Here is a 144,179-nt window from a genome sequence, read left to right on the forward strand (position 1 = left end):
CTTGCATCCTCCTGTCCACTCTCATGCTTCCTTCTCCTCCAAGATTTCTCCTTCTATTTATACTTTCTGTCTGCCAGCCACGCCTGTCCTTTCTCCTGCCTTGCTATTGGCTGTTCACCTCTTTATTAGATCAAGCATATGTTTTAGACAGGCACAGGAACACAGCTTCACAGAGTTAAACAAATGCAACATAAACAAAAGTAACACACCTTAAAATAATATATATATTATTATATATTATATACATATAATATATACATAATATATATATATATATATATATACACACACACACACACACAGTGTGTGTAAGTGTGTGTAAACATGACTTCGGTACCTACAGAAGCTAGCAGAGGGTGTCAGATGTCCTAGAGCTGGAGTTATAGGCAGTTGTGAGTTTCCTGATGTGGATGCTGGGAACTGAGCAGGGTCCCCTGCGAGGGCTGTGTTTGTTTTTTTACCACTGAGCCATCTTTAGAGCCTGTAAGCAATCTTAAGAACAAAATTGAATTGTTCAACACTGACAGAAAATTTTAGATACTGTGTGAAATTGCTGCATACCATAAACTAACTTGTTATAACATCCGGTCGCATGTTCAGCAACATGGGCAGAAATTAGAAAAAGGGGTGCTCCTTGCAAATTACGCTTTCTGGTGCAAGTATTAACTAGTTTAGTGCTGAGAGAGGACAAATTTAGCAAAAGTACTTGCCTTTTTATTTACCGTGGTGATTTGAATGAGAATGGCCCCCATATACTCATGTTAGAATGCTTGGTCCCCAGTTGGTGGAAATGCTTAGAAAGGATTAGGAGGTGTGGCCTTGTTGGAGGAGGCGTGGCCTTGTTGGAGGAGGTGTAGCCATGTTGGAGGAGGCGTGGCCTTGTTGGAGGAGGTGTGTCACTAAGGGTGGGCTTTGAGGTGTCAAAACTCAAGGTATTCCCAGTTAGCTCTCCCTCTCCTTCCCGCTTGCAGATAAGACGGGAGCTCTCAGCTACCGCCCCATCACCATGCCTGCCTGCTTGCTCCCATGCTCCCCACCATGATGGTCATATGCTTACCCTCAGAAACTGTAAGCCAGCCTTCCATTAAATGCTTTCTTTTATACGTTGCCTGGGTCGTGGTGTCTCTTCATAGCAGAAGAAAAGTAACTAAGACATTCACTACTCATCTCTCAGGTTCCCCTGGAAGCATGAAGCTATGAGGTCTGGCAAACTCAGTAGCAGAATCCATAATGTGAGTGGTGTGTGTGTGTGTGTGTGTGTGTGTGTGTGTGTGTGTGTGTGTGTGTGTGTGATATTTGCACATGCATGTGGAGGCTAGAGGTTGTTGTTACGTGCCTTTCTTACTCTCCTTATGAACCTTGAACTTGTCAGTTTGGCTGGGCTAAATGACCAACTGGTTCACGATCCTCCCACCTCTACTTCCCCAGTAGATTACAGGTTCTCACTGCTGTACCTGGCCTTTCCTGTGGGCGCTGGGGATCTGAACTGAGGTCCTCACTATGACGCTTTACTGATAGATCCACCCCCACCCCCGTATCTATATTCTATTTTATTTCCAGACATAGGACAACACATGAGAGAGATGTTTCCCTGAGAGCTGAATGGTATTGGTTGAGAGAACAGATGTTCTGAGTATGGGTTCTATGTGTCAACAACTGGATGTAGTGCACAAGGTGTGTTCTGTATGCTTTTAATAATTCATAATTAGGTCACCAGGAATAGAAATGAGCTTAATGCTGCTGAGGCCATGAAACTCGGAGCAGGGAGTTCACAGATTAAAAAAAAAAAATGTTCAAGGAGCTTTAGCATATGAGAAAAACGTATCCTTAGTGATTACTAATGGTTTAATGTTCAATTAATAATCATTTTTAATTTGTTAGTCAATTGGCATTTTTTTAAAAGGCAAAATTCCCCTGAATAATCCCATATTCATTCACACAGGTAACAAAAATCTTATAAATTTAATCCATTATACGTTTTCAAACATTTAACACTAATTGAAATCTCATAAAAAGCCTTTCAAAATGTAATGAGTATAAAATCACAGCTCATAGGGCTGGAGAGATGGCTCAGAGGTTAAGAGCACTGCTTGCTCTTCCAAAGGTCCTGAGTTCAATTCCCAGCAACTACATGGTGGCTCACAACCATCTGTAACGAGATCTGATGCCCTCTTCTGGCTTGCAGGGATATGTGCAGACAGAACACTGTATACATAATAAATAAATAAATAAATAAATAAATAAATAAATAAATAAACAAATAAATAAAAGAAAAAAATCACAGCTCATTAATTCTGGAAGCTCATAAGACAAACATAAAATAAAAATATTTTAAAGTCCACAAAACCAATTAAAGCTGTTAGACCAAAGGATTATAGTAAAGCTTAAACACTTCTCTTTATTCTTAGTCTTCACATACCCAGAGTTACATTTTTTTATGTCTCCTGAGGGTTTTGATAATCATCAGTTAACACTTGCTTAGGTTTTCAGCACCCTGACTAACATCTAAAAGAAGATGAAGCTTACCTTGGGCAACTGATTTCCCTGGTTCCTGGGTAGAAGTCACCAATCTTCATACTACACCATCTAATGCACTGGAAAGTCAACTGCTGACCACAGGGTCGGCCTGCTGCATGAAATCATGTCCTCACTGCACCCTCAGGTTGCTTGTTTGATGAAGAATCTTGTCATATATCTGGGTGCATTTAATAGATCCTGACTCCATTCTAAGTCATAACTGTAGTGATCACCCCAGACTACTCCTGCTTGGTTTTCCTTGTGGAGTTTGCCAATATAGGATTAATAAATAAAAGCAGTATAGTCATATGTAGAGCTTTATGACTGGAACCTTGTGCCGTCAGATCCAAGGAGGGAGATAAAGTTTTTGATATTAGCATGAAGCAAGGCAAACATGTTCTAACTTGGATTTAGACACTCCCCCACCCCACACGTCATTATATTTGCACTTATCTCCTGACACCAGATGCAGGACTGTATATGATCAGTGAAGCACTAGGTAAGAACCATGTTTGTCCTAAACACTCAGTCAATAATACCTTGGTATGTGTCAAATCTGACACTCAAATTTTCCCATAGCAAGCAAGGAAAATGAAAAACTTCTGCAAATGTAAGAATTATTTCCTTCAGAAAAGGTATCTCTGCAGATTGTGCTTTCATTGACTTTAATCAAGTTTGAAGCTTAGTTAGTGTTCTTTTTCTAAATGATTATAAACATTTCTATTTTTCTATAACTGAACAAATTCTGTGTTCCTTCTGATCATGTCTTCAATATATACTCATTTAAATATGTATATGCACATAATTAAACATGGAATTCCTACCAGGAATATCAAAATGAAAAAATAACAGTGCTAAATACCTACAAAGATTGAGACTAATTTAAATTCTCATTTTGCTATTGTATTGCTGGTGCAAAAAGAAATTGAAACAATCACTTCAGAAGACCATTTGCTGGTATTCACTTAGGCTAACCACACTCAAATCCTATGGCCTATATTTCCTGCTATATAGCCAACAGAAATTTGTACTAGGCTTACTGAAAAGCAAATCTCCTTGTAATAGCCCACAAATAAGAGATAACTAAATCCCCATCCATTCACCATATGAATTCCATTTTAAGTAGACAAGGGAAATCTATTCATTTACATAAAAATAAACTATTGGTTTGTAACAAAATGTCAATGGATTTTATAGACATGACATTGGATGCAAGCAGTCAAATGCTAGAGACTACATACTGGCAGCAATATTAACTGTGACAGCTTTGCCAAGAAGTGGTTTATGTGTTGGAAATATTCTACAGAGCAATGTCCCCTTACCTGCAATTTTCACTTTCCCAGCTTTCAATTACTTGACGTTATCTCACTTTGAAAATATTAAATGGATATCCTCAAACAATTCTTAAATTTTAAGTGACAGTATGGATCATACTACTATGAAATCTTGTGTTGTCCCACTCTACCCCAGGTGGGACATGAATTATCTATTTGTCCAACCTCTGCATGCTACTTATCTTGAGGGACAGAATGAAAGAGATCACATTTACACAACTTTATTACAGTGTACTATTATGAGTGCTCTGTTTTTTGTTATTGTTATCTCTTGTGACTAATTTATGTTAATCTTTATTATAGATATATGTAAGAAAACATTTAGTATCACATATGCAGGGTTCATCACTATCTGTGGTTTCAAGTGTCAACTGGAGTGTACCATGCTGTGGATAAAGGGTGGCTAGAGTGTCTTCATGTGAGCAGTGATCACACATGTATGTATTTACACATGGACAATTTAGTGATTTGCATTCTTTACACACATTTTCACATGTGAGTTACAAGAGGTGTTGGGAAGGATGGCATCTGCCCTGATTTCATAAACTGGGCAGATGCCTCAAGCATCAGAAAGAGGTTCTGATGTGAACTCTCCCGCAAGAATAATGTAACTGTGCACAGTGCACAGAGGTGGTTCAGCACGTTAGCTTGCTCTTCCCTGGGTCCATACTGCACCAGCCGTTATGGTGGTGAAGAAAATCCTTGGGGATGATTTACTACTAGATTATTTTTTCCTGTGTTTCCTCATGCAGTCTGAAGAAAGGAAATGAACTTGTGCACTTTGAGGGTGCCGTTGTGGCAAGATTAGGTTCATATCTAGTATTTTGCAAATTATTTTCCTTCTGGACCTTTGGAGTTTGCTTTTCTTGCAGAGGTTTATGAGAAGCAAGAGGAATGATCGCAGTTACCTTTGCTTTAAAACATAGAGATTGGTAACGCAGGCCTGGGATCCCAGCTCTTCCCAGCCCCACCCCTACCCACCCAACTTTGTCCTCTTTTTAAATTCGTTCATTTCACCATCAAGTTCATTTTGTGCTGTGGATGTGGGGCCATTGACTCGAGCATAGTCAGCCTACTAGGGACCACACTCTTCAAGAAAACCAGCTCTCTCTCTTCCTGCAGCTATCAGTTAGCCATAGATTCCCAGCCAGGGGTGGGACTTTGTGTCTTCTCCTTTCCTTCATGCCGGGATTTATTTTCTGTCTTGAGTTTGTGTTGTGGGCTATTTGAACATTGTGTGAAAATGTATTTGCTGTGATTGGTGTAATAAAAAGTTGAACGACCAATAGCTAGGCAGGAGGTATAGGTGGGATTTCTGGGGAGAGAAAGGAAGAAGAGTAGGACTCTAGGCATGAAGGAGATGCCAATGAGGCACAGGGGGAATCGGACATACAGAATGACAGATAAAAAGCCACAAGGAAAATGTAGATTAATATAAATGGGTTAATTTCAATTATAAGAGCTAATGGGACAAGCCTAAGCTAAGGCCTAGTTTCCATAATTAATAAGTCTCCATGTCATTATTTGGGAGCTGGCTGGCAGAACAGAGAAAGACTCATTACAAGTTTGTGCAGGTCTTGTGTACACTGTCACAACCACTGTGAGTTCATATGTGGAACTTAGAACACTGGTTTCTTGTATTCGTCTACCACCTTACAGTTTTTCTCTGCCTTCTTCCATGATGATCCCTGGGGTTTGGAAGGAAGGGGTACGATAGAACTGTCCCATTTAAGGCTGAGCATTCCTCACTTCTTATCCTTTGCACCTTGACCAGTTGTGGGTCTTTGTGTTGCTTGAAGTCTGCTACAAATAGAAGTTTCTCTGATGAGAGTTGAGAGATACAGTAAGCTATGGGTATAGTGATAAGTCATTAAGAGCTGGTTTAATACTAGGCCCATTTAGAATCATAGTAGTGTGTTCACTTCTCTGCTAGGGCCTATGATCTAAGAGCCACAGATTTTTGGCCCTGATAACAGTGGGCATATATTTCCGGACTGGTCACTATTGTAGTTTACAGGGTTCACAGCTGGGTAAGAATGATGATTATCTTTCTCCCATAGTCACATGCATAGTGCCTTTTAGCACTATAAAAGCTAGTCAGTAGGGTTGAGGCTTCTAGACAAGTACGAGCTTGATTTCCCCATGTTCAATGATTCAAGTAAGTATTGTCTTCAGCAATAGGATCTTACCATCAAGAGTAGGGGCAGTGGTCTGTAATGTTTGGGGATCTGTGGGACCCCATTAGCCAACAACTCCAAAAGAGGTGCCCCACTCCTGGCACTGGGATTTTTATTTGTTGTCCTTCTGTGGTGTCTAGCAGGGGCGTTGACTCCTTAAAGGGTAACTCTATTTAAAATCTTTTTATGCATATATATTTATATATAATATGTATGAAGCGTCTACAGTAGTATGACTTTTTCAAAAAGTCTGTAGGGTTAGTTTTTTCTTCACATACTTCCTCTTCTACTTATCCCTCAACCCCATTTAACTCTTCTGCTTCCCATTATTTCTCTTTCCCACTTTATGCTACAGCATTCTATTTTTCATTCCTTCAATGTGCTTCTGCCCCGGACCCCAGATTCTTAATGGATTCATAGATCAAGGAATCATTCAAAGAATTCATCTGATAGCTCTGCATTGGGAAGTTGGAATATTTTCTTTTTTGGTTATTAACTTTATTGTAAATACTTTTCAACAGTTTTAACATGTGTATGACTTTTTATACTATAAAGACAACATTATTAATAAGTAGAGGTCATGATAAGTATACTTATTGTTGACAACAGAGATTTCATGTTAAAACTTTCGTTTGCAATTGTCATTTTACTTCTTAAAAAAATAAATGTTTTGAGCTGGGTATGGTGATGCACACCTTTAATCCCAGGACTTGGGAGGCAGAGACAGGCAGATCTCTGTGAGTTCGAGGCCACCCTGGTCTACAGAGTGAGTTCTAGGACAACTAGGGCTGTTACATACAGAAATCCTGTCTTGAAAAACCAAAAATAAAATAAAATAAATGTTTTATTATTTCGCTATATTCATTCCCAACTTCTTCTCTAACTCCTCACAGATCCACCTCTCTCTACTTTGGGTCCTCCTTTTTCAAATTTTTAATAACTCATCAATTCTGGTTTATGCTATCCACTGAAGCATGGTCAATTTACCAAGAATCAAACCGTTAAAGAAAGTCGACTCCCTCTACCCCAGAAGTCATCATCTCTATATATCTCGTCAGTTAGGAGTTAGGGCTCATGAACCACTCTTTGCTTCATGCCAGACTGTTGGCTGGCTTGATCTGGTAGACGTCTCATGCAAGGAAACCCAGCTGCTATGAGCTCATGTGTGCAGTGGTTCTGTCATGCCCAGAAGACACTGTTTTGCTCTGATCCTCCCTGACTTCTGACTCTCACACATTGTCCACTCCTTTTTCCTAGACAGTCACTGAACCTCGAGGACAAGGTATGACATCGTTGTCCCGCTTGTGTCCGAGCGCCCCACAGTCATTGTCGTCTACACTTTGATGAGTTGTGAGCGTCTGCAGTAACCACCATCCGTTACACAAAGAGATTTACCCGAGGAGGTCTGGCAGCTACTTCTTTACAAAGACTTATTCTTAAAATAGTAGAGATGACAACATGAGGGGAGATTGTTGGAGGAGAGAAAGAAAGACACACACACACACACACACACACACACACACACACACACAGAGACAGAGAGGCAGAGACAGAGACAGATAGACAGACAGACAGACAAGACACAGAGACACAGAGACAGACAGAGATAACATGCAAGAAATTATTTGACCAAGCTCTCAGGACATTATAGATGAAATCCATAGTTCATTTGCTAACACTGCCTTGCCCATGTATTAGGATGCCACAAATCACTTCTGGTCTGAATTTGGAATATTAAGGAAAAAGGGCTTTGAGTCGAGCTTGTTTGCTTGTGCTGGTAATATCAGTCCTTGGGTGGCTGAGGAAAGAGGATCATAGATGTGAGGCTAAGCCTGGGCTTTTTATAGAGCAAGACCTTCTCTCAGTTTAAAAATAAAAGACATTTTGCTCCTGAAGATTATAGTCACAGAGCAAAAGAGAGCCATTGGTCTTTGGTATTTACACAGCCTCTGGCCTCTGGAGACTATCACATGGGCCCTTGACTCGCTGTTCTAATGAGTAGAAATGAAGTCTTGCTTGTGTTTAGAGCCAAGGAAATGAAAATTTGGACCAAATGGTGTAGTCGAATGAGAATTTGCTGAAAACACAAGCCTGTGGTTGGAACCATCTCTGTAGAGTCCAGAGCAGAATAAACAGAAACACTCCTGTAGGGCTTTCCAGTGTGTCGGCTATGGAAAGAAACCCTTTCCAGCATGTTCTTCTGAAAATGGAAGTTTTAAAGAATGATGGGCAAAGGTTACTTTGGTAAATAGTACATAATCTCTACCACACACATTTGTGTTGTTGTGTCATTTATGGATCTTCTGATGGAAAAGGACAGAAATTCAAGTCCAATTAAAGTAGCGAAAAAAATTTATTTGTCCACTTAGACCCAAAGTTCTGAAATAGGGCTGGTTCTCAGCTCAGCTCAATTATATTATCAAAGATCCTCTCTCCCTAGTCTGCTCTGTCACCCTTGGGGACTTCCTTCTTCTTCCCTGTGTTCTCCATCTGCTGGGACCATTGCCCTTGGCAGTTTCAGGGTCATCCGATCCCGACAGCACATGGTTCTCATCTGATCCCAACAGCACATGGTTCCGGCACTGGCAACAGACCCTGCCCTCCACTCCCAAGGCATGTCCCACCAGGTGATTACCCTCTGTGTATGTCAGGGATGGAGGTGAAGTGGTCCCTCAGAAGATGACAAACAGGGACAGGGAAAGGGAGAGAACATGTGGGGATGTCATGCAGGAGTCCCGGGCTCCCTGCTAAGATGAGGGATGGGCATGAGAAGAGAGCAAAGATCTGAACCAACTAAATAGAGTCAATTTCAGGATTATCAGCCCTGGGTACAATATGGTTTCAGATGCAGGACAGAGGCATGTTCATATTTTCATATTTTCAGTTGCACAATATAATGATGGCACGACATTCTCAAGGAGTGCCTGGAGGCTTGCTCACAGGGCTCCTCTCTAGCTGTAGTTTCCTGTAAACCCCAAATGACTAAGTGGGATTTCATCAGACCGACTCACACGAAATAATAACTACTTCAATGTGTAAAGTAAGAAGTGAGCTTTATTGAAATAACATGACAATGTGTTCTTAACATAATCAAGAATGTGAACATTGTAATGTTTCTCAAAGCATTCCATACTTATGTAAGCACGGCTGTGCTCAGGCATGAAGGCAAACCCAAAGCAAAACCAAATCAAGGCAAAACTCCATTGTCTGTCAACATTCATGTGCTAACAATTGGTCTCTGTGTCATGAGGCTTCAGATGACTGAGTTCACAACCTCACTGCTGCCACCGTGACACATGCTCCTGAGTCCCAATGATGGGGTCCTCCTTCTCAAGTCATCCCCTTCCCAAAGTACAAAAGCATAAAAAAGGTACTAAGCCACCCAAAGAAATAAAAATTGAATAATTCAAAATAGGAGTAAAAAAATCAATGTTTTCTGAACACACATGACAGTAAAGCCAATGCTCCAGATATTGCTTTACATACGTCTCTCGCATTTTGAACAACCTGTGGCCATTTATCACTGACTGTATTTTTAGAAGTTATATTTTGGAGCATCTCTCATGAAGATCACAATGTTCTCGCACACACGTCTCCTCGCTAGCAGATAACTTAAGTTCAATGAGCTACAGAAAGATTTAGCCACTTTCTGAGCCTTAGGCCACCTGAGCTTTGCCCAGGAGAGGCAGTGGAGTTCACAGGGTTTTGATTTCCTTTATAATCTCATAAACAATTTAGGCATCCAATGTGTGCCTTCAGCTTCCAGCCACGTTTTCTACATGGACTCCAACTGTCCTCAACACAATTATCATTCTAACAGAAAGCTACCCCTTTGCCTGAATGGCTGAGTTATCAGTGTGGTCTATATGTTTCTTCTGTCTTTGCTACTGATATAAATATATGCTTCATTTTTGACAATATGGGTAAATTCTAAAGCAATATTAGAAACAAAGCCAGAAAGGGTAGTCTTACTAACATTATGTGTTAAGTGAGGAGAGATTGTATTATGGAGACTTCCTTCAATATTTACATGCTATTGTTGAAAATCTTAATCTAGAGATTAATTCAGAGCCATGAGAGGTTATTTTTAAAGTGTTGGTCACTAAGTAGAAATATCTCATAAGAAATAAAATTATGAAAATATATTCATGTAAAATAGAGATGTACAGAAACATATTCATTCATATGAAATATTAAATCAATGTATCTATGGCAAAGCAGAAAAATATTGATGCAAGATTGCCTGTTTATAATGCTTTAAAAATTATTGCAACATTTTATTAAATGCCTCTTATTCCTTTATTCTTATTTTGCAATTTTAACAGAAAAAAGATTATTGTTAGGGTTGCTATATTCAGAAATAAACTTCTGTGTTTTATAGAAGATCTTTATCTTACTATCTTATCTTATTTTATTGAGGCAGGGTCTCACTGTGTAGCCTTGGCTAGCCTGGAACTCTCTATGTAGACCAGGCTGGTTCCAAAGTCAGAGATCTGCTTGCCTCTGCCTCTCCAATGCTGGGATTAAAGACACACCCCATCACAAGCTCTTCATTCTTTACCTCTTCTTTAAACTCTAATGTTTGAATCTGTTCAAATTTACTTTATAACTGAAACAGAAAAGGAAGTGTTGACAGAGAAACCCTTGAAAGGTATTGGTAGACATTGCTCTAAGAAAATAGAAAAAGACGTTCAGCAAGCTATTGCAGGCAGGAGCCATCCCATCCTCAGATGGATTCTGCGCTGCAGAGCGCCTCAGACCGGCTCATGGAATCTTCACACATCTCCGCTCACTTCTTGGGCTTTTTCTGTCTAACATGGGCTGATATATTTCAGCTGCTATGCAGTAACTGGAATGGGGTGTCAGACCTTCAATTCGAACCCTTCTCTGAGTTCCTTCATAGGCCTTTTGCTCCTACACGAGGGGAGAAATCAGATGATGAACGGTCTCCCGTGAGCCACCGAAACGCTTTTCCTTTGTTGAAATCAGTGAGTTGTGGGTGATCACTGTCAACCTTCAGGTAAAGCCCTCCTTCCCCAAAGCCCTGGGCCGTAACTGGGTGAAGCCACTTGTGAAGTGGTCAAGCCACATGACTTCTCCTTGTAGGCTAAGGATGGAGGGAGCCATGGCCAGAGTCTCATCTTCAAGTACGTGAGCTCTGAGCCAGGAAATGGCATGGACTTGCAAGGGTTACCATGGTGGCAAATGTGACCCAAGGTGGGGGAGGGGGAGAGTGAGAGTCAAGACAGAGAGCAAGTCTGCAGACCTGGCCTCCTGTTTCATTTTTCTGAGTTTTAGAAAATCTGGCAGCACCTGTTTCCTGTTTCTGGCTGCCCTGGATGGCTTCTTGTCTCTTGCTGAACTAGCCCTCTTCGTTTGTATTTGAATCAGTTTGAGTGTTTGTTTGCTTGGTTTTTTTTCTCCCTTCCAACTAAACACGCCCTGACTTAGATGGATACAGAAAAGGGACATTTCGTTCACCATAGAACCTAGGTAAAGGTGCTGGCAGTGGACTTTTTTTTTTTCTTTATTTTATTTTATTTTTTTTTTTCTAGACAGGGTTTCTCTGTGTAGCTTTGTGCCTTTCCTGGAACTCACTCTGTAGCCCAGGCTGGCCTCGAACTCACAGAGATCCGCCTGCCTCTGCCTCCCAAGCGCTGGGATTAAAGGCGTGCACCACCACTGCCCAGCATTGGACTTTCTAATATAAACTGCCACAGAAAGACTGCTAAACAAGGGTGGGAGTGGGGAGGAGAGAGGGGAAACTGCTACCTGAAATATAAAATAAATAAATAAATCCCTCCCCCCCAAGACTGCCAAATAATACTGTGATTCAAAAGCTACTGAAATAAATAAGGAGTATAAAGCTAATAGAAATAAACACTAACATCAGACAAATGGAATGAAACATTAATATTAACTTTTCAATATGCAGGAAAGTCTAAAGAAGCGAGCTGACTATCTGAAAGGTTATGTATCTGCCTATACACACACACACCCCACACCCAGGAATGCACGCACACATCAATCCTGACTGCTGTGATGATGAAAGAATAAGAAGGCAGGGAACGATCCGGAGACATAACATCAAAGAGACAGGTCGAGGGCTAGGCGCAAAATGTTAGTTAAGCAAACAGAAGACCTGACATTCATTCCTCTGAACTCACCTTTACCAGTGAATTGTTAGTTATGAAAACTCGGTATGCTAAGTCATAGTAACTTTCCATAGATGTATTTTTTCCATGTTGGTTTCTGTATGGCAGTTCTGGGGTACGGAGAAGGACCAGCAAAGATGCATTCCCTTGGATTGCAGTCACGACTGGAGGGTCTAGCTTTGCTGGAGAAAGAATAAGCAAATTTGATAAAGCACGCAAAATAGTTAAATGTTATAAATTGACACTATGCATCATGGTAAGTCACTGCTGTGTTCAGAAACGTGTCAAAAAATCGTTATGAAGATAGCTTTCTTTCCATTTGCAAAAGACTGATAAGATTCTGTCTAGATCAATATTGAGAGAATGTCTGCCAATCATTTTGTCAACACTATGATTTTGTTAGAAAATTCAGTATAAAAGTTACGTAGAGGGAGGTCTTAGAACAAGAAAGATATTATTAAGTTCCTTAAAGACGTAAAATTTCAGAGCAGCTTTAAAACCATTCATACATAGACTTGTAGCTATTAAATTAATTCAACAGAATTTTGTTGTATATTATGGAAATGGCTGGATAAAAAGAGAATTTTTGTTTCATGCATTTTGTTGCCAATAACCAGATTATTATTATTATTAATATTATTATTTTAATTGGTTTCAGATTCACTAAAATTTTGCAGTGAGGATTTTCTTACTTGGAATTCTTTGTAATTTTTACTATATAGATACACGTCTTTTATAATTCTTAAAAGTTATCATAGCTAGATAGACACATATCTTACTCATATAGATACAGGGCTCTGTATGTACTTTTTCTCCTGGAATTTTGATTCAGTATCTGCTAAATTTTCTTATTCTGTTTGCCATGTATCTTAGCTTCTCTTATTTTTAATTTTTTTTCTTCAGGATAACATATGAATGTTTGTTGTTTTTTTTTTCTTCTCCAGACCTGTTTTCCTGTCTGTGAGTTTATTCTTCAGTTTTATCTGACCTGAGCTTGAATCCACAATATTTGTTTCAGAGGTTTTTTTTTTTTTTTGTATTTTGTAAGTTCATTGTGTTATTATCTTTCTCTTCTATGTGTTTGGAAGAGCTACATTTTTAATACACACCTCCCACCCTGGCTACTTAATCTGGGACCAAAGGAAACTGAGTTTTTAGCTATCTTGAATTGTTGTCTGATTTCTTGCAGAAGAAGGAATTTCCCTGGATTTACACTTCACCCCTCCAAGAGCTTCGAGATTTAATCTTGCTTGCACATTTCAAGCTCCAAATTCTCTGGCCATCACATGCAGATGTGAAGAACAGTCCTGTTTAGTTTTGTGGGACATTATGATAAGTGTTTAGTTGTTGCTAGACAAAAATTTAAGATTATTATCACATTTGGCATCTCCAAACACCCTTTCTTTAGTGTGACTCTGTGTTTACAAAATACAATTGTGCATTTTTTTTCATCACTAGAATATTTATATAGTGTTTGTCCCTTGTGATCCAAGCAATGATTACAGAAGTAGCCTCGTGATCTCGAGCATCCAGGGCCTGTATTTTGAATGTCTCAATTCATCATCTTGGATTCTTATTGTTTAATGCTATTGTTAATTTTAAACACCAGTATTCTTAACCTTTTGTGGGACTGTGTACAGACTTAGAAATACCTGTTAACCTAATCAAAACTCTCTGGCAACTCTCCTCTTGTTTTTTGTTTTGTTTTTTCTTTTTCTTCCTGTGCAGGGATTGAAAGCAGGGCCATACATGTTCTACATGAGCTAGGCCCCCAGCCCTGACACTCCTGTCCTAGAAATACCATCTCCCTGTGGTGGTTGTGAACATACCAGATTGTCAATCTCTTCCTATCGCTTTGGCTATTTGTTACAAATCTTCTAAAATTTTTCCTGCGGGGACATCTTTTGGTGAAATATCCTTAATGTCTAGACTCACAAAACAGTACCTGTCACTCAATACATTTTTTTCCTATCCAAATTTATCAGTGTCCATTGCAGTATATGCAAGTGACTCACAGACTGGTGTCTTTTTTTTTTTTTTTTTTTGGTTTTTCGAGACAGGGTTTCTCTGTGTAGTTTTGGCGCTTGTCCTGGATCTGGATGTGTAGCCCAGGCTGGCCTTGAACTCACAGAGATCCTCCTGGCTCTGCCTCCTGAGTGCTGGGATTAAAGGCGTATGCCACCACCGCCTGGCCAGATTTGTGTCTTTAACAGAAGGTGTCCTTAGCTTTGAGAACTGGATCTGTACAGCCATTTCATGTGGGTGGCTCCAAGCATCTTAAATTCAACATAGTAAAAATTGAACTCATATTCTTGATTACCCAACACGCCACAAAACTGCTCTTTTCCCGTGAAATCGCATCAAACAAGAATCTCTGGTCCATGTAGCTGTACCAGAGAGACATAGAGGCCATCTTTGACACATTCCTCTCCCTCTCCAGTGTGTATCCAACCTCTCACCCTGTCCATCCAGTGTTACATTTTCTACAGTCCTTCTCGTGATCCTAATTCAAGCCACAGCCTGTTTCCTGTAGCCTGGTACAGTAGCCTACCACTTCCCCTTCCTGCATCCTGTGTGCACTCTTTATAACCTATTTCCACAGATATAGCCACACTGATCTCCACAAAACCCAAGGCTGATAATGCCGACTCCTGGGAAGTCGGACGATGCAATCAAAATGACCTCTCGTGAGGCTTGGGACACTGCTTGGCGCTACAGGGCATGTTGTGCTACACACTGTATTGGGTTTAATTCCCAGAGTCACAAAAACACGAGTTTTAAAATACATTTCCTTTTCGGGAGGAAGTCATAACTCATTAAGAGAAAATTCTCACAACGGCTACATTTCCAGGCTGCCCGCACTGCGTGTCTGGCTTCCCTCTACCAGCTGCTTTTCAGTCCCTGACACATGTTCCGCTTCCTCTTATAAGAGGACCTTTGCAAATGCCTTTCCCTGTGTCTGGGATGTCTGCCCTTCCTTCTGTCTGTTTAAGACCTATTCATCTTGAGATCAGCTCAAGTGTCTTTTTCCCAGCGTCGCTTTTCCTGACACCCTTTAGCTATGATCTCATAGAGCTCATTTTGTTTCTGCAGCATCCATCTCAGGTACCATTTTGGGGGATGTGTGGTTAATGTATTGATATGTGTCTTCCCTACTAAGCAGAAAACTCTGGGAAGAAACTTGTCTGCTAGCTCTGCTTGCCATATTCCCTCTGGACCAGACGAAAGCACAGTAAGCACCTTGTAAATAGTTGCTGTGTGAACATGGGAGATGTCGGGTCTAAAGGAAACTCCATTTCTCGCAAAGGGACAAATGGTTCTCTGTGTTGCCTCTTAGCACGCCAAAGCTCATGCTGGCCTCAGGCTCCCTCAGTATCACAAGTACCTGTTCCATACTTTCTCATGTATAACTTTTGGTTTTGCTCTCCCTGTCTTCCTCCTTCCTCTCTCCATGCTCTCCTCCTCTCTCTGCTCTCTATGCACCCCTCTCTCTCCCTCTCTTCTCCCCTCCCTCCTTCATTCCTTCCTCCCTCCCCCTCTTCCCGCCCCCCTCTGATCCTGCTTCTCCCCTGGCCTTGTTTGCTGGCCATGTTCAGTCTACTGCTTTCTCCCCATCTGCTCTGGACCCCTCCAGAGGCCTCTGGCTGTTCTCTGTCTCATATCTACAATCAAAGCCTTCCCCTTAACCACATCATGGGGTAGTCATGTTGTCAGTTTACCTAGGAGGCAAGTTGATTTTTTTTCATATGGCTGTAGCCATAAATTTTTAATCAAAAAAAAAAAATCCTGGTATCATATAATTGAAGTCTCACCAAGCACCGGATGACACTGTTAACATCACGATTTTCCTTATTAGCGGCTTGGTTTCTGGATAGACATCAGGAGTCAGAGCTCAGTGAACTGTGACATGATGCTTCTCAGAGTTGGTCTTGGGAACGCCCATGCATACAGGTGGCTCATTAAGCCAGCCCAGTAGGCTCTGGGAACATACTGTCCTCCGATCTTAAAAACCTGTTTTTCAAAACAGGATCTTTGCATACCCTCGGGAGAAGAGGGCCAAGATAAAAGTGAGCGGTCAGGTGGGACTCTTCTCAAGGGCTCCCAAGGAGAAGCTCAACTTCACTGTTTTAGACACTGGGTTTCTCTTCTCTGTGTGAAGCTTTGAAAAAAAAAAAACACCCGCCAAGGTCTTTTCTTTTGTGAGAAGGGGTCATACAGAAATAACCTAAACTCTTGTTAACTGATACAGTCCTTACTTAAGTAAGACAGCCAGAGTCTCCCCTTGCCTGTTCTTATCTGGTGGGTCAGACTTCGAGAAACATTTGAACTTGACCCCATTTCTCGGCTTAAATATAACAGATGGCCCACAAGTCCACGGAATGGGACAAAGCAGCTCAGTCATGCAGCCTCCTCCTTTACCTCGGTTAGAGAATTGTCTATGGAGAGTGTCTTGGGCTTGAGTTTCAAGCTGTAGCCAGACAAGATGCTAAAGAACACAGACAAGTTTGTTACATTCTTCTGCTCATGTGCTAAGTAAAAAACTCAAGATAATAAATAATAAATAAATAACCTTTCTTCTAAGTTCCATTGCATCTAGCACTTTGAACCTAAGTCACTAAGTTGAAATCTAACTGGACATTGCATCACTTAGCAGAGGTAGACAGATGAACCCCCAGACTCTTCAGACCAGGGGAACCAAACTGTTACAGATGTTAACCAGAAGCAAGTTCAGGTCTTGGGACATGTTTTCACAAATACTGGTAGCAAGGTTGGTAAATATCTGTTGGACTTACCATATTAGCACTTAAGACTATTTTTACGGGGCTGGAGAGATGCCTCAGCATCTGGCTGCTGTTCTAGAGGTCCTGAGTTCTATTCCCAGCACCCTCATGGTGGCTCACAACCATCTATAGTGGAATCTAATGCCTTCTTCTGGCATAAAGTTGTACATGCAGACAGAGCACACATTCATAAAATAAATAAATCTTTTTTAAAAATTACAAATGTTGGGGAAGGAAAGTACTATTTACATGGACGGTAAATAAGAAGGACAAGGTATGGGAAGTGAGAAAGCTTTGGGATAAAGAGAGATAGTTATTGCTTCTGAGTGTATTGGAGTTGACAGATTGAAAAGTTTTTACATGTACGCAGGGTAACTGGATCTTTGGCTGAACCTCTGCCCCAGATTTCAAAGGTTGTCAAATAAGCATGATAAAAGTGAGTGCCTAGTGTAGTTCTGAGGATTCCATCAATACGACAGCATGGGTCTCAGCACAGCACAGGACCAGGCCAACCACCCAGAGGTTGTTCAAAGGCAGAGAAGAAAAGGCAAGCGACTGGCTGAAACTCACTTTCCCACCACGGGGTGAAGCGGGGTGTCCTGCTCCAGGCAGAGTACCTCCCAGCCCAGGCTGTCTTCACCCTCCCGTAGTATGGCTCATACAGGTCTAAGGTTTCATTGGTCAGGTCACAGGAGAGTGCTGTGGTCCCCCAGCAGTCCGTTTTATTTTTCCATTGTCTCTCTCCATACCTGAAGAAGGAAAAACACAAGGATGTGAGTTTCTTCTCTCCCATCTGAGGACTCCCGTTTTTTCCAGTGCATTAATCTTTTTACAGATCGAAACCTTATGCCATCTTCAAGAATGCACAAAAGTTCTTTCACATTAACCAAGGCAACAGCCTGCTGAAAGATAAATTGAACTTTGAAGCCTTCTGTCTCGCTAACAGCAGGGTTCCTTTCATATGTAACCGTGTGTTTCTTCTGGTGTGCGGACAGGCTTCCATTTTAACTACTCTCTCCACATCCTTACCACTTCTGAAGCCTCAACTCTACAATTCTTCCCCCTTCCACTTCTCATCAGCTTGCTGGTGAGTTATAAGGCCGGTTCCGAGAAGTTGCTACTCCATGCCGTCTCAGGCGATGCTTACTGAATGAACACGCGCGGCTCAGCTCTTTATTAACAACTGAGTGGACGGTGCACTGGGTGCTCCTTAGGGACCTCTAGTGCTAAGGACTGGGAGAAAGACACTGCGAAGATGGGGTGAAGCAAAAGGCCAGCCTGAGCCCATGGGTGGTGTGACAACCCAAGGGAAGACTAATGCCTTCCTTTCCTAAGACCATGGAGTGTGGCAAGCGGGAAGCTGGAGAGGAAGATCCCTAGTTGAAGGACTTACTTTGTATCCATATAATGAGTAGTATTGCTGGTCCCTATACTCTATAGTCTACGTAATGACAGCAGCTTCATGGTGTCAGGACTGAAACAGAAGCCGCAACACAAATGCAGCACATTTTGATGAGCTTGGACTATCATTTATGGAGGACACATTGTCATTGTGAGGGGAACACATCTGTTGTGATTGACTGTTCCTGTTTCCTTTACTATAAGATCTTGTGTTTGTTCTATTCAAAATAGCACAGATGTTAATGAACTATGAGCCACACAAACAAATGAAAGTTCTCAAAATTATGCGCATGTCATGTGCTGTTGAAAATACTACAAGGAGAAGAATCATCCCAGATGCGCTGAATTTTATGTAAACATAAAGAATTGCAGATTAAAGATCAGTGGGGCCTCAAGTTGAATCCGCTTCATGGTAGAACAGTTTCAAATCCTCTTATTACTTTGGCCACAGACAGGCTCATTTTGGACCATTTGTACTGCCTGCAGGGGCCACAGGAACAGAGTATCAGTCCCTGTTTGCTATACACCACAAGCTTCTCCAGCTGGGTCCAAACCTAGTTTGGAAACAGAGAAACTTTTACTGAAAAGATTACCACATTTTACAGAGGGAAATTGTTTTTTGAAATTAACTGATAGGAAAACCTGAGCAAGGATCCCCCCGCAGCCCACCCCAACTGAAGGGACATGGATGGATTTATGGATTAAGAGGTGGTATTCTGGCTCATATCTACCCTTGATTCCCTGAATTTCTACTATAGACCATGAAAGCTAAGCTGTAATTGCTTCTGCCTTTTGCTTAGCCAAGTTCCCAAACTATTTAAGAAAAGGAAAACCTCAAAAAAACCCTATGGAATGTATAAGTTGAATACCAGCCTCTCTCCAATCAGGACTGACTATTTCTCAGCCTTGACAAAGGAACAGAGTTGATTACACCTGAGTTTGGGCATTGACCTAGCAAAACAAGTGTGAAGATCCCATGACAGGAGCATGCTGCTGCATGTCCTAGTGTGTGGACATGCTCACGGAAGAAGTCATTAATACTTACAAAGAATTTTCTAGATAGTAAACCTACCCAAACACAAACTCACCAACTAAACCCATATTTTGCATACTTACGTGTTTGCCTCACATTCAACCACCAGTAGTTTTGCCTTAATGAGTGCTTGCTCTGGGCTGAGCAAGTGGCTGCCGACCTGCATTGGACAAACTGAAAAGCCATCATGTGCTGGAAATGCATGAAGCTGAAGGACTCCTTTCCTGAGCTCCCTAGAGCCGACATATCGGTCTTAAAGACAGCACACATCATCACACCTTTGTGTCACAGGACAGCCTTCTGTCCCCACCTCTGCTTCTTCTCAAGCCTCCCAGAACTCCTCACAAAACCAAATAGAGCAAAATCCAGAGGTCTTCTGCTTCTCACACCCCGTTGCATTCCAGAACATCTGACCCCATGGTCTTCTCTGCCGACTGAATCTACTTACATTTTGTACTGCACAAAGTAGACACTGCCATTGCCGGTGAGGGAGCTCCCTGGCTGCCAGCACAAAACGTTGTGGAAATTTCTGGACTGAAATTGGACCTTCCGAGGCTTCAGAGACCCATGGACTGCCTGAGTTTCTAAAGTGGCAAGAAGGACAGCGTTGGACATTACTGTGATCACCATTGCTGTGAGAGGCAGAAGGTTTTCATGTCATCTCTGCATCAGGAGCCCCTGGGGAGTCGCCCTAAGTGAAGACACTAGTGACTGCGAGTTAGACATGAACATTGATGACTCTTCAGTATGATGATTTTGATTCCTGGTCAAAGTCCCCTCCCTTCTCCAGTTCTAGTGAGTGAACTCAGGGCAAATTCTCTGCCACTGAGCTGCATACACCCTTAATCTAAGGTAAAATTGTAGAATGATGTGTTTCATACTAGGAAAAAAAAAAGGACATGATACCACCAGCCCCCAGGACTTCCTCATGGGTAAAGGAACCAAAACTCATGGAAAGAATATAGTTTATTCCCAAAAAGCGATGGGATATAACAACTGTGATGAAAGACCCATGGCCTGTCTACTTGCTACAAGTACCTAAGTAGAGCTTTTCAGATTCACTGACCTACAGTAGCAGGAATTAGCCAAGACCTGCTGTGGGCTCTGGTGAGAGTGTGAAGTCATAGGCAGGAAAGGGCAACATTTTGCATGGCAGGACTATTTGTGTTTTCTTTTTCAAACCATATGACATGGGTGACCTAGCTATACCTGCATTTAATCTTACAGAGGTCAGAGATCTATAATAAGATTTATTTCAGGGTCTAAAGTTTCTGACAAGGGAGAAAAGAATAGTTTCCTTGGGAATTTTTTCTTACCCGCTGGATTGTGCTGACATGGTTGTTTTTTTTTTTTTTTTTTTTTTTTTTTTGTGTGTGTGTGTGTGTGTGTGTGTGTGTGTGTGTGTGTGTTTTGAAGGCTTCCTGCAATGCATGAATGTTGGTATGGACTTGGAAAATCCCATGCCCATGGCTTATTTTGTGAACCCAGATCACTATCTGATTAATCCTATTAAATATATAAAAATGATCAGGAGATGACAGGCGCCATCTCTTGAAAGACCCACGCAGAGTTGACTTGGCTCCTTGCCCCCTGTCTCTTATATCTTTGATTTTTCTAACAGCTTCACTTCACCACTGTCCTCAGTAACAACTCACAGTACACAAAGCACCCAGAGGCTTTTCCCATCATCTGCTCGTTGATAAAGACACTGCTGAAGTTTTCCTCTCATGGTCTAGAGACCAAGCCTTGGAGAAGTGACAAATCTGCCCAGGAGCAAGTGTTAAAGCTGGTTTTGTGCCCAGGTTGACTCAACAGGCTGCTCCTTACTACTGAAAACTAAAAGTAAAGTCCTGGGTGAGAAGAGCTGATGGTGGAGGCAGACTAATACAGTAATAATAAGCCTTTAGAATAATAAGCCTCCTCCAACTTCTTCCTTCTTGACACTTACTAGTGAACAGATAGAAATATTCATGAGAAGCTGCGCTCATTCTTTTCAAGGTATCCCCAGACAACTAGGTTAGAGAGATATTATTATTACTGTGTTTCCTGGTGTGGAAACAGGCTCAACAAAGTGACGCGTCATGCCCAAGGTTACAGATGTGGTATGGTAGGGAAGCAGGGTCATTTTGCTAGCCCTTGAATTCCTGCTAAGTAAGTCCTTGCTACCAAAGACAAGAGGAATAGCCCTACTGTAGTTCCCATATTTCTGTTGGATAGAGGCTGGGATTGCTTTAATGTAGGGTCATAGAACAGCTCCCTAGTTGTGGGCACTTACTTAAGCAACCTAAGTGACAGTCCCCATCTATTGACTTGGGACTCCAGGGCCCTTTCTGAGAGGTCTGTCTTGATAAATGTTCTTGAAGAATTCTCCGTAAACCCCATTTGTTTGTGGTCTCTGTTCTGTGGGGGAGGCTGCTTTAAGTGCTCAACATACACACTGACTCTAAGTCTACGCAGTGACCTACAGTCTTCACCGACAGTCTTCACTCCAGGTGAGAAAAGTGGTGTACAGGGTGTTAAGAAAGATGCCTATTTTTCTAGGTAACAAATGGCAGGTGAAACCTAGGCCCTGACTATGTGGCTTAGGGTCTTGTGTCTTGTGCTCATAATCACTTAATGACAGAGAGAGAGAGAGAGAGAGAGAGAGAGAGAGAGAGAGAGAGAGAGAGAGAGAGAGAGAGAGATTGAGACTATGAATTGTTTTCTACTGTGAAAGTGGCCCCTCTGTCCTAAACCCAATCCCTATGGAGCTATTATTCATTCAGGATACAGAAAGCAACTTACCCCCATGTCTGCTGGGACCATTTTGTGACCTTACAGAGCCCAGAAAATCATCCAAGCCATTCCTTGTCTTGATCAGACTCAAAAGTGGCCAATTAAAAGGGAGTAATCAAGTACTTACCTGTTCCACTGGCCAGGAGGGACCTGATGAGGAAGCCTAGAAAGTAATGCTTCGGCATCATGGTTACAAGTGTGCCTGTCTGGCGACCAATGTTCCTGTCAGTAAGGAGACCACTGAGAAGAGGAAACTGTAAAAATTCACACATGGACCTCACTTCCGTGGGCTCAACCAATGGTAAATGTTTCCTTAAAAAGAAAAGAAAGTATTTTGTTACATTATTTTACCACTGAAGACACACACACACACACACACACACACACACACACACACACACACACACACCTGAATGTTTATCTGGTGGTTTGATAGCAAATCCTTAGGGTAGGGTCGGACAGGAGTCATGCAAGGTGAGTTGAACCAATCTTGAAGGAATTTGGCTTTAAGAGGCAGGGTGGTTTATGGGGACCAGAGTAATATGATTGGCAGGTGGAGCCGCCCCAGCCCCTGGCAGCTGTTCAAAGAGTTGTAGGCAACTCTTTTTGGATAGTTTCTCAGTCTCCCTGGTATGTATGCCTCAGGCTCCTTGACACTCCTGACTCCCCACAGTGCTCCCCGCTACACTGTTAGCTTTTTCTTCTCCAAGGAGGCCCTGAGCCCCTTCCGATAAATGTCCCCCTTTCCCATTTCCAGCTCACAGTTTCTAGCCATTCATCTCACGGAAGAGCTTCAAAGTTGCCAAACCAAAGGATGCCTGAAGAAGGTGACGGTGAAAGACTATGGGTTTGAGCGGTATCAAATCTGTGTCATCACTCACGTGAAATCAGATTGAACCAGCCCATCCGCTCTGTCAAAGCTTCATGATATTGCATCACCCCAAAAATTCCCCTTGTGTCTTTAGAGGCATTGAGAAGTTTGGCATATAAGCACAACGAAGTCATAGTTTTGTTTGTTTGTTTGTTTGTTTTGCTTTTTTCCCCTCCCTTGAAGAGGCACTTTAGGTTAAAAGAGGAAATGCGCTCTGGCTTCCTTTTCATCGGATATGAATGGAAAAAAGAAAGAAAGAAAAAAGAAGGCTATGAATGCTCCTAGGTATGGTGGAGGAGAAAGTTTATTGTAGACATGTGTGAGCGCATAGCCAGATGCAGGGAGTCTGAGAGTCTGAGCCCTTGAGGAGAGGGGGAGGGAAAGGAGAAGGGAGGGAAGGGGCCAGGTGCAGCAGCAGGCAGGAGACCCAAAGTTACAAAGAGAGTGGGTAACCAAGATGGTCGGATTATATAGGGAGGGGCAGCCAGCCCTCTGGGATGGAGAGTTGAGGCTGGGGGTTGGGGGGGGGGTATGCCAGCCAGGAGGGCCCTGCAACTGGAGGGATGGCAGGGAGAACCTAGCAGCCAGGTTGGCTTTGATATGATAAATAGGCACGTCAGCCATTTGCCCCAGGTTTGAAACCTAATAGTCTGCAGGCAGATTCATTCAAATTCTTTGAAGAGCTCCTTTGGTGATGGCTGCTGAGTAGTATCCATTCACTCATTCATTCATTCATTCATTCATTCATTCATTGATCCCCTTGTTCATTCATATTTGGCAAATTTGTGCTGCTCCACCACAGAGCAGGCATTGTTCTGGGTAGTAAATAAGACAGAGACTGCCCTTGAGTTTCTAGAACCCAGATGCTGAGTTCTGGAGGGGTCAGGGATGCAAAGAGTACTGAACTAAGGTTGGGATGTGACTTTCTATCCATGTCTCCCCTGTCTGTCTCTATCTTCAATGAGAAAGAAAAGGTTTGAGCAGGCAGCTGGCAGGTGCCTTCTCCTGTTCTTCACCACAGGGATTAGTCAGGACTGGAGCTGTAGGAAGCTGGGGGAGAGAACACAGTAGAACCACAGGATAGAACGTGCGGCTGAAACCCAACAGGGTTATTTGAGGACAGCTGTAACGCATGCAGATGGTGTGGAGATGTGTGATGATAAGTCTGTCAGCTCCCGGTGCTTGTCAGACTTCTGAATCCATGCCCTCCACTTCTCTGAGGGAAGCTGCTGTTGTATAGAAGGTTACCTCTTTGAAGAATCATGCATCATATGCTGTGTTCCCCTTCCATGATTCTGGTGTACCTTGTCTCCCAATTCCCCCAGTATCATCCTTCACTTATTTGCTGATGTTGCCCACTGGATTTTAAACTCAGGACCAGTCCTGATATTTTAAATGGTAGGTGATCATCTGGATTTGAACATAGATGATAGTCAATATCTTCACCATCAATGAATCTTATTTTGAAGCAATTAAGTCGCTCCAAGTTCCAGTTTAAGGGGAAAGAGAAAATACTTGAGTTCAGAGTGTTTTGTTGAGCAGTGAGTGAGGTTAGGGTTTCTACGGAGCTGCTGACTTTGGAGAACAAATAAGAAGTTGGGAGGAAGGGGAGAGAGTTATGTAAGAATCCTTAAGAACTGAATTCTGGCTGGGGCGATAGTGAAGTGGCAGAGTATTTGTCTAGCATGTTCTCGATCCTGGCTTCAATCCTTAGCATCCAAATCACAGGGAAAAAAAAATGTATCTAAGCACTAAATTCTCTCCATAACCTGAGCTTTTGTCAGGTCACATTTCAGTCACCAAATCAGTCTTGTCACCATTCAGTGAGCTCTCTCAGTGAGTAATATGACAACCCGTGGAAAGCCGACATTGCTAACGATTCACTGGGTAGACAAAAAGACAAATTATATTTTCTCCGTTAACTTGGCAGCCAAGGAATACATACAGGATTGCTGCAAATGAAATCTGAAGTCATCTTGTGTCAAAAGAACATTCATCAGTTAATGGGGGCCCCCTGCTCTCCTTGCTTCAGTCATGAAATGCTAGCTTTAGACACATTTTCTGTCCTCTCTTTCCTGCCCTCTACTGCTCAGGAGGCAGAGTCTACTTGACTATGACAACAGGTGTCTCCATTGTGCTGGGTCTGGAGATGACCCAAGACCCTGACTTGGACAGATTTGAGTCTCTTCCTTCCTCCTGTGTTGGCTTCTAGAAGACCAACAATTCTTCTGAGGAAAAACCTTATTTTTAAATGTGGCATTGAGGGGGTCTTATTATTATTTTTGTTGTTCTTTTTTAGAGGTACACATTGACGTATTACAGATTAAAATGGCATGATATCTGAAATTTGTTTCAAAATAGCAAAGGTCGTGGAAAGGCAATAATAACATGTAATAATCATGGGACACCATGTTAAGTGTTTTATATGCATTAATTTATTTAAAACTCTCTCTTAGCCTAGGAGGTTGGTATCATTCTCTTGATATTTCAGATGAAGAAATTGAGGCATGGAGAGGCTGAGAGTACTTGGTCAAAGTTCTGTAGTAGACAGCCCCAGAATAAGGAGTAAATTCACAGTGTGGGGATTATAAAATTTCTATTGTCATTCTTCATTTGGTGTATTCATCCCATAAAGGGATAGAAATATGTCAAAGAAGAATAAAATACTCAAACAAACAAAATAAAAAAATTTTTTTTAGCCTGTTAGATGCAGGTACTGTTCGAGGCATGAATAGGCAAAAATGAACTAGACAGCAGATCCAGCAATGACAGAGCCAAGATCATTTTCTGTAGCCAGGTACTGGAAGCAGATGGTCATGTGCATGTCCCTCATTTTCCTTAGAGTGGTGTTTGAAAACTGATGCTCAGGTGACTTTGGCGGTGTCCATCTTTAGTGGGTCAGATGGAGTGTCTCTTGTGTCTGCTCCAGACTCTCCCTCAGTCTGTCATCACAGTTCCAACACCAGACCTGTGGATGTCTACAGTGGCAAAGTGGGACACCTGTTACCCTTTCTTACTCACTGGACAACCCTCATAACTTCCCCAGGGAATGCCCATGACCTTCAAGCAGGTCTGAATTCTGGAATAATTGGTTTGTAATCCAAACTGCTTTCAGAGTAGAATTCAGAAAAGAAGGACCCTTGTTATTCAAATACCAAGCAATCAGCACGATGTCCAACCTAAGTTTAATTTTGGTCATTTGGGCCTTAAACAAAAATATATTACAGGTTGGATATCCCTGCTCTGAATATAGGAAAGAAATCTAAACGGGTCCAAAATCTTAAACTTTTGGAGTGCTGAGATGATACCACAAGTGGATCCCATGTGATGGAAAGTGGCCAAAGGCAGCTGCACTAAGAACACCATAGTCAGAACCCTTCAGGCTATGTGTGCAAACTGAGATATTAACAAAACATAAATGAAGTATGTATTGAGACTCTGACTCTATTCCTAACATATTAATATATATATATTAAAACATTCTAAAATTGGGCTGGAGAGATGTCTCAGAGATTAAGAGCACTGACTGCTCTTCCAGAGGTCCTGAGTTCAATTCCCAGCAACTACATGGTGGCTCACAACCATCTGTAATGAGATCTGGTGCCCTCTTCTGGCCTGCAGTCATACATGCTGTATACATAATAAATAAATAAATCTTAAAAAAAAAATTCTAAAATCTAGAGAATTTCCAAAAGCTGAAAGAATTCCAGCCCTAAGCATTCTGATAAAGGCCACTCAATTTATAGACATTTGAAAACCTCCATTCACATAACTTAGTAAAACTTCATGAAATTAACATTTTCTATTCTTTCTCTCTCTTTTTTTTTTCTGGACAAGAGAGGTTATTGGTTTTGTTTTGACTGCTTTTGTTTTTTCAAAGAATGGCTTGTCAGTGTGGTCTGCTTCATGTCTTCAGAATGGACCATTTGGTATTGAATAATCGATGGACCACTCTTCCCTGGGGAAGGCTATTTCTCCACATCTCAGTATTCCTTAGTCTTTGTTCAGGGTTGAGGCCTTATGTGCACCCCACTATCCACATTAGCATGACTGTTGTTGTCATCCTTGTTCAGGTCATGATTAGGGAGCCTATTTTGATTGTTCTTCATCAAGGTCATTCACTGACCTTGGAAACCCTTTGTGGTATCATCAACCATTAGGTCCTTTCAAAAGTACCTTCAAGCACTTGGCGACCCTGGAAAGAGCTTTCACTGGAATCTGAATGGCTGGCCATTCCTTCCTCCATCATAATCTTGGGTCCTTACTATCATGATGTTTTAGCAGACTTGTGGCCATGGCCTCCTGACTAGCCTTCCTGTTACTGCTGCTGTCCTGTGCACCAAGTGGGGGTGTTCCTTTCAAACATGAGATTAGGACATTTCCCTCAAGAATGTGCCAACCTGCCCATCTCAATCAGAATGAAAATGAAGACTTTTACAGTTCTTTATTGGATCCTCCATGAGTTGACTTTGCTACCTCTAAATTCATCCCCTGCACACTCTCCGTTTTATCTACAGTTCTCCAGACTTCAGGGCCTTTTTGACATTGCCTTAACATGCCAGGCAGTCCCTCTCACTCTCTTGAATGGTATTCCTGAGATGTACATGCTCATCGCCTCACCTCCTTTCCGCCTGTTTAAATATTGCCTTAACAGTGGCTTTTCATCGGCTCACCCCACATAGCAGGCCTACTCCCTCCCAGATGGCTGGCTGTTATCCTCTTCGCTTACCATCATTGGATAATATTTTACGCTATTCCGACTATGTGAAATCTTCCCTGTCAGCTCATGAGCTTGAACCCTTAACTCTGTCAGGTCCAAAGGAAATTTCATCCCCAAATTCCGGTGGTTAGACAAAAGCAAGCATTCCTCAGGAACCCGGGAAGCTGGTTCTCCTCTACCAAAGGAGCCAGTTCCCTTATCAGTGGCAGAAAGGACAAATGGCTATCTGTGGTCCCTATTAGCATACCAAGGCACACGCTGGCCTCATGCTCCCTCAGTGTCACAGTACTTACAAAGTCCATGCTGTTCTCAGCGCTTCTGGTCCTACCCTCCTACCTTAAACCTCCCCCAGCTACTCCTTTCTCCTTATAACCCTGCTATTTCGGCTAGGCTTTCCCTGATTTTCCTTGGTCCTCTCTTTCCTCTGGACTTTCAGATGCCTGTTTTCTTCCTCATATCTACAATAAAATCTTCCCCTTAACTATACCTTGGAATGGTCATGTCTACGCAGTTCCCAGCGGGTGACACTTTTATTTTGGAAGGTTGTATGATCTTAGGAGGTGGAAGGTTATGGGAGGAAGTGGGTCCCTGGAGGTGGGCCTTGAGGTTTTTAAATCGCCCCTTCCCCTTTCTATTAACGCTCAGCCTCTCTGCTTCCCAGAGGCTGTACAATGCGACTATTGGGTCCCCTGCTCTTCCTACTGAGTTTTCCATGCTGTGATGGGATGTAGCCCCTCCTCCACTCATCAGCCAGAACAAACACTTTCTCCCTCGATCGCTTCTTGTCAGGTATTTGGTCCCATGAACACATAAAGTAATTAACACAGAAAGTTAGTACCGAGAGTGGTAAGAACATGGGCGGAATCCAGGGCTGGACTTCCGGTATCTTCCTCATTGTTCTCCAGCTCACCTTTTCAGATACAGCCTTCCCTGGACCTGATGCTCTGTTTTTAGCTAGGCTGGTTGGTCAGTGAGAGCTAGGAATCCTCGTGCCTCTTGTTTGGGGGTTGCAAGAAGGGGAAGCCACACCTGGCTTTTTTTGTGTTGAGGATATGAACTCGGGGTCTCATGCATGTCCTGCACCACACCATGCAGCAATCTTTCCAGCCAGGGGTCATATTTCTACCATCTTAGTGATTTCTATTGTTCCTGTAAAACAGAAACTGTTGGCAGGTACTTGTCAACCATTCTCTTTCCGTTCAGCACTCAAGGCTTTTCATCCTTCACTGCACAGGGAAAGCATCCTTGATCCCCCGCTGTCCGGTGTGACCCACTTTTCTTTCTGGACTACTCGGAACAGGCTTTTTCTCTTTGGCTACTTACTGTAGAAATGCCACATTCTATGAGGGTTTTTAAATTTTACATGGATGAATGTCTGGCTTGTATGGATGTCTGTATGCCATGTGTGTGCCTGGTGCCAATGGGGGTCAGAAGCAGGTGCTGGGTCCCCTGGAACTGGAGTTATGGATGTTTGTGAGCCACCATGTGGGTGCTGGGAATCGAACCCCAGTCCTCTGTAGCAAGTTCAGCTCCTACCCATTGAGCACCCCTCCACCCCTGACCCATTTTAAAAGAAGAGATTATTTTTAGAATTACTTTAAAGGTTAGATACATATAAAATAGAAAATAATTCTACAGCATCAATGCACAGCAATAAGTAATATAAAAAATATGCCACGTAACTGAAAGATTGGCCCAAGTGATTCAATAAATGAATACCCAAGTAAGTTTTGGTTTCAAAACATTTTACTTAAAAATAATAAGTAATGCTCCATAAAAATATGTACAAACTCCCACCGATACATTCTATCAGACTATCAGCTGGAATTAAACTTTAAGTCCAACTTTGAGTAGCTTTCAGCTTTTCCTTCAAAGTGAGACTTGTAAACATGCTATATACATGAACTTACAATATGAAGACATGTGAAAAAAAAAACCGTCCAACATGTCCCTTGAGGTGATAAGGACGGAGTAGCAGCGGCTGCAGGAAGCAGGGTTAAAATAGGAAAATTCACCGCTGGTAATGCACCCGGAAAGGAGCTCGTAAGCAACAATACGTTCCTTTGAAAGAGTCTTGGAGTTTGCTGAATAAACCCAGCAGGGCCCACAGGTTCCTTACACATGGATCTACATCAAGACATTCCATGTGGTTGATACCGCCTGAGGTACAACTTCTTTCCATGAACTCAAAGCAGTAAAACCACCCAGGGCAATCAGATCCTTCGCCATTGCCCGAACTCAGGTGGTCTCAGGACGGCTCTCTGGCATCGGTTGTGAGTCTATACCCAATCAAAGACTCCTTCCCGTCGCCCTCATCCACGAGCACGTCCACCAGCACGTGTGGTTTATCATAGCCAAAGGAGGCGGGGGCCTTCCGCACGGGGGTGGGCTCGAGCTCTTCGGTCTTTGTTTCCGGGTTAGTGTGTGGGAGGAATTCCGAGTCGGACAGGGAGCTGCCTGATGCCACGAGGCCGCTGTCGGAGCCGTTTCTGGAGTGATAGGTGGTGATGCTACAGGGTTCCGACTGGTCGCTACTCAAAAGGGGAGAACTGCCCCTTTGTATGGGGGTTGGAGGGCTGTCGGGGGCCACCTCAGAAGTGCTTCCTTCAGGGTTCATAGCCTTGGTTTCATCGGAAAGTTCTTCACGTTCTGTTGTTCCTGGGTTGTCTTGAGCCGTCACTGTGGACAGGTGCTCTTCACAGATCACCGTCTCGTTCTCTAGAACAGCTGGGTGGCACGACGTGACAAGTGATACATACTTGGATTCAGGTTTCGTCTCGGCAGTGGCATTTTTTACCACAGAGAGCTGCGTAGAAAGAAAGCAAGATGGAAAATTATTGAGCTTAAATGCCTGTTAAAAAAAGAAAAGGCCAGCCGGGCGGCGGTGGCGCACGCCTTCAATCCCAGCACTCGGGAGGCAGAGCCAGGTGGATCTCTGTGAGTTCGAGGCCAGCCTGGGCTACAGAGTGAGTTCTAGGAAAGGCTCAAAGCTACACAGAGAAACCCTGTCTAGAAAAACCAAAAAAAAAAAAAAAAAAAAAAAAAGCCTAAAAAGCAAATGATGTATTTCGGAAAACTAGTTAAAATATGCTCACTGCATTTTTTTTTCTTGATCTTTTTGTTTGTTTGAGACAAGGTCTCATGTAGCCTGGGCTGGTCCCGAAGTCACTATGTAGCAGAGGATAACCCTGAACTCCTTTGTTCTGTCTTCCCAAATGCTAGGACATAAAATGTGTGCCACCACGTGGCTTGACTCTTCTATTTATTTATTTATAGACAAGGTCTTACTATGCAGCTCCTGTTGGCCTGGAACTCAGGCTGGCCTCGAACTCACAGAGATCTACCTGCCTCTGTCTGCCAAGTGCTGGGATTAAATGTGAGCCACCACACCCAGCTTGCCTTTTCTTTCTTTTTTTTTCCTTTTTAATAATTTAAGATTTATTTATTTTATGTATATGGTGCTCTATCTCCATGTACACTTGCTTGCCAGAAGAGGGCATCAGATCCCATTGTAGATGGCTATGAGCCACCATGTGGGTGCTGGGAATTGAACTCAGGATCTCTGGAAGAACAGCCAGTGCTCTTAACCTCTGAGCCATCGCTCCAGCCCTTTTCTTTTCTTTTTAATGGAACTTATTTAAGACTAAAAATATGAAGTCATTAAATATCTCATAAATGCACATTGCCTTTCTCAAGCCATCGTCTATGTGTCTGTGGGGAAGCTACAGCAAGTGTCTTCCCCATGTACATTTCATGTCAGTGACTCGGCATTTCTTTAGAGTGGTGTTTTCTTTAACAGACACAGAACATGCTGCATCTTTCACACATTCTTATTTATGAAATTACTTCCTCATGATGAATGACTGGAAGGATTATGTAAAAGGCTGCTGGGCCAGCAGCTTCCTGGCAAGGGGCATACAGTTACATCTTGACCACCACTGCTGGAGGGTCAGATCCATTTTCCTGCTCTAATGCGGAAGGGATGGCTCAATACCACGTGGTCTCTTGCTTCCCTATAGTGAGGAGGACGGATAGAGCACATACGTACTGTCTACTTATTGTAGATATAGTCCATCGCCACCTTGGAGACTGTTAATTACAGAAAATCCCACTGTGCCCTTCGAGCATCGTAGATATTATTCCTGTCATGTCTGAGTCAACATGTCATCATTTCATGACCTTTAAGCAGTCTTTAAATCATCTCAAGAGACCGAGTGTGACTACATCTTAATGTCAAATGTGATAGTTTCACTCTGGGCCATCTTCCCTTCTAAATGCCAACTGTGAGAAGTATCTGCATGTCTGCAGCTCTTCAAAAGCCAACTTTGGGGGGCTCTCCCATATCACTGCCTCTTGGAGAGGCCTAACTAACTGCCATCCTCGCAAGTGGGGCAAGCAAGGTCTTTGCTGGCTCATGCGCAAGCCTCTCCTGTACTGTACACTTACACTGATCGTACTAGAGTGAACTGTTCCTTCTGGACCTTTAGCTCTTTACCAAACTTGTCAGTTTTCATCCTGAACATTATAAAAAAGGTACCTGGTGCACAGTGAAATACATGTGGCTTTGGGTATACAGCACACTGAAAGATTAGTGTCCAGTGAAACTGCTATAACAAGATTAAATAGAATGCCAGTCATGGAGCACATCATTTTCCTGAAGCATACTTAGTATTGAAGGGACTGTCAAAGAAGGTTCAGATTAATGTTAGGGTGCACAATTAAATAAATAATTAAGTATATTACCAAGGACTTGGGTAGCATTATGCTTTTTCTTTTAAGTGGATTCTTCTTAATATGCCAATATGCAAATACCAGGGCAGCTACTAGAAAGACGATAATAGGTACAACAACCAGAATCCAAATCGAATCTAAAAAAGAAAAAAGAAAAGGCACAATCACAAAGAGACGACAAGACACTCTGCATCGAAAAGTCTTAGCACCAGTCTTCAGCAGATGTACATGTCGATGTCATCAGTATCTGAAAGAACACTGGAGCAGAACTGGGCAATGTAATGAAAAGTCAGGGTACCCCAGCTAGAAGTCAGGCTCTTCCCATGGCTGAAGCATCCTGGGACTACACTGCCATGACACAGGTAGCTGAAACAGCTTCTGAAACATCTTCACGGCCTCACAGCTGGGCACCACCAAGGGACACAGTCCCCTCAGTTAAAAAAAGCATTTTAAAAATGCCTTTCCTGAGAAGATGTAAATTCTGGCAACATCGCTGATAACTCTTAAAACAATCCAGCCCTGCTCCTCGGAACTCCTTACCACTTATCCATCCGAAGCCTCGTGTGCCATAGAAACACAGAGGAGCCACCTGCACACAATGCTCAGGCCCACAGACGAGCATCGCACCGCAGTGAAGACTGTGGGCACACACACCCCCTTTGTGTATTTTGTTCTTACCCTGCTCTCTTAGTCACAAAGCAGCAGCAGCGGCATTTCCCAGAGTCCTCTCTTCTAAAAATAAACAGTAGTCTAAATGTTGTGACAGGTGCGTGTCTCCTTAACAGCATTTCATGACTCTCGTTTCTATTCAAAAGCCCCCTCTTTGGAACAGTAACCACATGTTACTGCTTAACAAATGCTTACGCCCTGTCCATTATGGGTTGTGGTTAAACAAAGTAAATCAGTATGATAGCAATAAGTAAATAAATTAAACAAATAAATAAATAGTGATTATCAGTGTTGTATTAGAAGTCCCACTGAAATCCCACTGGGCTGAGGAGACAGCACACAAGACCTATTCCTGTGACAAGGGGACAAGACACTAGCTATAAGGTACTGCCACCATGCCATCATCACATCAGTCCCTTTGTTTTCCTATTTAGGCTTTTTACAAAATTGGACTTGGGATAAGTGCACCAATTTTGTACATAAAGTAGGATTTTGTTTTCCAAATAGCTTAATGCAAATTAGCACAAAATGCAGTACATTGTCTTAAGTCATATTTGAAGCTTTTATGGAATGGCCTGAAAATTATTAATACTAAATTTTATATGTCTGGTCTAACATTTCAGCCTAGCTTTCCACCATCCAAAAAGACATCCACTGGACTGAAGGAATAGCTTGGTGGTTAAGAGCACTGGCTAGTGTTATAGAGAACCTGGGGGTTAAATTCCCAGCACCCACAAAGAAGCCTACAACCACAGGTGACTCAAGCCCCAGGGGATCTGATGCCCTCTTCTGGCCTTCTCAGGAACTGCATACACGTGGTCCATTAGACAAATATAAAGACAAAACACACATAAATATAAAATAAAATTTAAAAAAGATTAATGAAAACAATGAAGGTACAGGATACAAAATCAAAATATAAAAATAACAGCATCAATATTAAATTTGGTGAAAAGAAATAATGGAAACAATCCCCTTCACAATAGCTTTAAAAAAAAAAAAAAAAAAGCAAAACCTTGCCTAGGGATAAATGTAACCAAGGACGTACAAGACTCTGCCAGTGAAAATTAAAAAAAAAAAAAAAAAAACCATTGGAAAAACAGATCAAAAGAACAAAACATGGAAAAACTTTCCAAATCCATGCATTTGGAAAACATCTGTACCAGCACTGAAGTCTACAGTTTGAATGCAATCTCCACCAAAATACTAATTATACTCATCACAGAACTAAAAGAAACAATCCTAAAATCCATATGAAATTCACCACAAAAGACCCAAAATAGCCAGAACAATTTTGAGCAAATAGATCAAAATTGCAGGAATCAAAATGCCTGATTTTAAACTAAAGGGATGGTAACAAAGTGCAGCATGCTAGGAGCAGACCAGCAGATGGACAGCCCAGTGCAGCAGAGCGGGGGTCGAGAAACGAGCCCTGCTAGCTACAGACCGCTAAAGAGGAGATCTTTCAATAAATGCTGCGAAACCCGACGGCCACGTGGAGAAGATAATCCTTGCCACATTTCCCACAAAAATCAACTCAAGTTGGACCTAAGAGTAGAAAACAGGAGGAATATTTAAAGACAAAGGAATAGGTGATGCTCTGGACAGGACACAAAAGACCTTGCAAATGAATTCTGTAAAATCAGGCCTATCAAAGGAGACAGTCTGCAGAGTGAAGAGATCGGGAGAAAACAGCTGCCATTCACTCATTTGATAAAAAGTTAACATAAGGAATTTAAAAAAACCTAACAAAGCAAGTAACCCAATTAAAGAATGGGGAAATGAATACACACTCCTGGGAAGCAAAATGGCCAACAAATACATGGAAAGATGATAAACGTCCTTAGCCACTAGGAAAACGCAAATCAAAACTGCAATAGCAAATCATCTCTCTAAATGAAACTGGATGGCAAAGAGATCACCGCATGTCCATGTATATTGCAGAACCATTCATAATACCTGAGGAGGAGATGAACTGATGAAAATATCTTCTAATGTATAACACACACACACACACACACACACACACACACACACACACACACACACACAGATATACCCACATACACTATATATACATACATACCAATACTATGTAGCCATACGTATGAGTTAAAATCTTGTCATTTATAGGAAAATGGATGCAACTGTGGGATAACATGCTAAGCAAAATTAGCCAAACAAGTACAGTGTGTCCTCTCATATTTTGAAGCTTGAAAAAGTCAGCCTTCTTGGGGTACGGTAGTGCATGGCTGTAATCCCAATACTAGGTCGGCAGAGGCAAGAAGGCCAGAAGTTCAAGGCCAGCCTGGCTTAAACGGAAAGTGCGGGCCAGCTAGGATTATACACAGAGAGACTTTCTCTCAAAAAGCAATAGTCATCTAAGTGTAGACTAGTGATGGACAGGGGTGGGAAAGGAGTCTGGAGAAGGGCGGGGCAACAGGGGAGCTGGAGCTGATCAGCGCCGCAATGCGCATATGCAGAAATACCACACTGAGTCGCTAACATACACACTAATACACGGTAACAACACATACAATGGATCCTTGGTCTCTGTAGACAATGGTTATTCAGTTCAGTGCTTGCCTGTGTTGCCATAGAGTCAGTTTATGATACCGATCAACTGGTAAATTTTGTTGATAAGGTAATTACGCTCATATAATTTAATGGCCCCAAACTAAGTTGAACATAAAGACAGCATTCTTTGGGGGATATGTGAACACGGGAACATTCTTACCTTTATCAATGTGTCTATCTACTGTTTTCTGATGACTAGCATGTGGTGATACATTGTGTACCCTAATAAACTTATCTGGGGATCAGATTACAGAGCCAGCCACTAGATCAGACATAGAGGTCAGGCAGTGGTGCACACACATCCTTAATCCTATCACTCGAGAGGCAGAGATCCATACGGATCTCTGTGAGTTCAAGGCCACACTGGAAACAGAGCCAGGCAGTGGTGGCACACACCTTTAATCTCAGCACTTGGGATCTCATGCCTTTGCTTGGGAAGCAGGCAAGCCTTTAATCCCAGGAAGGGACGGCAGGGTGGAGAAAGGTATCTAAGGCCTGAGGAAACAGGAACTAAAGCAGTTCAGCTGAGACCCTTTCTCAGAGTGAGGACTCAGGATTTCAGTCTGAGGATTTGTGGAAACAGGATCAGCTGAGGAGTTGGCGAGGTGAGGTTGGCTGTGGCTTGCTCCTCGGATCTTTCAGCTTTCACCCCAATATCTGGCTCTGGGTTTTTTTTTTATTAAAAGACCACCTAAAATTCGAACAACACTAGCATGTAAATGGGATGCATATTGGTAATGTTTTACCATAAGGAATGACTGACAGAATCTCAGCAGAAGGGTTAAATCTTATCATAAAACATTTAATAAGTTAGCAGAAGTCATACCTAGTTTTATAGGGCTATGATAAATGGCCAATGTTTGGGTATGTTTAGTTTACACTTGCATTGGTATTCCAGTAAACTGTAAAGAGTTTTGTTTGGGTTTTAATTAGTGTTTTTCTTTTTTCTTTTTTTTTTTTTTCTGCTAATGTATATTGGCAAACTGGTGTGGTCCTGGGTTCTGTAAGAGAGCAGGCTGAGCAAGCCATGAGGAGGAGCCAGTAAGCAGCATCCATCCATGGCCTCTGCATCAGCTTCTGCCTCCAGGTTCCTGGCCTGACTGCCTTCAATGATGGACAGTGATGTGGAAACGTCAGTGAAACAAGCCTTTCCTTCTGATTTTCTCCTTAAGGTGCTTCGGTCATGGTGTTTTCTCACAGCAATAGAAACCCGAACTACTGAGAGAGTCTCCAACCAATGTTTTAGTGACTAGTCACAGGAAAATCAACATTTTAGTGACTAGTCACAAAAAAAAAAAAAAAAAAAAAAAAAAAAAAATCAACATTTTAGTGAAGAATAGTCACAGGAAAGCCAACTAGAGTACCTCATTTTTGGTCAGAAATACTTAAAATTAGTATTGAAAAATACTATATGTAGTATTTTCCCCATTTTTACTATTGTCGACATAAAAACCTGAGCTCTCACCTTAAAGAGAACAAGAGACAGTTTACTCTAGAGCTACTATGAGTGAGCACAGAGCAGGAACACAGATTTCGTTTACCCCAAAGTCCATGTTCCAACGTGGAAGCAGTTTCAGAGGGTTTTCATAGCTTTACAGAACGAAAGCCACCCATCAAGGCAAGTTTAAACTGTCCTGGTGGGTGCAGCCAAGAGGCAGACACACTGAGATGTGGGAGCTATCTTCCAGGTCCACGATGCTCGTGACATTCCTAGCTCTAGGACCGGTGGAAGACAGTGTTCTAAGTGAACGGCCTCTGAGAGGTTTTTACTAACTATCACGAGGTGTGAGTTCAGATACAGAGTGGGGCAAGGCATGGCTGTTCCAGAAGGCTAAAATAGCCCAAGACAAAGTAATCTATAACATTCCAGCTTCTCTATAGCACTGAAATCCCCATCAGTCCCTGCAGATACAGCTTCTTTTCAGGAGTTTTCATCCACATCTATTAATTTTATGTGATAACGGGCTTCATTATCACATTGCACATATGTATATAGTGTACTCTGATCATCTCGGATCCCCACCAAGCAGATCCTGCTCCCCACTCCCACAGACAGGCCAGTGCGGCTGGTCTTTCTCTACCTCCAAGCTACCCTTTGAGATTCTCAAGGATCTCTATTGTCTGAAACACATACGCATGTTATATATACATAAACATATATAAATACAGCCTGCTGCTTCTGGGTAGAGCTGCCGGAAGGTGTATATTTTTAGGGCCGACCACTTGACATTGGAGAAATAGTTGGGAGCTCACGCCCGGCTGGGGAAGGCTGACTGCCCCTCTCTCAGGTGTCAACCATTGCCTATAGCTCTTCTTCTAGGGGTGGGGACTTGGAAGGTTCCACTCATCCATCTTGGCATGTCACGTGGTGTTGCCATTGTTTAGGCCGCCACACTGGTGAGATTTAAAACTGTCCGGCCCCCTCTCTGCAGCCCTCCCTGAGCCTCAGGTGTAGGGGTTGTGGTTATATCAGTGGGTGCTCGGCACCCCACTCAGCTGCTCTCTGCATCATGGCCAGTGGGGGCTTTTCGTTCCGTAACAGTCTCTGTCGGCTGAAAAAAGAAGCTTCTTTGATAAGGGGCGAGAGCTGCACTTATTATCTGTGGGTGCATAAGCATGGTATTCGGAACAGTTAGGAAGTACACGGGTTTGGGCGCGGGACAGCAGCAGGCTCTTATCTAGGTTCCACGGCCTCATCGGTCACGGGCAGTTGGCTACACTTACAGTGCCAGGCATGAGTTCCCTTCTACCTAGCATGTCTTACGTTCCGAGTCAGCGGCTGTGGGTTATCCCCAAGATGTCAATACCACTATTTCAGTTTTGGGGACATCGTGCCATGCCGATCATTGCTGTGTTTCATAAATGTCACAGCTGGGCAGGATTACTGATTGATTTTCTCTCTTGGCGGCTTGCACAACACTCCATTCCTTTTCAACTGCCTTTCATTGTTCCCCTGGAAAAGCATACTTTTTTTTTTTAAAGGGAAAAGCATACTTTTTTTAAAAGTCATTTGAATTAAGAAAAAAATTAGTACCTTTTTTAGCATAGAAAAGATATTCTAAAACAACTTGAAAACGGGAAAATAAAAAGAATATCACTCACAAGATGAAATAGTCTATAGATTTTAAAAATATTAACAAAGTGTGCAAAAGAAAATAATAAGACATTAAAAATTTTTTAAAAAATATTCTTCTATTTAAAAAGTGCACTAAAGTGCAAAGCCTCTTCATTCTGGGGGGGAGGGAAATCACTGCATTTATCCTGGTCAACACTGAAGGAAAACATGTATAGAGTGAATATGAAATTAAAACCAGCTTGATAGCAAGTCAGTCAGTCTGTGACTTCAACACAGCACGGGGAAGGGCATCTGATAAAATGTCCTCCTCTATGGAAGAGATTCCCTTCAAAACCTAAAGAGCATGCGCAGTACACATAATTATATACACGACACACTGCATCACAGCTGTGTGGAGAAACCCAGGACAAAACCAGGATGCAAAGAAAACCCCAAGCTGTGACTGATGGTAACCATTTCTTCTACCTTTAGAAACAAGCTCCATAACTTATTTGTGTGTGGGTGTCTGCATGCACATGCCAACACACATGAGTGGAGATTATGGGACAACTGGAGGGAGTTGGCTTTCTTCTCCCACTGTGTGTGTGTGTGTCCTGGACCCAACTGAGGCCGTAAGTCTGGGAGGCAGGTACCTTCACCCACTGTGACATCTTTTTTTTTTTTTGGATTTTCGAGACATGGTTTCTCTGTGTAGCTTTGCGCCTTTCCTGGAACTCACATGGTAGCCCAGGCTGGCCTCGAACTCACAGAGATCCGCCTGCCTCTGCCTCCCGAGTGCTGGGATTAAAGGCGTGCGCCACCACCGCCTGGCTTCACTGTGACATCTTTATGGTCCTCTTCTGGCTTTTCTCAAGTTAACACATTTTCAAATTACCACTTGAAATACAGATATTTGTGTACATAATTTCATATATTTGTTACATATCTTTTCTTTCCTGGGTCAGCCATCTCGTGGCTTTTTAGTTTGGTTGCTGTAGTACATTTCAATGCCCGAGAAACTGTCTTATTTTTAATTAGGAGTTTTTCTGGGGAAAAGGATTATTGAATATTTTTTAAAAGAAAAGACATGTGCTTAAGTTATAAATCAATCAATTTATTTTCTCATTGCCCTATTTCAGTTAACATTCTCTGTCTTCATCTAGAGGGGAGGGGGCAAGAGCTTACCTTTTCTTGAGTTTTGGAAAAGGGGAGTACAGACTTCTTCTGATTTTTCTGTTGTAATGTCCCAGAATTCTGAGTGTCCATTTACTGAAACGCAGTATCTGGAATCCAGTTTGGACATTGAGATGTTGAACTGGCACAGAGTTTCACTGCAATCATCTATATCAATGTTGTGACTTGTATAGAGGATCTACATGGAAAAACAACAATAAGAAAGTGTATGCCTTCTTTAATCTGAGGGGGGGAAATCATTGCATTGATTAAACGTTGAAGGAAAACATGTATAGAGTGAATATGAAATTAAAACCAGCTTTGATGTCAAATTATAAGTCGATCTGTGACTTCAACCCAGCATGAGGAAGGACAGTTGTTAAAATGCTCTCCCTGGGAACAGGTATTGTTTAAGACTTGAAAAATGGAAATGTTCAGGGGCTGTGGAACTAGCCAATACTTGCGTATGCAGTTCCTAGAATACCAGAAGCAGCTGGAGAGAGAGGAAAGCGTTTCACAGGAAGCATAAGAAAGTAGCTACATGAAGGCCTCAGGGTCTCTGTGCAGTAAGTACATAAAAAGGTCCTAAGTACGTTTGTAGTTCATTCATCTACTAGCTAGAGCCCATGTTCACCCGTGCTCGGGCCTGGACACACAACTCCTGTGGCGTGGCTAGGTATCCAGTGTGGCCTGTATATTCAAGGGCGGGTCTCTGAGGTGGCAATCCTGGGGTGTGCCTGGCTGAGACCTTTATGAGACCGGCCTCATGGGAAATGGTTACGCTTTGAGTTTAAAATGTCCCTCAGAGGCTTATGTAGCAAGGCCTAGGTCTTCCGTTGGTAGCGATATTATGGGAGGTTCTGGAAAGTCTCAGAAGTCGAGTCTAACTGGAATAAGTAGGTCGTTTGGGGTTTAGCCCTTGAGAGCGCCTCGTCCTGGCTACTCCTGCCTCACATGCTCCAACATGTCTGTCCAAGCATCTGAAGCCAGGTGACCATGGACTGAACCTTCAGAAACGGAGCCAAAATAAACCTGTCCTGCTTTAAGTTGTTCCTGTCAGATATGTGGTCTCAGTGACGGGAAAATAATGAACACATGGCGACATGCCCTTGAAATGTATTGAGATTCCCCCCACCCCCTTACTTCTGCTCTGCTTTGAGATGAAATGTCTCGTGATAGTGGTGTATAGCATGGTGCATGCCTCGTGTGTATGACGTCATGAGTTTGGTTCCCAGCTCGGGGAGAAAGGGAGAAAGAGTGGTCATCACTTGTACACGTGCTGCTGTGATGTGCTCGGAGCTGAGCAGATGCAAGCATCACCCTTTGTGTCTCTAAAACCGACACTTGGTAAGCTGGTTGTCCTGGGTGTTTGTTCAGGTAACTAACACATGTGTACTACAGTGTCGGTTTAATGTGCCTAACAATTCAGTGCAGAGAAGAGGTAAGAACTGTAACAGAAAGTCAGGAGCACTGTAAGATGACTCCTACAAGGAACAAGGAAAAACCAACTGAGCCACCCGAAATGGAATTATCTACTGCGTACAGAATGAATACAAAGAGGAGCCGACAACCCCTGAACCCAAAGAGTAAGCAGGAATGTGCCAGAAGGAAATGGTGAAGGGCATTCTGGGAAAGTGCATGGAACTTCCAGTGAGCCAGGGGCAAGCAGCATCTTGCTCAAGAGAAGAAAACAAAAGCCACGCCCCCCATGCCTGCTCTGTTTACACCTGCTCCCTGGACCCCTCCCCCTAAGCTCATTGGCCCCTGGTGCTGTCCACACAGGCCAACTGTGCCTCTGCGGAGATCTCTGCCTTTCCCAGGTCCTATGCTTCAAATGATGTCCCCACCTACAGCTGCAGGGACCGGCTTCTGACCCCAGCGTTGGCTCCAGCTGTCACCTTTCCTGGGAGGGTCCTCTGACCCCTCCACCCAAAGCCACTGCTCCACCCCTGCAGGCTGCCCCCACCCTTCTCTGCTGCACCGGGATGTCCCGAGTTTTGTTTGTACCGTTCGCTTCTGTAGTTCTGTGTACCTAGAAGGCACATCGTATGATTTTGATAACCACTACACAAATAAACGGGGACACCCAGCAGAACGGAGGGGGCACAGTTTGAGTCCAAGTGTGGACTCCAGACCACTGCCAGAGGAATGCAATTATATCACTGGTGTTTACCAAAGGCTAGCTTACCTTTCAGAAATAAATCATGGCTGCATATTATTTTATATACTGTACATTATTAGTAAGGGAAAAGAAAAAAATCCTAAGATGATCCCCAACTCACCAGCAGAAACAGGTACATAGAGAAAGCAACATTCTAGAGAGGGCCCTGCGATTAAACACGCAAAGAGAAAACTTGAAGGCATCAGCTGGCCAGTGTTGGCAACTAACTCCATACTGGGCCCCCTGCAATAGTATTTACGTAGTTTGTTTTTTCCTTACCAGAAATCCATGACCCGTGAATCTGATCTGCATATGCATGAACAGCAGTCTACCTTACAGTGTATGACCGCAGCTTGTGCAAGCAATACCATGATTCCTATATTTAAAAAAGAGAAAAGAGGAGCACGCACCTCCCCACTCCTGTTTCTTTGCACGTATATGGTGTAGTAGAAGGTGTGGCAGGCGCTTTCATCCTCAAACATGATCCCACGCCTTTCTCCGTTTACAATAACCGCCGGGTGAAACACATCGACAGTGAGCTGGTCCTGCCTCCTGATGACGGCCAGGCCAGGCGGTCCAACTTTCCCTGGGAAGAAAAGGAAAGTATAATTCCTCCCAGCACAGCTACTAAATCCCCCCAAATCAATGGATGCATTTCAACAACTCTGCGAAGATCTAGAAGACATTCTAAGAATCCAGTGTTGAATAAATCTCAGATGAGAAGCTCTCTTGCCTAAACTCTGCTTCAGTGATTTGATTTCACGTCTGACTTTGTCTTTAGGAAGGTACGATTAGTCAGAAATGTTGGTTTTTAGAAGATGAATAGGCTGGGCTGGTGGTACGTGCCTGTAAGGCCGCCTGCTGTTGAGAAGGATAGCGAGAGAGGACCATTATGGTCAACAGCTGCTTGGACTGAAGAATGAGTCTGAAACCAGCCTAGGCAAATTAGTGTCAAAGTAGGAAGCAAAACCAGAAAGCTGGAGATGTAGCTCCCGGGTAGAGCACTTGCCTAGCAACATAAGGCCCCAGGTTCATTCCTGAGCTCTCCACCCCCACGTAAGCATACAAAACAGAAACTCAAGGAAATACCTTCTCTTTTACCCTTATTTTTTGTAGCTTAATAATCTGTTTTCTAAAAACTGTTTCTGAAAAGGCCCTTATTTATTTGTTTGTTTGTTTTATTTATTGTGTGTATGAGTATTTTGCCTACATGTATGTCTACATATCATGAGCATGCATGGTGCCTGTGGAGGTCAGAAGAGGTCTGGGACTCCCTGGAACTGGAGTTACCGGTGGCTGTGAGCCACCATGTAGGTGCTGGAATTACAACCAGGTCCTCTGGAAGAACAGCCAGTGTTCTTAACCACAGAGCCATCTGTCCAGATCCTGGAAAGTTCTTTAGTTATCTTTCTCACTGAAACCCAGTGTCTTTAACACCCATGGGTGTCTGGCAAACTTCTAAAAAGTTTGCTCATGATTCAGTTTTTACTGTGAAAATCGGAACTGGAGACTCAGATAGTCTATGCACAACCTCTGTGTCTCTGATGTATGGGGCTTGTGTGGTGAACGTTTGTATATGCTTCTCATATGTACCATGCACATACTGTCTTCCACCCAGGTCTGGTGTTGACTCTTCTGTGTACCTCAGGCATACTTTCTGGGACACAGTAGGTCCTTGATAAAACTGTGGCAGACAAATCTGACATAAAGATGGCATTTACCAGATGAACCCAGAGAATAAAAATACCTAACGTAAGCAAAGAAGGGCCGGTGGAAAAGCCTTGAGTATATATATCAAAGAGTTGGGGGGCAGAATCAAGGCACGTGGACACCACAGGCATGCCAGCGTGGAAGTAACCAGGCACAGAGGAGGAGGGAGGGAGGAAGGGAAGATGGAAGGGATGCCATCAGGTCTATCAGACTAGGGCATAGGCTAAGGTGGGATGTCCCACCCAAGATTATAACTGATACTGAACATTCTGGAGCTGGAGTGAGAGCTGAGACCAGTAAACTATAGGTAGGATGCTGGAATGGCAAAGAGCTGAAACCTTGGATTCAGAGACAAGAAAGAAGTCTACACTTGTGTTTCTTTGGGACAGACGGACTTCAAACTCTTCACTAGCCCTTGTTCCCTGAGCCTCCTGCCTGCTGGATGACAGGTGTGGGCCACCATCACTGGCTGGAAACTCTAATGTATTATGTTAATGTATGTTACATTGATATTTATGCTCCCAAGGTCTTCAAGGACTTAAGGGAGGTAGGAGGAATGAGGTCAGCGGCCACGTCCTCTGTGATCTAACTTTGAAATAAATTTCCCATCAGACGGGGAAGGAAAGGCTAATGTCTAGCCATGCTGAACAGCACTGGTCAGGCTTTGAATGGACTGGATGTTAAACGGTTTTCAAGTGGGAAAGCGAAGGCCAGTTTAGTGCTATTTGTGGGGCCTAGAAGGAAAAGACACTGGCTCCTTAAATTCTATCATACGTTTACTAGACACTTGTAGAAACTATCAATAAAAGCAAACATACACAGAAGTATAAGTACTTCAGAATTAAAATGTATCCATGTAGGGGACAGAGAGATGGCTCAGTGGTTAAGAGCACCGGCTGCTCTCCCAGGGGACCCAGGTTTGGTTCCCGGCACCTACATGGTAGTTGGCAAACACCTGTAATAGCAGCCCCAGGGGGATCCAACGCCCTCTTCAGGCCTCTGAGGGCACCACATGAATGTGGTGCACATACATGCAGGCAAAGCACCCATACACATAAAAATAAATAAATAAAAATTTTAAGAAGTTACCCATGCATACAATCTTACTACTTACCCTGTCGGCACATAATAAACTCTTTTGACAATGCGTAGGCAGATTCTTTCTGTCCAAGAGTAGCTTTAACTCTGGCCCAGACAGACATATCGGGATCTTGAATTTGTTCATAGATATTACAATGATGATCAGAAATGTTGATGCAGGCGTCAACCCATTCGTTCCTAAAATGGACAGGAAGAGTACACATGGGAAACCTTATTACCACACAAACTTCGGCCATTCATCTGTGTTTTGCTTTGCATCCAGCCAGCTGCTTGGAAGGGCTAAAATAAAATAAGACAGAGAAGGCAGATGAAAGAAGAAACCCTTAGTCTCAAATGGAACGTACAAACCCAGCATCCTTAACCCAAAAACTCGGAAATTCCAATGGCTCGAAAATTCAAGGCGTTGAGCACCCATTTGATGTCACAGAGGAAAGATGCTACACCATGCAAAGTTGTTTGTTTCCTGTATGAAATTCGTTGTTCAAAATATCATAGAGACAAGGTGACTAGACAGGAAGTTTGTGGAGCATGTGCAAAGCCCTGGGTCCAATCCTTACAAAAATTATCCAATTTAAAAAAATGGATAAAACACCATAACCAATTACAACAGCTACTTTCCGGCTTTATGTGGATAGGGTATATATGACCTAAGTCTCATGTTTACACTTAGGACCCACCCCTGAGATATCTACTTAAGTATATATAGACCTTTCAAGATCTGAAAAAAGCCAGAAATATGAAATACTTCTGGTCACAAGCATTTGAGATAAGGCACACTTAACCCTCGCTCTAAATTCCTTTGTAAGAGACAGAACTCACACAATACATTTCATTTTTAAGTTTTAAAACCATTATGGAGCCCGTTAATACAGATGTGAGTCAATTACAAAATCAGACACATTACAAAAGCTCTTCATGTGGTCAGGTTTTTGTTTTGTTTTAGATTTATCTTGCCAGTAAAATGTACAGGCATTACAGGGAGATAACACCTAAGGGATCAGCTTCACTTCACAAAACACAACATTTTAGAAGTTCCTGGTTCACAAAAGAGCTTTGCATTTTCCCAACTTCATCATTATTTATTGACAATATGGATAACGGGGTTTCTTTCTTATTTATCATGTTCTTATTGATACTGCTGCTTAAGCTGTCCATCCTCCGGCCAGTAAGAGCCTGCTTCGAGATGGCTATTGCCATGTCCCCATCCTCTGTTTCGATCACGAGGGAGACTTTCTAACCGCTTTTCTGTCTTCCCAGGCTGGGGTTGTTGCTTGGAGGTACAGTGCTTGTTTATATGAACAAGTTGGATTATCAGCCCCACAGAGACAAAACAAAAACCTGCTAAACCAATCAAACAAGTTAAACTCCCTCAACTCCCTATAAAAATCTTCAGTTTGTTTCTTGGCTTAACCCTGGAAGCCGCAACTCTAAGGAAAACATGAGGCTCTCCCTATTGGTTTCCACAGCATTGCTACCCATTCTTGCAGGAGGACAATCTCACTGGCTTGAGGGTTTTCACTCCCGGCCCTTCTTTTCCCAGACAACACCCACACAGACAGTTCATCTCATTCACGTTCTCCAGTGGAGCACAGTGCATCTGCCTTACAGAACTTACCTTTTCTTTTCATAGTCTGGAAGCCACTACATTTAGGTCCATAAAATATGAAATTTCCTTCATATTTTACAGCGCTAATTCAGTAATCCATTTCTGTAGCAGTCATGTGGAATCAACAGAGCTAAAAGCGAACCCTGGCTGGAGAGACAGCTCAGCCAATCAGGTACTTGCTGCGTAAAACATGAGGGCCTGAGTTCAATCCCCAGAACCCACGTTAAAGAAACAAACAAGCAAATAAATGAACAAGGACTGACATTTGAGGCTGTCCTGCCCTCTACATGTATGTGTGTATACATGCATACACTACTGCATACACACACACACACACACACACACACACACACACACACACACTCACACACACAAATGCAACATGGGAGCTGGTAGTGTAGCGCAGTGGTAGATGGTTTACCTAGCCAGTGTAAAGCCTTGGGTTTGATCTCCAGCACTACAAAAAAAAAAAAACAAAAAAAACAAAAAAAACGTGCCCAGGCAAGCATATTAAGTTTTGTCAGATAAAAGTTCTTCCCCCAGGGCCAGATTTATTTCCATTCACATTAATTATGCATGAGGGTTTCTGTCTCTCCCAGTTTTCAAATACCGTATATTTTCAGAGTTTAATGTTTCTGTCAATTTACTAAGTGACTGTGTTGGAGAGTTTTATGTCAACTTCACACCAGCTAAAGCCATTTAAGAGAGGGAACTTCAGTTAAGAAAATGCCTCCATAAGATGGGTCTGAACATAAAAGCCTCTGGGGGGTTTTCTTAATTGGTGATTGATGGGGCAGGACCCAGCCTATTGTGGGGACACTCCTGGGCTAGTGGTACTAGACTGAGCAAGCCATGAGGAACAAGCCAGTAAGCAGCACTCCTCCATGATCTCTGCATCATCACCTCCTGCCTCCAGATTCCTGGTCCTGTTTGAGTTCCTGTCCTGACCTCCTTTGATGGTGAACAGTGATATGAAAATGTAAGCCAAATATACGCTTTCCTCCCCAAGTTGCTTTTGGTCATGGTGTTTCATCACAGCAATAGAAACCCTAACTAGGACAGAGTTATAGTAACTAATAGCTCTTGAAATATCTGTGGGCTTGTGTAGAATAGGATATGCATGTCCTCATGGCGTTTTGCCCTACAGGTTATTTACTTAAAAGAATGTACAATGGATAGATCTGAGTGGCTAACACCTTTTTCAAATGACCAGGCTTCATAATTCCATGCCTGGGATAAGCATTCACTATGATCTGTATGGTCGATAAAAAGATTGCCTTCGTAGCATGCCTATCAAAAGTTGCTAACTTTGGGCTGGACAGATGGCTCAGCAGTTAAGGGCACTGGCTGCTCTTCCAGAGGTCCTGAGTTCAATTCCCTGCAACCACATGGTGGCTCACAACCATCTGTAAGATCTGGTGCCCTCTTCTAGCCTGCAGGTGTATATGCAGACAGGACATTGTATGCATAATAAATAAATCTTTAAAAAAAAGTTGCTAACTTCAATTAAATCATGAGAAGACAAATCCACATTGAAGTCTGTTTTTCCATTTGAGTCCATTTGACCTGTAAGTATTTAATCTGAGATACCGCTAAACTATGTCAAGGTGGTGTTTGCCCTCACATTCTTTGCTAACAGCTAATAAATCTTAGTTTCCTAAGAGACTAGAGAGAAATCTTGGAAGGCAGCAGTACTTCTGTACTTCACTACTGAGAAGAACTAGTCAGCATCCTGAGCATTCTGTGACATCCACAGACAACTGATTAAAGTTCGGTGAGGGGGAAGGAGGGATGATGGAGGAACACAGAGAGTTACAGGATATGCAGAGATTCTGATCAAAACAGAATAGAAATAATCAATGAACAATACTCACCCGTAGTTCTTGACCTGTGCAGTAAAGACAGGAGTCTGTGGCATGTCCGGGTATTCCCAGCACAGGGTCGCGTCCAAGTTATAAGACTTAATTAGAACATTAGTTGGTACAGGCACTGGAAGAGATTCAAAAACAACATGGGTCACAGTAAGAAAGGGACACCAACGACAGAAGACCTTAGTCAATGACGTGTTAGACAAACACGCACAGGAAACCCGAAGTCAGTCCAGCAGATACTGAAGTCATTTCAATCATGGCAAACTCATAGGATGTGTGTTAATGAAAATGTACAGAGGAGTTCCGATTCACTTTAGGTTACGTAAACACCCCCATGGCATAAGAGGCGATGGCTAATCCTCAATGTCGTCTTGAATATATTTAGAGTGACCCAGTAGAGAAACATCTGCATGTGTCTTCGAGGGTGGTAGTTTCTGGAGAAGTTTAGCTGAGAAGGGAAGACCCACCCTGGATGTGGGAGGCATCATTCTAAGGCAGGGGTTCTTAACCTGTGGGTTGAGTCCCCTTTGGCAACTTTTATTTATTTATCTACAAAAAAATATTTACATTGTGATGCATAACAGTAGCAACATGACAGTTATGAAGTAGCAATGAGAATAATTCGATGGTTGGGGGGGTCACCACAGCATGAGGAACTGTAAAGGGTCGCTGCATTGGGAAGGTTGAGAACCAGTGTTCTAAGGGGTCCCAGACTGAATAAAAAGAGAAAGGGGTGGGGGGAGAAGTGAGGATCGGCTTCATCTCTCTCTTCTTGCCTGGGTTCGATGTGACAGGCTGCCTCCTACCCTCTGCTGCCACCCTGCGTCCCTACAACAAACTGCAACCCTGAGACTGTGAGTCAAAGCAAGGTCTTCCTTCCCGAAGTCGCTTCTGTTGGTTTATTTTGAAACAGCAATGGGAAAAGGAACTAATATATACGGGAAACACAAAGACAGCAGGAGACAATCAATTCCCACACCATTTCAGTGGTTCCGATAAAGAAACGCACTGCCTACTGTAACACCAATCATTCATTCACTTCATCGGAAGCACTAGAGTTTTCAGGATTTGCCAGCACAGACTGCACTCAATGTCTGTAGAAGAACCGGCACCAGGGCTTCCCACTCCCGTTCTAAAATGCCACCAGGCTCTCAACACTGCCTCCCGGGGGAATACACCTTCCCTATTTTTTCTAGATAGCACACGGAAATCTGCCTAACGACAGCGGAAGCATCCACTGGTCATAACAGTTGAGAAACAGTGCTTCGTATGTTTACAATTTTAAGCAGCTCTTTACTGTTTGGGAGGGGAAATACCTAACTTCTATTATGTATCAACGTAGGGTGAGGCTTATGGGAAAAACTGAGATTATGAAGGTGGGGGATGGAGTGGCTGTCCCCAGATCCAGACGCTCAGCAGATTTCCTTGATCTTTCTGGGGCCATTAGCCAGACAACTGCAAACTATCTACTATGCTTCCAGAAACACCACAGATGCATGCTGGGACATCAGTACCTATCAGCTTTGATTTCCTAAGCAACTTCCTTGAGAGCAAGCCTAAAAATAGCGGTCTCGCCTGGCTCCTTTCTCTCCTGTTTTTGGTAAGACCGCCTGTGGCCATTCACAGCCCAGAAACCTGGGGCTCCTTTAGGAGGGGGTTCTTTCATAGGGTGTGTCTGTACATCAACTTTCCCAAACAGCCCAGTTCCAGTTAATAATCCATGGCTTACGAAGACATAAAAGCTACTACTCCCTCCCTCCGGAACAATTCAACATTAATACTCTCTCTCTCTCTCTCTCTCTCTCTCTCTCTCTCTCTCTCTCTCTCTCTCTCTCTCTCTCTCTCTCTCTCTCTCTCAAGCCAAACCAACACACTTACAGAACCGGGTGTCGGGGAGCACACCTGTGATGCCAGCATGTAAGTGGAGTTTGAATAGGAGTGTTTAGAATTCCAGGGCCAGCCAGCCTGTGAGATCTTAGCCTGAAAAACCAGGTCAGGAGGGGGATCATAATGAATCTCAACTACTCTCAGAAAAGCCATTTCTCGACTTCAGCAGAGCCTGAAAATGTCAAACCATCGGTTCTCGGTTCTCACTCTTTCTGTGAGAATTTCAGACAGACACATGAGGCTTGGGTCAAATTTATCTCCACTCCCTCCCTCCATCCAAATCCTTCATCACTGTGTTTCGCTCCCAATCCCAGGAGCTCTTTTGTGTTGTTTTTTAAGGGCACTGAGTCCCTGAGTGCCGCCTGTATGTACATGGGTGTAGGGGCTGTCTGCTGGGAGCAGCCTGGGGGGAGGGAGGGAGTATCCCTGAATAAAACTGACACTCCCCTGCCCCCCAGGAGCCAACAACTGCCATGAGCTCCTCTGTGAGGGGGGTGAGGAGTGGGGGGGGTCATGAGCCCTTCTCCCATCCAGGCTGGGATTTTGAATAGCTTGACCTTTCTCCTAAAAAACAAACAAAACAATTTGTCTTGGAATAAACCTAACCAAGGAAGCAAAAGACCTGTACAATGAAAACTTTAAAACAATGAAAAAAGAAATTAGACACCAGAAGAGGAAAGACCTTCCATACACATGGATTTGCAGGACTGATATTCTAAAAATGGCCATCCTATCAAAAACAATGTACAGATTCAATGCAATCCCCGTCAAAATTCCAATGCAATTGTTCACAGAAATTGAAAAACAATCTTAAAATTCGTATGGATGCACAAAAGAGCCAGGGTAGCCTAGACAATGATAAGCAATAAAAACACTGCTAGAGGTATATCACATTCGCTGATTTCTGACTATACCACAAAACTATCACAATACAAACGGCACAGGACCTGAATGAAAACACAGACATTAATCAAATGAATAAAACTGAGGATCCAGATGTAAGCCCAGGCTTCTGTAGTCACCTGTTTTTGACAAAGAGGCAAAAAAAAAAAAAAAACAAAAAAACAAAAACAAAAACAAAAACAAACTATACCGAGGAAAAGCCAGCATTTTCCACAAATGGTGCTGGACAAAGTGGACAGCTGCATGCAGAAGAGTTGAGGCTAGACCCTCACCTCCCGCCCTGCACAAAGCTGCCAAGGGATCAGGGACCCCAGCAGAAGGCCTGGTCTTTTCAACAGCCTTTTCCAGAGTTAGTCTGTCAGCATTGGCATTTTGAGAAGAAAGGAGCCAAAGCCAGGGGGTGCCTTCAGCACTTCGCTCAAGCCCCTCCTGGGCTGGCTCACACAGCTCTCTCGGAAAGCACAATTTCTACTAGCACATCCTTAAAGGCCATAGCCGCTAAGCCTCCTGCCTCCACAGCACAGGGATGCCCCTCCTCCCATTTCTAACAAGCTCTTTACTGCCTTTTAAAATCTTTTAATGTTTGTAAGATTTAATTTTATGTGCATGAGTGTTTGCCTGCGTCACGACGGGAGTGCCTGGTGCCGGTGGAGGCCTGAAAAGAACGTTGGATTCATCGGATCCATTGGAAGTGGAGTTCCAGATGGTTGTGAGCTGCCATAGGGTGCTGGGAACAAAAGCTGGGTCCTCTGCAGGAGCACCAAGTGTCTTTAACCCCAAGACACCTCTCTGGCACCCAAGATCCTCTTTTTTTAACTCTTTCCAATAGAAATAAATTTCTAACTGTACATACTCAACATGAAATTCCTGCCTTGAGGAGAAGGCACATAGAAAGGATCATACTGTAGATGTAACGAGCATAGTTAAAAAAAAAAAAAAAAAAAAGGCCCTTTTGACATCAGGAACCCCACCACACCCAAGGCTGCACCTGATAACCACAACCCAGTGACATCACTCCCTCAAGATAACAGACACACAACTAGAACTCCACAGCGCCCACTGGACAGCATATAAACAGAGACCAAGAGCAATGCCCTGCTCTGCACATCTGGAGAGACATCACCTTGACCTGCCCTGTGGCTGGAAGAGTTGTCCCCAGGATCCTGACCCTCGAATCAGAGTCCTCTGTTAGAGACTGGACCTGACCTTCGGCTAAGATACGTGGCACAAGTGAGCAGCCTTGGTCAGATAAAGTCAGATAAGCTTAGGACTAGAGATAAGAATTTAGAGTGTGAACCTTGAGTGATGACCCTCATCATAGTAAAATATGACTTACTAACTATGTGTATCTACTGTCTTGATCGAGACAGTAGCCCAGGCTAGCCTTCAAATCACTATAGAGCCCACATCAAGCAAGTTTCAGTGGATTATAGCAGGAATTACTACTAAAGAGAAACTTTTGGTTATTATACCAAAAGACATCACCTGTGGTTTAATATAACCAGAAGAGAAACCATGTGGTTAGGTTATTAGACACCACTTTTGTCTTTGTCAAACCTACACGACAACTGTCATGAGGTTTCAGATTTTATCACCTGACCTTTAAATTACAATGCAGAGTAGTTAAAATAATTAAGGCTCACAGCAAACTTCTATTCCAGATATATTTACACTGTATAAATAAAAACACATGTAGAGAAAGCAAAGAGGTGTTATTATCTATGGAGTTTAAGATTATGCTAGAACGGTTTCACAAACTAAAACAACCTTACAGATTTTGTGATCTCTTGAAAACAGACAGTTTTCTGTAACTTGTTTTCAGAGAAGGGGTCGGAATTATTTGAGGATCTCACTCCCAGACTCCTTCAATTCAAAACCAAAGGTCATAGTAAAATGAATCATCTGGGCCCTTTTCCAAGAGACTGGCTTTCAGAGCAAAGATCTGCTGGCTTGTAGATGGGAAAAGCATGGCCGATTTTGGGCTCTGTCACAACTGTACAAAGCCACCGTGAAACCTGAATAATACACTACAATAAGTCACTTCTGTAACTCAGACGGGGCTAAAATGGATATTGGGTATTTTGATTATGAATCCCTGGGGCAACTAAAATAAAGATGCCCCTGTAATTAAAAAAAAAAAATCACATATGAACCAATTCCTTTCTCTCAAGAAGTCACTTCATACTGATCAAAATCTCATTCTGATTACCTGTGCAATTAAAACAAAACCATCTACATTACTGCCATGTGTTGCTACATTTTGTATGTTAGCTTCTAAAAGCTATTATTTGTTTTCAGTCTCTTAGGGTTTGTTTTAGAATCAAAATGTCTTCTTTCAAAATCTGTAGGGATTGTGAATCAGAAGTTCACACTTTAAAGGAACTGGGGGTATAATCCTAGCACTCAGAGGAAGGCTGAGCCAGGGAGTTCAGTTTGAAACTAGCTTGGGTTACATGAGATACTACCTCAAAAAAAAAAAAAAGTACACAAACAAATAAACAAAACAAGCATGGGGAGACAACAGAAATCTAAAGAAATGCACTTAAGAATCTAATGTCCTGAAAAGAGTGATAAAAAGAGAGGAGAGCTGCCTCACCCTGTATTATAAAATGCTAAGGTGCAGTTCAGAAGGGCACCGATCTTATCACAGGGGGCAGGATTTGAAGACTTGAAAACCATGAAGTCACACAGAAGGCACCTCAGGAGGAGGAAGTGCCTGGCACTCCATCTAAGGCACTGCCCCTGACGGGCAGCTCTGTCAGTCTCCACCCACCTCCAGAGTCCAAGTGACTCTGCCTTCTCAACGTCCCTTCAAAAGGTCCCCTCTCCTCCATCACACAGGCATTTCTCGTGGAATCCTCCTGACACTTGACATTGAGCTCCAGCCTATGGGCTTTCTTCTTCAAGCTACTGTATATGAAGCCTGGCCTTTCTAAACAGCGTTATCTGAACTGCACAAAATCACCCCTTGACCCCAGGAATGGTGGGCACTTTATATTCTTGGTTCAGGCTCTTCACTTCTGTCAGGAACACTATGCTTCTATTTTTGAGAATTCCACGCCACACCTTTCAACAATATCCTTCCCACACCAGTTGGCACCCAAGGAAAGCTAAGGAAATCAGAGCTTCCCTTCCTCTGGGATTTTGTTCCGATAGAAGTTGCAGGATTTTAAAACTCAAAGGCTACCGGCACCCGGCACCCATGGTTCCTGCCAAGTAGGGAATCCGTCCATGACCAGGCCATTAGAAATGAGAAATGGTAAGTTGTAGCCTTCTTGTGTCCCAAGTGCTAGCTTCCTGAGCCAAGCTGAAAGCTCTCGTTTTTCTGCTTAACTCTGGCTTGGATTCTCTGAACAGTTAGTTCTCTTTTGGGTTAAGCCAGCTAAAGCCACGTTTCCATCCCTTGCTGTTACACACGGCACAACTTTTAATTACTTCCTCCTGCTCCCCCGACACACATTCTATGATAAGACACTTACCAACCTGCTGGCTTGGCATGCCACTTCACATCCCTGCAAACACGATTCTTTCTAGGCCCCTGGGTTAATGTTCTCTGTGAAATCCTCCCAGAGTCCCCTAGATGGGGTTTGGGACCCCTATCGTGGTTCCCAGCAGCTTGTGAGTAAGTTCAAGTTCTTAGCGCTGTATACTGCAATTGCCCACAGTCACAGGCAGCTTGCCCTGGGTAATGGCTGCTGGCAGGGTGGTTAAGAACGCGGACTCTGCCACTTAGGAGGCAACCTCTCTACCTCTTGGGCAGCCCTGTGTGCCTCACTATGGATGCAGATACCAGCAACACTACGTGGGAGGTGAGAAAATAGATCTGTTATGCCCTCTGCTAAGACAGTGCCCAGCACTCAAAAGTCCTAACCATGGTTTGTCTTCCTAGCCCTTGTCTGGGGATGACTAAGGATTTCTTTGCTTGACAGGTTTTTTTTTTTTTTTTCTCTTCTCGAGACAGGGTTTCTCTGTGTAGTTTTGGTGCCTGTCCTGGATCTCGCTCTGTAGACCAGGCTGGCCTCGAACTCACAGAGATCCGCCTGGCTCTGCCTCCCCAATGCTGGGATTAAAGGTGTGCGCCACCACCGCCCAGCCCGACAGTTTTTTTTTTTTTAAATGAGTGCATCCTCTATTTAATTAAAAATGTTAAGTTACCAAAGTAATAGATTTTAACACAGCATTTTCATACATACTACATATATGTCATCATACCCTCTAATTTGCCCCCCACTTGCTCCTGCCTCTTTGTTTCTGGTCACCTGCCTACCCTGAGGACCCTCCCTTCTGCATTCATGTCCCATGTGTTTTATTACCCTGTTTTGATTTGTTTCCCCTCCCTCAAGATCTTTCCCTCCCCTGTCATAGTCTCCTTTACACACACACACACACACACACACACACACACACACACACACACAATCTAGGGTCTATTTATGGTAAGATAACATAGTATTTGTCTTTCCGAATCTGGCTTAGTTCATGTAACACAACTAACACTATTCTGATTCCATTTTTCCCCCCTGCAATTATGACTTCATTTTTCTTTATACCTGAGTGGAATTTCATTTTGTATATGCATCTCCTTTTCTTTATCCGTTTTTTTCTGGTGACTGACGTCTAGGTGGCTTTTTCCTAGCTATTGTGAATAGTTTTGCTTGACCTTTGAAGATCAAGCCAAGGCAGGGCTGAATGGGAATGTGGCACACCTAACTGGAGCTCCTGGGGTTAAAGAGGTTGGATGCCCCCAGGTCTTCCAGCAGCTACTTACTGGGAACATCTCAGACACTTAAGACTAGGGACTGGGAGGGAGCGGATGATAAGTTTTATTGCTCTCTCGAGAGCTCTAATTATTGAAAACTATCCCTAGCATGCATTCCCAGGTTAATGTGAATAAGCAGGTGAAATCAGAGGCTCTGAGCAGTTACACTATAGAAGAACCCTTGCATCCCAAACACTTTCACACTTAATAGCCAGACTGACAAATCAGAACTACTTAATATCAGTCGGCCCATCTTTCTTCTCTCCCACACAAAGGTTTTGGACAACCGGAAAATAAAGTCTATACACAGTGAGCTGCACACACCATGCCAAACGCTGCCCTGGAAACTAAGTATCACAGACTAAACTTCAGTCACTAAAGGTTTGTGCTGTTGTGTTGGCAAAGAAGAAAGAGGCGAAGTGGCGTGTAAACCCCCGTGAGCCCGGCGCCCCTGAGGTCCCTGGACTCGAGACTGCTTTGCCTAAAGCGGTGCAGCCCGACTGGGAGGGACTTCCCGGCCGGGAGCCTCCTGCCTGGCCTCCTGCCCCAACCCTGCCCCAACCCTGCTCTAACCCTGCCCCAACCCTGCGCGCAGCGGCTCGGAGTCATTACCGGAGGGCGGCTCTGGATTCTCCAGGCTAGTCACAGCTCCGCTCCCGGCCTCCGCAGACAGCATCAGGACCACCAGCAGAATCATGCTGCTAGCTGCGGCTTGCGGGTCCACCCCTGAGCGAGAGACTGCTTTCACAAGGTTCCCCCGCGGCCTCTGGCCCGGGACTGGCGTCACGTCCGCCGCGGCGCCGAAGTGTAGGGGGACCAGGCCGGAGGGATGGGCGGGACCGAAGTCAAAGTCTAAGCCTATGAGAGCAGGCAGGGCGTGTAAGGGGGCGTGGCTTTAGAGGGAGGCGGAGCCTTGGCAGGGCGAAGTGTGGAGGTAGAGGCAGAGGCGGACCGTAAGGGGCGTGGTCTGGGCAGAGGGGCGGGACCAACACGCGATTTGTAAGCGTTGATTGGAGATCGCGGACGAGGGTGGGAGTTGAGGCGGGGTCTGCAAGAGGAGGCGGGTCCTGGGCGGCTCTAAAGTGGATAAGGACGCCCGGCGTGGGCGAGGTCTGGCTAGTGGAGTAGGGCGTGGGCGGAAGCCTTAAACTGAGTTGGAGGAGGGGTGGACTACCCTGAGACTTGAAACTAGGCGTGCCTCGTCTGTATTCTGACCCCGGTTTCTGGGATACGTGAGGAACTCTAATCCGAAGGTGACTTTCTTTAAACTTGACACCACCTTCCGCAATTCCTCCTTCTGTTTTGGTAGTGACCTGGGGTTGCACACTTTTGCCTCGGTCCACAACCCAGACACCACGGTCATCTATCTCTTCCGTCTAGCAATCTAGGCGTCATGGAGTCTGAGGTTTTAGAAGAGTTCGGAAAAAGCCTTCCCCAATTTCTGCCAGTTTTGTCTGCGGAACTTGAACCTCTGTTTTTTTAAAATAGTTTGTGCGGACTCCCACAATGCAAATCCAATGTGCTTGGGTAAGCAATTTGTTCGTAGAAAAAAAACAAACAACTACCACAAAAAAATGCATGTCCATTTTAATAATGAATTGTCAAATGGCAAATTATTACGTAATCTCTCATCAAGAGATCAGCCCTTTTGCCTCTGTAACCGGACCTGTCAGGTTGCCTCTCTTCATTCCCTTACATTCACTTTAGTGCCCTTGCCCTTAATATAGACAACACTCTAGACCTATCCTCAAACAAGCTGCTTCAGTTCTCTGCTTATCACCATGTTTGCAAAAATTTTAGACTGCAACCCACTCTCCATTCTCTTTATCCCACTCTGTTTTTAAGGACACCTTTCTGCTCCCCGCCACACACACTGCATGTATATTCACATTTATTAATTTTTCTCTGCTTCTTAGAATTCAAGCTCTATAAGGCTGGAATCTTGGCATGGCATTCAGTCTTTGCTGAATGAAAGAAAGCCCTATCCTTAGGCCAACTGTTATGAAGACGTTGTGCAGATTAGAAATTATCAGCTAACATGTGCTATGTGTGTTACATAGCCCAGTATTCCTCAGACTTTGATGGCAGTATAGACCTTGGTGATCTTGTGCAGGTTCATATTCAGTAGATCTGACTCAGGTGACTCTTCAGCTTTCTGAATTTCTGGGAAAAGTACACAGCGAATACCATCATTTTCGGAGCTAGGACCACACTTGGAATACGAAGGCTTTACACTGTCTGCGAGACTATTTTCCTTTGATGTGTTTATGATCTACATCCCATGAAAAACATTTCTAGTCATTGTATGGGTGCAAAGATAAATTACTGCACTTTGCTGTTTAGGAGTATGGAGTAGGATAGACCACAGTATGCAATTTGCAGGCTCTGTTTTGGTGGCTATCACAGGCTGGCTTACTCAGGAAGCAGCTGAGGAATTGGAGAGTAAGATGCAAAACCTTTCTTAGGGAGTGCTGCTGGCATAAGCCTCTTGTAAAAGGGGCTGCTGGGTGAGGGTGGGAGGAAGCAGAGCAAGAGGACATCCCAACCTCACAAGCTGCTCTGAAGTCGGGGTGGCCTTGTAGGGGTGTCCTAGATGGGTGTGAGAAGTGAAGCTATACCTTACCAGCCCTGAATACAAGCTAGAACAGGACATGATTGGGGCTTCCAGGACTTTAGCTGAAGCACTTTCCGGAAGAAGCCTGGCAGGTGAGGTGGACTGGCTGCGCTCCCGGTGGCAGGGAGGGCATGGGACTAAACCTTCCACTTGTGTGGAAGGGTTTGCAACGAAGATTCACAAGCACATCAGCCACTGCAGAGCATCCTTCCAAAGCACTGTTGTGGTCCCTGGGAGGCTGAGGATGCTTATGAATTCACTAACTGTTCTTGAGTGCTTCTGTGGCTACCGAAGGTAGCTATGCCCTTAAATGCTGACCTGCGCAAAGCAGACAGGGCACCTACCCCCGTGGAGCTTGCATTCACTGGGGAACAGGCAATTCTCAACTACCTAAAGCTGTGCCAATTCTCAAGGAGAACAAGGAAATTAAAGAATTTTAAGTGTGTGTGTGGTGGGGAGTGGGGACAGGGGAGTGGCTTAGTCTGGATTTTAATGGGGGGAAAAGGGCGTTTTGTTTTGTTTGTTTATTTGTCTGTTTGAGTTAGGGTCTCATGTATCGAAGTCTGGCTTTGCACTCACCCAGTAGCCAGGGATGACCTTAAGTGTCTGATCTTCCTGTCTTCCTGATCTTCCCACCTCCCGAGTGTTGGGATTATAGGTGTGCACCATCATACCAGGTTTCGGCAATGCTGGAGTGCAATCCCATTAGCTCCATGGGTGCTTCCAAACACTCCACCAACTGGGCCACACCTGCAGTCCAGGAGATCTTTTCTTAAAGAAGTTACAATGTTGCAGCCTGCTAAATTTGGGGTTTGGGGTGTGGGGGTGGTGGTGGGAAGTTAGGTTTTACAGGCTAGTAAGATTAGAAGGAAAATAAATAAAAATCTATATATTTTAAAAATCCAATTATACAAATTTTGTAAAGTAAATAGAGAAAGGAATAAATGACCAGTGTTTTGGCTTCTTTGGTAAATTTCCAATGCCTAATCATTGGAGAATATTCAAGTATATGTTGGTCCCCTCTGTAGCCTTGGGTAGGTTTTTAAACCATGAAAACAAATTTGGGGTGAGGGTGGATCATCCAAAGCTAAATGTACATTGAACTACTGCTCAGGAGGAGAGCTGCGATTTGAAGACCAAACTCAACGTGGCTTAGAGGAAATCAATAAGCCAAATAAAACCAACTGAAAGCTGAGAACAGAGCATGATCTAGCGACAACAGTTAGTAACACACACTGTGCCCAGGCTGTGGCATTTCCTTCCCTTTATCAGGGCAGACATGTTTGCCGGTTTCCTTTTAAGACAGAGGGCTTGAGAACCTGTAGCTAGGGCACCCAGTTTTACATTCTCTTCACCAGTCTATAAATAACAACCAATACCCTTAACCCCGCACACTTCCCCAGGCCTCTGTCTCCACACTGTTCCTTATCTGACTTTCTGTTTGATGCCGTGTTTATCACCATCTGGAGAGCTCGCTGTGAATTATGTACACTCACCTGTGTTGTATACACACTACGTGTTTCCCCCAAAATGTATAAATGTATGTGACACGATCTCCACAAATAATTATTGAAATTGTGTTTATAATTACCAAAGAATGCAGCAGGCTTATAGGAACACAAAAAAGGGACTTAATATGAGATTTAAGAAATTCATATGTGGGTAAACGTGTAACACACATATTTCTTTAACTTGTCTCTTGTTATTGGAAAGATAAACTTTTTACTGAGAGTGACTAGAAATTTTACCAGAAAGATGAACTCCTTATTTCCCTCACTGCCACATCTCCTGGCCCTGGACAAGTATTTATCAAATAATCAAAAGAAGAAAAAAACCAAGCTTATTAAGAGATATAGGGTGACATCATGTAATTTAATTTATGGTTGGCTACAATGTAACTGGGTCACTGATGGGAGGTCCAAGTGTTTACATGTTATCAGTATGCTATACTAAGGAAAGCATTATTGGTTTTTGCTAGTATATCTCTCTCATTTGTCATGCTATTATCTGATCTTGCCATGATATCCTCTGCCTCAAAGTAGTTATTTGTGGGACAGGAAAGTCACCCACTGAATGAAAAGGAGGACATGACCGCTCCTAGGTCTGGCTGAGAAGTGTTTTATTGTAGATATGAGAGAGATAGTACAGCCGGAGGCAACTGGGAAGGTCTAGACCGCACTGGACCTCGAGAAGAGAAAGAAGTGGGGAGATCGAGAGAGGAAGAGAAGAGAGAGGGAGGAGAGGACAAGCAGACCAAGAGAGGAGCCTCAGACCAAGAGACCAAAAGGTCAAAAGTGAGCCAGCCAGGAGCCAAGAGGCCCAGAGGGAGAGAAGAACCAAGAGAGCTAGTCGCCAAAATGGCTGGTTTATACAGGAAAGAGAAGCTGGGGGGAGGAAGGTGAAGCCCAGCTCCTGGGCTGGAGAGGTTTAGGGGTGAGGATGAGGTGAGATGGGCTGGGAGGAGCCACAGGTACTGAGTGTGACTTGCCCCCGGTTTCTTTGGAAACTGGCACCTCATATGGTTTCTCTTAGACGGCTACATGGAGAGTTGCGATGTGCAGGTGTACCTCACCATCTCACTTCAAGAGTCTTTTTGTTTTTTCCCTTCAATCTCCTATCTCACAGCTTTCTTGCTATTGCGGCTTTAAATGCTCAATGCTACTTTTCTGACCTTAGGTGTAGCTACATATGGTCATACGACTTCATTTTGATCAATGATCTGTAAGCAAAAGTCTGTATGTGTATGACTGGAGAGCACCACGGGAACAGATGAAGCCAGAGAACAGGTTGGCCTTGACCCTTTTCTGGGTCCCTGCTTTGATGGTACACACGGTGATGTCTACTGGACAGTGGCGATCTGCAACCCTCAGGCAATCCGTCTGAGGAGAAAACAAAGCCACAGCTAAAAATGGCAGTGAGACGTGGGAGATGGCTTGGCTGGCAAAGTTCCTGCTACCTACGCACGAGGGCCTGAATCAGATCGACAGCATCCACATCAGCAGCAGGCAAAAAGTCTGTACCACCAGCGATGGGGGGTGTGGTGGGGGAAAGGAGATGGTAGATTCTTGGAGCTCATTGGCTACTCAGTCTAGCCCAACTAATGAGCTCCAGGTCCAATGGGAAACCCGGCCTCATAACATATAGTGGGGAATGATTGATGAAGATACTTGAAGTCTACCTCTGGCGCCCTATGCCAGTGAACACACATGCATGCTCACTTGCACACCCAAATGAGCACATATATGCATGCACATATGTACCCTTGCACATACACATACGCACGCACGCACCACACACAAAACTGGAAGACTGTGGATACTGGACGCCTGAGTCATCAGTGTTTGCATTGAGCCGCTGAGCCAATGTCTATGACCATTCACCTCTGCATGTCTGCCGCGGAGAGAAAAAGAAATGCTTATTGGTTGAAACCATTGTCGAGTTGATTTTCTGTTCATCGTGCTGAATATGATCTCACTCAGGGTCAGGCCATCCTAAGTTCTCTTTCAGAGGAAGATCTGGGGTGTAAACCATAGCGCAAAAGAGGAAAATACAGAAGCAGAGGCTACCTCTCAAGCACAGAGGGTAGAAAATTAGCAAGCGAAGAAGATCCCTTGTTTGGGTGGGAGATGGGGGTCAAGAACAAGGCCTTGTCCAGGTCTCACGGCTGCAGCAGCTGGAAGGCTCGGTGGAGCTGCTGTATACTCTAAGCTCCCCGAGTCTAGTTCACTGGTTACTTTTCTCTTCTGGCTTTCCCATTTGTCTTTACAACATCCCCCGTCACCTGGAGTGTCAGATCTCTGCAGCTACAAGAGCCCAGTGAGCATAATTTGCAGCCCTGTGTGGTCCGTCTCCCAAAAGGATAGCTACTGTGCACTTTGAGAAGACAGCTCCCAGCATCACTCAAAATACTGGGTTCAAACAAAGAAAATGTTGCTCAAAAGAACTGAGTGACCTAGAGAAGTACAGTCTGTTCCCAGTGCCCCATTACTTCCTGTTTCAGTGCGTACCACCCCCCACCCCCTTCCCCTCCACACACCAGAAAGGGAACTCAGCAAGCACTCTTGTGCCCCACATTGTTCTCTGTCCTCTTCTGGCAGACAAGGAGGCTCCTCCTGGCCAGAGCTGCTCTGATTCCAGCTGCTTTAAACCTTCTCTCTGCTGCTCTTACCTGTCACCAGCATCCAGGCAGATGGTTTCACACGGATTTGGGTACCAATGAAATCAATTAATTTACTGGCGTCAGAATTTGATAACTTTGGGACTGGCACTCCACATAGATGCGCTGACCCTAAAATAGTTCTTCATGGGCTGAAGAATGAATTTTCAGAAATGGTGTTGGCGAGTGGGAGTCATAAAAAGAAAGCAGAAATCAATATATTTTTTCCCCTGGGCACAGGAGTCTTTGAACTGCTATCAAATCATGATGTGACAGCTCGTCTTTTCAAAAGTGGGGTGTGCCTTTTCTTAGTTATGTTGGCAGTTGGGTGATTGGATTCGAACAGGAGACATGTTTCATTTGGTCGAGAGAGAGTAAGAGGGCACGCGTTCCTGCTTAGTGTTTAATATCGGCGTTATTACTATTGTACTGGATGTCAGTGGTGGTCTCCACAGGAGGCATTTCTTAGCTGTAGCAAACAAGAGGCTTTCTTTTGTCCTTTGTTTGTTTGTTATGGAGACAAAGTCTGCCCTAAAACTGGACTAGTCCCGAACTCTTAATCCTCCTGCCTCAGCCTACTAGCGTTAGGATACAAATGCATGTGGCTAGGCCTGCCTCCTCTTGTCTAAATTCTTACCTCAGGTGTCAGTCACCCCGCACCTGCTGGTGCCTGCAGCAGGCAGGCAAGGGGACCTCCCAAAGTCAGCCTAGACCTTTCCATCTTTGAGACAGAAAGAGAAATCTATTCTTCCTTAGTACAGACAAACCCTCCTTGGAAATACAAAGAAAGAGAGACCTAGCTGCTTATGGTCAGAAGTCTCAATTGATTTCCTCAAGAAGGCAAGACTGGAACTCCGAGCTTTGTGCCTGTCAGGTGTCTCTGTGGTCCTGAGGCTTCACCACCCTCCCATCCCCCAACCCTGACCCTTGACCTTGCATGTACCTTTGGGGAGGAGGTAAATGGCTCTGGAATTCTCCTTTAATAATCACTTTTAACTTTGAGCCTTGTTCTTCTATCTCGGGTTCCACATCTCAGTAAACTTTTCTCAAGAATCTTAATTGTACAGAAATATAAGAATATTTCTCTTTGGCCTGTAATTCTGCAGATGAGCTACATCTCCGTTACCATGGCATCATTTCACACGACTCCTGATTTACCTGACTTTCTTGGTTTTTATTTTGGACATTTGCCACTGGTTTTTATTTTAGGTATGTCCCACGAGGAAGGGACCTTTGAGCTTAATCTTGAAACTAATTTCTCCCCTCACCTTCAGGACACGGGGAATGTGGTGTTTTGGCATTTGTGCAAAGAGGAAAGAGAAAGCAGGAACCTGTGACTTTCTGCCCTTCTCTTCTGGCATAGACCATGAAAATTTTCTCTGAAGCCATGAGAGGCTCATTCTAGAGGTATAATTTTTGCTCTCTGCTAGAAAAACCTGTCCTTAAACCTTCAGGCAAGGGACAAAGAGCAGAATGTGAATGACCAGACATTGCTCCGTCCCTCCCAGTTTATTACTCAGAACACACCTTTGTTATCTAAACCAGGTTGTCTCCAACCACCCACATCACCAAACCCAGGCTCCAGTTTCCATAGTTCACCTTTCCTAATGAGGGTTCTTATGAGACAAGCAGTGAGCAGGAAAAGGCATCCCTCCCCTACTCCACCAAACCAACCTCTAAGTTTCTAGAGGGTCTAAGCATGTGTACACCTCGACAGATAGACCTCTATGAGAGAATTACTGCATTGAGTTGGTGTGAATGTGTATTTCTTGCTTAACTTTTTTTTTTTTTTTCCAGAGCTGAGGACCGAACTCAGGGCCTTGCGCTTGCTAGGCAAGCACTCTACCACTGAGCTAAATCCCCAACCCCAGCTTGCCTAACTTTTGACTTGAAATCAGAGGGCAATGAGAAGGTGATGTCTTGCTAGTCTATATTATTGAAAGCAATTTTGTCTTCATGGACACTTGTCATGTGGGGAAAACATGTTAACATGGCCAGGACAATCCTGACTGTCATTCAAGAGAGAACAAGACAATCTCTTTTTTTTGGGGGGGGGGAGAGGGGTTATAAAGTGGAAGATTTGCTGCAGCTTTATGAAATGCCTGCGCCTCTGGTGAGATAGCTACAGGGAAATGTCAGTTCTAACCCAGTGGGCTGGGAGCAGTCAGGAAATCCTGTCATAGGAAGGGACCTTTGAGCTTAATCTTGAAACTGGTTTCTCCTCTCACCTTGGGGCTCCTAGCAACTGCCAAATAGTGGTAGAGACAACTGAGTCTTTTTAACTGTGTGTTTCCTTTATTTGCAAAGCATGCTTACTGCTTAACATTTCAGTTTGCTCCAGGTGACAGGCAAGGCGCCATCAGGGTATGCTTTCTGCTTCTGTCTCCTGCCACTCCCATATTGCCTGCCAAACAAGCCCTATGCCTCCACCTAACTTCTCAGTCATTCATTTCAGATTGAAATACCTTCACAGTTTGGTAGAAGGCTATAAAAACGCATTTTTCACAACCAAACTATAATGAGCCGGGTGTGGGGATGTCCAGCGGTAGCTGTTCTGCAGGCTGAGATGGGAGGAGACGTGTTCGAGTCCAGAGTTCATGCTGAGCCTCAGCCTGAGCAACAAAATAGTCCTTTCTCAAAATAAAACATAACGTGTGTGTGTGTGTGTGTGTGTGTATGTGTGTATGTGTATGTGTGTGTGTGTATGTGTATGTGTGTGTGTGTGTGTGTGTGTGTGTGTTGTCTGCACGTGCATTTGTGCTTTTTAAGCCAAAAAAAAAATACGGAGGAACAATTTAAATGAGACCATATATTAAAAACAACCGCAACAACAACCCCACACAAAGGAAAAGGAATGACTTGGGCTTTTCTTGTCTTTTCTTCCTTTTTAAGTGCAAAAAAAAAAATTGTGATGTTTGGGAAGCAAAATTGCCCAGTGCGTCTCTAAAAAGTCCAAGATAAGGGCTGTCATTTCCAAATTGAGGTATTTATGCAGTTTCATTGCCACAGAATGCAGGGCTAACTAAGAGTGAGGTCAACGTTGTCTGGGTTCCAGTCCCAGCCCCATCGTTTGATAGCTGTGTGGCCGTGGTCCACTGTCACAGCTTGGGAGCCTCATGCTCAGTCATTGCATTCGTCTTAGTAGAGTAGACAGATATGAGAGTCTGGTCACAGGGCCTGGGAGAGAGAAAGTGCTGGAAAAATCACAGCCATTGTATTGGCTGATCACAGCTGCAGCCGCTTTCTTTCAGCCCTCGGTCCCAGCACACTTTATACACTGCCCACTCCTTTTCTGTTTGCCCAATGTGAGCAGTCATCATTTAAGACGGGACTCTGACTAGTGGTGCTGGGCAAAACCACCCACTGCAGAAAGGAATGCACACCTTCGTGACAGGCCAAGGTCACCAACCTGGTAAAAGATCGTTTCCTGCATATCATAAAAAGGTAAAGAGATCTGAGCAGGCTCTGAGTGATAATCTCCAAACCTCCTGTCCCTGGGCACCTCTTAAAATAATCAGCTCTGTCTGTACGCTGGATTCAGGAATATATTATGGAAAGTGATGTGAGTCACAGCAGAGAGGCACAAATGGGTTCTGAGATCCACCCGGTGATCACCAGAGTAGTCACAATGAGAGCGAAGAAGTGTGGAGGTCCCCCACACTGGGTTGAAAGCTGAGCTGTCTATTGCTGAGAGTGAGTGGTTCTGTTCCATAGGGAATGGAAACCACGGATGGCCCACTGGTTGTCCACGAACTCACCGGCATCCCCTGGCCGACAGCCTCTGCTGTGACTGACTAGATAGAAACAGCGGGCACCATTCATGACGGAAAACCCGCCTTGTGATGCACCTTGACTGCTCCCTAAGTTTTGCTTGATTAAGGTAGAATTAAGATGAGCAGATACTGCATTTTCAAGACTCCCCTGTGTTCGGGGTCCTGGCAAGTGACTCGGTTTCTTCATATGTACAAAACTTCGTGGGAAAAGCTGCCCGGAGCATCTGTGCCTGGTACGCATGCGTGATGAGTGTAACTATGGATCTTGCCACAGCTGCTGTGTGATCTGTGGAGATCCCATGGTCTCTGATGCACCATTCAGGAGGAGAGAGAGAGAGAGAGAGAGAGAGAGAGAGAGAGAGAGAGAGAGAGAGAGAGAGAGAGAGAGAGAGAGAGAATTGCTCAAAGCTTGTCATCTTGGGGAACCCTAAGACAGACCTGTTCTATGAACGCAAACAAAAAGGCTTCAAGAAGAGGTGATGGGTGGGTGGCCCTTCCCTCCCCCATCAAGTTCCCTCCCCCACACCAGAAAGGACACCTACCGCTCCAGCAGAAAGGGAACGAAGGAGCCCAGAGTGCCACCCGGACCATCTGCTAGTGTCCTGGCCCCCTGCTATCCGTTTTTTCTGTCACCCAGGAGGGTGGGGATGAGAAAGGGTTCCTCACAGAACACCCAGGCAGACTATGGAAGAAACATTACTAGGTTGATTCATAATTTGGGTTGTTGTCTTTTGTTGTTTAAAGTTGGAGAAGTAAGCAAGGTTCTGCTCCTTATCTCCACACGCTCTTTCCACAGCGAAAGTTTCCAAACACAAGCTGCATCCTCTCAGCCTTCTGTCTGAGGCCTTGACCACGAAGCCGCCCCCAGTGAAAAGAGTGGTTTCTCAGTGGCTCTGGTAGCAGCTGTCCTTGATGACCTTCAGTGTGGCAAGGAGCCATCCGAACAAGAACGTGATGACAGAGTTTGGTCTTGTGACAGTTCCCAGATGGCCCTGGCTGCACGTTATTTACCTTCTGAGAAATTAGAAACTTTCTGTTGCTATTGTTCTAATAAAATTAGTATATGTTTCCTGGTTTTTTTTTGTTTGTTTGTTTTTGTTTTTGTTTTTGCTTTTTTCGAGACACGGTTTCTCTGTGTAGCTTTGCACCTTTCCTGGAACTCATCCTGTAGCCCAGGCTGGCCTCGAACTCACAGAGATCCACCTGGCTCTGCCTCCTGAGTGCTGGGATTAAAAGCATGCTCCACCACCACCTGGCTTTTTTTTTTTTTTTTAAAGAAAGAAGAAAGAAAGGAAAAGAAGTAAAGAACAAAAGAGAGGAAGGAGGAAGGAAGGAAGAGAAAATTATAGAAGAGAACTGGCATGGATTGCCATTCTGCTGATTAAGGATGGTGGTCCAGATCATGAAACCTCCACCGTTTCTTCCTCCTTCAACAGCTTACCATCATCACCTCTCTCTAAAGGCCCTTCTGGCGTTAGTCCTTCACAGCCCAGCACCTCACCACCTGAAGAGCTGAACTAACCATGTAGTAGATCTTCAGCTGGAAAAGTCAGGATATTAAGGGTGGGGCTAAGAAGACACGTGCTGCAAAGTTGGCTTTCGAGGCAGATGAGAACACTGACGGGTGCTGGGAAATTACCCGTAGCAAAGCGGTATCTCCGGTCCAGGAATCTATCTCACCTGCTCCTCGGTGGATGATGTCAGGGGCTGGAGGGATTCTGTTGTCTTTTTTGTTGCCAGGGCTGCTCAGGGTTTTAAACCACCCTGCTAAGTGGCCACTGTATTGGGCAGTGCTCTAGTTCTGGTGAGACACGAGAAGACAAATAAGCATGAACAATCTGAAGTTTGGGGGACAGGTGATATTCACAGTAGAGAATTCTGTAAAGGCTCTTGCTCAGTAAAACAGCAGAGCCAGCGTGCAAAGCAAAGGCCACGTCTGTGAATACGTCTGTGTTCAGACACATCAATCCTGGGAATGAGCTGATGGGCCTTAAACAAGACTCGATCCAGGGATTTGGTGTGAGGACCAAGGACTTTATGGTTCACAGATATCTACGTGCTTTTTCCGTACTTCTCTGTCCTTCCTCATCTTAAGGCGGACTTCCTCATGATCACAAGGTGGATTGCAGAAGCAACAGAGCCACAAGACTCCTTCCTGGTGACTTCAAAAGATGGGTAATACCCACAGATTCCAAACACTTCTTCTGGAGATAGAAACTGAGGGAAAGAAGCAGCTTTAAAGTGAATTGTCATCATGGTTCCACTCGGTATGAAGGTTGTAACCCCATGAGGATCACGCAGCAAGGGAGGCCAACCAACCTGTTCAGAAGGGATTTTTGAGGGTTAGTGAAATATAAATAGTAGCTAACTCCATTGCATTGCCAACTAAACTTGTGATATATTAAGCACGATTGTATAAGTCAGGAATCTTCAGGGAAACAGAACTAATGGGATGTATGTGTGGGTATGGATATGCGTGGAGAGAGGAGTGTGTGTGTGGAGGGGTATAGTTCAATGTTATAACACTTGCTTCATGTGTAGCGAGTGGGGAAGGGATGAGAGGGGAAGGGAAGAGAAGGGAATGGGTGAGGAGAGGAGGGGAGGGGAGGAGAGGGGACAGGATAGGAGAGGAGGGGATGGGAAAGGGGAGCAGATTTTAAGGAACTGCCTGACATGATTGTAGTCTTTGGTGAGGCCAAATCTGCAGGAATTAACAGCAGCCTGAAGAGCCTGCAGAAGAATGGGTGATTCAGTTCAAGGATGGAGGCTGGAGACAGGGGTGAGCTGAGGTCCCAACTCCAGCCCGGAAGCTTCCTGCTCCAGACTCCTCCTGCTGCGTCTTTGTGTTGCCATTTTGGAGGACTCACCACAGAGACAGCCCAGGAAGTTGCTGGCCCACAGCCAGGTTCCCAGAAGCAGGCGTGGTGGCACACACCAGGCTACCCAGCTACATAGCTGAACATATTGATGGGCTTGGGGAGGTAAAATGTCCCGAAAAGAAAAGAGTAAACTAGCAGGAAATCTGCGTGCAGCGTGTGGTTTTGACTTATATTCCAGGCATGTTGCCTTATAAAGATTGGAAGTCTGAGAGACAAGCAGTGAATTATTGAAGTTGAGAAAAGTGGGGAGATTCTGTCCCGATCTTGCTTTGCAGGACATGGGCACCAGGTCTGACTGTGTGAGGACAAACATGAGTCCCAGCTCTGCAGACCACGCTGTCCGTGTTCTGTGTCTTCTCATTGCCTTAAAAATGACCTGTTAACAGTTTTGTGGAAAATGGTTGTGATGGTGATGATTATATTGTATTGAAATTATATTTCTTCCAGGAAAAAAATAAGTAGAATTATGGAAATAATAATATTTTGGATGGTAGAATTGGTTGTTTTCCTTCGGTTAAACCTTGTGGGGAGTTTGAGCTTGAGTCTAGAAGTTTAAATACCAACATCAAAGAGCTTCCTTTCTAGAAGGTGTTAAGTTTTAATCATTGCTTAATTACTTAAAAAGATTTGGGTTTTTTTGTCTCTGTGGTTTGAAATGTGTGCGTCAGTTTGACGGTAGAGGGTTGGTGAGCTATGCCTGTGGTTTTCTTGGCACAGACACTCACTGTAAATATGGCTTTAGACCAAGTTTACAGGAATAGACTCCTCTCTAAGTGGAAGATTTTAGAACAAAAAGTAGATTGGACATTGCGATTGTTGGTTTTAGTTGTCAGCCTGACACAACTAAAATTACTTGGGAAGAGTCTCAGAATGATTGTCTAGGTTAAGTTTGCCTGTGGATGTGTTTATAAACACAAGGGTTTTATGAATTAATGAATGCATATAAATGCAAGGGTTAAATGAGTTAGTGACCAGCTCTGAGTATGTAACAGTGCAGCTGTGCATTAGTTTATGTTGTAAAAGTTGATTAAACAGGAAATCCAAAGCCAGTAAGGTTGATGATTTCATTGTTCTCTCTTTTTTTTTTTTTTTTTCTGAGACAGGGTTTCTCTGGGTAGCTTTGGAGCCTATCCTGGAATTCACTCTGTAGCCCAGGCTGGCCTCGAACTCACAGAGATCCACCTGCCTCTGCCTCCCGAGTGCTAGGATTAAAGGCGTGTGCCACCACTGCCCAGCTCATTGTTCTCTTAAAACAGTGTTTCTCAGCCTTCCTAACACTTCAAACCTTTAATATAGTTCCTCATGTTGTGATGATGCCCACCCCCACCCCCAAATTATTTTCATCGTTACTTTATAACTGTAATTTTGCTACTGATATGAATTGTAAATATCTGATATTCGACCCTTGTAAAAGGGTTGTGACCCACATGTTGAGAACCACTATCTTAAAAGAAGGTTAAATAAATAGGCTGAGTGCACAGTAGAATATAGTCTTAGATCTTAAGTGACCTCAAGGTGTATTATTAACGCTAGTGTGAGGCCCAGCAATACAGTCTCTTAGAATGTAAGAAATATTTTTGTAATATTGCATCACAACAGTTTATTGGGGATTACACTGATTACATTAATTGGTATGGGAAAATACACTCTATGTGGATGTTCCTGAACTGTATAAGAATGAAGGAAATGAACTGAGTGAGTGTGTTCATTAATCCATTGCTCTCTGCTCCTGACTGGGATACAATATGGCTAGTTCTCTCTAGTTCCTGCTGTTGTGACCTCCCTGGTGTGATGGACATGTCCTGGAATAGTGAGCTTAAATAAACCTTTTCTTGTTAAGTTGCTTTTATTGAGGTAATTCCCCCCCTTTCCCTTTGGTTTACATATTCATCAATTAATTTTTCCTTTTATCTTGGCTTTTTAAATTTTTCATTATTTAAAACAATTTTTAAATTTAAATATATTTTGATCTTATGCTTCCCCTCCCCCAAGTCTTTCCAGGTACTTCTCCCCCTCCCTACTCACCCAACTTTAAGTTCTTTTTGCAAAAAAACCCCACAAAACTCAACAGAACAACAAAACCAAGAAAACAAAACAAAACAACACCCCAAAAGGAAAAAAAAAACCCATTAAGCTATAATCAAATAAAAGCACACACAAAAAACTGTGGATTCCATTATATGTTGGTCAACTACTTCTGAATATGAGGCCTGCCCTGAGATGATTGATATAACCAGTGTCACTCCATTAAAGAAAACTGATCTGATTTTCTCTCTTCCAGCAGGTATAAATGACAGTTCGGTTGTTAATATTTACCTTAGTGGCTAGGTTTTCATTCATTAATTGATTTTTTTTTAAAAATCACAAAATAAAATACCATAAGATAAAATAAAAATGATCTCATCAAAGTTGGACAAGACAAACTAACAGAAGGAAAAGAGCCCAAGAGAAGGTACAAGAATCAGAGACCCACTAGTTTACACACTAAGGAATCCCATAAAAACACTAAAATGGAAGCCATAATATATCCAAAGAGGATCTGGTGCTGATATGTTACTTTAGTTAGGGTTTCTATTGCTGCAACAAAACACCATGACCCAAAAGCAAGTTGGGGAGGAAATGGGTTTATTTGGCTTACACTCCAACATTGCTGTTCATCACTGAAGGAAATCAGGACAGGAACTCAAACAGGGCCGGATCCTAGAGGCAGGAGCTAATGCAGAGGCCATGGAGGAGCTGTCCTTGGAAGTCCCACCTAACTTCTTCCTGTCTAGGTATTGCCCATTCAGCTCTTTATTAAAGCAATCACAATGACACATCTTCTCACAGTGTAAAGAAATATTCCACAACAGTTTGGTATTTTATTGAGGTGATTTTTATCACAGTAACAAGGAACAAACTTAAGACAGGAATTGGTACTGAGAAGTGAGGCCATTGTTGTAATAAACCTGACTCTATGGCTTTTATGCCCTTTGAACTGTTTTGTGGGAGGAATGTGGAAGAGATTGGAACTTTGGGCTGAAAAGCTAATGGATGTTGGAAGCAGAGGTTAATAGGCCATTCTAGTAGAAGCTTGCAAGCTGAATGCTAAGAGAAATATGGACAGTCCAGGCTCAGCTTATGAGGTTTCAGACAGGAACAAAGACTCTATCAGGAGCCAGAATAGGGGCTATTCATGTGACAGTTTGGCAAAGAATCTGGTTTCATTCTGCCAGTATCCTCAGAACTTGGGTGTTAAATTTAAGGACAAAGGACTGATTTGTTTGGCAGATGAAATTTCAAGGCACGATGGTACTCAGGCTGGTGCTGAAGAAGCAGCTGTGATTGATAGAGAGATCAATACCATAGCAGGGGAGCATCCTGTAAAGAGTTACTCTAGAGTCAGTACACAGAAGCTGGTACAGCTGTGGTCCAAGAAGACTTGGGGTACACCTCAAGCTGGCAGCAGAATCTGACAATGTTGAGAGTGTTATATACATGGTGCTGGTTTTGAAGGCCATAAGAGATGCAGAATGGAGGTAGCCATGAAAAGCTGCTGAAGTCTGGTGCTGTGTGGCAAGCTTGGAGTCACAGAAGGGAAGGCCCTTGAGAGGGCAGTACATGAATCCAGGAAGGTGATGACTCAGTTGCAGAGCCAAGACTCTGAGATGTCCCCCAAGGAAAGTTGCAGACTGATGGAGAATCTGTGTGTGCCGAGGTGGCAAGGGCGGAGTAAAGCTGCCTAAGCCCTTTGAAGCTCAGCTAATTTCATCACAAACCCCAGATGAAAGACTTGTAGCTGTAGGATTTAGTATTATCCCAGCTGGATTTTTTTTTCTGTGATTAATTCTTGTTACTTTGGGGATAAGTGTAAATATATATATATATTCTTACCATTACATGTTGGAAATACCTAACTTGATTTGATTGTATAGAAGTTCACGGCTAATTTTTTTTTAATATTTAAAGACCATGGAGACATTTAAAGTAAGACTGAGTTTTATATCATGAGATAAACATGAGACTTTGGAGACAAGGGATGGGAGGTTATAGATTAAAGTGATGTGCTGTTGCCTGTTACACAGTCTAGCATTACCTGGAAAAAGGTTCTCAGTGAATATAATCTGGATCAGGTTAGTCTGTTGGCTTATCTATAGAGGAATTACCTTGATTAATTGGTGTAGGAAGAGTCACCCACTGTGGGTAGCACCATTCCCTAGGCAGGAAACCATACAGGAATGGAGAAAGTGAGCTGAGCACAAACAGCATGATCTCTGCTCTTGACTACAGATGCAGTGTGGCCAGTTCTTTCAAGTTTTTGCCACCGTGACTCCCTTTGCTATGAGAAAGTATAACCTTGGGATTGTGAGCTCGAAGAAGCCCTTCCTTTCCTGAATTTCTTCTGTCAAGGTATTTTATCATAGCAACTAGGAAATGGAACTAATACATAAATTCAATCTATTTTTGAAGGTTAAAGATTTGGGTTTTAAAATTAGTCAATTTTATCAGGCCTGTAGGTCTGAAATTGAAAAAAAAATATCTAAAGTTGTAATAGTCTAAACGTTCATTATCCAAGATGGTAGCCACCCCTGACCTCTGACTAATATGGGTAGCTGAACAGTCATGTGCTATGAGTGGGAAGGATGAAACTAGATCTAGGTCACTTTGTACCGAGGAAGAAAGTGAAACCTTTCCTTAGCATTATAAATTTTATTTCCTTTCTGTTTACTTAAATAAAATAGGTAACCAAACTCAACTTCACTTGTTTCTTTATCCTTTTTATATTTATTTCATGTGGCTAATAGAAAATTCAAGAGTGGCAAGAAGGTTCAGCCAGTCAAGAGACCTGTTGCCAAATCTGATGATCTGAGTTTGAGTCTCTGGACCCATGTGGTAGAAGTAGAGAAAATCAACTCCCACAAAGTTGTCCTCTGATCTCCACAAGTGTGCTGGGCCACATGTACATGCACAGGTATACACACATACAGTCAGACATACACACACAATAAATAAGTATGCAATAAAATTTTTTAAACAAAATTCAATACATAATCTTGAATTAGGTCATTTGGGCTGTAAAACAATACCTTTCCCTTCTGTCCTTTTTGTGGTGGTCCAAAGAGGCTTCCTAGTGAGGCCTTCCTCAAGGTCAGAGAATCTGAGCTTGCTTTACCCAGCAGGGCTGCATAATAGGATGATTTGGCCACAGGCATGGGTAACAGGTGTTTGGAAGGGTCTACACTTGGCTGTAAGGTGTGCTTTGATCTTGCAAGGAGGAAGTCTTTTGCCTCGTCCCTTGGCATATTATAAAAAGCCCTTTTGAATAAACCTCTGGGCAACTGGATATTGACCTAGAGTCCTCCCGAAGCTGTCCTGTGTCTCTGTCTTTCTCCTCATTGTCTAGGTCTATCTTTCTATCTAGTATTTCCTCATTCCTCTCTCCTCCACCCAAGAACCTTTCAATAGGTGGGAGCAGGTCAGAGCTGGACTCCCACAGACCACCATACCTTTTTCTCTGTGTCTGTGGGCGTTATATTGGTCTTGGACACCCCTGTTAATCACTGAAGCAGTCTGCCATCGAATACTATGGGGTTTTTTTTTTCACCTTTGCTCCACCCTCTGCTTTTGCCAGTAATGACTTCCTCAAACAACACATCCCTGCTGTCGAAGGGGTTAAAATATGGTATAAAGTATTTAACTATTATGGTTAAAAATATGCAAAAAAGCAACAGGTATGTTTTGATGTTTCTTTTTTTCTTTTTCCTTCCTTTTCCTTCCTTCCTGCCTGCCTGCCTTCCTCCCACCCCACCCCACCCCTACCCTCCCACTCCCCCACCCTGCCTTGGTAGGATCTCATTCCAGCACTGGTTGACTTGGAACTCATGGCGATTCTTCTGCCTCACTTTCTGAGTTCTGAAACTATAAGTGCGAGCCACCTCATCCTGGTCATGTTCTTTCTTAAAGGCAGAAATGAGTTTCTCGTCTGAAAGACACCCTCCCTACATTGGAACGTTGGATATCCCATCTTCAAGGACAAGAAATCATCATGGGGAGGATTTTGAACAGTCTTTGTTAAAATAACTGACCTTTCAGTTCTCTCCATATGGTTTTTTTCTGCTTGTTCACAACATTCTTTGTTCAGTTTAGTATATATGCGGGATGTGAGCAGCTCTAACTATCTGGCTTCTTTAGGTCCTTATAAGGGCTCCTATATCAATTACATCTAGCAAATAAATGTATGTCCTTTACTTCTGTTCATCTATCTTGCTGCAGGATATTTGATCACACTGTGAACCCTGAGATTGCCTTATTTACTGGAAAAACCTGTTTCTAGTTATGGTGTGGCTCAGCCCCCAACCAGTTGACAGGAAGTAAAGAAGAAAAAAAAACCAAAAAAACCATAGAGAGTAAGAGGGGGAGCCAGGAAGATGGAGAGAGAGAAAGAGAGAGAGGAGAGAGAGAGAGAGAGAGAGAGAGAGAGAGAGAGAGAGAGAGAGAGAGAGAGAGAGACCTATAGGAATTAGAAGGGAAGGACATTGAGTTGGAAGAGTCTTGTTTGAGATGCCATAGGAGAAAGGCTTCTGGGATGTTGGCTGAGGAGGAAGGTCAGCTGGGTGCTTTCTCTGCCTCTCTGAGCTAGCAGGCTTTCACCCCAGCATCTGGTTCCCGAGTCTTTATTGGTAGAATCTAACGACTGAGATTTTGTTAAAAAAACACTATCTTCTATCAGTTTATTCTCGGAGGGCGAATTTTTCTGCCTCTACGCTGTGCTTAGCATTGGCAAAGACTCTTCTTTAGTGAGCATTGAATCCAAATCCTCTGCCTGGCTTCTGTTTCTGAGGCTTTGAAGTCACATGTTGATTTAGTTTGAAAGGTTGGGAGGACATGGGGCCTTTTCAGGGGTTCCAAAGACTGAGCCTTTACACAAGAAGCAGAGAGGAAGCACACTGGGGTCTACCAAGGAAAGAAAGCTCTCCCATTACTTGTCTGTTAGCACTCATGCAGTTAAAGGGTATGCATATGGCTTTTATTCTTGTTCATGTGTCAGTTTCATGAGGAACACACCTTCCACAACCTTAGCTAAACCTGGAAGTTTGCTCAGCAAGGGGCTCTGGTCCAAGACCCATATCTAATCTTCTGTCTCCCAAGTTGTTAGAGCTAGATGGAGCCCGGGCACTGGCAGCTCTCACAAGTCACGCTTGGCTACTCCTTCACAATGGGCCAATTCAAGAAATACAAGGAAAACAGATTGTTTCCATGTGGCCAAATTGGGAAGAGGCAAAAGGGGTCCAGTGATTCCCCAAGATCATCTTTAGGGTCCTGACATGAGGTTTTGGTCTTGACATGGCAAGAGATACAGATAGCTAAGCAGTCCTGGTCAGGATGTGGTCGTGTGTGTGTGTGTGTGTGTGTGTGTGTGTGTGTGTGTGTGTGTCCCGCCTGCTTTATAAACTCAACATCATCTCTACTCCATCTCCCTGGAAGGTGGCCTCTTATGGAAGACAAGTTCCTCCTCTGGCTGGTGTAAGTCTTCTGACCTTTTCTTTTCCTAACGCGAGATTCCCGGGGACATTCCAGTTTCTTGGGGGGTATACTATTTAAACAGTTTAACAGCAGAGTTAAAATTTAACACTTTAGAATATCTTTCCTGGCAAGATGGTTGCATTTCTTACATTTCTTGCCCTGAGGCTTGGGCCATCTCTCAATGTTTGTTTCTGATGTAGTAATAGTCAAGAGTATGCATCACAATTTGCTTAGCAGTCCGGGAAGCTTCTACAAGCAGTTAATTTATAATTGGATTCCCACAATGCGAAACTGCAGATTGCACCAATGTGGACTGTCGCTTTGGAGTGCTGGTTCAGACAGGCAGGCCAACTCAGAGGATCCCTCCCAGACTCCCAAGCCAGCTGTCCTGTCTTAGCAGGTTCATGGTTGGCCACATGTGACTCAGACATTTCCTGCTCTCACGTACTCATGTTCCCCAGGAAAAATCCCCCGGGCTAAGGCTCCTGAGCCAAAGCTTGTCTTTTGAAGCCTCTGGTCTCCTTTAGAAGCACTTGTACCATACGAGGAGGAAAGTAATTAGCTGTGCAGAATAGATGAGTCACTCCTTCAGGATGGAGGAAGCAAAGATTTTAATCTTGGGACTTTCTGGAGGGGATGGTATCATGACTGCAAAAACAAGGTGAAGGACGGAGACATGGAAACTGACTCAAGCTTCTCTCTCCTCCCTTGGCCGTCCATTCCACCTGTTATATTTTTCCACGTCTTATATTTCTTCTAATTTAAGAACTTCTGTTGAAGATGGATATGATGGACAGAGCCAATCGCTACTCAACATATACAGGAGTCAAGTGTCACGCTGGGGCTGGGGAGACGCCTTTGTCAGTCAAGTGCTTGTCAATCAAGGACCCGAGTTTGGATTCCCTGGTAGAAAACCTGCAGTGCTAGGGAGGTGCCAGCAAGATTTCCGGGGCTCTTTGGTCAACCTGTCTAGCTATTTCATGAGCTCCAGGGTCCAGGAGGGACGCTGTGTCAAAAAGTGAGGTGGGGGAAGCGATCGAGAAAACAGTTGACATTGACCTCCAGCCTCTACACACATGTGCACACATGCAATAAGACATCGCATCATGCCTCACCACTATAAAAATACACATTGCTAAATTTCACTGACAGCGTCTGTGCGGGACTGGTCTCCATGCTTTCGAACCTGGGTTTTCAGGAACCCTTTCCCAGGGACGTCCAGCATGGGATTGAACTGGCCAAACCCCACTGAGGCTTATTCTCCCCTCCTTTCCTGTTTGCTGATTCTCATTTTCCCTTGCTCCACCCATTTGCGGGAAAGAGCTGCAGGAGGTGGCCTCACCTGCTCAGGAGGAAACGTTACTCCTTTTCTCAGCAGTAGAAACACCTAGATGAGTCAAGCCTGTACCGTAATTCTTTTCTGGGAACAGTTAGGTTCACTAAGCAGGAGGTAGCCCGCCTTCCGATGCTCCCTTGGCAGCATGGGTGAGAATCTGGGAAGCTGCTTTGTATTAAGTGATGAACTTATATTTTATTTTATTTTTCTTGCTGTATTGTAACTAAGGTGCTGTGGTAGGATGAATGAAGCTCTTTACTAAGAAAATAGGTTAATTGGATGATGGTCTGTTGTCTTTCAAGCGTTCAATTGGGCTCCCCCTGCCCCATCTTTTTTTTTTTTTTTTTTCTGGAAAGTAGACTGGAATGCTTGTCCTAAAGCAAATTTTAGTTATGAAATACAGAGTCACTCTTTTGTCGCAAGTGAACAAAATTATTCACCTTTGAAAAGTGAATAATCCTAAGGAACCAACATCTTCCAGTCCCCCCTCACACTCCCTGTCCTCTCTGGGCTCGCTTCTAACAGAGTTTATTTTTTTAACTCTGTTTTGTACCTTTTATAAATGGCATTGCATTTCATGTACACCTCTGTTTTTTAGAGGCTGACCATTGAACCCAAGGCTGCGTGCCTACCAGACTTGCACTATGCAACTGAGTTGTATTCTAGCACATGCTGTACAATTTTTTTTTGTGTGTGTGTGTGTGGATTCTTTTGCTAATCAATAATCTTCAAATGTGGTGTATGACGTGGTTTTTAATGCATTCCCATGTAACAAATAAAAGTATGAAGTAAAGAAAAAACCAAAACATCAGGGAGTCAAGAAACACGATTTTGTTGCCCACAGCGGACTCTTGTCAAGATCTTTGGTTATTTATTTCCAATCTTTAAAAATACTTCATTATTTCATGTGTATGAGTATTTGTCTGCATGCAAATTTGCACACCAGTACATGTGTGGTGCCTATGGAGGCCAGGACAGGGGGCCAGATCCCCTGGAAACGGAGTTAGGGAAGGTTGTGGGGAACCATGTGGGTGCTAGGAGTTAAAGCCCAACCCGCTGGAGGAGCAGCCAGTGCTCTTAACCACTGACCCACTCAGGCCCCTCCAGTCATTTGTGTAAACTGTTTTAGAATATTTTGCAGCTAAGATATGCTAAGTACTTAATTTTGAATCCGGACTTAATATTGTATTTTCGCAGTTTCTTTCTCATAATTGGTTTTGGAAAAATATCATTTGAAAATGTCATATATTGTGATTTTTATAAGTGACTCATGTGCTTGTCTCTTGCTCTGATGCTGAGCGTTAAAACTGTTTCTTGGGTTTTTTTTTTTTTGTTTGTTTGTTTGTTTTTTTCCAAACACAAAATGCAGGTCTTGACATTTTGCTATTTTCCTTATTATTCTTATTTACTGGGTGACCATCTGAGTATACAATGAATTGTCAAATATATGAACATTATAGACAAGCCAGGTAAATAGTTCCAAAAATGTTGTCAGGAACTTTGTCATGGTTTATACTCCCAACAGCGACATGTTACCATCTGAATCCCCTTATAGTACTAAGGATTCCTATATTACTATATTCCCATATTACTGGGCCTGAATGGGGACCACTCAAGTTCCAAGTGAGGTTGAACATTCTCATGCCCACTTGCTTTTTGAGTTCTGTGTTTGTTCTTCTTATAAAAATCAATTTATTTTCCTGGTCACATTATATGATCATCAACTGTAGTGTATATATCTGCGTTATTTATTACTGCCCCTTCTCAGAAAGGTAGGGTCTGTGTTTCCACCCAGAGATTGAAAGGGAGGCTTGGCCAATGGCACAAATAAGTAACTTCCAGGGAACGGAGGTGGCTTGATTTAATCATGACAGGCTGTAGCTGACATTGAAAGACAAGCTGATATTGATAAGTGATTCTAAAATTGGGCTTCCAGATATTTCAACCATCCCAGCACTTCCCAGAATTTTATTGATGATTTTCATTATCTTTAAATTTTTCAGGGCTTAGGGATTTAGCTCAGTGGTAGAGCGCTTGCCTAACAAGTGCAAGGCCCTGGGTTCAGTCCTCAGTTCCAGAAGAAAAAAAAAAGAATAATTTTTTCATATTTAATGAAAGGTTTCCTCTGTAAGGACCCACTCTCCCTGGTCTTGAGAGGCTTCAATGCTAGTCCTGTTTGTTGATAATGTAGAGTGCTGAAAGGCTAGCATGCTAACGTTTTTCTTTTTGGTATCTTTTTTTTTTTTTCTCATTAGGCCAATAGTTCCTGGTTGCAGATATTTTCTTTTTCTTTTTGCAAGTTTGCTACTGACTGAATTATCCTCCATACCATGTGCCCTGGGACTGTACAGAGTCCATGTTCTCACTTTCACAATACAGCAGAAGTTGGACATAAAACACATTGGTAATTTAGAAGCAATTCCCTTTAATATTTAAATTCTCGCTGCTTGAACCCACTAATGTTCCTTAGGTGGTTGTATATCGAGACTTGTATATGCATTTGAGCTCCTGGCTTTGAACTTCTAGATTAAACTATTTTGATATGTAAAAGTACGCTTTTCCTATGTCTCCTGTGTTTCCAGTCAAGTAGTGATTTCACATTCCAGACTATGAAAACCAAATCCAAAAATACCACAGCTGATAAACTTCAAGTCAGATGTTTAATAAGTAAATTCCGAAGCTTGTATATAGGATGAGCTATAGTCTAGTTCCAGAACTTGTGTATTAAAGGATCTCAAGAATTGTCAAACCCAAATCCCCAGTTAGAGAGTTCCCTTTCTCCTTCCTTTTCTTTCTTACTTTCCTTTTCCTTCCTCTCTCCCTCTCTCCCTCCCTCCTTCCCTCCTTCCTTTCCTTTTTTCCTTTCCTTCCTTCTCCCCATCTTTCTTCTTGTTAATGATTTTTATAATTTTTATTTATCATTATAGATACTAAAGATACGTCAGAAACCAAAGTACTGTCCCCGTGGCACTTTATTTCTAAAATTAGATTCATCAGAGTACGTGTAAGCAGCAAAATGCACTGCTTGTAAGTGTGTTGTGTGTTTCTGACTTCCCACAATCCATTCGGTCACGGCATCACTATCCGACTTGGGACAACTGATTCGGTCATGGCGTCACCTTGACGGTCAGTTGCAGCGTGTTTCCCATCACTGTGAAGAGCTTCTTTGCTCTCCCCTACAGTCACAGGCTCCACCCTCCACCAGACCCTGGCAAACCCTCATGAGTGTTCTGTCTATATAAGTCAGTCTTTCTCAAACGCTAGGGAAAGGGAACCATTGGATTCTATGGCCTTGGACCTGGCTGCTTCCTCTTAGAATGTTGTTTGGAGATTCTGCATGTTGCCCTATATACTTGGACTTAGTTTTGTTTTTGTTTTTTCATTTAAGAGGAGAAATCCAGTTTTCCCTTCATCATTTTGTGGCCATTTGGATTGCTTCCAGTTTTGGAGATTATGATTAATGCTATTACAAACATTTATTTGTAGTGGGTTTGTGTCTAGGGGTGGTTGGGGGAGTATGTTTGAATCCTATTGGAGTAAACACTTGTGAGTGAGGTCACCTGGTCCTGTATGAAGTAATTGTTTATAGAGATTGGGCCATAGCATTCCAAACCCACAACAGCCAAAGACAGTTCCGGTTGCTGTGTGTCCTTGCTGGTATTGGGTCAGTTTTGAAAACGGACTTAACTTTAAACATTTGGTAGCTGATGTTTTCTTGGAAAACATCAGTTCTTTGCCCCACTTAGTGGGTGCTATTGTTTTTCACTATCTTGTGTTTCCTTTTAAAGGAGCAGAGACTGAGCCCGTCAAGTTATGATGAACAGAGGAGACCTCTTAGATTATTCTCACCTGTGGCTGCACTAGAGGGTTCTCTCTGGCGTTAAAGATGGTGTTGACGAACACAGGGGCACGTGACGTGTCAGAAGGCCATGGCTCTGAGGGGTAGACCTATGCCTGGCATTTCTTGTGACTAGGATAGCATACCTGACATAAATGCCTTGATAGAAGAATGATTTCCTTTGCTTCATGGCTCAGGAAATATAATTCACCACTGCAGGGAATGCACGGAAGGGTGAACAGCCCACCGCTGCAGCCAAGGGAGAGCATAAGACACCGAAGACATTGCAGGAGCAGAAAGATGGCCCCATGTGGGGCCCTGATACGTGGGGCCCAGCCCTGTGACCCAGTCTGCTGGCTAGGATCTCGGTCTAAGATGTTCCACAACCTTGCCAAATAGCTTTCCCAGCTGGAGACCGATTGTTCAGAAAACATGATCTTACTCGGGGGACTTTTCTCTTAAAAAATAAAGAATTATAACAGTGAGGAAATGGGTAAGAGAAAATTCTTAGTATGCTGGGAGAAAAGCCAGAGAATCTGGGACCTCCTCAAGAAAAGCTTTGTTCCAGAATGACTAATCAGGATGGTTTGTTGGTAGGAACAAACAAGGGACATTTAGGGCTTACTCAGTAATCCAGTCCGGAGGCAATAGGGGCCTGAACTGGATTGTAGCATTAGTAAGGCTGGATATGGTAAAACTTAAAAAGGTAAAAGATTATTTAAGTTAATATCTGAATATTGATGTGAAGGTTCACAAAGGATTACAAAGTTAAATTTCACAATTTGATGAGAAGGATCCCGATATCACAGTAAAGGATCTTTATTTTATTTACTTATTTTACTTATTTTATTATTTTATGTGTATAGGTATGCCAGCATGTACATCTGTGCACTATGTGCATGCAGTGCCAATGGAGGCCAGATGAGGGCGTTGGATTCCCCTGCAATAGGAGTTAGAGATGACTGTGAGGAACCATCTGGATGTTGGGACTTGGACCCTAGTCTTCTGGAGGAGCAGCCAGTGCTCTTAACCACTGACCCACATCTCCAGAGATGTGGTAAGGCATTTTTAAAATCCCCACCTTGCTAATTCTGTGGACAGGCAATTGCCCAGGTGTATTGACGTTTGACACACATGGCCTGTTGGCACAAATGGAGCCTTAACCCCAGGCTGTCACTTCCTGTGATTTTCCTTCCATATCCTAGCCCAGTTCCATTGCGTTTCCCCATCTCGAGAGTGTCTATGTCTCTAGCCTGAACCTTGTTACCCATCCTCAGAAGCACATATCTACTTACTCAACTTTCACAGCTCCACAAACAGACTCCTGGCCTCTGGAATCCCAAGCCCACGTTTCTGTGGTCTTCTACCATTCCAAGTGCTCAGGTCCCAAACTGAAAGTCTTCCTAGACTTTCCTCTTTGTCTCACATACTAGTTCCCGGCCATCCTCATGAGTTTGGTTTTGTTGTTGTTGTTTGGTTTTGAGACAGGATCTTACGATGTAGAGCAGGCTGGCCTCACATCCACAATGTGCCACCTGCCCCTCGCTTCCAAGTGCTGAGAGTAAAGGCACATGCCACCATTCCCACCCACCATTTCTCTTTATCTTCAAAAACCTAGACTGTGGCTTTTTTTCCCCCTCTCTGTCCATGGATCAACTCACAAGTGCCTCTTGGTTGTTTTCCCTCTCATCCTCTCAGATCCAATCTAACAGCAAAAGCCAGGGTGACAAAAATGGAATAAACAATTAGATGTTTTCATTGCAGCATTAAAAACACCTCAGTGGCTTCTCATCGTATCCGGAATTAAAGGAAAAGTTCTTAGAATTGGCCAATGGCTAAAACTCTACAACAATCAACTCCTCGCTATTGCACTGACCCAGAACTAGTTGCATATGGTAATGACCCCTCCCAAGATCTCTAATGGATTGTTGAAACCCCATAGACAGTACTTTTCCTTATACATGTATACCAACTGCAAATTTTCCTATTTTCACTTAATAGACTTCCCTTTGCATCTCCTCATTGCCGGTATCACTAGTCTGCAGCTGAAAGTTTTTCCCGTTCCTCCCAGCCCTGGGGTCCAGACGAATTTCTCCCATCTGTGGTCCCACAGCTGCTTATAAAATAATCACTCAGAGGCTTACTATTAATTACAAACTGTATGGCCTATAGCTCAAGCTTCTTGCTAGCTAGCTCTTATAACTTAACTCAACTCGTTCCTATTAATCTATGTATTACTACATGTTCCGTGGCTTTACCTCTGTGCTCATTACATGTTGCCCCTTGGAAGGCAGGCTGGTGTCTTCTCCAACTCCAATCTTCTTCTCTCTGTATCTCCACTTGGATTTCTTGCCTGTCTCTAAGTTACCTTGCTATCATAGGCCAAAGCTGCTTTATTTATTAGCCCATGGGAGCAACACACATATTCACAGTGTACAGAAAGATATCCCATAGCACTAGTCTTATGTTTTGGGATTATTATTAAATAAAATAAGAGTATCTAGAGCACAAGTGCTGTAATACAACTGATCTGGTAACTGAGCTTGTTATTAAGGGGCTAATGAGTGAGTAGCATATAAAGTGTGGATATACTGCACAATTCATAATTCAGTAGGAAAGCATAGGAGTTTGCATCATGCTATTTCTGGTTAAAGATGGAAAACACACCTTGCATCTTCCTGAAAATTTCCATTTAGTACTTCTGAGCAGTGCTTGGGCATGGGCAAGGGACTCCGAAGGGAGCAAAGCCACAGATGGGGGAAGCTGCTGTGATTTGCAGTGTTCACCACACAGTGAGAAGGCCAACTCCTCCCTACAGTTTTTATTAAGGGTGCAAAAGTGTTGAGGGCCAAGCATTAAAGCGAGTGCAGAGCTCTCATGAGCACAGGGAACCGACCAGGCTGTGTCTGCTGCAGCTAGATCTGTTCGGACCTGTTCTTGGCATGCCCTTCTCTGTCTTACTTGGCTTACGTCATAAGGCTCTCTTTGGGTTTCTTAAATATGCCAAGCATGTTCCAACCTCCTGCTCTGTTTCCTCTGCTCAATTTCCTCTTCCTTACATATCTACACAACCCAATTCCTCAAGTCTGTGCTTAAAAGTCCATGGGCCAGCATAGGGAGCTCTTTGAGAGATAATATACAATGAGGTTCAGTCCCATATTTAGAACAAGTTTAGACTTTACGGATCTAATACAGGTAATTAATTACATACACAACCTCTAAGACAATGGAAGTTAAATTCTTCCCTAAACTTGTACAGCTCTTGGTTTGGAATTGCATATGTGATATGCAATATTGAGAGCACCATTAGATGGTAATGGTGTGCACAGGGGTAGGGGGAGATATATGGGAACTCACTAGTTTGTAGTTCTTACAAAATAGGGTGACCTGATTCTAAGACTCTCCCTGGAGAAATGATTTGGAACACAATAATTAAATCAAGTGAAGAGATAAAGAAGGAAAAGAGCAAAAGTCTAGGGCTTCACCACATAAAAACACTCATGTTTATGGGGACAGAAGGTTTGTAAAGAAATACATAAAATGAAATTAAAAATGGCACATCAATTCTGGTCAGAGGGGTGTGGTTTTGAGTCTGACTTTGCTGACACATTAGCTATGCAACTGATTCTCAAAGGCAGTGGTTCTCAGCCTGAGGGTCATAACCCCTTTGCCCCCTCCCCCAAAGGATCCTTTCAAAGGGTCGCATATCAGATACCCTGCATAACAGATATTTACACTACCATTTGCAACAGTAGCAAAATTACAGTAATGAAGCAGTAACAAAAATGATTTTTATGATTGGAGGTCACCACAACATGACTAACTTTATTAGAGGATCACAGCATTAGGAAGGTTGAGAACCATTGCTGTAGCACTCATTGGCCTGGGCTGTTAAGTGGAAACAACAATAACAACTTTTTCCTGGGATTTTTGTGACCAATAGATGCAATAATGTAGGCAAAGCAACAGGGCTTATTGAACATAGTAAGTTCTAAATGGATGTTATTCAATATTTTGAAGACTTATTTATTTTTGTTCTGTGTATTTGCTTTGATTTTATGCATGCATGTGTACCACATGGGTGCCTGGTGTCTGAGGAGGCCTCAGAAGGGCAGTGGATCCCCTACAGCTGGTGGTATTGATGGTTGTGAGCCACCACGTGGGTGCTGAAAACTAAACCCAGGTCCTCTGCAGGAGCAGCAAGTGCTCTTAACCTCTGAGCCATCTCTTTAGCCCCAAGATTTTGTTCAGCATTTTTAGAGCTTAGAGAGGAAATCCTTATCAGAAGATACATGAAAGCTGCATACAAGTCATGTCCTCTTGGGTGGAAAGAGAGTGACAGCCAGGGGGCATGGAGAACACTAAGAAAACACCACCCTCTAAACCAACAGGACTGATGCATAGATGAGCTCGTACAGACTGGGGCAGCATGCTCAGGTCATGCATGGCTCTGCACCAGATGGGATCCCGGAACTGAAAGGAGAAGTAGACACATGCCCCCAGACCTAACCCAGAAACTCTCCAGCTGATATCCACTTGGAAACGAAAATTTAGTTTCCTCCAAAGGAATCTTACTGGGGAAACAAATTATTCTTCAGGGCAGGCTGCATGCCCAGCCATAGATGGCTGACAGGAAATAAACTCAACAGCATATTTGGAGATTCTTTGTTTCATAATATCACGTCAAGGCTTTTCCTTTGTAAATATATATATATAATTCTATTTTATTTACAATTCTTCTTCTCTTCTCTTTTTAGCCTACAGGTCCTTTGAATATAGATTGTGGCTTCCCGTTTAGTGTTTTTATGGAATTTCTGAGTGTTCCAACGAATGGTCTCTGTATCTGTTTCTTGTGCCTTCTCTTTGGGCTCTTTTCCTTCCGTTTGTCCCATTCTGATGTGTTCGTTTTTGTTTTATATTATTGCATTTTATTTTGTTGACTTCCCTTTGAAGGCTGTTTGTTTTCTAATGAGAGAGAGAGAAAAGGGTTTAGATCTGGGTGGGAGGGGAGGTGGGGAGGAACGGGGAGGGGTCGAGGGAAGGGGACCATAATCAGGATATATTATGTGAGAAAAAAAAATCTATTTTCAATAGAAGGAAAACATTTTTAAACGTCCTCTTTATTCATAGTCCTGAGTTTGGGCACAGCATCTTGACTTGCTTGTTGGAAGGATGTGACTGTTTATGTTATAATTCCTCGTGGTTTCGCTGAGGGGAAGTTACACAATGTAGCCGTTTTATGCTGATCACTAAAGAAAGTTCTCTGTGTTACAAAGATATGGAAATTTGTAGATAGCCTAAAACATCACCTAAAAACTGGACTTCGGGGCTATTGCAAGACCACATGCGTTTGAACTGCTTCTGTCCTTTGTGTGTAGGAAGGAGGAGAAGAACTTTGGATTGGCTGCTGCCCAGACTCAGCCAGCAGGCAGGGAAGGCCTCGTCCTCTCTCCTCGACTTTAATCCATACAGTGGGCCATGCCTTTGTCTAAAACAGGAAGATGGCTGGCTATTCTCTCCTATTTGGTTTGGGATATATTTATGGAGGAATCTATTGTAAAACATCCTATTTATTAAGAGGAAAAGGCTCCAAATGCCACATTCCAACTCCCCCAGCTCCATCATCCCAGAAGATATGATGGGTTGGAGGTTCTGCATTGTCCCACATAACTATGCATGTCCCCATGAAGAAGTCCTTGCATGCTATCCCCAAGATGCTGGTTTCTATCCATGATTTTTTTTTCCCAAAGGAGAGAGAATGTTCTTTAATCAAGCTTTCTCTTGGAACTCTTTGTGGTTTATTAGAAGTGGCTGAGAACCACATGGGTCACAAACTATGGCCGCTGACAAAACTTTAACAGGAGATAACTGTGGACTGTCTATCCATCAAGCACCTAGTATACATTAGTCAAACATTTGAAAACAAAGAATGCAGAATTATTATGGCTTCCTGGAAGTTCTTTTTGGTCATGAGCTCTGACTGGCTGTAACAATTAGTGTCACTCCATGTTTGCTAGATTTACAAACACGGTGTTAAGAATATTTTTGTGCCTGGCAGTGGTGGCACGTGCCTTTAATCCCAGCACTCGGGAGGCAGAGCCAGGCTGATCTCTGTGAGTTCAAGGCTAGCCTGGGCTACCAAGTGAGTTCCAGGAAAGGCACAAAGCTACACAGAGAGACCCTGTCTTGGAAAACCAAAAAAAAAAAAAAAAAGAATATTTTTGCATTGAAATGTGACTCTGCCAGGATCAATTATGCTATAGCTCATACTCCAAACTGGGCCATTACTGAGCCATTATTAGAATGAGCTTCAGGGGGCTGGAGAGATGGCTCAGCAGTTAAGAGCACTGACTGCTCTTCCAGAGGACCTGGGTTCAATTCCTAGCACCCACATGGCAACTAAGGACTGTCTGTAACTCCAAGATCTGACACCCTCATACAGACATTTCTGAAGGCAAAATACCAATGCAAATGAAATAAAAATAGAATGAGCTTCAGATGATGGCTCCGCCATTTTCCAATTGTGTGTCTCAAAAGGACTCATAAAGCTCTAACCATGAGAATTGTTGTCGGTTGTTAGGATTGGAAGGTATGATTCAGGCAACAAGAAATTAGTGTTGTTGGTTATTTTCATTAGTTCCTAGGTTGGTTAATAACTCAGTTGTCATTAATACCTCAATTAGTTGTTCAATCAATTAATTGTCATTAACTACCTATTTCATAAATACTGGTTCTCCATTCTTCATTATAGAAATAGATCTTTGCTACTTAATTCTCAGTATTTCATGTCCCAAATTCTCCTATGCACAGGTTTGGCACTTTAAGAGTAGACTTAATTCATGTGACAAAATCTCTAATTTTCTAACTGCTGGTTATTAAAATAGTTGTACTTTTTTCAGGTACTCCCTCCAGACTTGAGTCTAAGGTGATTCCTGGAGGTCCTTGTTCACTTTCATTGACTTTTTTTTCTCTTATTGGAAGTAAAGATGACATTACTATTTGCCTGTGAAAGACTTATAGTTGCCCTAGTAACAAAATAGATTATTTTTAAACTTATTGGGAAATACTTCCTCCTTCACCTAAATTTCAGCTATAGTCTTATTTGCTGATGTACAAAGACAGTCTCTATATGATGACCGCACCCTGCTTTATGCCATGCAGCAGCTTTGAATGCTTGGGACAGAATTGAAGAAGTTGGAGAGAGAACTGAGTCATTTACCAAAGTTATACAGGGCCCAAAAGAAACCTTCACTGATTTTTTTTTTAACAAAGATTGACTTTAGCTGTAAACAGAATGATACAAAATTCAGAAGCTAGGCAAATAATAATTGAATCTTTGGTTTTTGAAAATGTTAATTTACAATGAAAAAGGGTATTGAGGCCTTTAATGGAGAGATTGGCTCTCCTATAGTTATCAATCCGAGATACAGTCAATATTGAATCTCATAACCATGATGATTTCCATCAATAGCAAAGGTTTGATAAAAGATTTTTCCATTACTTGGCAACAAGCCAAGGAAATTATAAGAAAGTGTCCTACTTGTTCCTTGTATAACCAAACTCCACTACCTGCAGGAAGTAACCTAAAGGATACTCAAAGAAATGAAATTTGGCAAATGGACATATTTCATTTTGCAGAGTTTGGAAAATTAAAATATGTACACCATACCATAGATACATATTCAGGATTTCAATGGGCAACTGCTTTGAGTTCTGAAAAGGCTGATTTTGTAATCACACATTTGTTAGAAGTTATGGGCATCATCGGGATACCTGCACAAATTGAGACTGACAATGATCCAGCATATGTCTCTAGTAAAATGAAACAGCTTTTTTGCATATTATAACATAAAGCATATTACAGGTATACCACACAATCCTACAGGGTAAACAGTTATAGAAAGATCTAATCAAACTCTAAAAGATATGCTTAATAAAAAACAGAAATAGGTAAGAAAGACCCTGAGAGATAGCTTGCATAATGCTTTATTAACTTTAAGTTTTCTAAATGCTAATGAGAAATGAATGATAGCTGTGGAGAGACACTGGACAATAGCAAAAAAAAAAAACCTGCTGAATTAAATCAGCCTGTATACTTTAAAGATATGTTGACTTCAGAATGGAAACCAGGATACATGTAAAATTGAGGAGGAGCCTTTGCTTTTGTTTCCACAGGAGAAGAAAAGCTATGGATACCATCAAAATTGATAAAGATTAGATTTTAACAAGAGAGACGTCTTGATTAGAAGAGGTGATAGTTCATCAATCAGCATGACCACTCAATCTAAACTAATTTATATGACTAACAAATGCTTTTCATCTGATCAGATATGACTTGCCAAAAGGGAACTTCCCCAAAGTTAGGGTTGGGGCAGGGTTTTGTTTTTTGTCTTTCCAGGAGAATGAAGGCATCTAGCTATGGAATCTGAAGACCACTGGACAAATGAGCCATCTGAAGAAAAAGAACAAATCACCAGAGAAAATGTCCCAAGAAAAAAAGCAAATTAGCCTATTGGTATATCACATTTCCAAAAGGATAAAATTTCATAAATCTTCCCAAATGTTTGTTTCTGCTGTTCTCTACAGACATATAATGCAAATGGTTCTTTTGTAGTCCCAGTTCAATTAAAAATTAAAGGTACCTTTGGAGTATGGCTTTCTCCGTCTCTAAACCCAAGCACATTTGTTAAAGGAAAATCCAAAATCTCTGTTTCATGTCAGAAAAGCCATCTGATATGGGACAGAAGAAAAACCAAAATTAAGGGACTATTCTATTGCCACTAATATCACAATCCTTTGGTTATATTTTAATCTTTAAAACTTTTTTAAGGTATAAATATTATCTCAAAATTCATAAAAAATAAAACATATTTTAAACTTTTTGTCAAGATATTAATGGTCATATAGAGTGTTAATTCTAGAAAAAGGCTTCATCTAGCTTCCTGTACATGATTTTGGGTTTGAGACTCTATCAGGTAACTAGAAAATAAGTTTTTGTACTCTGGATGTATATAGCAAATTATGGTCCTTTAACCTTTTTTGAAATCTGCTGCATATGACATTTAAAATGTGTAAGTTTTCTGCAGTGAACCATGACCATGCCTAACGGTGACCTTTGAAGTCTCCAAAAGGAGGATGAGGCCCCACAACAGCAATTCCACCTGGTCTATGGCAATGCCACTAAGCTGACAAACATCACCTAAAGATTGGCTTTGGACTGCAAACTGCTCAGGACAATTTCAAGTTGGATGGCTGAGATGGTCCAGCCTCATAGACTACTCTAGCCAGCACTTAACATGAGTCCTGCATGTTCTCACTGCACAGAGACTGGACAACAAATGATACAGCTAGCTCTCCTAGGACTTGACAATTATCCCAATTTTTTTCAGGGTCCCCTAAAGATGCTGTCATTCCCAGACAGCAGGAAGTAATTTTAAGAATAGGACACCCACATTCCCAACAGGTGGGGTGGGCAGTGTTTGGTCATTCAGTGGGTTATGGATATTGTCATTGTTTAGGGGAGTTGGTTGGTTACAAGTTGTGATTCGTCATGGTGAGGAGAAAAGTTGAACAAAGCAGATTAGATTCAGGGATCTTGTTCTGAAAACAAAAAACAAAAAGGGGAAATATAGAAATGATAGAATAAAAGGGTAAATTATTGAATCTACTTTTAAAACAAAAAAAGCAATTAGTAGTCTTAAATAGTTTACATTGGTTTGGATTTTTGTATTTTGATACAAATTTGAGGTTATTTTTATTAGAACAATGTAATGTAAATTTCTAGTCCTTGAAAGTTATTATTACAAACTATTTAGGATAATAAAGAAATGCAGCTGACTAGTTAGTCACCCATTAAATCAAACTTGTAGTCATGTTAGGTGTGCTTTCACATTCAAACAGATATATTTTAGATACACAGGTGGTCTTCAAACACCTCAGAGACCTACAGAATATGGCATTTAAGATTTTTTTTTTTTTTTTTTTTTTTTTGGTTTTTCGAGACAGGGTTTCTCTGTGTAGATTTGCGCCTTTCCTGGAACTCACTTGGTAGCCCAGGCTGGCCTCGAACTCACAAAGATCCGCCTGCCTCTGCCTCCCGAGTGCTGGGATTAAAGGCGTGCACCACCACCGCCCGGCTTAAGATGTTTTTAATATCATGTTTGTTTGTTTGTTTTTTTATGAGAATGAGACATGTCTGCTCCTGGCAGTACCAATCTATTTCAGAGAAGATGATGGGCAAGAAACTCCATATATAGTTTACTTTCTTTGTGGCAAGAAAGTACTCTTGCCTCAACTGCTGACAGTTGCTGTCCAAATTGAACAAGCAGGAAGCAAAAGAAAGTGACTGCCGAACCTTGCCAAGATAAGGTGGGACAGTCCTCCAAAAATCCTGCTTCATAGAAAAGTCTATCAGATATTTTAGGCCTGTAGGCCAAAGATGGATGCCTCAATGTTACAAAGGAATCTTGGGTGACCGTCCAGGTAGTCAGCTTTTTCTGTCATTTCTTAGTTTTGGAAGTTGTTTGCTCTGCACTTCCTGTTTATTCAAGTAATATTATATCCTTCTCAGGTCTCTGATGGAGTTGAAGACTATATAGTTATAATTTTCCTTGTTAACAAATTCAGAAATGAAACTCACAAAAGAGGTATAAAGTGTATAAGGTTGAGAGACATAAAAAGATAGTTTGGGGTTGGTAATGCAAGTTAGGATAGAAAGTGAATTAGGTACAACACTTTGGACACATGAAGATAGGATTGATAATGGAGTATTTTCTCTGAATTTGTCAAATGCTAGTGGACTAGACATTGTTAATGTAATTATTGCCTGGATATATTTGTATATAGTTATTGTACTTATTATATATAGTTTTTCTATGTTAGTCAAAATCTTTTATTTAGACAAAAAGGGGAAAATATTGTGTGATATTTTGTTTGTGTTCTGACAAATAAAGCTTGCTTGGAGTCAGAGGGTAGAGCTAGCCACTAGTTAACCATAGAGGTCTGTAGGTCTGTACAGAGAGGCGACAGGAAGTGATAAGGCGGGGTGGAGAGAGGATCTAGTCCCTTCTGGTTGGAGGAGGAATGGTAGAGGTGGGAAGCAACTGTGGCTGTTCCCCTGCATCTCTGATCTTCCAGGTTTTATCTTGAAATCTGACTCCTGGTTTTTATTGATACGATGAGTTAGATTTACGATTCATATATTAGCATATTGAATGGTCCCTTCACAGTCACCATTTTTGGAAGAGAGAACTAGGAAACACAGTTGTGACAACCGTAATGTTTATTTATTTTATTTATTATAATTATTAGTGTGCATGAGGGAGTGAAGGTAGGCACACCACTCCCCCCCAAAACATACGATTGTTGTGTGCTCAATCTACATTCCTAGAAGTGGTTAGGTAGGAAGTTAGGAGTCTATAATATTAGTAAGGCTGTATAAGAAAGGAGGGTCTGAGCATAAGTTGTGTGAAGCTATTACTTAAGGCCCACCTGTCCTCCGTGTAGAATTTACCTTAATTCAGTAGACTATTATGTGGTGGTCTGGACTGTTATTTCTGTTAGTCCTTGAATGTGGCTAAGGGAGATATCTGATTCCATTGCTGAAAGGGGGAAACAGATGGGCCTAAGGGAAGGAAGCCTTTCCTGAGGCTGTTCTCCAAATACCTCAAATGTATATGTTTAAAGAGTCATCAGTCCACACTGTTAGCAATTCTTAGGGAAAAATCAATTGGGAAAGCTATGAAGGCACACGTGATATTCATAGCAGAAGACAGATGATACATAACAAGCCAAATAGCACCAAACACTCCCTGAGATTCCGCTTCCTCTGAAGCAATTCCTTGATCCCTTCAGGTAGTGGCTTTGCCATAACCAGCTGAGTTCTTATAATATATTCCTGTGGCCTGTAGCAAAGAAAGATCCTGTAGCCAAGCACAGAAGCGCACATACAGAGAGAAGTTGTGGGTAGAAAAGATTAAGAATTTCATGGTCTTGACCTAAGGAGGAAGAGGCCATGACTTCCCATGATGAAGATAATAAGAATCCAGTTGTAACTGGAAATACCAAAAGCTGTCAGCTGGATTCCATTTTCCTTTGCCTCGTAGGTTCTTGGTCTAACAATCTGCCAATGAGGCTCGTGATAGACCCAGACAGGACAAGGAAGTCCACCCGGTATGCATCTGTGCCGCTGGGCTGGGAGCACAGGGAGGATAGGAGAGTGGCAAAATATCCCATGATGTGAACTCCACAGTCCCAGTGGAGGATGACGTGAGCTGAGTCCGAAGGGCCTACGAACCTCTGTGGCAGGCCACTCAAGGCCCTTAGAAATGAAGCCGTCAGAGCAAACGGGCCTGATTTAAAACACCACCATCCTTACATGTTGCCTCCACACAGTTAGAAGCAACTTCCTGGAGGCCTTGTAATCACATATCCAGTTGCACAGTAACACACTTGATACAAGGCAGTTGATACCCTCCATTTTGGCCAGGGGTCTGGATGCCCAAACCTGCTAAGATGGTTTTTTTGTTCCTGTCCTTTCTCTTAATTTGATCTCAAGTCTCTCTGGCTGGGAAGGAACAGTAGTGGTGAAGGAAATAAATGGGAGTCTCAGCAGCCAGAGAGAAAAGGGAGGGAATTAAACTTAGTGCCATTTGGAGGCCATCATGTGGCCATTGGACAGACACACACACACACACACACACACACACACACACACACACACACACACACACCAAGAAAGGAAGGCATTGTGTGTAACCTCTATGTCCCCATCCAAAGGAGAGAACTTTGGAGAAGAGGGGGAAAAAGACATTTATTTTTTGCAGGAAGGCAGAGCACCAAAGCAAAAGGCTTACAAAGCAGAGGCAAGATGGAAAGGCAAAGTCTAGAGACTGACTCCTCCAAAAAGGAATCTCAGCCCAAAGCAACTGGCGGGAGTTCGAACCACCGACAGGTGCCAACTTGAGTCAGAAGACAGAACATGCCCCCCTGTTCTGTCCTCAGAGGAACCTCTTTAATGATAACCCATGCTGGATGCCAAATTTGTCACTTACAATCAGGATTCCATTTTATCGATCTTTAGTAATGTTAATGAAAGAATTTCTAAAAATGAATCCAGAAGGGAGCTTGAGAACTGTTTTGTAAGAGTTTGAGAGAAAACAGCTGTTATCTCATTAATGACTAAGGGTAGGGTGACGGTTAAGAGGAGGGATAGACACGTCTTTTGACTTGGCGGAAGGGGGCGGGGCACTTTAGAGAAGGAATGTGGAGAGTGTGTCCGTGAAAGCACGCTTAGGCTTTTGGCTGGGGTCCAAACAGGAGACAGAGAGAGAGAGAGAGAGGAAAAGTTCCACATTTTTAGGTAGAACTCAGGAAAGAGGACACCTTAGTAGGCTCAGAAGACCTGCAAGCAAATCTACTTTGTGAGGAGTGTCTGAGGAGGGTGTATATGTTATCTCACTATGGGGAACATTGCTCCCCTGCCCTTGTCAGTCTTTGGGTGAATCAGCTTTCCTGAGGGATGCCCTCATGGCCCGTTGATTGACAGGCCCATTTGGAGTCACTCTTAAGGGAGAGGACAACAGTATGTCTTTGTAATCTTATGTTTGGACAGATTATAATGTCATGTCTCCAGCCCAGGCTCAGATTCCATTCTTTTGAGCAGGAGGAAGCAACTTTTCTTTAGTGAGCTTCAACAAAGCTGTGATACCCACTACCTTCTCATAAGGTATTTTAAATATTAAGATGGGGCCCGTGTGGTGCTTTCTTTGCTAGTGTTACCAGGGAAACAAGAGGTAGGTCCAAGTATGATTATGAGGAAGTGGTAACATCTTCAATGGGCTCTGAGTCTGTGACTGTCTAAGTCTCTGATTATCTAGCTATCTAACAATATCCAGTACATCTTGTCTATCCACTCCATGCATAATAGACTCCTGTGCTGCCTCCAGCCCATAATACTGTAATTAATGACAAAAGGCAAATCCTCTTTCTGGATATCGTGCATCATTGAACGGTTTAATTTTGATAATATTTTGTTGTGTTTTTTCTTCTATAATACTTTCTGAATTCATCTTTATTGTTCCTTTATTCCTTTTATTTACTCACTAGTACTAATAATCCCTTCCTTTTTTGGAACTATTTTTATCTTTTGGTAATTGTCTTTAATCTGCTTGTTTTTTATAGTTACTGTGTTATTAGAGTCTGTTTTTGTGATGGCTAGGAAGACAATTTAGCTGAATTATGTCATGTTCAATATTTGTACAGTCTATACCATGACTTTTTATCCCTAATTAGACACACACAAGAAATCCAGCCCCCACATCAAAAAGACAAATGTATTTATACGAGCTTGGGTTATGAAGACAAAACGTCTATAAACAACCCAAGTGATCAACTACCAGATAAAAGTGAAGTAAACTATGGTACATTTTCCCAATGAATGGCATTTTACATGGGAAATGAACTACCTGCAACATGAGTGTATTTTAGGAATAAACGAACTATATGCAACATGAGTGTATTTTAGGAATAAACGCTGAGTGAATGTGTCAAAGCCGAGAAGACAACACAAGTTTTCTCCATTGAGCTGGCAACAGGAACAGTTAAATAACATAGCGGGTTTACCTTTGTACACACTAATGTGAACCAGCAAAGACAAGGAAACCAGGAACACGAAATTCCGGACACCTCTTCCCTCTGAGGGAAAATAAAACTAGAACTTCAGGAAGTAGCAATCAAGTAGACAGAAGATTTGTTGCTCTACTAATTGGTGGGCACTTGTGGATGCTCATTGCATTATATAAAGCTTTTATGTATAAATTATAGAAAGTGGAGGAACAGCTGATCTGGAATGTTAAGAGTGTTATGACCGATCCAAATCAAGTGTGCCTGGAAATGTTCCTTACAATAGAGAGATATCTCTCCTCTAAACAGAGAGGTAGCTCTTGCAATCCTGAGTGTGAATTCCCTGTGAATTCCTGTTATATTGTTAAGATGTCCCCTCAAAACTCATGTGGAAATTCAGGTGCAATCTTGCTAGTATCAGGAGGTGAGTATTAAGAAATACAAAGGTGGCCGGGCGGTGGTGGCACATGCCTTTAATCCCAGCACTTGGGAGGCAGAGGCAGGCAGATCTTTGTGAGTTCAAGTCTACAGAGATCCAGGAAAGGTGCACAGCTACACAGAGAAACCCTGTCTCAAAAAACAAAAAACAAACAAACAAACAAACAAATACAAAGGAGAAGGCTCTGCCCTGGGGAATGGATGGATACCCCATTCTAGTTCTGAGAGTAGACTGGTTATTTCTGGAGTGGATTACTTGTAAGTTCAAAAAGGGATTTTGTCCTTTCCACTCACTTCTCAGACACAGGTCATGTTCTTGGACATCTCAGCTTCCAGAAGAATGAGTCAAACAAAACAAAAAACAAACAAAACCCCAACCTTTCTATTGTTTATAATTTACTCTGTCCGTATTCTGTTATAGCAGTAGAAAATAGGTTAAAAGATCTGAGACATGTCACATGTCAGCTACATGTCCAAGAGGCTCTGCATTTGATCTATAGAATTCATGTAAAAAGCTGGGTATGGCAGCCTATGCTTGCAATCTGAGCAGTGGTGGACGGATCTGGTCCTTAGGATCCACTGGCCAGCCAGCTTTGCGGATCAGCAAGCCTCAGATCCCAATAAGAGACTCTATCTCAAAAATCAAGGTGGTGCTGGAGCCGTGGGTACTTCAGTGCTGGGAGCAGTTATTGCTTTCAGAGGACACGAGTTTGGTTCCTAAAGTCCACATTAGGTGGGTCACTGCCTCTAACTCCAGCTCTAAGGGATCTGGTGGCCTCTTCTGACCTCTGATGACACCCACTCACTTATAAAGACACATATGCACACGTACTCATAAAAGAAAATAATAAAAAAGAATCCTAAAAAAAGAAAACAAGGGGGATAGCTATCTTGAGGAACAACATCTGGTGCTAACATCTGGTAACAACATCCACATGCACATGTGCACACACATCCTCACACACATGTGCAGTCCCTAGTTCTGAGTGTCATCTATTTCCTTTCACTGTGACATTTCTGTGCTCAGTGATGGCCATGAGTATTTACTCACCATCTTCTGAGAGGCTAGAATTCCATCTGCCTCTTTATATACTCTACACATGGTGCATCACTTAGTGATGTTTGTGAATTGACCTGGACTGACTCACTACCAAGCTCATTATGAGGAACAAGGACGTTTCATTATGATAAACAATTATCTTTGTAAAATTTAAATATAAAAACAAAATATAATAGAATAACTCAGTATAGTTAATACACAATAAGTACTTCATAAATGACCAGGAAATAAATAGCAGTTGGGTAACCAGTGAGGATACGCTGACTGACTCTTGTAGGACTATTTCTTAATACTGGGGATGTAATGTTCCTTTTCCAGGGAACAGAAGATGACTGGCGGTCAGTTGTGACTAAATCTTTTAACGTATTTCATTGTTGCTTGGGATTTTTTTTTTTTTCATTTCAAAAATACTTGGTCTTGATTTGGACCAACTGTTTGTGAGTTTTGCGAAGCTGATTGCAGAAGTTTTGGTTGTGTGACTCGACTTTCTCATCCTGTTTTAACAGAAGTCTACATGCCTCAGGCAGCAAGATGATGACGGAGTGGGTACCGGTGCATTCCACTGAGCCTGAGGACCTGAGTTCGACCCCTCGTGCTTACGTGAGAGAGGCAGGAAACTGACTCCTACAAGCTGTCCCACAAACGGCCCCTGACACATAATAAAAGTCAAAAGTTCCTTTAAAAGTCATTTCATGCCCCTTTGATCGTCTAGGGAGAAAAAGGAGAAGTGTTCCCCTTGGATAAAGTTTCATTATTCCTATTTTCCCCCTCCTTATAAGGATGGAGTAAACTTCCTTCAATTTGGCAAGCAACATATACTCCACAATTCGCAAATAATAAGCAAAATTTGTTACATGAGCATCTGGTACTTTAAACTGGTGTGTGAGTCTCAGTTAACAATAGGGAATATTTGTATTCTGTGAAATTACAAAAAAGCTCAGTTTTGAGCAGAGCGCTAATAAATATGTACAAAAGTTTAAAGTAGCCGGGCGTTGGTGGCGCACGCCTTTAATCCCAGCACTCGGGAGGCAGAGCCAGGCGGATCTCTGTGAGTTTGAGGCCAGCCTGGGCTACCAAGTGAGCTCCAGGAAAGGCGCAAAGCTACACAGAGAAACCCTGTCTCTCGAAAAAAACCAAAAAAAAAAAAAACCAAAAAAAAAAAAAAGTTTAAAGTACCTGTATTTTTTTTTTTTAAAAAATTTAAGTAAAATATTATCCAATCCCATTTAGTAAGTGTTTGGGGTTTTAGCCTTAAAAATCACCAGGCACTAAACCCTGGGGGTGATCATTAGTGTAATTCTAAAGTTGTCATCACTGACTGAAGCTTAACATTGGCATTTTTGGATGCTGACCTAAAAAAGGTTTCTGTGGAGTTCAGGTGACTCTGCAGAAGTTTGTTGGGGAGGTGAGTGGGGCTGTTCAGAACCACCGTTCAGAGAATGTGGTGGAGGAACCAGCAAGGGTCTGTGGCATTTAGTGCGTATTCCCACCTCTAAGCAGCGCTAACGAGAAATGTCCCCCATAAGCACGCGTACTTGAACACTTGGTCCTCAGTTGGGTGCTCTTTAGGGAGGTGATAAAACCTTTATGAGGCGCAGCCTTCCTAGAGGCAGCATGCCACTGGGGACACGCTTTGAGTGCTTGCAGCTTCTCCCCAACCCTGTGCACTGTGCCGATGGAAGATGCAATCAGCCATGTTCGGATGGCTAAGGAAACCCCATTTTGTATTAGGTACCAATTTTAGTTACTGTTTGCCTCTGGCCTAAATTCCTGAAAGACAAGACAACCTTGACTCCTTGCCCCCCTTCCCAGAATGGTGTGACTGTTGTGGACTGATGAACTGCTTGCTCTGGCTTCTGTAAACTGGCTTTTTCCGCTGTGGGCAGGGGGAGTAAATCAATCAGTTGCTCATGTAGCTGTGAATTCTGCAGAAATGAAGTAATGGTGGTTTTTGACTTAAAAATGAAAGCCTTCCTTCGGCTTCTTCAGAGCAGCAAGTCTCTGATTTGGCTTAGAGACTGCAGCCCTGCTGGCATTTTTAACAAAATTGGTTAGTTATCATCTGAATTGAGTCTGTAGGTCTTTCCCGGTGGTCTTGAACTCAACAACAATGAGACCATCTCAGTCTTTTTGAGGCTCTGTATTAAAATACTATAACTGATTGCTTATAGCATATTTTTTCCCCTTACAGTTCTGAAGCTGGAAGTCCTATATATGTGCCTCTGATTTGGCTTAGAGACTGCCAAATAGGCAGATGTTTGTGAACTGACCTGGACTGACTCATTACCAAGCTCATTATGAGGAACAAGGATGTTTCATTATGATAAACAATTATGTTTGTAAATTTTAAATACAAAAACATAATACACTAGAATAACCACTTTGAGGCTTACTTATTTCCTGGGTGAATTTCATATATATCTGAAATATGCATATAATAAACTTCTGTTTACATTCTTCTTCTTCCTCTGTCTTTTGTGATAGACCTCTATTCCAATTATAAACCCATGAGAGTAACTAACTTTCCCCATGCACATACCTGCCTCAATCCATTCGGTGCCAGGGTACACAAGGCAACAATGGATGAGTTCAGAAGTCCTTAAAGTTAGGCTGGTCCTTCTTGTTATCTGTCTAGACAGCAAACTTGCTCCCCTGAGCTCACTGTGTGTACCTGGGAGATGGGACAAAGCCTCGGTGCAGACCTAGTGTGTTCAAGGAGTGAGGAAGGACTAGTTTCTTCTTCGTGGCCAGTTCTGATGCCAGGGGAGAAGCAGTAGGTTGCCTCCCTGGTGAAGGCCTACTTCCATGGTCAAGGATACTGCATCCCTCTGCATAGATGGGCTGAAAAACTCTTTTTCAATGGCATGAATCTCATTTTGGAGGGCCACAACCCTATGACCTAATCACCTCTTAAGAGCCCCACCTTTCTACCCACCTCCCCCCAGTACTGGACTTACAGACAAGTGTCTCTGTACCCAGGAAATAAGTAGAAATAAAGAAGATGGATAACAATAGATGAAAAGAAGGCTGATCTTGTTATTTATGTTTCTTACTTTCCTTACTCTTCATTTCTGTTTTGAAACATTCGGAAAGCGATCTTTAAACATTGTTATAATTTCTTAATGTAAAATACACCAGGCATATAGACCTGTAAAAATAACCAACTTTTACTATTTTAAGGAGAATGCAGTGACCTTGGTTGAGAAAACTTGAGGGGTCTGGGGAGGGAACTCAGTGTGGAAAATACACAGGGATGAAGGCTTGAGTTCAGATCTCGGTACCCACGTTAAATCTGGGTACAGCGTGCCTGTCTGTAAGCTCAGTGCTGGGGAGGTGCTAGAAGGCCAGGCATAGAAAGGTGGGAGCCCCGGAGTGACTGGCCAGCTCGTCTAGCCACACTGGCGAGCTTTAGGTTTAAGGAGAGAGAGACTCTCTATCGAAAAGTTAGATATAAAGTGATAGAGGAAGACAGTGGGTGCACACATATGCACATATACAGTCACTCAAATGCACTCACACAAAGACGCAGCACACAGACATGCACACGTACAAAGACACACTACCACACCACACACACGAAGAGAAAACAGGTGCTCTGTGACCTTCCCCTTTCGCTCTCCACACTTCCCTGCGCTTCCCACATGGTGCTTTGGGGTTGCAGCAGCAAGGATGCTGACCCCAGCTACTTTGGCCTTCCAGTTGTCCTCGGCCATTGTTGACTTTTCCTACACAGTGCGGCTCCCTTTTGTTGTGAAATCAAGTTGAAGGTGCCATCTGCTTCCTTTATTGACTTAACCAACTCCTCGAGGGGGGCCTTCCTCTTCCCTCTCCAAGTATAGGCCATTGTGAACTTTGTGTTAATCATTTCTTTGCTTTTATTTTTATTTCCACAAAAAAGTCATCTCCCCACAAACGGTGTTTGATTCTGCATGTATGTCAAAGTGCACGCTCTTTAGTTAGTTCTCTGTGACTTGTGAATTTAGAATCTCCCACCCCTCACTCCATGTTCCATTTCCTTCCTTGCTACTAGTTTGGAGATTATATATTCGATTTCTCTGTATTTACTAGTTATTTTAGAAACTTTAATGTGCATATTTCATTGACCAGGTCTCAACTTAAATCCAGGGTTTACTTTCTCTTTATACTGTGGACTCTTGAAATCGTTATCCTTATTGTCTCTTTCCCATTTTAATGCTATTTTTAGTCAACATTTCAGTTATGTCTTATTTTTATACTTACAGAAAATGGGCATTGTTGGCTTTTGTTATTTCATGTAATCAGTGACTGCTTAGGTTTAGCTGTGTGCTTACAGGTTTTTTTGACTCGCCATTTCTTTTTCAGGTTTGAGATATTCCTCTGGGATGTTTTCCTGCTAGAAGACAATAGTCTAGACATTTTTGCGATGTGAATCTAGTTGGCTGCTTGATTAGATTGAGACATACCTAACAGATTAGTAGAGCACACATCTGGGGTGCATCTTGAGGTGTTTTTGAGGATGGTTGACTAAGGGTAAAAGCCAACCCTGAATGTGGACAACGTGTCCAGGAAGTCTGGAGCCTGTATGGAACAAAAAGAGGCAAGAGGAGGCAGCCAGCTAACAGACTATTCTGCTTACTGACTGCCCTGAGGTGAGCAGCTGCTCCAGCACATGGAGTTATCTTCCTCTCCAGAGCCTGAGGAAGCGAAGTCTTGACTTCTTTGAAATTGTGCAGGTGTTTGCTGCAGTGATGAACCTTTTAAGGCAGTGTTTTACGGAGAATATATTGCTAGTTGGGTCTGACTTTGCTGGCAATGTCTTTATTTTACCCGTGTTTCTTTTTGTACTTTCCTTTTTTTTTTTTTTTTTGTTTTTTTTTTGTTTTTGTTTTTCGAGACAGGGTTTCTCTGTGTAGCTTTGCGCCTTTCCTGGAACTCACTTGGTAGCCCAGGCTGGCCTTGAACTCACAGAAATCCGCCTGCCTCTGCCTCCCGAGTGCTGGGATTAAAGGCGTGCACCACCACCGCCCGGCTCTTTTTGTACTTTCAAGATACAAGTCTCTTTCTTTACTTCCACTCTCGATTTAGAGAGAGAAGTTGCTAATCTAGTTGTTAGTTGTTAATCTTTGGAAGGATTTTATTATTATTATTATTATTATTAATTATCATTATCATCATCATCAGGCTACTTTTGGATGTTCTTTTTTTTCCCCAGATGCTTCTCTTTGTTTAAATATATCTATAGGTATAGCTTTCTTTTTATTTACTTTTATATAAACTGAAGACATGACCCCTCCAAGGCATGGTTGAGGGGCAGGTTTTCATTGCAGATATGAGAGAGAAAACATCCAGAAGCATCTAGAAGAGTCCAGAGAAGGGAGAGAAAGTAGTAGACTGAACATGGCCAGCAGATTGGGCCTGGCCAGGAGAGGAGAGAGAAGGGGGAAGAGCGAGAGAGGGAGACAAAGAAAGAAGAGGAACAAGAGAGAGGGGCAAAAAAAGGGAGTATAGCCAAAATAGCAGGACTATAAGGACAATGAGGAGAGGGGGCGGGGAAACCCGTGACCTGGGGGAAGTTTAGGGTAAGGAGCTGGGTGAGAAAAGCCAGGATGCGAGCATGAACTTTGAAATGTGTAACAGGAACTTGTGGTACTGAGGGACCCGGAGGCAAGCATGGGCTTTGGTATGCTAGGTGCCAGGGACAGCCATTGGTCCCTTCTGCTGGTGATAAGTGAACTGGCTAGTTTGGTGCAGGTGAACCAGCTTCTTGAGTTCCTGAGGAATGCTTGCTTCTGCCAGAATCTGGGGAAGTGAAGTTTCCTTGGGCTCTGACAACCTTGCCTAATATTCCTTGGAGTCACTGAATCTGACAGTTGGCATCTTCTGCCAGCTGCAAACATCTCCCTGAATTATCTTCTGAAAAAAATGTGTCAGTGACTGGAGACATAGTTCAGTGGTAAAACATGTACTTGACATACATGAGACCCTTGGTCCGTCCAACCAACCAACCAACCAACCAACCAACCAACCAACCAAGCAAGTAAATATATCTGTCCCATTGTAGTAGCACATTCTGAAAAACTAATTAGAAATACTGAGTTTTCTCATTCCACGCCCCAACATTCCAACCTATCTTTTCTGATTCTTGCCACATGACCTGTCTGTCTATGTTCAGCTACTCTTCCTTTAAAAAAAAAGTTTATCTTTAGTTTATGTATACCTAAATGTGTGTTCATGCACCACATGTGTACAGAGCCCTCGGAGACCAGAAGATGAAGTTGGAGTTGCCAGCCTGGAGGCTTCTGAGCCACCATATGGGTTCTGGGAATTGAACCTGGGTCCTCTGGAAAAGCAGCCAATGCTCTTAAGCACTGGGCTATATCTCCAGTCCCAATCATATATTTCTTAGAGTAGAAAGAAAAAAATGACTTCAAAATCTAATCTCACCTATCAGTTAAGAGCATGCACAGAGCTCTGTTAATATTATATTATTATTTATGCTATATTATACAGAAAACTCCCAAAGAGTGTGTTTATGAGTGGGGTCTCAGGTGATGGAAGAATTATTTTTCTAGTATAGTTTTTCTAAAGCCACACTAAATTCATAGTGAAATCCTTATCATGTTACTGGGTTCACTTCCTACATTTTGTTCCTTAAATCATTATGACAGGGACAGTTAGAATCAAAGTCAAAACAAACAAAACATGCTAGGTGGTAGATATCAGTTCCCTATGGATAGTAATTCTCTTCTCTATGCTTACTCCTTGCTTCATGAGAAAATACCTCTCAAGTCCTCAGGTCAATCATTAATATAACCGCCTCTCTAACTATGTCTGAGTTAGTAAAAATAAGTAATGGTAATACCTCATGTTTGCAAAAGTCAAACTATTATTCTCCTTAGGAAGGTTCCGCTGAGGTTTAGGTTTCTGAGACTGTTATGTATCATTTCACAATTTTTTTTTTAAAAAAACAAAGTTATAGAACTCAACACAGTCGTGAAGCTATGTACTTCATTGAAGTAGCTTCTTCTGTGAGTCAGGTATAACCCTGGGTGGATTTTGTTACTGTGGGTCATAGGGTTAAGTGGCTTGGTAAAGGCCACGATGGTGTCAGAGCTTGGACATCACCTGTGTCAGAATGTCCTACTTCGTTACAGCATGTGGAGGCATGTTTTAAAGTCTGTAGTGTTATGTGGATCCCCTACAGATATCCTATGGATTGACCTTCTAATTTTGTAAAGGGAAAAACTAGGAGGTAGAGAAGTTAAAAGAATAGTCAAAAACTACACAGTCATCAGAGTGTAGCTCTTTAGACCCTCCAGTCTTGGTTGTTTCTTTGTGCAAATCTATAATTGAAAATCTGTGGACTGTGAGTTGAAACATTATTTATTTATTCTCCTTTTCTTGGAAATAGATTCTCTTTTCATATGATATGTCCTGATGACAGTTTCCCCTCCCTTTACCCTTCCCAGTGCCTCTTCACCTCCCCTCCCCTCCAGATCCACTCCTTTTCTGTCTCTCAGTAGCAAGGCAGGCTTCTAAGGGATAGCAACCGAACATGCTAAAGTAAAATATAATAAGATAGAAACAAAAACCATCACACCGAGGTTGGACAAGGAAGCCCCACTGGAGGAAAAGAGGCCCAGGGGCATGTGTGACAACCAGAGGCTCACTCATTCTCACATTCAGAAGTCCCATAAAAATACTAAGCTGAAAGTTACAACATAGCCAGAGGACCTGGTGCAGACCTGTGTAGGCCCCTATGCCCACAGTTTCAGTCTCTGAGTTTAGATGAGCCTTGCTGAGTTCATTCAGAGAGCCTTGTTCTCCCGGGGTCCTCCATGCCCTCTGACTCTTACGCTCTTTCTGCCTCTGAGGGAAGGAATTTGATAGATACATCCCTTATGGCTGGACGCTCTAAGGACTCTCTCTCTCTCTCTCTCTCTCTCTCTCTCTCTCTCTCTCTCTCTCTCTCTCTCTGCTTAATGTCTGGCTGTGGGCATCTGTATCTGTTCCCATCTGCTGTAGGAGGAAGCTTCTCTGAGAATGACTGAAGAAGGCACTGATCATGAGGACAGCAGAATATCACTAGTAGCCAGTTTATTGATACCCTTTTTTCTTTTTTAAGACCACTAGTATTTGGTTTTACCCCAGTTCTCTGGGCTCTCTGGTTCTTGGTCAGCCAAGCAGTGTTGCGCATGGTTTCCATCTTGTGGAGTGGACCTTAAGTCAAATCAGACATTGGCTACTGCCACAGGTTCTGTGCCCCAAGACTTGGGGCTGGGTTGTTTCTGTTTCTCCTTTGGTAGCCTACAGAGTGTCTTCTTGCACCCAAGACACTAGAACGTAGGGTTGAAGGCTCCACGTAGGCACCAGCTGGACGTCTCCATGTTTAATGATTTGTGTGACTGTTGTCCTCAGCAATGGGGCCTTGCTGTCAGTTTGTGGAGAGCAACCCATTTGTCTTAGCCACAGGCTGGGTTGTTCGGGGATTTCCACAGGGCCCTCTGACCAGCAACTCAGTTGAAAACAACCCAGTCCCAATACTGGAACCTTGTTTGGTGACAAGAGATGGCTCGTTGGGACTCCATCTCCCCTCTCATTAGGAGACCTCGTTAGGATTGCCTTTGAGTAGAAAAATTTTTAATAAAAAACATACATACTTTGGACAGGTTTGATGCAGGGGTGTGTGCAACCTAACAGTGATAATAATCTTGTCAAGGGATGGGAAAGTAATGCTGGGCTGAAACTCAGCACCTTGGCCTGCTTCCCTGGAGGCCCACCTGCTACAGGAAAGGTAATCAACATTCCTTCTTACTCCTCCTGGCCTTCCCTAAGACTACTGCATGTTCAGGGCGGCTTAATCGATGTGAGATTTCTGCCCTCTTCACTTGTTTAACTGTCATTTTTCTTTCAGACCCCAGCTCAAAACATGACTTCCTTGGGCTTACCTTCCTGAGCCTCCAAGGCTGGGCAAATGCTTTACTAGGTCCGTATAACACACTGCCTGACCTTCGGACTATGAATCACAAATATAATTATGTTCATCTTTATGGGCTTTGATTAAAGCTTACACTACTAATAGTCGGGAAATTCCTTGAGGCTGGGCCTCATTCAGATGGGGCCCTTGCAAATCCCCCCTGTTGTATTTACCCCAGCATGTTCCATATTGGGAAGGTGTTTCATCATCTATCATCTATTTATTGCATGATGAATAAACAAATCAGGCTGCTGCACGAATCCTAATTGGTCTTAATAAAAACCGGGAGCCAGATATTAGGGTAGATGCTGAAAGATCAGAGAGACAAAGGAACAAGCCACAGCTACCTCTCACCTCACCAACTCCTCAGCCAAAAGGACACCAAACTCTTGTCTCCTCCCACTTTATATTCCTTTCTCTGCCCAGCCATATCACTTCCTGTCTCAACCTTCCAAGTGCTGGGATTAAAGGCGTGTGACTCCCAAGTACTGGGAGTAAAGGTGTGAACCATCACCACCTGGGTCTATTTCTCTTTTAGACTGGGCTAATCTTGTGTAGTCCCGGGTGGCCTTGAACTCACAGAGATCTGTCTGCCTCTGCCTCCCAAGTGCTAGGATTAAAAGTGTGTGCCACCACTGCCTGGCCTCTGTGGCTAACTCTATGGCTGGCTCTGCCCTTTTATCTTCAGACAAGCTTTATTTATTTGTTAGAGTATATACAAAATATCACCATTTAGGCTAATAAAGATTAAGAACCTATTAGTGATTTTTAATAGGTATTGTGGCAAGCTGCAGTAAGCAAGATGTGTGTGGAAATCATCTGTGTTCTGGGATATTTGATCACACTGTGTATCGCTTTTGCCTTGCCTGCTTAGGCACCTTCTGTTGGCTTGATAAAGAGCTGAATGGCCAATAGTTAGGCAGGAGAGGACAGGCGGGATTTCCAGGGAGAGAGAAAGGAACTCTGGGAAGAAGAGGCCGGAATTTGCCAGCGAGACACGGAGCAAGTTGGACATACCAAGTGGAAAAGAGGTAAAGAGCCATGTGGCAAAACATAAATCAATAGAAACTGGTTAATTTAAATTATAAGAGCCTGTTAGTTGGAAACAAGGCTAATCCTAAGGCCGAGCTTTCATAATTAATCAGTCTCCATGTCATTATTTGGAGCCTGGAGGTCCAAAGAAAGCCCAACAAGAAAGACCTCTTACACGTCTGCCTTAAGTAGTTTACTTTATGGTGGGGAACAAAAAGAAACACAGAGCACAGAGCTGGAGGTTCCACACACAGAGCTGGGGAGCCTTGCCATTCTCCGGAGAGAAAGAAGCATTGTTCAACTGGCCAGGTGACAGAACACTGTTGAGCTGGGAGTGGAAAGGAGTGTTCAAAGCCGCCAGTGCAAACCCTGTGGACTTGTAAGCATGCACTTGCATTAGGAGGGAGCTCAGTCTTGCTTTGCTTTTCTGAGTCATCGTCCTTGGCGTGCAAATCCCTCTGTGGAGATTTGATTGCATAATGAATGAGTTCTTTCTGAAGATCAAATTTAAGTGAATGAGTGGGATTCTCCTTTACTTAATCCTTTCCCAAACCAAGTTCTTGATCCTTCCCCTCTCCAGCTACCCCTCTTTAATGTCAGTTTCACACCCCACCCATGGTGATTCTGCCATTGACCGGCTCCTTACCTTCTCATGGGCATTCTGGCAGCTTGCCTTTCCCAAGGTGAGCATCTAATTGTGTTTCTCTCTTGCTTAAAGCCTTTCAAGGTCCTGTTAGCAGCCTGGACATGGAGCCCTGGGAATCTAGACTGCTCTGTCCTTTCTCCATCTTCCAAATCCTTCATCCTTCACTTACATTCTGAGCCTGCCATGTGAAATATCTGTGGCTGAGGCAGCTCAGCCCTGAGGTCATGACTGGCCTAGCATCTGCTACCAATACCACCTTCTTACTTTACAGTCTCCATGCCATGGTTACCTCATCTTCTCTACTTGAAAGATGCCCAATTATCCTTTAAGCTATGATTTAATTATTGCTTTCTCTTATGACATCATCATAACCTCTAAATTGTCACCAAGATGCCAATAACTTACATTAGCTTCTGGCTTTACATGTCTGTCCCCATCATCACAGATTTTTTTTCCTCATTGCTCTATCCAAGGGATTTTAATGGTTCTTGGGGAAAAAGCTGTGTTAGGTAATTCCTTTGGGAAGAAAAATCAAACCACTGAGAACTCTCCAATTGACATTGAAAGCCTAATTAGGAACTAGATAGTAGATATTTAGTTTCTCTGAATAGAAGGTTCCCCATTGCGTGTATGGATATAGTTGTCATGCAACTTACTTTGTTTACACTGTATAAAATTAGTTTCTGCTGGGCTTGTCAGGCTATCCTTTGATAGTTTCAATGTCTTTTGATAGGCTACACTGTAAATATTTGTTTAAGTTATATGACAGGCTGGATACTTGTTGACTTTGAAGAAAGTGTAGTCTTGGCTCTACTGGCCAGTCCAGTCAGCCCGTCTCCCACCTGACTAATATCACAGGCACTGAAAGTCTAGGATAGGCTTTCTCACACCAGGAAGGTGAGAAAGCAGCTCTCAGAGGATGTTAAGGATCTGCCCACAACACTCACAGATTCTTATTTTGGACGGAGCCCTTTTACAACAGATAAACTTGTTTCCCTCTACGGTTCTTGATCAGGAAGACTCTGTGGAGAAGCACGTGTGTTCACTCATACAGGCAGACTCCCCACAAGAGCCGGGGGGATTCAGGAGCTGGTCTCTGCTCCCTACCACCTCGCCTCAGGAGGGCTGGGCTGTTTTAAGTGATTGAGGTGTATAAGGTAGATCTTCCCTCCTTAATTCTGACTGGTCATCTTAAACAAAGTGGAGGGAGCCCGAGAGGCCCACAGCTTCACGCAAGCTGAGAAAAGTCCAGGATTGGCCTTGGGTATGCCTGGGCTGGGGGATGGGAGTGGGGTAGGGGTGGGTGGGAGGAAGCCTGCCATTTCTTTGTCCTACGTGAAGAAATTGGAACTTTGCCATCTTGTTTACCTGTGGCTTCTTTCCCTGTCTGTCTGCCTGTTGGGATGCTTATGCCTTCAGACTGACAGGAATAAAACAACCAAGTTTATTAGAGTGTGTAACACATGTCAAATGGGAGAAAATACAATGAGAAATGACCAAGGCCAGAACCCAGTATGTGTTAGGTCCAAGGGTGTGCAAAAAATGGTGGACATGTCTATGAAACCAGAAGCAAACTTTATTCCAAAAAAAAAAAAAAAAAAAAAAATCTCTGCAGGGCACAAAAAGCTTATCCAGTTAGTTGAGACCACAGCCTGAGTTAGGGAATCTGAAACTCTGGCAAAGGGGGGGGGGAGGTTCAAGCCCCCTTTTATAGCAAAAAGTATCAAGCATGGGAATCAGTCCCATAGAAACAACTATTAAAAGTTAACTTTGGTCCAAGGCAGTTGTCAGCTATAAGGGGCAGGGGAGTTATTATTAAAAGTTAACCCCTGATGTTGACAGAGGAGCTCGCTGCAGAGCAGAGAGCACTTGTGTGGTGGTATTGTGTTCCCCAATATATTGTGCACCCCAATAAACTTATCTGGGGTCAGAGAACAGAACAGCCACAAGATACAGAGGCTAGAAAATGGTGGCACTCACACCTTTAATCCTAGCCTTCTGGAGGCATGGATCTCTGTGAGTTCAAGGCCACACTGGAAACAGCCAGGCATGGTGACACAGGCCTTTAATCCCAGGAAGTGATGGCAGAAAGCAGAAAGATATATAAGGCATGAAGACCAGAAACTAGAAGCATTTGGCTAGTTAAGCCTTTAGGCTTTTAGCAGCAGTTCAGCTGAGATCCATTTGGATGAGGACTCAGAGGCTTCCAGTCTGAGGAAACAGGATCAGCTGAGGAACTGGTGAAGTGAGGAAGCTGTGGCTTGTTCTGCTTCTCTGATCATCCAGCATTCACCCCAATAACTGGCCTCAGGTTCTATTATATTAATAAGACCATTTAAGATTCATGCTACACCCTTGTTAGGAGTTAACCCTTAGTTGCTGACAGAGCTGAAGACTGTCAACTTTTATTTTTTTAGGTTTACAACTTCATATTTCTATATTCCTGGACCCTTCAGTGGGTACCCTCCACTGTGGAGTTAACATGGATGCCCTTGTCCTGCTTCCTTAGGCCTCTTCTTAGGTGTTGGATCCCAGGACCCCAGAACTGAGCACCTAAGTCAAAGGTATTTTCTCCTGTTAACCCTTCTTCTTCCAAACACTACCACATCAACTTCCTTTTGCTGCTCTAACACATTGCTGCAAATATGATAGTTTAAAGGACACCAGTTTATAATCTGGTGGTTCTGAAAGGCAAGTCTGGACTGGGTCTCACCGGGACAGGCAAACCCTGGAGGAACTCTGCTTCTTGGCCTCTTCAGCTCCTAGGAACTGCCCACAGTCCACTGCTGTGTGGTCTAGCCTTTCATGTTTAAATCCAGCACCTCCAGATCCTATCCTATTCACAATGTGTTTCCCTGACTCCCTTTTCTGTCTCTCTCTTTCACTTTTAAGGTTAAATTGTGGCTACATTGGTTCCACTTGAGTGACTAATAATAATATCCCCATCTCAAGGCTCTTTCTTCTTTACTACTATTTCTATGGTTAATTCATTTTTTATTAAAAATTTACTTCATATATTTTGATCATTTTCTTCTTTTCTCCCCTCACTCCTCCCAGATCCTACCCACTTCCCTAAATCACTCAACTTCAGGTTCTCTCCCTCTTTAAAAAAAAAAAAAAAAAAAAAGCAAAAATAAAAACAAATAAAAAAGCCCAAATCGAAACAAACTAAAAGAAAAATAGTAAGACAAAAATACCAAAACAAAACAACAACAACAACAACACACACACACACACACACACACACACACACACACACACAAATTCTAGAGTCTGTTTTGTGTTGGTCAGTTACTCCTGGGCATGAGGCCTGCCCTGGAGTGTGGTTGATACACCGGTAACACTGCATTGGAGAAATCTGATTTTTCCTTTCCCATCAGGTATTAATTGAGAATAGTTTCTTGATTAGTAATAGGATTGGAGCTACTTCCCCTCTTTGTGCTGGTTTTGTCTGGTTTGAACCTGTGCAGGTCATGCTGTTGCTGTCTTTGTGAGTTCCTATGTGCATCATCCTTGTTGTGTGTTGAAGATGCAGTTGTCTTGGGGTCGGCTACCACCCCTGGCTCTCATAATCTTTCTCTCTCCTCTCTGCATAGATCCCTGAATCTTGATGGGTCAAGGTTCTTAATCAGTCAACATCTACAATACTCTTTTTTTGTTGTTGTTGTTATGTGAAGAAAGGGTTCTAAGCATTGGGGTGTGTGTGTGTGTGTGTGTGTGTGTGTGTGTGTGTGTGTGTGTAACTGTTCTGTCTACCACACTCATCATATCCATGATTGTTGCCATTTTTTCTTACCAAGATACATTTAGTAGTCAAATTATTCATCATCCTTTATCAATAAAGTCATTAATTAAATAAACATTTATGGGTTGCTTTGGCTATAATGATGAGTTAAAATGTCTCTGGTAAAAATCTAATGTATACAATGCATTGTTTTGCAAACAATTTCTGAACCATGTAGAAGGTAACACATTGAAGAGAGCTCAGGATAGAAAGGGATCAGAGAGGAAAATGTTCTGAAGTCATTCTTGAATAAGATAGGTGACTGTAAGGTGAGGAGAAGCAACATGGGACATGTCATGGAGAAAATGTAATTTTTCTATAAACCCCATGAGTTCTTATTTGGGATGGAACCCTGCAACAACAGACAGATGGCGTTGTAGAATATTTAATGATGCAAAGATGTGTTGTATTCTTTTATGTTGCATTTGTTTAACTCTGTGAAGCTGTGCTACTTTGCCTGTCTAAAACACCTGATTGGTCTAATAAAGAACTGAATGGCCAATAGCAAGGCAGGAGAAAGGATAGGCAGGGCTGGCAGGCAGAGAGAATAAATAGGAAGAAAAATCTAGGAGGAGAAGATCAAGAAATGAGAAAAGAAAGGGCCATCCACTTAACTACACAGCCAGACATGGAATAAAAAGGAAAGAAAAGATATACAGAAATAGAGAAAGGCAAAAGCCCAGAGGCAAAAGGTAGACAGGATAATTTAAGAAAGGCTAGCAAGAAACAAGCCAAGCTAAGGCTGTGCATTTCATAAGTAAGAATAAGACTCCATGTGTGTGATTATTTGGAAGCTGGGTGGCGCCCCCCCCCAAAGAGCCAAAGAATATAACAACCAACAAGAAGATGAACCTGAGATAAACGAACAGGTTTATTAATGGTTTTTAACACCCATTTGTGATGGCGAAGGAAATCCCATTTCATTCCAGGCCTACTTTGGCAGCCATGGGCCTCTGACCTAAATTCCTAAAAGCGATAACCTTTCACCCACCTCCCCTACACCGTATAACTGCTGTGCAATGATTAACCGCTTGCTCTGACGTCTGTAAACACAGGTATTGCTGTGGGCAGGGGAAATGGCAGTTTCTATGCAGTATAGGAGTAAGACAGTTCCTCCCCCAGGTGGGGTAGGGAGTGGGGCAATTCCTCATGTAGCTGTAAATTCCACAGAAGTGGGGTAATTGCGGTGTTTATCTTTGAAAACCGTTCCCCCATCTGCTCTGGCATAGCATGTTTCTGATTTGGCTTAGAGACGACTGTCCTGCTAGTGGAAGTAATATATTCGGTTAATTCCAATCTGAATTGAGTCTGTGGTCTTTTCCCAGGGGTCTTGAACTTTGTAACACATTGTGTAAGAGGAGAATAGAATAAGGAGCGACTCCAAGCCGTGGTTTAGGATGCTGCTGGACACGGTATTGTTAAATGGGGCTGAGTTTGATCTAAACCTGTCTCTACTTGGGTGATGAAGCCCAGTACAAAGTCACTTGTGCATATGAACTACACCCTAATATGTAAACATATTGTAACATAACCTGAGAACACACCTGAAATGAGCCGAAAGGGTGTGTGTGTGTGTGTGTGTGTGTGTGTGTGTGTGTGTGTGTGTGTGTATTTATTAAATGGGTGCTATGGGAAAACAGACTCATGGATACAGGATAGGGTAGATCCAGTTGCAGAGTCCTTCCATTTTGCCCAGGAAAGATGGGGATTGACATACGCCATTCCACGCTGCCTGACTCAGTCTCCACCACCAAAGAGATCACAACCCCCTTTCTCTCCCCTTTGAAGCAATCACATAGGGAGACAAGAAGCCACGCCCTAAGGTTTGTATCCCAAAGCTATTGGCTGAACAAATTCCCATAACACACACCCTAATAGCCAAAGCAACTGAGTATCAGCCAGGTACACCGGCCATGTCTCGGTCAATTCGAGATTGCTAACTGACCGGACAAATGCTTACTTACATTAGCCAAAAGCCAACCACAGCCCATCAGATTGTTTCTGGGTGTCACTTCTTTTTCTCCGGCTGTCGACAAACTTATCCACATGGCAGGATGGAGCAGGGTGAGTCGGACATTTGGTAATGCTTCCTCAATCTACAACCTTTCCTTTGCCTAAATCAACTGTGTTAAGTTCAATTGACCTTACTTTTTCTAGCAGTGTTCCCTCCTCCCCCTCAAAAAATGAATGATATGTAGGCAAATAGGGAAACAAAGAAAAGTGGTTTTAGGCTTTCAAGAGCACGAGGAAGATAAATATCTGGGGGCCTTAAGGTTTGGGTAACCCAAGTAAGGAAGTTTCTACATCTGAGTTGGGCAGCATGGAGTCCAGGGTTGCTGAAGGTAATGTTGGCAAGAGACGCATTCACCACTGATCCAGAACTGAGCGCGGGTAACCCTTAAGTTACCTTTTGCGAGTAATTTTTCCTTACAGTGTAGTTGGACATTGTTTCTTCGTGCATTTTTTAAAAATTCAAACTCAGGCTCTTGTTTATGCTGGGCAAACATTCTACCACTGACCTACTCCAGTGATTCTAAGATAAAAGGAAGAAATTAATTTAAAAAATGAGAATGAAATCATGGACATTGGAGGAGAATCTCCAACCACCACTTGACCAAACCAACATAATCCCCAACCACAAATATTTGTCCTTATTTTCAGAGGTGACTGCAGTCCTCAGACCTCATCAAGGCAATTCTCTTTACAACAGAGGCCGTTACAGAAAACCACAACCAATCATAGGACAGTCTCTGTCTCCAGTCCCAGTGGATATGTATATGTGTGCATGGTAAGAACACAAATATCTCCCCTCCTAGCAAATTAACTAAAGGTTACTATGCTAAACTCCAGACCCTTGGGACTTGCTCTTGCATAATTTCATAACTTTTTTAGTTTTGTATTTTAATTACTTTTTCATAAAAATTAATTTTCATATAATATATCTTATCATGTTTTCCCTTTTCTCAAATTCTCCCCACCTCCCTACCCATCCAACTTCATACTCTCTCTCTCTTTAAGAGCAAAAAAAGAAAAAAGAAAGAAAAAAAAAAAGAAAATGAAAACAAACTATAAAAACCCAATAAGACAAAAAAATACCAAAACAAAACAAAAAGTTATCTTTGATTTCATGGTTGTTGTACTTTGGATATGTCTACAAAATACTCCAGTACCTAAGGCTCAGGGAACATTTCTAAAAAGAGGATGGGAAGACTACAGGAGCCAGAGGACCAGGGAGTATGCTTGTAAGAATATCTCCTGGTGATGTCAGCAACTATACCCATAAATTCTCACCATCATGACTGCCTAGACATGAACTGAAGCAGGACAAGTCTCGCCAGGAAAAGGCACACCGACTGGTTATCCAATACCAAGTGGTCAGCCTGGAAAGAGAACATAGGAGTAACATTGTACAGACTGGGCAGGCTATAATCAGGAATAGATATGGGTCTACAGATAGGCATGTAACAATTAATGAGAAAAAGAGACCAGGAATTTGAAAATGAGCAAACATGAGTACATAAAAGGGTTTGGAAGAAAGAAAGGGAAGAGAGAAATGGTGTACTTATAAATAATCTCAAAACGAAAAGAAAAAAGATTTTAAAAAGTACAAAACCTTAAAATATAAGATAGCTTTTTTGTTTTGTTTCAGTATTTTTTGTCTTATTGGGTTTTTATAGTTTGTTTTGATTTTATTTTTTTCTATTTCTTTTTGATTTTTGGTGTTTTTTTTGCTCTTAGGGAGAGAGTATGAAGTTGGATGGGTAGGGAGAATTTGAGAATATTGAAAAAAGGGAAAAACATGGTAAGATATAGTACATGAAAATTAATTTTTATGAAAAAGTAATTAAAATACAAAACTAAAAAAGTTATGAAATTATTCAAGAGTAAGTCCCAAGGGTCTAGAGTTCAGCATAGTAACCTTTAGTTAATTTGCTAAGAAGGGAGATACTTGTGTTCTTACCATGCACACATATACTCACAAAGATGAGAGAAAATTTGCAGAGGGGGGTGCATGCATGCATTTATGGCATAGATTCTGGTGATATTTGCACGGATGTACATTTGTCTCTAAACTCATCAAGGGCAGACAGATTTTTTTTATGTCATCTTATCTCCATAAAGTGCTTTTAAAACAAGTATATTCATGTGTGGCTAATGGGTTTAGTTGAGAATGCCAAGACTGTTTAATGACGAGAAGAGTATTCTTTTCGAAGAGGATGCGGAGGCAGCTGCTATCCACATATCCATGTAAAAAACTGTGGAGCCCCTGCTTCATGCCATTAGACAAATGTTAACTCAAAATGAACCAGAGACAAAGACTAAAGAGCTAAAACTGTAAAACTCTTAGAAGAAAACACAGGATTGCAGTTTTATCACCTTTGGCCAGTGGATGAGTTCTTAACCACAAAAACAATAATGAATAGAAAAAGTTTGGATGATCTCAAAATTGTGTTTCAGAAAAATTCAAGAAAGCAAAAACCAGCTTTACAGAGTAGGAGGAATATATATAAATCTTATGATAGGGGACTTTCTGTAAATCTGTCCTTTGTTACAGGGACAATTTCCAATGAAGAGCTAGTAGGAAATTGAAGAAAAACTATAATCATGGCAATAAATAAACAAAATGCATTTATGTACTGGAGTAGGATTTGGGAGGAGAGTAAAAAAAAGGGAGGAAATGGAGGAGGGATGACTGATACATGATAGACTGGATGACATTGTCTAATAAATATATACCAATAAAAATAACAACTGAATAAATAAGTAAAAGACATCATAAAACCACATAAGAGTTCTACACGTGTACCCCTTGAGTGGCCCTCAAAGTGGGGGGTTGAAAAGTCCAGGGAGACAGGGCTGAGAGAAACACAAAGAAGAATTTGTTTTTGGAAATAAAAATGAATGAATATAAAAGGGTTGGCATATTCATATATACTACAACAAGGCAAAACTTATGTTCCAAGAAAGCAGTCATTCAGAAAGACCATGTGTTAGTCAATGTTGTTTATATGGAATATCTGTAATGGGTGGATTTATAAAGGTCAAAAATAGATTCTTGTATGGGTACCAAGGGGAGGGACACAGTGAACAACTGTTAATGGGTGTGGGAAGGTGGTGATAAAAATGTCCTAAAGTGACAGTCTCGAGCTGATTCTACAAATGTGTGACTACATTTTCAAACATTGGATTGCATGCTTTAAATGATTAATTTATGGAATTTAGCCTCCCTCAATGGGTGTTCTTTTAAGTCAAGAACAAATTCAACTTATGCAAATGCAATTACTTCTCTTGAGAGAATTCTATATGCAGAAGTTCTATTGTTGATTCTCTGGATATCCTGTTCCAATTGTGACAAACCTCTTCTTTACTGAACATTTCCTGGACATGCTCCAGGCAAGAATCCTTACATGAGTATCAGGCCCCAGCCCTTAGTAAGTCCCAGACCTTAGCACAACTGACTCCATGATAGAAGGGCTATTCAGGCCATGAAACTCAGCACATAGACAGCACCACCGGCCAAAACAAAAACAAAGAGCTAATTCATCAAAATCCATAGTTTCTGGAAAGTCTCTAAATCTATTAACCTTGCTTTTTGGTTTCTGGACTCCTGCTTCTGGCTAACTTTTTGTTAACTGAAGTATGTCAACCCAGGATGTGGTTTTTGATGCTTTAAAGCTCCCTGTGAGAAAGGTTCAGTCCTACACTGGGATCCTGAACACTCACTGTGGTCACCGTTCGCTAAAGAAGATTTTCTATTGGCTTAAACCGGAGTCTGAGTGATCTTCTCTGGTGAAAGATCCCCACAATCCATGAACAAAGAGGGGTGGACATTCTTTTACTGACAAGTACAATTGTTCTCCATTACCCATAAAGAATAAGTCCCCATGCCCCCCACCATGGATGTCTGCAACTTCCATTCCCCGGCTTTCCCATACATGTACAACACAGGTAGATATACTGCCTGCAAACAGGCACCATGGGGCGAACAGGACGGTGTTCTCAGGGTCCTCACCACCACTCCTCTCAACAGCATGGGCTTTAAGACATCAATTACTGATCTCTGGAATTGCCTGCTTAATATTTTTTGGATTTCAGGTAAGATGAAACTATAGAGAGTCACATCTGGATAAAAGGATTGCCACATAACTTAGCTAAGTGTTTTATCGCTGTGAAGAGACGCCATGACCAAGGCAACTCTTATAAAGGGAAACATTTAACTGGGGCTGGCTACAGTTTCAGAGGGTTGGTCCATTGTCAGCATGGTGCAAAGCATGGTTGCACACAGGTAGATAGACATGGTTCTGGAGGAGCTGAGAGCTCTGCATCCAGATCAGCAGGCACCAGAAAGTAGAGAGACACTGGGCCTGGCTTGAGGTTCTGAAACCCCAAAGCCCACCCCCAGTGACACACTTCCTCCCAACAAGGCCACACCTCCTCCAACAAGGCCACACCTCCTCCAACAAGGCCACACCTCCTCCAACAAGGCCACACCTCCTCCAACAAGGCCACACCTCCTAATCTCTGTCCAGTAGTGCCATTCCTTAATGACCAAGCATTCAAATATATGAGCCTACGGGGGCCGTTCCTAATCAAACCACCACCCTGTAATAATATTTGATCCATAAAATCAGCAAATGAATTAATTATTTCAGAAAATCTTCCAAGTCTTAGTAGACATTAAGGATAAGGATTTGGAGGTAGTGAGAGCCTCACGGGAGGATCAGCAAGACTTGTAGAACACAGTAGTACCAAGTGTGTGTTTTTGATAGTGTTAGCTACTGTTCTCATATTTGTGAGAAAACAGCTGACAGATGCCATTTAGAGAAGGAAGGACTTTTTAGGAACACAGTCCATCAGTGCGGAGAAGGAATGACAGGAGTGTCCCTTTCTCTGTCACACTTGCATCTGCAGTCTGCAAGCAGAGAAAAAACTCTGGAGTCATCTTCTGACGTCTTCTTTTTTTTCATTTTCATCCCACCTTACAGGATGGTGTCGCCCACAGTCACATGAGCCTTCTTCATGTTGAAATCCTAGAAACAGCCTCACAGACCTGGTGACCGGTTGTGTCACCTGGTGATTCCAAATCCAGCCCCATTGACAATGACAATTAACCACCACAGTCACGTCTTTATGGCAAATCCATTTGCCAGAAGTTGTTAGGAGTGGAAAGAATATTAAAAGGCAGAATCTCTGCCCTCGAGGAATTGAGGTCCTTGGGAGAGAGACACACTTAAGATTTTTATGGCCGGGCGGTGGTGGCACACGCCTTTAATCCCAGCACTCGGGAGGCAGAGCCAGGCGGATCTCTGTGAGTTCAAGGCCAGCCTGGGCTACCAAGTGAGCTCCATATCAAGTGCTGTGTAGAGAGTTGGAAGGGACATAAGTAACAGAGAACGAGGTATCAGGGTTCAGCTGTCTTGGCTAGACCACAAAAGAGAAAAGACACAGAGCAATCTTTTCTGTGATGCTGTGCTTCTGTTTCTTTGAGAAAGAAACTGCTTCCCAGGCTGAGAATCTGAGTGTGAGAGGGAAATGCCTTTGGCGTGGTGTAATTTCCTCCTTTGGAAGTCTTGCTCAGAGGACGCCAGGCGTGGGGAACAAGCAGTGAGTCCTCAGCTTGGCCTTTTCTCTTCTCTTAACTCCGTGTTTTACTTTAGGACAGTGGTTTGTGAGGTTTCTTTTTCTAAATTACATCTCTGTCTCTCTGTCTCTGTCTGTCTCTGTCTCTCTGTCTGTCTCTGTCTCTGTCTTTGTCTCTGTCTCTGTCTCTTTCTCTCTCTCTCTCTCTCTCTGTGTGTGTGTGTGTGTGTGTGTGTGTGTGTGTGTGTATGTGTGTGTGTGTGTGTGATATCTGCAAGAGTTGATCCTCCCTTCCACCACATGGATCCCAGGATTGAACTTAACTTGTCAGGCTTGGCAGCAAGTATCTTTACTTACTGAGGCATCTTAGCAGTCCTGTGAGGACGTTTTTCCCCCACTTCACACAGAATTTTGTATTTCTTGCGAAAGGCTTTTATTTTAGGTATACACAAATGGAGATTCACTGTGGAACAAACCCAAGTGCCTCCCCTCTGGTGTTAATGGTGATTGGCATTTTGCCTAGTCTCTACATTGCCTCCTCCTCCCCTTCTATTCTTTTTTTCCTGCAATATTTAAAAGCAAATCCTAGATACATTACTATTTCACACCTTGTGTTTCAATGTGTCCCTGAGAAGGGACTGTAACGGTTTACCATCACCACACATGAAAAGGTAACAATGATCCATCAGTATCCTTTAGTACCTAGCTCATATTCAAAGTTCTCTGATTATTTAACAAATGTCCTCTTTAAAAGGTGGGTTTTCTCTAGTTCAGATATCCATACCATGTCCACATGTCCTCTTGCTCCCCCCCCCCCCTTTTATCTGCAGTAGCAAACTTCTTTTTTCCTCTCGGCTGATAAAAGAGAAATTCTGGATCTGATTACTCCTCCATGGTGTTGGTATCATCTGATGGGCTATCCTACCTCTGTCCTGCACATAAATTGGAAGCTTTTTATGTCCCATTTTGACTGGTTCTTGAGTCGGTGGCTGGGTCCTGGTAACAGCCTGATTCCTTCTTTGAAAACAGCAGTTCTTGGGTTTGTAGCAGCTGAGCAAACACGAACTTTTACTTTAACGCATTGTGAATATCTGGAGGCTTATCACACTTGCGGTGTTTGCTGATCGTCTCCTCACTTAACCCAACAGGGAAAAACACTGGCTTCTCTATAAAATGGCTAATTTCTTTCTTTCTTTCTTTCTTTCTTTCTTTCTTTCTTTCTTTCTTTCTTTCTTTCTTTCTTTCTTTCTTTCTTTCTTTCTTTCTTTCTTTCTTTCTCTCTCCCTCTCTCTCTCTCTTTCTCCCTCCCTCCCTCCCTCCCTCCCTCCCTCCCTCCCTCCCTTCCTTCCTTCCTTCCTTCCTTCCTTCCTTCCTTCCTTCCTTCTTTCTTTCTTTCTTTCTTTCTTTTTGTTTGTTTTTTGAGACAGGGTTTCTCTGTGTAGTTTTGGTGCCTGTCCTGGAACTCACTTGGTAGCCCAGGCTGGCCTTGAACTCACAGAGATCCTCCTGGCTCTGCCTCCAGAGTGCTGAGATTAAAGGGTGCACCGCCACCACCACCTGGCCAAAATGGCTAATTTCTAATTCTATCATTTCTTAGGCTGCATAGTTTGTTTTACTGTATAAATAATAATTTGGGAAGATCTCTCCTTTATCAATTGGGGTACTTGATTCTATTGATCTGCTCATTCAAGGAAAATAGGTTAAATACTGAGCATTTTCATACTGTTGGTGTCTAGGACAAGGAGCTGTGACTATCTTTTCCTCTAATGATGTTTAATAAAATAATTTTCTCTCTCCTTTTTAAAAAAAGTGTCTCTGTGAGCATGAAAGTGTTTAAAGACAAGATTATGTATTTATTTTCATTTTTATTTATGTATATGTGTGTGAATTTGTGGGAATGCATACCATATGTATGTATGTGCCCAAGGAGGCCGAAAGAGAGCATTGGGATCACTCCTGGAGCTGGGGTTACAGGTGGTTGTGAGCTGCCAGACGTGGTTGCTGGGAATTGAACTTGGGTCCTCTGGGAATGCAGGAAGTGCCATTAACTGCAGAGCCATATCTCCATCCCCAGCATATGGGTTTTTATATATTCAATATATTTTATATGTTGTAGTCATTCCTTCCTAAGGTCCACTCTTACATCATCTGATTGTGAAGCATCCTTCCCGGGGATTTCTGTACTCTGTTGGTGTTTTCCTTGCTTCCTGGCAAAAAAGGTCACAGCTTTATGATTTGCCTTGGATCTGGAATCAGCCATCTCTGTAGGGACACTTAGTTCTTTATATGGGAAATGACTTTTAGAGACATAATTTAGGTAGCATGAGCATTGCTGCTGTTAGACTCTTACTGTTTTAAACCTTATAGTTGATAGAGATAAGAAATTCATATCCTTAATATAAGTGTTTTTCATAGATCATAGAGACATTTAAAAATTATTTTAATTTATGTATATGGGTGCTTTGCCTGTGTGTATGGCTGTATCTCACATGCATGCAATGCTCACAGAGATCAGAAGAGGGGCGTTGGATTCCCTGGAACTGTAATTATAGACAATTGTGAGCTACCAGGTGGGTGCTGGGAATAGAACCTGGGTCCTGTGGAAGAGCTCTTAACCACTGAGTCATCTCTCCATCATGCATAGTAATGTTTTCAAATAAAAATAACATTACAAGGTTTTTACTAACCTGAATTTTTCTTATTCTCTCTTTACTTGAAAAACTTCAGTATCTACAACATGTAATAATTTGCTTTATCTCATTATATACACAAACTAGTTCAAACAGACTTTGGTAGATAAGACGGCTGGTATAAGTTAAAATAAGGTTGTACCCCGTTTTGTCTTTAGTATACGCCCATCAGGAACTTACAGTAATCATAATTTGAAGTTATCTGGTCTAATTCTTTTTTTTAATGGTCATGTTACTTATTTGGTGGTTGATTTATGTCAGTTGACTATTTTTTAAGTGAATTTAAAGTTTTCAAATGTATAAAATTTATGACTTCAAGTCTTATATAGAAATCTCAGAGAAATCTTGCTTCAAACATTATTCTTTCTACATGTCCTTTTGCATACCCCATAGAGAATCATTTTCAAGTACATTTATCTAACTTCTTTTGTGTTTCATTTGGAAAATGTAAAAACACTTGTATGAACACACACATACACAATAAATAAATTAAAATTAAAACAAGACACACAACATATCTAAGGCTAACACCTCCTTTCCCTGACTCAGTGGGTCTCCTGCATGCCCAGCACACCCGCCACTGAGTCAAACTTGCAACCCATAATGATAACGTTTGTTATGTGAACAACGAGGGACCTACAAAGTGACCAATAACTGTGTATCTTACAACATGCTGTATTTGTGCATGGTTTTTGTCCCTTAAACCGGATTTCTATTTGCCATAAGCTATGACGGAGTACCTTGATTTCCTATATTTTCATAGTTTTGAAGCTTTCCAGAGAAGCATGAAGCTGGCGAATGGCTCTGTGGGTAAGGGCACTCAAGTCTGGAACCCACACGTAGGAGACGGCCCGCTTCCGAAGTTGTCCTTCTGACCTCCCTACACGCACCCACGCACGTGCACAACCCCCAAGTAAACAAATGTAATTTTTAAAAATCCCTGTGTTAGTTTAGGGACCATCTTTGGGTTCTTTGAGCTCTCATGCTTTTTCTGAGAAGAAATGGAGATCCTTTTTTATCCTTGCAATAACCATGGTCATCCACTAGATGGCAATGCAACATAGCAACCTGCTTTGGAGCCTTTAAGCCACGGAAACCCGGCTTCAAACCAAAACAACAGAACTTTTTAAAAAATCATTTTTGTTAAACATTAAATGTAAATTAGTCTCTTTAAAAACGTTTAATAGCTCTGTCCTGTTTAAAGGAATAGGAGCATAAATCTATAGGAATAATGTTTTGTATAGAAATCGTCTTGCCACGGTTTAAATTTTAAAATTCTTCCAATACCAGCAGTTGTATTTCAGATTCATTTCATGTCAGATGAACGAATAGCTACAAAAATTTTTTGAAATAAATCATTTGGTCACTAACACTTAAAGCCTCAGTCATATATAAGAGATGAACAAAATTAGTTATTTGATCAGGATATTGCCAAAATACGATTACATTTATAATTAAAATATATTTGATATATAGCATCAAGCTATTCATTTAATAAGCTGCTTCTAGACAGATCCTTAAAAAATTAATTGTGATGGACTAAGAATTATTCTACAAATTAAAATGAAGATTATTTCTTGTCCTTGAAAGAGTGGTAACATAAATTGTTTTTCATCAAAAATTCAACTGTATAAAGGGAAAGGGATGTGGTGTTACAAGGTTGTCTGTTGTATTTTTTAATTTCACCTTTTGCTTGCATATGTAAATAAGAATCTTAATGTGTTTGAATTAATGTGTTCAAGCAAACACATCCAAGGTGTGCAGCATTTTCTAACCAGGAACAGTGAAAACTAGAAAAGGAGCCTTGGGAGGGATGATGCCAGCCCCTCTCCAGTGATGATGAGCTTTCATAATAAAAGGTGAACTAAATAAACTGCTGACCACATTTCCAATCAAAGATGTCGGATTAACTGTCAGAACTATGTGAGTTTATACCATAATCTGAACTGCCAACTGCAGATAAGAAAGTCTTCAATTCAAAATTATGTATTTCCAGTTAAGGTCAGGACAAGAACTTGACCACAGGTGGGACTAATGTTTATCTGCTTCAGCAAATCTTAAAACTGAATTGTACATGCCTTTCTCTGGACAACCATTTTAAAATCAGTTATCGGATGGACTGAATGGTGTGTTCTATAGTAGAATACGATGGCGTTTGTATCTTTAGGATGTAGACCTCTTAAACCTAGCAACCGTGTGATGGCAAAAGGCATCTTTTCTGATAGAACTCCCTCCTGGGAATTCTGCACCATTTTCTTGCAATGTGCTTGGATAGGCTTTCCAAGAAGTCACCGAAAGATGCCAAGGTCTAGGCTTTTTCTTAACCACATGTGGTCCCTATGCCATCTTATTATATGTTTATCTTTGATGCACTTTGAAAAGTGAAAGAATGTGATATCGACAACTTCCAGCCCCCATACAGAGGAGGGACGCATTGGCTGGAGTGATTTCCTTCTGCGGTGACTTCCTCGTCCCTGTTATTTCGAAGGCTTTTCAGTAGTGTGGATATTTCAGGCCAGAAGGGACGTTCCAGGCGAACATGGGGATAGTGGTGGTGCTGTGGACTGCTCCATAGAGAAGCCCCTTGGAGGGCCACGTGGTAGCAAAATGAGAGCTGGGGGGGGGGGATGGTACCAGTTCTATGAAAGACGATAGTTTTAGTTTCTATTCGTAGTCTACTTTTGTAAGCAGTCTGAGTTGTCACAAGATGAAATGTGAACAGGAGAAAGGAGGTCTGTTGACTGTAAGGAAGGCATCCTCATGTAAGATATTAAACCTTTATGGACAAGCCTGAATAGTAATGGCCATTCAGATGGCACCTCAGCTACCAAATGACTTTATAACAGAAAATTAAGGTGGACATTATTTAAACCAGAATGATGTAACTGTGTACTGTGATAATGCATGTGCTTATACGTATATAGAATAGTAACACATCCATCTATGGCTGTGTCTAATCTATCTAGCTACTTCTAACCCTACTTCAATAATGTCAAAATTGCCACACCTTTAAAAGCTAAGAGTTTTATAATTATGAAGGGAACACAGTTTTGTAGTAAAATAGCTGGAAAATATATAAATGAGGATAAAAATTATAGTATGTAATTGAAACCAACCAGTGTATTCATTTACATATTTTAATTATTATACAAGCATAAGTTTTAGCCCTGAATTCTCATTTAGCATTGTATCATGACAAACTTCCAGGTTGTTAAAGGTGTTTTGGAAGCATTTTGATAATGATTGGTAATATTCTAATATTTTAAACTAGTTAATTATATACCACCCATTGGACATGCTGCTTATGCTGATATTTTACCATCATAAATGGCATTGCAATGAACTCTTTGCAGAGGCATGCACAAGCCTATATTGAATTATTTCTTTAGAAGCAGAATTAGGGGCTGGAGAGGTGGCTCAGCCATTAAAAGATGAATCATACTTCTCTTACAGAAGACCTGAGTTCAGTTTCCTGTACCCATGTTGCACAGCTGCCTGTAACTCCAGCTCCAGGGGATCTGACACCCTCTTCTGGCCTCTGTGGGCACTGCAGTCATGTGAGCAAATTCACACACAAGACATACACACATACACATACTTTAAAATAAAGATCTTGCCGGGTGGTGGTGGCACACGTCTTTAATCCCAGCACTTGGGAGGCAGAAGCAGGCAGATCTCTGTGAGTTCAAGGCCAGCCTGGGGTACAGAGTGAGTTCCAGGAAAGACGCAAAGCTACACAGAGAAACCCTGTCTCAAAAACAAACAAACAACAAACAACAACAACAACAAAATATTTAGAAGCAGAATCAATATTTAGTGACCAGGAATGCTTTTCAAAATCTGTCAATATGATTTCCTAAAATTAATATAAACTTATGTTCTTGTAAATAATGCATGCTGTTTTGGTGAGCATTAACACTGAAAGTGTATTTTGTCAATTGTATAGGTTTCAAAGCCAAATATTGTAATGTTGCATTTATCTACTAGTGAGTGTGGTAATTTAAATTTTTTTTGCTGTAAGTGGCATTTCCCTATCAGAATTCCTCATAGTCTTTCTTCATTAGTATGTGTTGTTTGAGAGTGCTTATCATATAAAAAAAAAGCTGCTTCTTGCTAATACTTCTTCCGTTCATTGAATGTGAGCTTGTTTGCAGTTTCTTGCTTAGCTTTCTAACATGCAGAAAACTTAACTTTATTATGTTATCTTTTCCTTTATATATCTCTTGACTGCCTTTATCTAGAAATAATCCTTTTTAACTTTGTGCCAGTTGCGAAATTTTTATTTAGCATTTTAGAATTTTACTGTTGTTATTAAATCCCTTATAAAGTCCACCAGTATGACATAAATTGAAGTCAATTTAATTTGACTATCATTTAAAAAAGAGGAAATCTGTAATTGTTTGAGTAAAATGTAGTTACATGTATTTTTGGTGTCAAGATAGGTAAAATGTGATACCTAAGAAAATAGCATTGAAATTATTCATAAAGTGTGTTTTATGAATGGTTCATATGGAAGCATAACCATGGAGAATAAAACCTAATTCTGTATTAAGTTAATCAGATCCTTGTTAGAGAGATCATTTTTTTAAGAAACAATTTTTTCAAGCCGGACATGGTGGCACACACTTTTAATCCTAGCACCGGGGAAGGATGGGGCAGAGGCAGATGGATCTCTGTGAGTTTGATGTCAACTTGGTCTACAGAGCTGGTTCTAGGACAGCCAGGGCTACACAGAGAAACCCTGTCTCAAAAAACAAACAAACAAACAAACAAACAAACAAACACCAAAAAACCATACACACCAACGAAACAAAAACAAAAACACAAAAACACAAAACAAAAAAAAAAGAAACAACTTTTTTTTTTTCCATACAAAATTTTTGGCAGCATAGCCTATATACAAAACTTGAGCAAAAAGGTTCTTGGGATGTCAGCATGAACTTAACCTCACCTCATGTCTAGACGTTTGGAGCTAAAATAATCCAAGAAAAAAATACTATATGAAAATAAGACAAGTCACCCTGGCCTGACTTATAGTGCATTGTATTTGTTTTAGCAGCTTTAAACCACTGCTGATACATTTACCATCAGAAGAGACTACACTTCAAGTCAACTTGACAATAGACATACTTTGAGTAGGAGTTTGGATAGCTTACTTGATGCACTAAAATCTTCCTTTACATATGTATATTTTCGGAATGGTAAGGTAACATAAGAGTTATGCAAAGACAATAGAGTATCAAGTGGTATATTTAATATTTTCTATGGGCAGATTATAGAGTTCATGGAGAATAAATTTGCTAAGCACTTAAAAATTCTGGTTGGACACAGCTTTAGACAGACTAATAAACATATCTCAAGGAACATGTGCAGAAAGTCATTTTATATCATTTCTGGACCAACTATGCAAGAAAGAGTCCATAAACAGAAGGTGAAAGAAAAAAAGAAGAAAAAACAAGATTTTCCTGGTTTGGTTATCCTAGAATGTACCACATGCCTGGATCTATGAATGTAATTTCAGAGTTAAGATTTCTGCTTCAGCAATGTGGGAGAGCTTAGTATTAATCTTTCTCATTTCTTCATAGACTTTTGTACCCAAAAAATGTTTTTATATGCATTGTGTTTTTGTAAATGGTGTTGCTAAAGTGTATTGGTGTTTACTTTAGAAACATTTCAATCTTTTGGCCATTTTCTGATTACTGAAGTCACTAATAATTCACAAATTTTTAAAAATGAAATGCTAATATCTTCTAAATAAAACAGTGCTGTGAGCTTTGGTGTGGGAAGACACTGAGCCAGTTAATTTGAGTTTCATTTGGAGACACTTCCTAAATCTTTAGCTCTAATGGATAAAAGCCATGTTGGTGTTATAGTTCACGCCAAATAGTTCCAGCAGTTATTAGTGGCATATGATAGTTAATTTAATCCATACTTTTATTTTACACATAATATGGCACATATAACCAATAGCAATATGTTGTGAGATGTAGTAGGCTAAATACATTTTAAAATATAGAGAAAAAGAATATAATTACGCAGGTAGTTGCTATTTGTGGGGAGAGGGAACCACACATAAAACTCTAATTGCACTTAAATTCGGTATTTCACTGATTTAAGTGCATCTGGATGTTTAAGATTCATTTTCAAGAGATTTAAATTACTAAAAAAAGTATTCACAGCTAGTTACACACATAGGAAGTTTTGATAAATAGAAAAACAAAAGTATATTAAATTTCTTCTTCTAGGCTGTGGCTCAAGAATTCCAAAATAGCTGCCTGTGAAAATAAAAATATTCATTTTTGTACACTTCATTTAAATGAATCTTACCAGATTTACTTGCTTGTCTTTTTATTAAATTTGTGTTTGTCTTGGTTTTTAGAATCAGTTCTTATTCTAAACAGCTATAGAAATTCAGCCAATGGGCCCTGTCAACTAATTTACAGCAATATAAAGTTGTAATAAACTAAATTTAAAAAGAGCATCAGGTGCAGGACATTGCTGGTCCTTTAGGAGACAGAGTTCCTGGGCTGAGATACTTTGGACCAGTCTCTTGATTAGTGTGAGTCTCTGTCCACGTGTATTCATGACTTCATAGTATTGGTGCATTTTGACCTTGAAACAAAATCCAGTTAAACATTATTTTGTCCTTTAAGGATTTTAAAAGAAACCTCCAACTTAGAAGCATGGCTTTCCCCCAAGGGTCACACTTTTATTCTCTGAAGAGAAGTGAAGGATTTTACAGTTGAAGGAATCCAGGCCAACAAGCAGCTAGCCAACCTCTTTGCCTAAGAAACCTGGGGCTCTGGAATTGTCCCTGGAATTGTCCAGGTGCCTGAGAATCCTTCGGAGAGGCAGAGAACTAACAGTCATAGTGCTAGACTAGCCTCAGAAGTCATTTGCTTGCTTCTGGCCCTTTATGAGCAAGGATCAATTGAAGAAAGAATCAGTCTTCTCGGGGAGCGGGGTTAGATGGGGTGGGGTGGGGTGGGGTGCCGGGGGTGGTGGGGCGAGTCGGGGCAGAAGTCCGGTCCACCACACTTACATCGCAAGAAGCGTCTCTTTTACAAACTTCCTATCATTTAATAACTTCGTGTTTGAGCTTGTTGGGTCTGCTAAATTAACTGTTCTACCTAAAAGCTTTCCAAATGTAACAGCCAGCGAGTAGAACGCATAATGTTTTCTCATCAAAGCAGTACTGAATTTTAACCAACTTAACCCCTTTAAGCCTCTCATAGGCCCGAAGTCTGTTGTGTGGTGGGTGCTGTCTACCACAGCGTCTGAGAAATGACCGGTCCCCTAAAGTTCCGCAGAACTTTCCTACCAGGGGCATTCTCGTGGTAAGACATCAAGTTTTGAAAATTGCCATTCTTAATTGTCTACTCTCTTAACACTTTTCAATATTCATCTGGAGAATGCCTGATGGGTTTCTTATTTTTATTTTCCCTGCTGCTGAGATATTTTTTCCTTTCAACCACAGATGGAGTCTTATGCAGTGTTTGTTTTGCTAGGATTGTAGACTCCTGCCTTGCAGAACTTGTTTTAGAAAGCCGCTAAATGGAGTTCTTGTTCAGATTTAAAATGCATATTCAGGGCATGCAAATGAATTGTAGTCAAATTAAGCCCTGAAAAAAAAAAAAAGCCCTAAATATCCTGCTAATGAACAGGGCATTCAGGCGCTAAAGATCCCATCATGATGGGATTATAAAGAACCTGCGTTTAATTATGACTTGTAAAAGGCACTTTCAGGTAGGAATAAAGACGGTAACACTTGTTCAATTAGAGGTGAACATTCGTCTAGGAGGTGCAAAAGCCTTTCTGTGATAAGACCCAGAAATCTTGTTTTTCTGCTAATGCGATTTCATACATTTTTGTTGCACCGTGGGCTGAGCAGCATTCCTAGTCCGTTGCCTCGGATGGGAATTGTTCAGCGCCATGTCACACATAACTGTGGTCCAGTCTTCATGCAGAGCAGTGAGCCGATCCCATAGGCAGGGGAGAGTGTCTGCCGAAGGCAGGCGCGCTGATTCATTCCCCTCTTCAGTCTTTGTCGCCAGCCTCGCATCCTTTTCACGTTTATTCATGAGCTCACCGCACCGGGAAGGGGAAAAAATTTATTTGCATTATAACACTGCATTTAAAAGCTGTAAATTACATGGAGCTATAAATCCTGCCTTTTGGTAAACACTAACCTCATAAAATCTGCGGGTTTGCGTGCCCACGTGAGTGTGCAACCTTTGGGTTTGGGCTTCTGTTCTCTGCGTCTTCCAGCCCTTTGAGTTCCAGCATCCGGACAGCCCGCAGCTAGAGAAGTGCAAAGTCTGCTTCAGTCTGAGTACACAGGAAAGAGCACGGACTTGTTTAAAACAAGCAGGCATTGTGTGAGGACCAGGGTCCGGTCTCTCGGGTCCCTCATATCCAGCTTTGCAACCCCGGGATGTTTGGAAAGCACTGTGCACTCAGATCACTAAAACAGCCTTTACTGTTGGCCAAATATGTTCAGAAGCTAAGAAGCTGATAATCTGAGGAGAGTCTAAAACAGTGGTTCTCAACCTTCCTAACACTGTGACCCTTTAATACAGTTCTTCATCTTGCGGTGCCCCCATTCATAAAATTATTTGGGTTGCTACTTCATAACTCAGTTTGCTACTGTTATGAATTGTAATGTAAATATCTGTATTTTTCAGTGGTCTTAGGTGACCCGTGTGAAAGGATTGTTCCACCCCTCCCCTCCAAAGGGCTGCAACTCACAGGTTGTGAACCACCGATCTAAAAGGATTTTTTGGGTTGGCAATACAAAAAGGTCACAATTCCTTGTCTTTTCTTTCATAGGGAAGAAAATCCTGAACACCTGTCACTCAGATAGGTACCCAAACTTGAGCTTGCCAGTGACCTGTGTCCTCAGCATCCAGCAGCCCTGAGTCCAACTGCTTTCAGGGAAGGTATTGACTGTTGTCTTAAGTGTCTTTGAACTCCTGGAGTCAGGGGTGGAGGCTGACCTAAGGTGGGGCTAGCCTAAATGCTTACAGGTAAAGCATACATTGTATGTTGGAATTCACAAAGACCACCTCCGCCCCCCAAGTGCCAGGATTAGTTTTTTAAGATTCATCACAGTCTAAAATATACATGACAAGATCAGGAAGGAGAAGGCCAGAAAGCCAATATTCTCTTTTGAATGCACCGCTGTAACGTGAATCCTAATTGGTCTTAATAATAAAAACCCGGAGTCAGCCATCAGGGTGAAAGCTGAAAGATCAGAGAAGCAGAGCAGACACTGGAGAGACTTCTTACCTCTGCCGGAATCCTTAGACTGAAAGGGCCGAGCTCCTGTCTCCACCCCACCTTATCACTTCCTCTCTCCACCCAGCCATATCACTTCCTGTTTCCTGCTCTGAAATGTTGGGATTAAAGGTGTGGGCCACCGCTGCCTGGCTTCTAGTGGCTAGCTCCACACTTCGATCTTCAGGCAAGATTTATCTGTGTTAAAAGCACAAACAAAGTATCACCACACAATGCAAGACCAAATCCTTTAACAAATCTTGCCCTGGGACACTTGTGACACAAGCCTAAGGACCCGAGTTAATACCCCGAGTCCCCAAGCCCAATGTTAAAAAGATGGGTAAGAGGACTCCTGTATGAGAAACTCCAGCAATGTGCTGGGTCAGAGACTGGGATCGCTAGGGCTTGCTAGCTGCCAGCTTAGGTCCGGGTTCAGTGAGAAACTCTTCTCAAGGGAATGAAGTGGTAGAGCAGGACATCCTCCTTGACCTTCTCTGGGCACAGGCACCTGAGCCTGTCCACATACATTCACATATCACCCCTCCTCAGAACACACCACACACACACACACACACACACACACACACACACACACACACACACACACCTGTAGCTAAGTAGATTATGTTCCACCTCCCACCTCTCCAATCAAGTTGTCATAAAGCTGTTTGTCATTAGGAGCTGGGGGGAGGGTTTGGGGGGGGGGCGGTAGAGCTCAGTCCACAGCCAATGCAGAGAGCTTCTGTTAGCTGATCGTGTTGGAAAAGGCTTTTGTAACACAAAGCCATCCCGACAGCACATTGGCTCACATAACATACCTCCAAAGACCCTGCCCCGTCCTGTTCTCAGCATTTGCTCCTCTGTCATTGCATTGGCTTCCCTTTTGCCATCTGAAGCCACCAGGCATGTTCCTGCCACAGGCCCTTTGCACTTGCTCTTCGGCCTTGAACTTTCTTCCTCCATACACCCCTGTGGCAGGTATGCATGTCCCCTTCAGGATTTTACAGAGATACTACCTTCCCAAGATACTATCCTGACTCCCACCCGTCCGTCTCCAACTTCCTTTTCTGAGGGATCTCTCCATGGAAAAGAACAAAAAAAGCACTCATAGAGTGGATGAAATGCTAGAGGGTGGTCTACAGAATAAATACAGCAAAACAGAACATCTGTGGTCCTGAATCAGAGGAGACGCATTCAGACCCCAGCGAGTGCACATTCTCAGGACTTGATGGACAAAGACAGGTGTTTAATGCATTGAAGCAGAACCGTGTAACAAGAAAAGATAAACGCACTGTGCTAACCGTTGCTTGTCACAGTTTCATGGTTTGACTGTGTTGATCACTAAAAAGAGGATTCTTGGGATGGGGCATCCGTAAAGCCCTGGTTTGATTGTTAGCAGTGAATAAAATGGCTTGTAATCCCAGCATCTGGTAGATGAAGGGGAGGACAGACATGTGGGGGATAGAAGGGGATTGGGGGGGGGCAGGAAGGACTGGGGACAGGGGACTACATGACCAGAGGTTCGAGATCTCCTTTGTCTACTTTGAGGCCAGTCACAGCTACAGGAGTCTCTGTCTCAAATAAACAGTGTTTCTTTACATGTGAGGAGAGACTCCCACACTCTTGGGTGAAGGAACCTTATACTGGATGTATGTTTAGAAGAGGAATGTTGAAGAAGACCTAGAGAGTGAAGTGGTATTGATGGTAGTATTAAGGCCACCCCACGTAGTTAAGAGGGAGGTTTATTTTGTGGGGTAACTTACAAGTAAAGGGATAGGTTACAGGTCCAGGAAAGGTGTAGTGCAGCCCAGTGGTGTTCTCTGGAAACTCTGCTCAGTCTAGCTCCAGTGTCCAGGATCCAGGAACCAAGAGAGCCAGCCCATCCAGATCTTGGGTCTTCAGGGCTCCCGTCTCAGCCCTGCCTTGTAGGTGTGACAGTTACCGAAGCCTCAATGGGAGTGGCACTTCCAGGTCAAAGCTGGAACAGCTACCCACTATAAGGTGGTCAGGAAAGACCTTCTCCCCCCAGGGGCTGGAACTCAGAGGTCATGAAAGGATGAAACTGTTCAGAACCTTTTGCTAAGCTGAGGAAGCAGGAAAGGGAGAGAAGATTTGCCGACAGATTCCGGAGATGATACTGAGTCATGGGCCCTGTGTGTTTCTTTTTTGGAGAGGTGAATAGGACCAGAAATACACAGACTGTGAGGTTAGCTGAAGGCCAGAAGCACCCCTCGCTTCCCAGCCGGGAGACCCCCAGCTACACAGCCAGCTTGGAGTGGGGGCTCCTAGAAGCCAGGTCCCAGATGGGATTCAGGCTAAAGCTGTTGTGGGCAAGCCCAGAGGAATGGGTGACAATGGAGAGGGGTGCTGAAGCTTTGACAAGCATGTGGCTTCCTTCCTTCCTCCCTCCCTTCCTTCCTCCCTCCCTTTCTTCCTTTTCTTCCTTTCTTTCCCTCTCCTTCCTTCTTTTGTTTCTTTTTTCTCCTTCTTCCTTTTCCTTCTCCTACTTTTTTGCCCAGCTGAAAATACTCTTAGATTGCCATTGTCTCCAAATAAGCAGAACTTGTAGGTACCGTATCACCCTGACTCCACAAGAAGCCTAGAGTCCTTCTATCCTTTTCTAAGAAGAAACCAGAACTACTTTCAACAGAATTTTGGGAATCCTACATGGAGCAGCCTCTATAAAGATTTTCTCGTCAACAGCTCGGGAGAGAGCATGAATTCAACCTTGAGGTTGAGTTGTTTGTATTCTGTGTTGACTTTTCATCATCTTTTAATGCCCGTATCAACTGCAAGCGGTTTTACTGAGAAGTAGGCTGGGACAATGTGAAACCACAAGGACATCTGTTGATTATTATGAATGACAGAAGGGACTGAGTGTGCTGACAAACGCCAGTGTGAGGCAGGGAGGGACACGGGGCTTCAGCTGGAGGCAGTGTTGGAGGATACACAGTAGAAGGCTCTGGCTAACAGCAGAGTCCCAAATCAGGGACTAAGCTGACTGGGACTTGGAAAGCAAAAACAGGTTTCACTTTAAGTTGTGAAGTTTGCCACAGGTTTCAATCACATCCTAACATACTTTTCCAACTACAGTATTCTGTCATCTACACTAGTAAGAAATTTATGAACCTCTCTCTACAGGGCCCAGAGTATATTTCTCCTGTCTATCTATCTATCTATCTATCTATCTATCTATCTATCTATCTATCTATCTATCTATCTATCTATCTACCTATCTACTATGTATCTATTATCTGATCAGTTGATTGATCTGTCTATCTTAGTTAATTTTTTGTTGCCATGATGAAATACTGTGACCAAAAGCAACTTACAGAAGGAAGAATTTCTTGGCTTCTCTGGGCCCCGGGTACACTGTTTGATTTCCACTCCCTTCCTGTCTGGTTTAGATTTCATCTTGCTTGGTTGGTAAGGATTCAGTAGGAGGATGAAAGGCAGCTTCTTCCTTGATAGATACACTATTTGGGTAGAAAAGAGAACTCCAGAGAAAGCTCTTCCCTGCGTTTGCAGATTCTCTAACACTTAGTTTGAAGCTCAAAACACATTTTGGAGTATCATTGAGTGCCAGTGCTAAACATTAATAAGTTGCATACCTTTAAAGAGAGAGGAGGGAGGAGGGGAGAGAGAGCACGCACCATCAGTGGCCCCTTTTTAAAAATTTATTTTAATTTTTTTTTAAGACAGGGTTTCTCTGTGTAGTTTTGGTGCCTGTCCTGGATCTCGCTCTGTATGCCAGACTGGCCTTGAACTCACAGAGATGCACCTACTTCTGTCTCCCAAGTGTTGAGATTAAAGGTCTGCACTACCACTGTCAAGAACTGCTTTTGGAAAGGTAAGAGGTATGGGAGACTCTGGTTAAAAGTGTTTCTGGCCTTAAAAATTTTTTCATTCTTCAAATCCTTGGGGAGCTGTGGTCTAGCCTCTATTTCTAGACACACACACACACACACACACACACACACACACACACACACACACACACATAGAGAGAGAGAGAGAAAGAGAGAGAGAGAGAGAGAGAGAGAGAGAGAGAGAGACTGACAGACTGACAGACAGACAGACAGACAGATGGAAAATGTCCTCAAAGTAAGGCATGTCTAACCTAGTCCCGCACCAGAACTGGTGTTCAGTAGACATTTAGTAAAAAAAAATGCTGAGTGGATGGAAAAACCACAGAGGAACAGGTGGCTCAGTTTGGCTCTACCATGGTGACCCCTGTGGTTTCTACCCCTGTGCGTCTTTGAAACTTATGCTTCCTCCTCTGGAGGACTTTTAAAAAGAATCACTTGTTTCTGGTGATCATCGGGTAGGAGAAGAGAACCAGCCACCCTGAAAGACCCCTAAAGACCAGCGTCTTTCCTCTTGGCTCACTGCTGAGTCCCGGGAGTTCCTTGGTGTTTTGTGAACAAATGTAAATGTCATCTACACATTTCCATCCATCAATCTTTCAGCAGCTGCCTTTTTAAAAAAAATTTTTTTATTTTGGTCACCTCCTCTGGGTCCTGAGTAGCCAAGCTGTCCTAACCCTGCCCTAACCAAATGTCTGCAGAGTTCGCTGGCACGGGAGGCATCACACAGACGCTTTCAGTTCCTTTCTCAGAGTTCCATCAAGACAAGCCTGTCTCCTTCAGATAAAAATCCCCAGATCCTGGGGTCTCGATGGACCTGAAGGAGGAAACGGAGTGTGGGGGTGGGGTGGGGAGCAGCTGTTGTTGGACAACGAGGCAGGGCTGGGGGTTCCTGGGAAGATTCAGGGAGCAGGGGCCCAGAAGAGCTGGGGGTGCCCCTGTTAACTGTCTACCTGAACCAAGAAATTCATTCTTCTTTTCTTTTTCCCTTCCTTCCTTCCTTCCTCCCTCCCTCCCTCTCTCCCTTCCTTCCTTCTCTCTCTCTCTCTGTCTCCCTCCCTCCTTCCTTTCCTCCCTCCCTCCATACATGTCTCTGTCTCTCTCTCTCTCTGTCTCCCCTTTCCCTCCCTTCATCCCTTCTTTCCTTCCTTCCATCCTTCCTTTCTAAAAATTTGTCTGGTTTTATTTTTTAAATTTTAAGATTTATTTTACTCCGTGTCTATGGGTATTGTGCCTACCCGCATGTATGTGCACCATGTTTGTGCGCCACAGACGGTTGTGAGCCACCATGTGGGTGCTGGAACTGGACCTGAGACCTCTGTGAGAGCAACGAGTGCTCTTAACCATGGAGTCATTTCTGAAGCCCAAGAGAGCTTCACGGCAAAGCAGGAGACCCCCTGTGAGGCCCAGGAACGGGATGAGTCTGCCGTCATCTGTCTCCTCCCATTTCCAATAAACTACAAAACAAAAATGAAAGGAGACCGCCTCTCTCTCCCAGGAGGCTTTGCAGTTTTGGATTTAGTCACATCTACTGGAGAGTAAGACTTGATTTCCAGTGCAAATTCTATTGTTGGCAGCAGCATCCTGGTGGGCGACATGAGAAGAAATTTCACCCACGTCATCTCCGAGGCCTCTCTCTCTGTCAGTCTCAGCTGTCTCTGGCCAGGCTGCTCACTGACTGTGAGAGTAACAGTCATCCTGGTATGTGGGCACACACTTCTTAGATCGAAATCCAAGTCTTTCTCTAATGCTTACCAATTATAATAACCATTTGAAGCACAGGAAATTCTGTTCATAGTAGAATGCCTGGTAGCCCTATATAGAGGCAAAAGTCCTGGATTAAAATGTTTTCATTATTTCTGAAACGTCATACTGTGAAAATTCAGATTAATTTCTGAACCTAGAACTAAATTTGCCAGTTGCTGACTTTAACATAATGACCACGTCTTCTTTGCCCATTGAAATTGCTTTGCCTAGATTGCATCTGAAGCAGTAATTTACCTATGGGGTTCCTGACATCTCCAATCAGGGTTTTCCTTTCTCTTTTGCTTTTTTCTTGTTGACAGGGACAGTTGGCATATTGTGACTTCTGTTAGAGCTGTGTCTTTGTGTGTATTTTGAACAAACAGGCTGGGGAGCTTGAGAGTGGGTCTTGTATCCGACTCATCTTTACACCTTCACATCTAAAACAGCACCTTGCATTAAGTGAACCCTGATGTACGTTTGGAGGCTTGCATTCATCTGCCCTCTGGTGCATTGTACCAACTGTTCAGGCTTCTGCACATCCTCGATTCCTGGGATGCTCAGCTAATAGAGATTAAAACCCCACAGATTGCCGAGAGAAGATGAGACAAAACACACAGATTGGCTGAGTCTTGGAAAGGAGGTATTACAGATGGAATTGACATTGGCCGAACTCCAAACAACATAAAAATGTGGTAGAATTCATTAATTTTTACCTAGAAAATAAACAAAGTTAATTTATCTTCCCATTTAGTTATATGTCTACTGCTTTTGTCCCAAGCAAGGATAGAGGCTGGTGGGCTCCTCCGGTCATAGGTTAGAGCCATTTGATGGAGGAGGCCCAGTTGGAACTTGCCTAAAAGGATTTAATACAGCCCGAGACTGCATACAGCATCACTCCATTCAGAAGAGTTGACTTGGGAAGGACATACTCTTTTCCCCCCCGTGTAAGTACATATTTTATATAGTGTATAGGACACATTTTGGTGTCAGGGGAGAGAACACTGACAGGGAATGCGTCTTACTGCCTGATGTCAGACACAATCTTCCTTGCTGAGTGACCAAGGGGTCTAAAAAAAGACTCTAGGCCACCAAGGCAGAATAGGCGCTGAGTGTTTAATTCACTATTACTGTCTAGCACGGGGATTCATTCACCAATAAGTAGCTCTCTGAGTAGTTAAGGGTGTCATCAAGAGATACTCCTGGAAGTAGATGAGATCTACATGAGCGGACTGAGTGTTGGGGGGTGGGGTGGTAGAGGGCGAGGGGTGGGGGATGAGAACATATGAAATGGGAGGGTCAAGCTGGAACAGGAACAGAGTGGGAGGGCAGGGAGGGTGATACCATGATAGATGAGGACAGCATGGGAAGAGGCAGGGTGCCTGAGAAGCTCTCAGGAATCCACAAGGATGACCCCAACTTGGACTGCTGGCAGTGGTCCAGAGGGTGCCTGGACTGATCTACTCTGGTGACTGGTCTAGTAAATAACCTAGCTGTCATCATAGAGCCTTTGTCCAGTGACTGATGGAGGCAGATGCAGAGATCCACGGCCAGGCACCAGGCTGCGCTCCGGGAATCCAATTGATGAGAGAGAAGAGGGATTCTGCAGGCAGGGGACTTCAAGATCATGATGGGAGGATGTGCAGAGATGACCGGCCACACTAGTGGGAGCCCATGAACTGTGGACTGGTGGCGGTGGAGCCCCCATGGGACTGGACTAGGCCCTCTGGATATGGAAGATGGTTGTTTGGCTCGAACTGTTTGGCTGATGCATGGGCAGGCTTCTGGGAATCCAGTGCCTGTGGTGTGATGCCTTGCACAGCCTTGATGCAGTGGGAAAAGGCTTGGACCTGCCTACGCTCAGTGTGCCGGACTCTGCTGACTCCCCATGGGAGACCTTGATTTGGGGGCTGTGGGGATGCAGGGTGGCTTGGGAGAGAGGGTTGGGGGATGGGAGGAGGGAGGATCTGTGGGTGGTGTGTGGATTGAGTAGAAAATTTCTTAATAAAGAAAAATGAGAAAAGAGAGAGAGATACTCCTGGAGGCAGAGCTTGAAGAAAGTGAAGACTTGTGGAGGGGAGAGCATCCTTTCGAGAGGTTTCTACCCAGTGCCATACTGCATTGCATACACTAAAGTTGACATAATGTGTCCATCAGGTCCCTAAGAAGCATTCAATATTCCCAAATGTTTCTAAAATACTATTTTCTACATGGGCTTGGAAAAAAAAGAAAAAAACTCAAGGCCACGTCATTGTAATTACAAACCACTCTGGTGCCTTTTAAAATGCGATTGTTGGTGGGGAGATACTGGTGTAGAGTGAAGAGATCGAAGATGGATCAAACAGGAGTTTGTCTTTTCAGAACCAGTGATGGTTCTACAGAAGACGGCTGTGCCCACACTAGTGTGGGATTTGTGTGGGCTGAATGCGGAATTTAGCCAATTCCCGACTTCTACGTGTACAAACTTCCTAGTCATTAACTCAGTCACAAACTAGCTTCCCTCTAGCAGATATGATGAGGTTTCTGTCTTTAAGGAGCTTCTAAGTATCTGTGGGAAAAACTTCGATGCCATGAAACAAATAACATAAAGGACTGGGTGCCATGTTATAGGAAACTATTATGATGTCTCAGACACAAAGAAAAAGTTGGCACTGGGTTGCATAATAAGGTGTATCCTGGGCACACCTCTAGAGCCATGACTGAATTGTGTGAGGTGTTTTCTGATATCACATGTTCCTTCCTTAGGTTTCTAGGAAGCTTTGTGTATCTCAAAAATTTTATAAATATGTTGATTTTCAATAGAGTGTTGGGTAAAGAGGGCATGGAAACTAGAGAGTTGTAATAATTTTATACATACAAATATATATATGTATATATATATGTATATATTCTTAGTGTTTTTCTCTTTAGTGTATTATATATAAATATAGATGGATATGTATGTGTGTATGTGTGTGTGTATGTGTGTGTCCTAGGTCATGATAAAAAAAAGCAACCTGAAGTTAAATCAAGAATGGATAAAATGATAGAGTCAAGACTCTTGGTAAACCAGAGAGATACAAGGCTGCTGCCAGCTGTCCATGGCATGCTATTTAACAGCAAAAGTATTCTTTTTATAACTAGAAGGAATATTCTAAAATAATGATAAAAGCTAAGTTAATAAACCTGTACCATGGTTAGTCACTATCACTATACAATAACTGAATGGGGCATATTTTTTTAATGACTGGCTGTGCAGCATGTTATTTCACCACAGACATACCATCATGCGTGGTGATGCTCATGATGTCATTAGATTACAGAAAATTCTCAGTTCCATTATACTATTATGGGAGCACTGTGATATGCATGGCTAATCAGTAGCTGACACATCGTTGTGTAGCACGTGACTGTATAGCACAGCAGTAGATGACCCATGTACTCTTGAGAGGCAGGGCTCCATGACATCTCCATTTCAGGACCAGGCAAGCATGACTTGGAGGCATAAGTAAGTAGCTTGTTGAATTGGCCAAACTGTACCCAGCATAGCCATGTTCCCTGATTGCTCACATTGGTGCCTTTTGGCATGAGTGTGGTGCACAGCAACCCTCTGGCATCAGGTGTTCATGCCACATGTCTCTTTCTCTTCATTCGTCAGTGTTTGGACCAAGTCAGTTTTCAAAGAAGTTTCAGGAAAGCTGTAGTAGGATCCAGTCTACCTCACCTTGTTTGGAAGTAACCAAGCATCACGTATCTGTGCTGTCATCAGGAGACTGTAGGGAGGTGAGGAAGACAAGACCATGCTAGCATCAAATCTTGGCTCTGCGGCTTTATGACTGCTTGAAGTCTGAAATGTTATTTTGTCATGTTGCTAAATGTGTATGCATTTTAAAAATTACATTTATTTTCTGCCTGCCTGCCTGCCCGTCCATCTGTCTGTCTGTCTGTGTCTCTCCCTCCCCTGTGTGTGTGTGTGTGTGTGTGTGTGTGTGTGTGTGTGTGTGTGTGTTGGTCAGAGGACAGCATGTGGGAGTGGGTTCTCTCCTTGTATTTTTGGGATCAGATTCAGGTCACCAAACTCATCAGCGAATGCCCTTCCCTGCTGAACTATCATGCTGGAAAACCTAAGCATACTTTCTATACCTGGAAAAGAGAGATAATAGAAACCCTTAACTTGAAGTATTTATAAAGATGGAGTAACACACAAAGTCTTCCCCTTCTTGCGAGTGTTTGGGGATGTAGGTATGCACGTGGGTATGTACTGCACACCTGTGGAGGTCAAAGGAAAATGTCTGTTGGCCTTTTCCATTACTCTCCACCTGATTTTCCCAGGACAGGGTCCCTTACTGAACTGGGAGCTGGGCTGGCAAGTAGCAAGCCCTGGTGTTCCTGTGTCTGTCCCCATAGCACTAGGATTACAGGCATGTGATGTGTCCTGTAGTGTCCACATGACACATGACAGTTGTACCCAGCTGTTTATGTGGGTACAACTCTTCCCAGATCCTCTCTGCCTCCCTACCCACCCAACTTCATTCACTCTCTCAACAATAAAACAAGCAAAAACAACAACAAAAAACCATTAAGACACAAAAGCCAAAGCAAAACAAATAAAACAAAGGATTTCCCCTTGACATACACAAAAAGTTGTGTTGGCCAATGTCTCCTGGGCATCAAGCCTGCCCCAGTGTGGTTTACACACCCAATGGCTCTCCAGTGGAGAAAGCTGGTTTTTCCCTTTATCAGCAGTTATGTCAACTGTAAATAGCTTCTTGGCTAAGGGTAGAACTTTGTGTCTGCTTCCTCTTCTCAGTGCTGTGTTTCCATGCATGGGTTTGATAAAAAGAGACGGTCTGGGGAAGTGTGACTGCAGACAAGGAGGGTGTGAACTAGTTGTAGAAGTTTGGCAAGGTCTGTTTGTCCAGAGTGGTCCGCATCCTCGTGTCTTCACAAGGAAGGCTTCTCCACGGATCGGTGCAGAAGACACATTCTTCCATGAGGGTCATATGATAGTTTCAAGACATGTCAGGAAGTTCTTTCTCAGTTTTTGGCATGTCTAGGAAGCGCCAAGGGGTGTGGGAGCTCGGACAGGCTTTCCTGTCTCTGCTGTTTCTCCCACACCAAGGTCCCATGGTGGTAGCATGCCCTGCAGTCTACCATTATTTTAGTCACTTTCCATGGGGATTTGAGAAAAATGGGGAAGAGCAATAAAAAATAGGAATGATAATGACTATATTCACCCTGTGCTGTCAGACAGATGTGTCCCAAGCGTCTCTCATGCCTAGCATCTTGAGGGTGTGTACGGGCGCCCGTAGGTCACATTCTCAGTCTGCACTATCTCTTCAGGAGTTTTTGTACAGTGAGTAGCCTTGAAAGATCTGGATAGCATTGTTCCTCAGAACAGAAAGTTGGTTTGCTTACAGCCCAGTCTAATAAACCCTCAGAAATAAAGGCTGGAAATTTTCCTTACAGCCCATTAAGGCAAGTTGGTTATTCTTTTTTTTTTTTTTTCGAGACAGGGTTTCTCTGTGTAGCTTTGCGCCTTTCCTGGAGCTCACTTGGTAGCCCAGGCTAGCCTTGAACTCACAGAGATCGCCTGGCTCTGCCTCCCGAGTGCTGGGATTAAAGGCGTGCGCCACCAACGCCCGGCTTGGTTATTCTTAATCTCCATATAACATGGCGAAGACACCACCCTACTCTCTTTGTGGCACTCACAGGGCTCCCCTTCATTACTCCCATGTGGAGTCATGACCTACTGGACAAAAGCATGCTCATGTTTCCATGTTGTTCTGGGAGCAAGAAAGTCTTGTCTGCAGCCAGACTTTGTGTCTGTATCCAGGAAGATGGTGCACTGAATTGCTAGCTTTTGTGTAGGGTAAAAACCCCAGATCTTTCACACTTCTTGATAGGGAGGACCTTGGGGCAGGTTTCCAAGCTGCAACAGATTCATTATTAGGACCAGTGTAAGTAACACACCCGGAGGTACCCATTGATCAGGTGGCAAATAGTTTCCTTGCTGCTTGGTACATAGTGCTAACAAGACTGAGATGTTTCTACCATTGCTGTACACACAGAGAATGAATATGAACGAAGTACTTACATAGGAGCTCCATAGTTGTATTAATAGTATGTGAACATTGAAAAACATAGAGACATAACTTAAGGTCTATTTAAATTCCAAGCCCCAATTATTCCAACTCAAGTATTCACCTTCATTAAAAAAGAAAAAAAAAATCAGCAGAACTGGGGCCTTGTAAGGAATGTGTTTTTTTTTTTATTTAAGAGATATTTTTTTATTCATTTTATGTACCAATCACAGATTCCCCCTCTCATCCCTCCCTTCACTTGCCCCAGCCTCCCCCCCATCACGGCCCACCCCCCATTCCCTCCTCCAAAAGGGAAGGTCTCCTATGGGGAGTCAGCAAAGCCTGGTATATTCAGTT

The 144,179-nt window shown here is 42.7% G+C and overlaps 2 protein-coding genes and 2 long non-coding RNA genes across 4 annotated transcripts; 2 read left to right on the plus strand and 2 right to left on the minus strand.

Moving 5' to 3' along the window:
• Window positions 1-9,064: 9,064 nt before the first annotated feature.
• On the minus strand, window positions 9,065-22,479 carry Il22ra2 (interleukin 22 receptor subunit alpha 2). The gene is made up of 5 exons (XM_006986103.4): window positions 22,301-22,479; window positions 19,847-19,982; window positions 17,535-17,713; window positions 12,196-12,365; window positions 9,065-10,942 (listed from the first exon to the last, which is right to left on the minus strand). The coding sequence occupies exons 1-5, from the start codon at window positions 22,443-22,445 to the stop codon at window positions 10,793-10,795; spliced, it is 780 nt and encodes a 259-aa protein (XP_006986165.4). The 5' UTR covers window positions 22,446-22,479; the 3' UTR covers window positions 9,065-10,792.
• A 7,013-nt stretch (window positions 22,480-29,492) lies between these two features.
• Ifngr1 (interferon gamma receptor 1) lies at window positions 29,493-56,771 on the minus strand. Its single transcript, XM_006986102.4, has 7 exons — window positions 56,580-56,771; window positions 48,422-48,536; window positions 44,955-45,118; window positions 42,541-42,716; window positions 39,982-40,168; window positions 32,508-32,632; window positions 29,493-30,570 (listed from the first exon to the last, which is right to left on the minus strand). Exons 1-7 carry the CDS (start codon window positions 56,662-56,664, stop codon window positions 30,013-30,015), a joined length of 1,410 nt encoding a protein of 469 aa, XP_006986164.1. The 5' UTR covers window positions 56,665-56,771; the 3' UTR covers window positions 29,493-30,012.
• Window positions 56,772-56,962: 191 nt separating this feature from the next.
• On the plus strand, window positions 56,963-99,213 carry LOC121823198 (uncharacterized). Its single transcript, XR_013045066.1, has 3 exons — window positions 56,963-58,673; window positions 82,933-83,123; window positions 98,693-99,213. It is a non-coding gene; the product is annotated as an uncharacterized LOC121823198 (long non-coding RNA).
• LOC143268889 (uncharacterized) lies at window positions 66,405-67,585 on the plus strand. Its single transcript, XR_013045065.1, has 2 exons — window positions 66,405-66,743; window positions 67,307-67,585. It is a non-coding gene; the product is annotated as an uncharacterized LOC143268889 (long non-coding RNA).
• Window positions 99,214-144,179: the final 44,966 nt, after the last annotated feature.

This window comes from Peromyscus maniculatus, chromosome 16, assembly GCF_049852395.1.
Source record: "Peromyscus maniculatus bairdii isolate BWxNUB_F1_BW_parent chromosome 16, HU_Pman_BW_mat_3.1, whole genome shotgun sequence".
Taxonomy (NCBI): Eukaryota; Metazoa; Chordata; class Mammalia; order Rodentia; family Cricetidae; genus Peromyscus; species Peromyscus maniculatus.

Coding starts and splice junctions, on each gene's coding strand:
- Il22ra2 (XM_006986103.4), bottom strand. CDS start 22,445: ATGTGTGAATTTTTACAGTTTCCTCTTCTCAGTGGTCTCCTTACTGAC. Junction 19,983..22,300: donor CCTCCTGGCCAGTGGAACAG/GTAAGTACTTGA, acceptor TTGCCACTTTAG/AAACTCAGGCAGTCCATGGG. Junction 12,366..17,534: donor CTTCACCCCGTGGTGGGAAA/GTGAGTTTCAGC, acceptor TTCTTTCTCCAG/CAAAGCTAGACCCTCCAGTC.
- Ifngr1 (XM_006986102.4), bottom strand. CDS start 56,664: ATGATTCTGCTGGTGGTCCTGATGCTGTCTGCGGAGGCCGGGAGCGGA. Junction 45,119..48,421: donor GCACAGGTCAAGAACTACGG/GTGAGTATTGTT, acceptor TGTCCATTTTAG/GAACGAATGGGTTGACGCCT. Junction 40,169..42,540: donor AAAGAAACAGGAGTGGGGAG/GTGCGTGCTCCT, acceptor TTTTCCATGTAG/ATCCTCTATACAAGTCACAA.